The 136,757-nt window shown below is 46.2% G+C and overlaps 17 protein-coding genes, 1 long non-coding RNA gene and 1 pseudogene across 28 annotated transcripts; 9 read left to right on the top strand and 10 right to left on the bottom strand.

Moving 5' to 3' along the window:
- The first annotated feature begins 10,454 nt into the window (after positions 1-10,454).
- LOC120694822 (probable E3 ubiquitin-protein ligase BAH1-like 1) lies at positions 10,455-13,776 on the top strand. The gene is made up of 6 exons (XM_039978115.1): positions 10,455-11,068; positions 12,010-12,254; positions 12,579-12,830; positions 13,007-13,144; positions 13,221-13,279; positions 13,396-13,776. The coding sequence occupies exons 1-6, from the start codon at positions 10,888-10,890 to the stop codon at positions 13,499-13,501; spliced, it is 981 nt and encodes a 326-aa protein (XP_039834049.1). The 5' UTR covers positions 10,455-10,887; the 3' UTR covers positions 13,502-13,776.
- Positions 12,991-14,305, bottom strand: LOC120694824. The gene is made up of 4 exons (XR_005683664.1): positions 14,247-14,305; positions 14,036-14,124; positions 13,210-13,289; positions 12,991-13,132 (listed from the first exon to the last, which is right to left on the bottom strand). It is a non-coding gene; the product is annotated as an uncharacterized LOC120694824 (long non-coding RNA).
- Positions 14,306-14,941: 636 nt separating this feature from the next.
- LOC120694823 (putative ubiquitin-like-specific protease 1B) lies at positions 14,942-18,621 on the bottom strand. Its single transcript, XM_039978116.1, has 6 exons — positions 17,699-18,621; positions 17,124-17,203; positions 16,926-17,019; positions 16,717-16,816; positions 15,092-15,184; positions 14,942-14,992 (listed from the first exon to the last, which is right to left on the bottom strand). Exons 1-5 carry the CDS (start codon positions 17,978-17,980, stop codon positions 15,159-15,161), a joined length of 582 nt encoding a protein of 193 aa, XP_039834050.1. The 5' UTR covers positions 17,981-18,621; the 3' UTR covers positions 14,942-14,992; positions 15,092-15,158.
- A 13,908-nt stretch (positions 18,622-32,529) lies between these two features.
- On the top strand, positions 32,530-37,222 carry LOC120694818 (F-actin-capping protein subunit alpha-like). Its single transcript, XM_039978113.1, has 10 exons — positions 32,530-32,807; positions 32,901-33,016; positions 33,388-33,477; positions 33,850-33,914; positions 34,011-34,172; positions 36,017-36,095; positions 36,174-36,251; positions 36,599-36,673; positions 36,755-36,790; positions 36,904-37,222. The coding sequence occupies exons 1-10, from the start codon at positions 32,696-32,698 to the stop codon at positions 37,009-37,011; spliced, it is 921 nt and encodes a 306-aa protein (XP_039834047.1). The 5' UTR covers positions 32,530-32,695; the 3' UTR covers positions 37,012-37,222.
- Positions 37,223-37,390: 168 nt separating this feature from the next.
- On the top strand, positions 37,391-39,675 carry LOC120694821 (ribosome biogenesis protein NSA2 homolog). The gene is made up of 9 exons (XM_039978114.1): positions 37,391-37,545; positions 37,722-37,841; positions 37,931-37,998; positions 38,230-38,338; positions 38,426-38,494; positions 38,588-38,645; positions 38,882-39,117; positions 39,266-39,317; positions 39,393-39,675. Exons 1-9 carry the CDS (start codon positions 37,543-37,545, stop codon positions 39,458-39,460), a joined length of 783 nt encoding a protein of 260 aa, XP_039834048.1. The 5' UTR covers positions 37,391-37,542; the 3' UTR covers positions 39,461-39,675.
- A 166-nt stretch (positions 39,676-39,841) lies between these two features.
- On the bottom strand, positions 39,842-42,937 carry LOC120694817. The gene is made up of 7 exons (XM_039978112.1): positions 41,904-42,937; positions 41,390-41,467; positions 41,154-41,296; positions 40,652-40,722; positions 40,450-40,545; positions 40,198-40,290; positions 39,842-40,125 (listed from the first exon to the last, which is right to left on the bottom strand). The coding sequence occupies exons 1-7, from the start codon at positions 42,366-42,368 to the stop codon at positions 40,043-40,045; spliced, it is 1,029 nt and encodes a 342-aa protein (XP_039834046.1). The 5' UTR covers positions 42,369-42,937; the 3' UTR covers positions 39,842-40,042.
- Positions 42,938-44,925: 1,988 nt separating this feature from the next.
- Positions 44,926-46,719, top strand: LOC120696261 (UDP-glucosyltransferase 29-like). Its single transcript, XM_039979383.1, has one exon. The coding sequence runs from the start codon at positions 44,926-44,928 to the stop codon at positions 46,339-46,341; it is 1,416 nt and encodes a 471-aa protein (XP_039835317.1). The 3' UTR covers positions 46,342-46,719.
- A 1,613-nt stretch (positions 46,720-48,332) lies between these two features.
- Positions 48,333-49,049, top strand: LOC120695615 (annotated as a pseudogene).
- A 114-nt stretch (positions 49,050-49,163) lies between these two features.
- Positions 49,164-59,911, bottom strand: LOC120694816. Of its 2 annotated transcripts, none has more exons than XM_039978110.1 (28): positions 59,527-59,911; positions 59,290-59,431; positions 59,058-59,185; positions 57,848-57,964; positions 57,635-57,766; positions 57,248-57,425; positions 56,663-56,834; positions 56,092-56,213; positions 55,904-55,995; positions 55,108-55,147; positions 54,823-54,883; positions 53,825-53,973; positions 53,625-53,695; positions 53,372-53,542; positions 53,215-53,283; positions 52,676-52,777; positions 52,504-52,593; positions 51,951-52,029; positions 51,773-51,872; positions 51,595-51,670; positions 51,246-51,425; positions 50,745-50,867; positions 50,588-50,671; positions 50,298-50,482; positions 50,076-50,214; positions 49,928-49,987; positions 49,608-49,712; positions 49,164-49,495 (listed from the first exon to the last, which is right to left on the bottom strand). In XM_039978110.1, the coding sequence occupies exons 1-28, from the start codon at positions 59,683-59,685 to the stop codon at positions 49,382-49,384; spliced, it is 3,240 nt and encodes a 1,079-aa protein (XP_039834044.1). In that variant the 5' UTR covers positions 59,686-59,911; the 3' UTR covers positions 49,164-49,381. The 2 variants fall into 2 exon arrangements, with proteins under 2 accessions (XP_039834044.1, XP_039834045.1); XM_039978111.1 differs by having other exon boundaries at positions 55,108-55,141; positions 59,527-59,826.
- Positions 59,912-70,768: 10,857 nt separating this feature from the next.
- LOC120694815 (stress-related protein-like) lies at positions 70,769-73,001 on the bottom strand. 2 transcript variants are annotated; one of them, XM_039978109.1, is made up of 3 exons: positions 72,543-73,001; positions 72,156-72,416; positions 70,769-71,527 (listed from the first exon to the last, which is right to left on the bottom strand). In XM_039978109.1, exons 1-3 carry the CDS (start codon positions 72,573-72,575, stop codon positions 71,039-71,041), a joined length of 783 nt encoding a protein of 260 aa, XP_039834043.1. In that variant the 5' UTR covers positions 72,576-73,001; the 3' UTR covers positions 70,769-71,038. The 2 variants fall into 2 exon arrangements, with proteins under 2 accessions (XP_039834043.1, XP_039834042.1); XM_039978108.1 differs by having other exon boundaries at positions 72,537-72,694.
- A 1,451-nt stretch (positions 73,002-74,452) lies between these two features.
- LOC120694814 (probable histone-arginine methyltransferase CARM1) lies at positions 74,453-81,922 on the bottom strand. Of its 2 annotated transcripts, none has more exons than XM_039978106.1 (15): positions 81,613-81,922; positions 81,284-81,355; positions 80,545-80,653; positions 79,733-79,876; positions 79,537-79,640; positions 79,349-79,447; positions 79,199-79,268; positions 78,124-78,220; positions 77,295-77,349; positions 76,592-76,675; positions 76,242-76,319; positions 76,037-76,140; positions 75,751-75,923; positions 75,477-75,634; positions 74,453-74,881 (listed from the first exon to the last, which is right to left on the bottom strand). In XM_039978106.1, exons 1-15 carry the CDS (start codon positions 81,799-81,801, stop codon positions 74,801-74,803), a joined length of 1,617 nt encoding a protein of 538 aa, XP_039834040.1. In that variant the 5' UTR covers positions 81,802-81,922; the 3' UTR covers positions 74,453-74,800. The 2 variants fall into 2 exon arrangements, with proteins under 2 accessions (XP_039834040.1, XP_039834041.1); XM_039978107.1 differs by having other exon boundaries at positions 80,545-80,650.
- A 3,261-nt stretch (positions 81,923-85,183) lies between these two features.
- Positions 85,184-86,551, bottom strand: LOC120694813 (protein RALF-like 22). Its single transcript, XM_039978104.1, has one exon. It carries the CDS (start codon positions 85,816-85,818, stop codon positions 85,447-85,449), a length of 372 nt encoding a protein of 123 aa, XP_039834038.1. The 5' UTR covers positions 85,819-86,551; the 3' UTR covers positions 85,184-85,446.
- A 2,697-nt stretch (positions 86,552-89,248) lies between these two features.
- On the top strand, positions 89,249-92,757 carry LOC120694811 (40S ribosomal protein S21-like). 4 transcript variants are annotated; one of them, XM_039978103.1, is made up of 4 exons: positions 89,249-89,525; positions 91,748-91,851; positions 91,948-92,080; positions 92,540-92,757. In XM_039978103.1, exons 2-4 carry the CDS (start codon positions 91,802-91,804, stop codon positions 92,600-92,602), a joined length of 246 nt encoding a protein of 81 aa, XP_039834037.1. In that variant the 5' UTR covers positions 89,249-89,525; positions 91,748-91,801; the 3' UTR covers positions 92,603-92,757. The 4 variants fall into 4 exon arrangements, with proteins under 4 accessions (XP_039834037.1, XP_039834036.1, XP_039834035.1 ...); XM_039978102.1 differs by having other exon boundaries at positions 89,393-89,525; positions 91,787-91,851; XM_039978101.1 differs by lacking the exon at positions 89,249-89,525 and adding an exon at positions 90,589-90,753 and having other exon boundaries at positions 91,751-91,851.
- A 4,769-nt stretch (positions 92,758-97,526) lies between these two features.
- On the top strand, positions 97,527-104,094 carry LOC120694810 (probable indole-3-acetic acid-amido synthetase GH3.11). 5 transcript variants are annotated; one of them, XM_039978097.1, is made up of 7 exons: positions 97,527-97,824; positions 98,188-98,396; positions 98,499-98,665; positions 100,073-100,393; positions 101,400-101,501; positions 102,189-103,015; positions 103,230-104,094. In XM_039978097.1, the coding sequence occupies exons 4-7, from the start codon at positions 100,104-100,106 to the stop codon at positions 103,802-103,804; spliced, it is 1,794 nt and encodes a 597-aa protein (XP_039834031.1). In that variant the 5' UTR covers positions 97,527-97,824; positions 98,188-98,396; positions 98,499-98,665; positions 100,073-100,103; the 3' UTR covers positions 103,805-104,094. The 5 variants fall into 5 exon arrangements, with proteins under 5 accessions (XP_039834031.1, XP_039834032.1, XP_039834033.1 ...); XM_039978098.1 differs by having other exon boundaries at positions 97,529-97,824; positions 100,183-100,393; XM_039978099.1 differs by having other exon boundaries at positions 97,530-97,824; positions 100,264-100,393.
- A 10,331-nt stretch (positions 104,095-114,425) lies between these two features.
- Positions 114,426-114,797, top strand: LOC120695614. Its single transcript, XM_039978815.1, has one exon. It carries the CDS (start codon positions 114,426-114,428, stop codon positions 114,795-114,797), a length of 372 nt encoding a protein of 123 aa, XP_039834749.1.
- Positions 114,798-115,923: 1,126 nt separating this feature from the next.
- LOC120694809 (heavy metal-associated isoprenylated plant protein 35-like) lies at positions 115,924-117,583 on the bottom strand. The gene is made up of 3 exons (XM_039978094.1): positions 117,366-117,583; positions 117,178-117,253; positions 115,924-117,082 (listed from the first exon to the last, which is right to left on the bottom strand). The coding sequence occupies exons 1-3, from the start codon at positions 117,399-117,401 to the stop codon at positions 116,256-116,258; spliced, it is 939 nt and encodes a 312-aa protein (XP_039834028.1). The 5' UTR covers positions 117,402-117,583; the 3' UTR covers positions 115,924-116,255.
- An 11,298-nt stretch (positions 117,584-128,881) lies between these two features.
- Positions 128,882-132,972, top strand: LOC120694806 (pentatricopeptide repeat-containing protein At2g32630-like). Its single transcript, XM_039978092.1, has 2 exons — positions 128,882-130,916; positions 131,447-132,972. The coding sequence occupies exon 1, from the start codon at positions 128,949-128,951 to the stop codon at positions 130,575-130,577; it is 1,629 nt and encodes a 542-aa protein (XP_039834026.1). The 5' UTR covers positions 128,882-128,948; the 3' UTR covers positions 130,578-130,916; positions 131,447-132,972.
- LOC120694808 lies at positions 130,818-132,481 on the bottom strand. The gene is made up of 7 exons (XM_039978093.1): positions 132,346-132,481; positions 132,210-132,248; positions 132,078-132,131; positions 131,831-131,884; positions 131,608-131,661; positions 131,421-131,495; positions 130,818-131,323 (listed from the first exon to the last, which is right to left on the bottom strand). Exons 1-7 carry the CDS (start codon positions 132,427-132,429, stop codon positions 131,225-131,227), a joined length of 459 nt encoding a protein of 152 aa, XP_039834027.1. The 5' UTR covers positions 132,430-132,481; the 3' UTR covers positions 130,818-131,224.
- Positions 132,973-134,713: 1,741 nt separating the features above from the next.
- Positions 134,714-135,258, bottom strand: LOC120696260 (flowering-promoting factor 1-like protein 5). Its single transcript, XM_039979382.1, has one exon. It carries the CDS (start codon positions 135,128-135,130, stop codon positions 134,813-134,815), a length of 318 nt encoding a protein of 105 aa, XP_039835316.1. The 5' UTR covers positions 135,131-135,258; the 3' UTR covers positions 134,714-134,812.
- Between the last annotated feature and the right edge of the window lie 1,499 nt (positions 135,259-136,757).

The raw sequence follows: 136,757 nt of genomic DNA, 5'->3' as shown, positions 1-136,757 counted from the left end.
TTTCGAAAAGCTACGTTGGATTCGTTAAGGGTTGTGTTTAGAACGTAAAGTCCTAGGAAATTTATGGGAATTACTAGGTGGTTATTTCTGTATGGTTATGTATCTGACTTCCAGCACTTTACATTTTGTCAAACCATACTCACAAGCAACTCTTAATTTTTGTAACGACGCACCTACGTGAGGTAAGATGGTAAGGATCCTCAGTCAGCTGAGGGAGTCTGACCTTCCCGTCGGTGATGCGAGCCGAACGCTGCCCTCAAGCAGTGGCTTACTTGAGGTGCTTCCAATATACCAACTATTAGTTGACTATATTGGAAGTAAAGTGTGCTCAGTCAGCTGAGGGAGTCTGACCTTCCCGTCGGCGATGCGAACCGAACGCTGCGCTCAAGCAGTGGCCTACTTGAGCTGCTGCCAATATACCGACCTCGGTCGACTATATTGGGAGTAAAGGAACTTGTGAATACGCCTCTGAGTAGCGTATGTTAACGTTGGCCATACGGCGGAAATTGTATGGCTGCCGCTTCTATAGTAAGCGGTAATGTTTGGGAACGCTTTCATGAGTGCTGGCATGAAAGGTTCATTGGGTATATATATTTATGTTCTGTCAATCTTATGCAGGTACGCTAACCACGATTCGTTAAGATAAGAACGGTTAGAATGTATCGACTAGCTATATAGGAAGAGCCGTATTTATGTATACCGCCGTGCTAACCACGTAAGCCCAACCATAGTTGGCAATTGTTTATCTTGTGAGGACGGTCAGGACGTGCATACATATCTGGTTGATGTTTGATTGGTTCGTAATAGTTGAAGTTGCTACATGAGCTTGTTAAGGAATTTCTAGTATGAATCCTTATAAGATAAGTGTTAGTGTGCTTAAAACATGAGTGAGTGAAACTCTGATGTTAGTAGCATGTTTGTAAAATGCTTAGGTTTCCTTAGATGAAAAATATGGTTTCGAGTCATGCCTTCCTCCTAAGCCCCATCTTGCTGTTATAAGGATCTTTTCATTCCTTAGAATCTCAAATGATGAACCAGTACCAATTGTGGTTTATTATTCTTTGAGTTTGGAATCATATCATCTTGTGAATTAGAATCACTTTTGTTTTACCGCAGTCTTCTTAAAGCTTTATTTGAGAAGTCTTGAGATAATTGTATTACTCACATTTGAATCCTTTTTGATTCAGATGGCGACTTGTTCCCAGATCTTTTGGGATGAGGAGGGAAATGCTCATACCGACTGTCTGTACTGGGAGGGTTTTCCGAGGATTCTTTGGGATTCACTTCGTATCTTCCACTACCCAGATCCACCCCAGTACACGGGACGTCAGTTTTCGGAGGATGGAATTAAGAAGAACAGAGTTAAAATGACCATTCCTCAGCACCCCACCTTGGAGTGGCCACCGATTGAGATCGAGGTGATTGGGTACCGTCTTGTGGATGCGTTTGAGAAAGCAGCTCTCAACGCTATCACCACTTTTTGTGAGCACCATCCTGAGGAGGTTGCAGCATATCCTATTGGTTTGTTTCCAGCAGTCAGTGCTGGCAATGCAGAGTGGCTGTTCAGGGTCACACACTTTGGGCACTTGATTGGAGATGTAGCGGATGAGACTATCGAGGCAGTAGTCAGATATATGAATGCTCAGTCTCACTACCAGATACTCCAGCAGCGACACATGGACCAGGTGATAGACTTGGCCCAGAGTTTTCAGCGAGGCCTTCGTTTGAGGGATACTCAGATTCAGGGACTTCAGGATGCCGTAGCTGGGAGGGATCTGGCCATTTCACAGTTTGAGCATCAGGCTATGGAGCATGGTGCTGAGATAGAGCAGCGCAACATAGTTATTGGTTTTCTTCAGGGGCAAGTGAATGAGCTTCAAGCAGATTGGACTGATGCTTTAGCACATGTTGGTATGCTCCAGGAGCAACTAGATGCCCCAGTTGAGCCTGCAGCAGCGGAGGAGGACCCAGAGGAGATTGAGGGAGTATCTGACTTAGATTCAGAGCACGCATTTGCTGAGCCTAACCCTCAGCCGGATGACTCTTCTTCCGGCAGTGCCTCTTCTGTGGGCAACCTCGACGACTTCTAGGCTCCTTAGACTAGTCCTAAATAGTTCGTGTTTTCTCTTGTTGTAGCTTGTACATAGGAAAGAGGTGTTGTAAGATAGCCCTAGGTAGGAGTACCACTTGTTGTATTATATGTGGTAAGGGTGAGTAATATTAGGTTGTAAGAAAAATGCTGCTTTGGATGTAATATAAGTAGCGACTACCAGTTTGGAAATTTTAATCTTTCTACTTAGCAAATCTCTGCGTTTGTGCATTTTCACGCCGTTTGATGAATACAAGATGTTGCGAATTTTTGTGGCATATGTGCCCATCAAATGTTAGCTTGTGGAATTTGAGAGACTAAATTTTAGTCCAACCCCTTCTATGATCTCTGTTGTTTAGCAACATAGCACATGGCGCTGAAAAGTGAATTGCTAGATTATTTTCTTTACCCTTTGCTCTTAGCATTGAGTATCAATACGATGGAGCATGAAGCTATCTAACAGCTGGCCTGTTCTGAGTTTGGTGGGTTGCGCAGTTATGTATTGTGCTACACCGCATCTAGTTACATTTTTTGCTGATTTTGTTTTATCCAAATGTATGATCATTGCATGTACCATTGATTTTGGAAGCGAGAAATATGTATCTAATGGATGTCTTCCATGATTACAGATGGTTGGTCATACACGCGGAACGCCTGATGGCTTCGGTTGTGAAAATGGCAGTGGATCTCAGCAACCACCGCCACCCCCGTCGAATCTGGCCGAGTTAATGGCCATGCAAACAGAGCTGCTTCGCCAGCTAGTCCAAGGGTAACAAAATCAGCCACGCCAACAGTATGGAGGAAGGGAGGCACAACCAGCGGGTTACCAGGAATTCTTTGGTACCCAACCTCCGCTTTTCAGCAAAGCTGATGACCCATTGGATGCCGATGCTTGGCTTCGTACAATCAATTCCAAGTTTGCTTTGTTAGCGGTACCATGCATTGATGCAAACAAGGCCCCCTTTGCCGCCCAACAGCTGCGTGGTCCTGCACGTATATGGTGGGATAATTATTGTGCAATGCAGCCTGCTAAACATATCATATCTTGGGAGGAATTCAGAACAGCCTTCAGATCACATCATATTCCGGATGGACTAATTGAAAGAAAGTTGAATGAATTCTTGGCTCTAGATCAGGGAACCCGCACTATTCTACAATATGCACAGACCTTCAATCATCTGTGCCAGTATGCGGGCCACCATGCTGATACTGATGCCAAGAAACGTGATCGTTTCCGTCGTGGCCTCAATACTAAGCTCAAAGAACGTTTAAACTTAATTCAGCCCAATACCTATAATGAGCTGGTTAATATGGCCATTACACAGGAAGATTGTATTGCTGCACATCGTGCTGAGAAAAAGCGGAAGGCACCAACGGGACCCTCGAGTGCCCAGCCACCGAGGTATCGCCTGGTGCAAAATACTCCACCAAGGCCTCCACAAAGAAATGCCCCAGTGGGTAGGTTTGTCTTTAGGCCGCCTCAGCAACAAGGAGGATTCAGACCTCCAGTGCCTCAGCAACAGCAACAGCAGCAGTTTAGCCCAAGGCCGAATGCCCCACAATTCAATAGTGGGAATAGTAATAATCGATGTTTCAACTGCGGCAGTGCTTCTCATTTTGCCAAGAATTGTCCACAACCCAGATCGCTAGCTTGACCTATCCTTGCTCATTGCCTCCTGGCTGGTCTGTAGAATGGGATACGTCTTCGGCCGGCAATGACTGTGACGAGTGATACCATGCTTGGGCTAGCTTGGTATACTTTTGCGACGTGTTGTAGTCATCGTGTTTCATCTTCCGCTGTTTAGACTCTGAACTTATAATCATAACTTGTATAACTGTTTTATTTAAGTTGGCCTTGTAATAATGTTTTTAACTGGTTTGTAATCGTTATTATGCCTGAGTTGTAAAATTGTGGTTGTAATATCTCTGAACTCGCCTTCGTGCGGGGTATGCTTGTTCGATCCGAGAATCGGTGGTTGTATCGGGACGTTACCCGACAGACCAAAAATTGTTCCGTTTGAAGTGCGTTTAAGCTAATGTTGCCTTTATGGTGATGGTTTACGCACTTGAGCCGGGATAATTTAGGCGGTTCTGCCACACCAGAGCCCGCGCAGCCTCGCCCCGAACCTCCTCCGCCCCTCCACGAGCTCAGCCGAGCTCCCACCCCGGCGGAATCAGGCCTGCAGACCGCCGGCCGCCATTGTTGTGCCGCCGAGCTTCCCTCTCCCGTCGAGCTCCCCCTTCCGGACTCCCTCCTCCCAAATTGATTCCCTGGTGAGCTTACTCGCGCGCCCTTCTTGCTTCCCGGCCTTTTCCCCGCTCGAATCCCGCCCCATCAGCGCCGGAGCGCCGCCACGCCGCTGCGAGTGCTCTGCTGCGCCGCCGCCGCACGTCGCGCGCCGCCCCTGCGCGGGCCTGCTCGCCATCGCTGAGCGCCCCGAGGCCGGCGACCCTCCCTGAGTGCTGCGCCGCCCGCTCCCGCCGCCGCCATGCCTCGCCATGGCCGGAACGCTGCCGCCACCGCATGCCGCCGCAGGCTGCCGCCGTCCTGCCGCCGCCACTGCCTGGCTCCGATTTGAGCTGCCCCCGTGTGCGCCCCTGCTCGGCCACGGGTGTGCGGATCCCTGCGCTCGCAAGCCCTCCGCGCGGCCCCGCCGGCCGGCCGGCCCCTGGCCGCCGCGCTCGCGCGGGTGCGCCGCCGGCCATGGCCACGGCGCCGAGCGGGCGCAAAACAGAGGAGGCCCCCTCTCTCTTCCTCTATTCCAATGACAGATGGGCCCTCTGGTCAGGGTTTTGTTTTATTTCTTTTGTTGATTTGAGTTAAAGCTTGGTAAATTTGTAGAAATTCGTAGAAAAATGCTTTAAAGGCAAAACTAGTTGCTTTAGCTTCGTAATTTCGTGCTCTATCTGGTAGAGCCATGTATTAGCTAGTTTCCATCTTTTTATTAGATGGGTTTTACTTGTTCTCGATCAGAGGTATCTATAATCTGGAATCACTCCTTTGCATTATGGAGCTGAGTCTGAACCACTCCAGAGTTTTTCCCTAGTCTTCTTTGATGGAGACACTTCGGGCTAAAAGGCATTAGAACCAAAGTCTGTACCTCAATTCTAAACCGTTTCCGTTGTAACCCTAGTTGTGAGGTTGCTCTGTAGATGCTTTTGGAGTTTGATTCATGCTTTTAGTTGCGTGTGTTGCATTTCATTGCATCGTTTCATGAGTTTCATGCATGGCATATTCTTATTCGTATAGACGCTGAAACCGACGTCGTCTACGAGCTGATTGCCGAGCCGGTCCAGAAGCCTTTCGCAGGAGAACCGCAGCCAGGAGAAGTCGTTAATCAAGCTCCCGGAGAAACCACTAACCCTGTTGACCTGCAAGGCAAGCCCCGGTGCATAACCCTTAATTTCAGTATTCAATAATCGTTATATAATTATTGTGCATTTAAGTTTCTAGGAGTTGATTGGAACCTTAGATGCATGATCCCTAGGTTTCCTCAGTCACTCTACTAGTATACAGGTCGTTAGTACTGCAATGCTTAATTAGGATTCGGTAGAAGACGAGTGATTCCTGTCACTCGCGAGATATAGGTCTTGTTACTTATGAAAAAGTTGCTGGAGAATGAATCTTTGAGAAAAAGAAAGGAAAAATGGAGACCGGGCGGAGATGCATTGGTTATGGATATGGAAGTTATGGAAAGTAAGCCTCCGCCTGTGTCGATTGAGGACCGTACCGTTGTTGGCACTACTGATCGAGGATTGAACAGTACTAACCGCATGCCGGGAGTAGGAGGTAGTCGAAACCGGTAAGCTCAGTACCATATATGCACCGGTAGGCGGACTTGATACTGTCTTCACCAGTGGAGCTAGTATCCAAACTCATGGCTGACCCTTCGTTGGTATCGGTGGGGCTAGCAGTCCCGGGTCGCAGGGCAGTTCGCCTATTCGGTGTGCATATATGAAGGGTTGGTGTGTATAGCCCGACGGGGCATATACGTGCCGTGTTGGTTAGGTCCACCTTGCAAGGTTAAATCGAATCGATTCGCCGTGGCTCGCGGATATGAGAACCTTGATCTCTCTGTCACATCGTAGTAAAGAAGTGGAATGAGTTTGAACTGAGAATGTTTGGATGTGGTAATCTGAAAAGATAATGTGATCAACCATGCGTGCTCTAGATGTTTAGGCAAATCTAGTTGGTATTTGATAAACTTAAATTAAGCTAAAATATTGCAAGTAAGGATCCAGTATTAGTAGCTTTCCAGCAAAACAACTCCAGAGCCAAAAAGCTTTTCATGTCTAGTTATTGGGCTAAGTATACCCATGGACGGGTAAGTCTTGCTGAGTATTAGAATACTCAGGCTTGTTGTTGCCATATCTTTTAGCAGGTTACGTTCCGGAGGACTCCGAGGAGTTCTGCGCCTCGTGGATCAGTCAACTACTTCCTCCGGGTTGGTCGGTCGAGTGGGTCCCGTCTTCGCCGTGAAGTACGGGCAGGTGAGCCTCACATCAGTGGGCAAGATGTGAAGTTCGTCTTCTGGCATCGACGTTATCTATCGTATTGTTTTAAAGCTTGTTTTTAACTCTAAATTGTTTTCCGCTGCGTTTGAACTCTGAGGTTTGAATTGTAAAACTGACTTGTAAACACTTATTGTAGTTTAAATTGGTGCTTCTGTTTTAAACTCGGGTTGTAAATGGTTTTGAACGCTTTTATTGCCGGTAATCACCTGTGCTCGTCTTTTGGCGAGAGTTCCTGTGTAATCGATCCTGGTTACAGCAGGCGGTCCGAGTGTACTGGTTGAGTGCAGAAATCCTGGTTTGAGGTTAAGTGTTAATTATTGCACTGGATTGGTATTATTTGGACTGTTCTGTGACACCCTCCCCATCCCAGGCGCCGCCCACTCCCCCGCCGGCGGCGATGGCTAGTGGCCCTCAACGTGCCACCGAGAATGCCGCCGCACCGCCGTGGCTAACCTGCCATCACTGCTGTGTACGTCGCAAGCCGCACACGCACGGGCCTGCGTTGCGCCAGCTCCGCCCGGCCACGCTGATTGCAGGCTGGTGCCGCTCCGCCGCCGGCCGGCCTCGCCGCCGGTGGGAGCTGCGTGCCAGCCGGACGCCCGGCCATGACCGTGGCCTGACTGGTTCGTTCCCATCTGACCCATGGGGCAACCAAGATGGCTCGGATGACGGCGGCGGCGGCGGCAATGGCGATGGCTCGGACGACGACAGCAAAGGCGTGGCTGCAGGTGCGGGAGCGACCAGTCGGCTGCGGGCCCACCTCGTCGCGGAGTTTAGGATCACGGCAGTGGGAAGACGCATCCATGCATATCAGCAGCCTTGCTGCGACGTGCGTAGTGGTGGAGCAGAAGGTGCAGGACCTGCTGGCCTTCCGCCACTTCCACACCGGCATAGAGGTGTACGTCAATCAAGGAAGCCTGGTCAATTGCTAGAATTAGTTGGATGGATGTGGACGTTCGTGAGGTTGGATTGGACAGGATTGGACGGTGGGGACTGACAATTAGAATTGGATTGGATGTTAATATAATATCAACTGGATATTAATTGGATATCATTAGATGGATTTTGGATGATAATCCATTCCCAGGCATAGCTGTGCGTTCCCAACCAATACTGGCAAGTGCACTTGCTAGTGAATGAATAATGCTCCATCTTCCGTTGGCCAGGCATTTCGGAGCAAAAAGAAGCTGCGGCAGCAGTATCCATGTGATCGGTCACGAGATGTTGCCCCGTGCAAGCAGCGAGTAGGGAGGGATACACAGGAATTTCAGGCTTTGATCGCAACTATAGTTGACACTCGAGGCGTGGCGGCCTCATCGTTGAGCGAAAAGGCGCGCGGCACCCAACTTTATTTGCCTTTCGACCTGCATGCATGTATCGATCTAGTGTTGAACGAAGGCAGTCCTGGGGCATGCTTTAATTTCCTATTTTATCCCGAAGAGGAAGAAAACTATATACGCATGATGACTGCTCTTGGAAAACATTCTTGATCTGAGCAGCAAGTGGAGCGAGCACATATACTCCTACATTGCATCGCATCCATGTGTTTGTCAAGCTATAAAAGAGTACTAATTAATTTCCCCCCAACAATTTCTTTACAGATGAGAAGTTTGTCGAGAATATATAAATCGCTGGTGGCTTGATAAAGTTACTGAAAATACACTAGAAAAACTGTATATATCGGTCACTCCAGGAAAAATAGTAGTAGCCATTAAAACTGATCCAGCTCGAATATATGCAACTTGTTTCAGAAAATTCAGAAAGTCCGCTTAATATAGAGTAACATACTTATAGGAAGTCATCTAGGCCGCGCCTAAACAACATCGTGATGGGAGAAAAGAGCTTGCCTTGCCCGCACGGCACCATCATCCGATCATCGACACGCACGAGATCCAGCACTACTTGAGATAGAGCTTAGCCACGCAAAAAGAAGTCGTCCAAGCTGCTAAGAGATATACATGGGAAGGCACTTGCTCAATCAAGATCATGATCGTGATCGTGAAGGGTACGTGCACTGATGGACCACGCACATTATTGCAAGCCAAGTCACGCGCTCGTACGTCTCGTCGTCCGCGTCTGTACTGTAACTTTGCTGGTGGTCTTTAGCACGGGCATCCTGAGTATTATCTGCTGATGATCTGATGGGAACGCGCGCGCTGAATGGTACCTACGCTCTCCAGCATGGAGAGGGTTAGGGCAGTCCCAACCCAGACTCTATCATAGAGTCAATGCCTCTTATTTATTGTGTTTTGTTGATGTGGTAGTATATTTATGGAAGAGAGAGGGAGAGAAATCAAGACTCCAAATCTTATTTAGACTCCAAGTCTTCAAGCAAATCAAGAATGAATGTGAGAGAGACAAGTGGGCCATATAAACTAAAGTAACACATTTTGCATTGGAAAGTATAGTTTCTTGTAATTGAGTCTTTGAAACTTAGACTCTATGAGTGGAGCTATGAGTGGAGTTTGCATTGGGACTGCCCTTATATATCCCGTTCCACTTCGCCACGTCGACATCTTATTGTCGTCCCGTCGTCACTCTTGCTTTTATTATGCTTTTGTCTTGTAACATGAAACGACGACGATCCCAAAATTGCAGGAACCAATCCATATAGCAAAAATAATACTGCTGGCACTTTGGATGCTATGCCTGCTAGTAGGTTTGCGTGACCAGGCAAAACTAACCTGATGAGACAGGCACACAGATAATGGCGCTGCCGCTGTACATATATATATAGTGCAACTAGGTAGATACGTACACAGGAATTTCTTTAATTTCAGGGTTTACTTGTTGATTAATTAATTAATTGCAACTATTTTAATATATAACTAAGCTAGTTGGCACCTTTTTATCGTGGGAAATTACCTGCCGGCCCCGTCTTTGTCCTTGATCTAGGCGTGGTCCGAATGTCTGATCGGTGATGGGAAAAGCTAGACGCCACTCAACTTTGCATTGCCTTTTGACCTCTATTCAAATAAAGGCCTCTCTAGAGGAAATTATATTCCTTGGGCTGGCCGGCTCTTATTTTGTGTCTGGAAAGCACGAAATTCTTCGGCTAGCGTACGTTGTCGTTGTCGTCAGAACTAAAGTAGTGGAACACGCTGCGGTCTTGCTTCCATGCATCCGATGGACTTTCAATTCCGTGGCGGCTTCTTGTAAGATGCTGGCATACAATACACAGCTGGCCTTGACAGATACTCTCCTTCAGAAGAAAAAAAAAACTTGACAGAGACCTCTCGCTGGAGTTGGAATTCATTAGACGGCCGCACGCTCCGTTGAAGAACGACCTGGCCCTGCTTGGCCATGGCTAGAGTTTATCGAATTAATTGTGCACTTACAAGAAGCAGTCTCAGGATACGACCCAGAACATGCATGCGTACACAAGACCATGGACTGATGATCGACCGTAGGCTAGTTTCTTCATCAAACAAAGTTTCATGCAGATCCTCGTCAGTTTAGGCATGCACTTGCCGCCGTGGTAATACACGAGAACCTCATGACGTGCCAAAGTCTCAGATGGAAATATCATCGCATATAATTACTGAGACTAGAAATTCGGTAATCGTACCGGATCGTGATGATAATCCTCTTTCATCCTCTAAACTTTTTCTCCCATTTTCTCATAAATAACTCTGTTATATTAGCAAATTTACAGATGTGGCATGATATCAAGGCTACATTCATACGACACTTCCATTAATTTTGATCTTAAAAAATGGCATGCGGGCCCACGTCACCACGTGTTGGCTGCTCCCCTGGTGCATTTCTTTGGCTACGCGGCTACGCCATCCGGAGCCCTCCTTTCCTTTCCCGTCTCCTCCGATCCTATAAAACCCGTCGCCTCTTGCAAAAAAAAGGCCTCTCCAATCGCTCTGCTCTGGTTAAGATCGTCGTCCTCCTCCTCCTGGCTTCAGCCTTCAGCCGCTCGCGGATTGGGTTTCAATGAACCGCTCGAGCCCGTGACCTCTTTTTCCTCGAGCCTCGCTCGCCGATTCCTGGCCGCACTCTCTGTATCCTGGCATGCATTCTGCGTTCCTGCTCGACCTCAGTCCTATCCAACGCAGCACTGCAGCGATCCCAATCCCTCCCATCTCCGAATCCGCGTCCCACTCATCCTCAACCAGCCCGAATTCGAGCCCTTCTCTATTCGCTCCCCGGCCCGTCGATCATCAGCCATGAGCTTCTTCTGATTCCCCCACAGGTACGCAGACCTCGCTGGACCATTGCCAGAGTCCCCTTGCTCGGCCGCCCGGATCCCCATCCAGGCCCCCACAGGCACAGCCATGAAGTTTACCAAGAAGTACGCGACGTACATGAGGGGGATGGAGGCGGAGCTCCCGGCCGTGGGGCTCAAGCGCCTCAAGAAGATGCTCAAGAAATGCCGCTCCGGCTCCGACCACCGCTCGCACCTGCAGGACGCCGCTGGCTCACCCGCCGCCGGCCGGTGCCCCGGGCATTGCTCTGGTAAGTAAACATGACAACTATATATCTTTGGCCTTTATTTTCTTCTTGATTTCCATTCCTTTAAGCTAATTTCCATCTCCAATGCATGCTCAAGCCGAGATGTAATAAAACAAAGCCTTCTTAAGCAAAAGGAGAACAAATTAAACCTTGAGTAGGCATAGAACTGGTCCTCGTCAAGTGGCATTTTTTTTTTGCATTGTAGGCGCATCATGCTTGCAGGTTCGATCCACTCGACCAATTTTGCACGGAACACGTACCCTGTGTCCTGTTAGCGCCTTGCACCTGTCTGGTGGTTTTCGAGTCCTACAAGTTTTTTATTCCGAGTTCTACAAGTCGATCCTTCCTGACAAAGTCCCACCCTCATTTCACCTTGTTGACGTTCCTTCTATCACAATCTCCTTTTACGGATGTCTGGATTCATAGTTTTTGCTTATCAACATCCCTTCGATTCTTGAAAACAAAAAATTGCTTTCTCCATTGAAAACTTTTCCTTGGAGCATGAACTAGAAGTATTTCACCAAGCTTTTCATCCTATTGCATAACCTATTTTACTTATCAAGACATGCATCAAAGGCCATCGATCAAGCTGTGGACAAACCTTAACCTAAATTAGTATAGTTTAATCAACTAGAATATGCCTTGGTAAACGGGTGTCTGGTGTAACCATTGGCCATTTGCCGCCCTAGGTCGTAAATCTTAAAAAAATTTGCAAGTGCATGCTTACACTCTTCCAGTGCAGAGGTGCTCAGGATGATGACATCTATAAATAGAGGGCCACTTGCCATCGAGCATGTTGACTTTACCTTATTTATACATCTTCCTCTAGCTTTTGAATGACGCATTCTTTTAATTAAGATTTGTCTACTCTGATTTTGGGACGACTTTAGATAAAATGACTTTGTCATGTTGGGTTCACTGAAGAATTTCGAACAAACGTGCAGTATGCGATGGGAGTTTCTTTCCATCTCTTCTGAATGAGATGTCGGTCGTTGTCGGCTGCTTCAACGAAAAAGCCAAGAAGCTGCTGGAACTGCACTTGGCGACAGGCTTCAAGAAATACACCATGTGGTTCACCAACAAGGGTGACAGTAGCCATGGGAAATCAATACAGCAAGGCAAAGACTTGGTTACGTATGCAATTATAAATGCCGTGGCCATGAGGAAGATCTTAAAGAAGTATGACAAGGCATGAATTTCAACTCAAGCATATCTTCCCTGATTTAGTATCTGAGAAAACAATTCACTTCGATTCTTAATGTAATGCTAGGGAAAAAGATAACTAGAAGCGTCCTGGAAGTTTGCATGCATTTACCAGGACATTATTGCAAATGCATAAGGTGCTATAGGGTGGGTATATAACTGTACATTTGGGCTGCATTGCAGATTTTAATTGACTGAAAAGGAGCTTGGTTCATCAAATACAAATCCATCTATATTCCCATTCCAGACTAAAATAACTACATATGAAAAAGCAGTCACTAAGGGTTAATTAAAGGCGACTCCTTTGCAGATACATTACTCAAAGCAAGGTCAAGAATTCAAAGCTCAAGCTCAGAGCCTGCACATTGAGATACTTCAATCCCTATGGCTCTGTGAGCTGATGGCATTCTACATGAACTTGAGAAGGAGCAAGAAGAACAAGGCTGCAATGGAGCTCTTTGGTGACTGTTCCCTCATATTCGATGATGAGAGACCATCGCTCTCATGCAACCTCTTTGACTCTATGCGTGTCGACATTAGCTTGACATGTTCCATTTGCTTGGTGAGCTAACTTCTGACATTAGTGCAATTTTGCTCTATAAACTTCCATTATGGCAACAATATATGCTGGTTGCACTGTCCCAGTCGCTTAGGAAAGAAATTTTGCTTTTGTTACTTGTTCTTTGTGATATTTAAGTCCATCGTCCAATTCTCTCTTTTCCGTTCTTGCTTTTGCAGGACACAGTGTTTGATCCAGTCTCTCTTTCCTGTGGTCACATATTTTGCTACTTGTGCTGCTGTTCTGCTGCATCCGTGACCATTGTTGACGGGCTGAAGTCCGCAGATCACAAATCAAAATGTCCCCTATGTCGACAGGTAAATAAATTGTTATTTAATTTCAATGAGCAGATACTTGGGCATTGCCCAGCTAACGATTCTACCTTCATTGCAGCAAGGGGTCTTTCCTGATGCTGTGCACCTGGATGAACTCAACATGCTACTGAGCCACAGGTAAGTGCGCCTATACAATTACAACTTCCCAGGATTAACGAGTGACAAAAAACTGCTCTGTTTTTCGTGTCGTGATTATGTATTACTAATACTTCCAATTGCTAATATCCCAACAGTTGTCCAGAGTACTGGGAGAAGAGAATGCAATCAGAGCGAGTTGAGCGTATTCGCCTGGCTAAGGAGCATTGGGAGTCACAGTGCAGAGCATTCTTGGGCATCTAGATAGTGAGCTTGTACCAGTGGAAACTGGAAACTTGATTCGATTTGTTAAGATTGTTGGTAGATCCTGCTTTATTTTAATTCTTTTGATAATAAATTTTGATCTACCCTCTGTTGATAGAATTTACCTGTAAGAGGTTCACTTTTGAGCTCCTAGCTTGGCTGCAGAAATAGATCAGCTGTAGTGGCTATTCAAGTGCAATTGCATATGTGTTTATATGTAACCCTCTTGATTCACCTTTCTGATCTTATCCTAAAGTCTGAGGTCGTTCCATCTCTTTTTCTGGACCAGTTTGAGTCCATAATCATCGAATGTTTATATAGGATGTATGATCGCAGGACTACTGCATTTATGCAGGACCAAAATTTTTCCAAATGCATAACTCTGAAGAAGATTCACAATGGGCAATCACTAGCTCTAGTTTCCAATAGTATATGTTATATGTCAAAGGGTCCAAAACAAACTATGTTCAGTTACTTGTACTAGCTCAGTTAAAAGGATGAGAGCACTGAGTCGAACAACTTCTCAACACATACCTTTTCTCTAACCATGCGCTATCATCTTACCCAACTTCTCTTTTCCCTTCTCCCTACTATAGCAAAATCAGGTCCAAGATAATAGATACCTGCAAAGATGTGGTGTCATGGCCATGATTTGACACCAGCAGCTTATAATAACATCTCTAATATTTTACAGAAACAACATATTTATTTTGTATGTTTGCTGAAAAAACTGCAAGAAGAATACCTGACTTGATAGAATGTCAAAGATTGTTAGCCATACAATGGTCATTCTTCAGTCAGCTCTTAATCTCAAAATCTCTTTTGCCGTTCGTTTCCTAAAATACATCATGTGTTCCTGCAAACAATAGCTGAATTAGATGAATCCAATCAACATGAACAAGGTACAATGCATAAAGATAATTTCCTTGTAAAACTATGCATGTAAAAATATACTTGACAAATCAACTTACCTGACTGAAAAATGGTTCGAGACCTCTGCTATGGAAATCGATGTATTTAAGCATAAATATACCACAATCCCACCTGTAAGAAGGAAAATGCTGGTGTCAAACATATCCAGGCTGCCTATTGATATGTTCGATACTAGAAGCAGACGTACCCATTATGCTGCAAAGGAAGACAGTCTGATGATTTTACCACCCAGGAACAGGTGTCGATCTCTATGTTGCTCTTGTCCTTCAATTCATCCCTGATATATCTAACCTGGCACAAACAAAAAATATAATTCAGACCTTCAACTACAAAATAGTATATACAATAATCACAAATCCGGAATAGTTGGCAATCCCATGCATTTCAGACACTGTACTCTAGTAGTAATGTAACATTCTGTTTGGTGGTTAAGCTTACCAGTACATTCAGTACATCATGCCCCAGACCTCCAAGTGAATCAAGATATTGAAAAGTTTTATCCTTCATGTTTATAATTGCCAGGCACCAATGTACATCTCTATGTACTGGAATAAAGATCTGTATGATAAATTCTAACAATAAGTTGAATATGGGGAATAAGCATGTAAAAAGGAAAAAGGACGGTATAAAATAATTAAGGAAAAACAGCAACATTACTTTTTCACACTCAGCAAGTCCATAACCCAACTTTTTGAAGGTTGTCCATCTTCTGACAGACTGGTAGTCATAACCAGCTATTCCGCAAGTAAGCTGGGCAATAATTAAGAAGTTGTGAGATCTGCTAGACACCAGCCAAATGCCAAAACAAATGAGAAAAATTAATTTGTCATATAAATGAAGAGTTAAACTCCAACGATATGCAGGTATTCTAACTAAACTGAAATGGATGATAACAATCTAACTAAACTGAAATGGATGATAAGAAAGCAAAAAAAAAGTTTTATAGATGTCTGATTGTTGCTTGTAAATGAGGCAATAAAAATAGTAAGGAGTCCTGGCAGAAGCTGATTTGTCGGTACCATTTTCTGAACTCCAGGAGAACAGGAAAATGTGTTCCAATTTAGCTTAAGAAGACCAAATGCATGTATTGTGTAAGATTCAAGGTAAGAGTCCGGAATCAAGTAATCACTATGTGGATCAGTTAACTTGTCAATTTAGCATAGGAAGATCAAACACATATATGGTGAGATTCAAGGTAAGGGTCCGGAATCAAGTAATCATTGTGCATCAGTTAACTTGTCAAAGAGGCTATCTACTATGACGTAGATGTTTGTTCATAGAATATTATATGATCGCATATTCTTGAAAGAAGATGTCCAATAGCAAACTTGCTGATATCAGCTAACATTCATCTTGGCAACACATAACCATTGATTAACTTATAATTAAGAGTAAAATGCACCGTGGGCACCTGAACTTGCAGCGCTGTGTCAAATAGTTCCATGAACTTAGAAACCAGACATCTAGCCCCTCGAACTTGCGAACCCGTTCACCCCAGGTCCAGCCCGGTTTTGCATGGCTTGCATGTCACTGTGCGGCCGGGATTTGCTACAGTAACCCGGCTTGCTACAGTAAACAATATTGTTTTATCAACATCTTAACAACTTCAAATGTAAAAACTCAAAACTACAAGAATCTAGATCGTTAAAAGTGTTAAAATTTTGGTATACAGAGTGTCTTCATTTGACAACAAATAAAAAAATATATTAATTTCCTAATGCGACAAGCAAAAGTATGCGATTATTATGGTGCTGTAATTTTATATAATTGTTTTGAGCACCTTAACATCGTCAAATAAAAAAATTCAAAACTAGAAAGTTGTAGATCTCGTCGAGAGCTACAATTTTCATATAAAAATCATCTTCATCCGATGTCGTATCGAAGAGTTATGATTTTTCGAAGATTCAGCCGAAATAAAGTAGAAAAGGGAAAAACAGAACCGCGTACTGTAGCAAGCCGGGTTACTGTAGCAAATCCCGGCCGCACAGTGCCATGCAAGCCATGCAAAACCGGGCTGGACTGGGGTGAACGGGTTCGCAAGTTCGAGAGGCTAGATGTCTGGTTTCTAAATTCATGGACCTATTTGACATAGCGCTGCAAGTTCAGGTGACCACGGTGCATTTTACTCTATAATTAAATCCCAGATTGGTTATACTTTTGCTATCAATGCAGTATAAGACCATAAGTCCCAAAACAGGATTTATATATATGTAAGTAGGCACAACATTTTAAAAGACATTCTATTTATGCAGTACAGGAAGCAAAAATTGCGATCAACTAACCTTCTTGAAAAAAGAATGTATTGAAGAAATGGCATTTCAAAAACCTTTTGGGCTCCCTTTCTGCCCTCTCCTTCAGCAATTCAATATACAAATTGATGATCTGCAGGGATGAAAAAAATATAATACGCAGATATATTGAAGCACCATTTAACATCTTCTTCAATATGTTTTATCTTAATGTCGAAAAGACATTCAGTATAAGTATTCACCTCGTCATTTAACCAACAACGAGGTTTCAAGCATTCAAGTTTCTCTTTAGTAATCTCAGTGTCAGAAGGAACATGCATCACTATGATTTCATTACTGCAAAAAGTAAGAGGAGAAATCAGAATGCCACTTAATTGTGCCAACAATATCAAGCAACAATGGCATACAAAATGAAGCAGTTGATTGAATGCAAAGAATACCTATGACCACTACCATAGAGAAGAGTGTTAACTTCTCTTTCATCTTTATCGGTTAGAGGTGTAAATAATTCGGAAGAATCCTGCAATAAACAAGTACAAGAAAAACTTTGTGTCAACGATGTTACTACATATGAAAAGTCAATTAAATTAGTCACAATCAAGAAGGATAATTGACCAATATGCTAATTTATACATTTGACAGAGTAGAACAACCAAAGTAAAGCCAATAACATTTTTGGGGGGGGGGGATTACTTTCAAAATTGAGTATATACAGATCATAGTGTCCATTGAAATTTATTTAAGACTTAAAAGAAAGTTCTGATACTCCTGATCAGGTTGTATTCACCCTAGCTAACAAATAGACAATAGTTTATTTTGATGAGATACTTCCACAAGTTTATTTCACAGAACACAGTTCATAAATCTCAAGGTGCGCTAGCCAATTCACCTAGTCGAATGAACAAGCCATGTATTTGTTTTCTCAATATACTCCATGAATCAATACTGGCTATCTACTAGGATCTATGGGCCAGCACACCGGGGAGTTCGGATGCTTGAGCTCGTAGAGCCTCACCTCAAATCCTGATTCATGCAATCTTCCATCACGCCACTTCGTCCACTCCAGGGCCTCATTGTGGAACGGCGCCATCTTCTCCAGCGGCAGCGGCAAATCCAATGCAGGGACGCTATCGTCAATTTCCCTCCTCCCGACATCGAGCTTCTCCGGTTCAATGTCGGGTTCCAACGTGAGATCCACTACTTCCGGCGACCCCTCGAGCCGCTCCCTGTGCACCTCCAAGCCACCGTCGCTGGTCGTCTTCCCACACAGCCGTGGGATTGAGATGTAGTTACCCATGTTTACAGCAGCGGGATTCCGGCGACGCCGAGGGGCTGAAGCGCCGGCGTCGAGGAGGAATCGGAGGGCGAAGGGGCGAAGGCCAGGGAATCGCCTAACTCTGGAAAAAGGGCTGCTGCGGCGGCGGAAAGCGGAGACGGGGTGGCGGGCGCAGTCGACGCGGAGATTGCGGCGGCGGCGGCGACGCGGGGAGGGGAGGGGGCTAACGCGACGCGGAAGCTATTAGGTCGGACGGCAGGGAACGGGCTGGTGCTGAGGCGGCGGCGGGAACGGCAGAGACGAGCCGAATAGGTGCTCTCGTCGTGGCACTGCTTGCAGGGGCGGTCAGTTGCGCTGGAGAGCGAGATGCGAAGGCCGAAGGACCGGACGGCGGGCAACGGACTGGGAGCGAGGAGGCGGCGGCGAATGGAGGAGGCGTCCCCGGGAGCATCGTCGCGGCGGCGCTTGCGGCAGTGGAGGGCTGCAGCGCTGCTCATGCCGCGGAGGCACGGCGCATGTGATGGCGGCGTGTGCGCGATAGCTGGGAAAGGTTGGTGCGTGCTTGGCGGCGGCTGTGAGGATGAAGAGGAGAGGCGGAAGGGGAGGACCGGAGGAGGGATGCGGGCACCGGAGTTTGGATTTGAAATCGGGCGCAGCCAGCATCTCGACGGGATCAGATATTCAAATAGCCGGTAATTTCGCGTGTAATTCCGATTATTACGGTACAAAGTACAAACCGTAAACATTTCGAAACAGTGAAAAATTGATACTTCTGCCACCGGAAATCTAATCAAGACTGGATTACAGTCTAACTGTTCTTATTGTCGGAAGTGAAGCCCTAATCGAATTTCAGAACTATGTCGTGATGGTAACTGGGAAGGTAGTGAGGGATTTCAAAATACTGCGTAGTGATGAAATAAAGAAAGAAGATGTGACTCAAACCGAGTATAATGTGGAGGTAGTTTACTGTAACACCCGTATTTTCGAATTAAGAACCTAAATGAATTTAATTAGGTTTGTTATAGGTTCGGTAAGGTTTTATTTAATTTCTTCTTGAATTTAGAGCATTTGCCGGAAATTAAATAAAATACCTAGCCATAAAATAAATGTAAGGAAAATAGGTTTGTGCATCTCATGCCGCTTTGCATTTTCTTTATTTGCTTGTTGTTCAACTTAAATTCAAATCTTTGAGTTTGAATTTGAATTGAAAGTGTTAAAATTGCTTTAGAAAAAAATACAAACCCTTTTCTTTCTCTCTACCTACTTTCAGCCCGGCCCACCTTTCTTTTTTTTCTCTTTTCTCCTTTTTCGCGGGCCGTTTTCTTTTGTTTTGGCCCAGCTGGCGCCCCACCTCTTTCCTCCCCGCCGGCCCGTTCGCCTCGCCTTCGGCCCGTTCCGGCCCAGCGCCCTTTCCCCCTCCCTGACTCACCGCCAGGCGGGCCCCGCCTGTCGGGAGCGTCCCCTTCCCCCGACCGAGCCGGACTCAAGCTCAGAGTCCGACTCGATCCCGCGCGCCCCGCCGCGTTTCCCCTCGGGCCCGCACGCCCAGGCGCCTCGCCCGCCCCTATAAAAGCAACGCCAGGCCCCCCCTAGAACCCTAAACCGCAGCCGCAGCCGCCGCCTTCGCAAAAAAAAACTTAGCCCGCGCCGCCGCCATTGTTGAAGCTTCTCGGAGCTTCTTCGCGCCGCCGTTCCGTTTCGATTTCTCGACGACATCACTGCTCCGGAGCTCCGCCGTGGTGAGAGGAACCTCGCCGACCTTTTATCTCCCTTCCTTTTGCTCTGTTTCGCCCGTTTTAGCTCGCCGGCGCCGCCGCTCCGCCATGCGCTGCCGCAAGCCGCTCCGCTGCCCTAGCGCCCTCCCAAAACCCCCCTAATTGAGTTCGCGAACTCGCGAGCTCGCTAACCGTGCAACCCGCGCTCGAGAAGAGCCCCGGATGGCCGTTTTGGCCTACTCCGGCCATCCCGCCGCCGCGCGCCGCCGTCTTAAGTCACCGCCGGCCGCTTCCGCCGCCGCCAGCCCGCCCCAAAGCACCCTAACCGTTAGATCTAAATCGGACGGTCCAATTTAGATCGGATCCAAGTCAAATATTCAGATACCGGTCAACCGTGTCGGTTTTGCACTAAAGCCCCTCTGTTTTTCCAAAATTAACCCGCCGTCCTCTTCTGTTGAAAAATATTTACAAAACAGCCCCTGTTTTTATGATCTAGCCCCTGCGTATAAGGTTTAATTACGAATTAGCCCTTAGATCTTGTTTTAGCCTTAACTTTCTCGTTTTAGATCCGTTTTCGATGATCTTTGCGCTCACGCGATCGTTGCAACGAGTAGAATAGTTTAGTAACCTCTTTTTGTACTGTTTTTGTTGATTGGTGTACTGTTTCTTATTGTTTGTACTTGTTTGCTTGCATGTGCGTGTGTGTGCGATAGACGATCCGCAGTTCGAGGAGCAGCAGCAAGATCAAGGCTTCGGAGGACCGGACCAGCAGCAGTTTGAGGAAGGCAAGTGGACCCTTGACCATATTTTTGACCCATGAAATCACCAAAACTATCACATTTACTTTTATGTTCATGCATGTGTCTATAATATGATGGGAACCGAGCTAAGGACGTGCCTAGTATTGTTTACCTTATTCCTTGATCAACTTGGGTTTAAATTCATGTTGGGTAGTTATGCTAGTTGCTATACTTTGGGATATGGTTGGTTATTGATGATACAAATATTATATATGTTTTATTCCATGTTCATGATGATTAATGTTGTTAATCAAGAGTATATGATTTAATTGGAACATGGAGAACCACCCAGGAAAACAGTACAACCACAATACTATATGGCTCTGGTCTTGGCTAAGTAACTAGATGATCTATATGTCGTGCTGGGGCGTTTGATTGGTGGTTTTATTTTTGGGTTGTCGTGCTTTGAGGAGCGGGTGAAGGAAGCTTCGTCTTCTGAGGCACCGCAGAAAAAGGGACCAGTGCGCACATATAGTGATTCTTTGGAAAAGCCTCGTAGTGAATCCCTAGCCACTCACCAAAGGAAGTGTTTAAGGGCTTTGCAAACCCGGGCGACATGGGAAACACGAATTGTGGGTAAAGTGTACAACCTCTGCAGAGTGTAAAACTAACCGGTTAGCCGTGCTCACGGTCAAGAGCGGCTTGGACCCTCACATGATAATTGAACTTGAAGTTGATCTAAATCGATGATCTAATTTATGGTTAATTGTTGTTTATCTTTATATATGCTTATCTTGCGGGTTTAATGGTATATACTTTTATCTAGCTAATGCTTGCTAATAAAACATGATCAACTAAAATTGCTGAGTGCAGTTAAACCGTGTCAGCTATCCCTTGAATTAGCCATGCATATATATTATAGTTGTTTTCTTGCCACTTGTTGAGTACCAACCATAAGTGTACTCACCCTTGCATACTTGCTGCTCAGACCGTAATAACAACTGTCCGGAGTTTCCAGAAGACTTCGAGGATTTCTAGGCGTATGTCTCCCAGTCATCTGCCTGTGCTGAAGAAGTTTCCGCTGCTACTCTATAGTCGTTTATTTATTCGCTTTAGATCTTCGGTTTTGTAATAAAGTCTTTAATACTCTCTTTACGTTTGCACTAGTTGTGATATTCACTTTATGTTTAATCATATGTGTGTAAACTGATCCTGGCGCACATATGAGATGCATTCGGTTTGCCTTCATAAACCGGGTGTGACAGAAGTGGTATCAGAGCAGTGTTGACTGTAGGACGTTAGCCTAGATAGAAATGGTCGAGAATTTAAGGTCTATCTTGCTTAGTGGCCATGCTCTTTCATGCTTATTTGCTTAATCTTTATTGCTAGCTTTTAATCTCATCCTTGATCACATACTTGTCTTTTCTTTCAAGTATGTTCTAAAACTTTTCAATCCTGTTCTTCAGATGGCCAGAACTAGGCAGACTGCTCGCAAGCGCACTGGAGGTCGTGCCTTCGCCCGTCGTACCGTACCTGCACCCGCTGAGCCAGTACCACCCCCAGCCCCAGCTCCAGTTCCAGCTCAGCCGGAGGAAGAGGTTGAGGAAGTGCCCGGGAGGGATTACTTCTTCGACGAAGACCAAGAAGGCAACATCCGGGAAGTTGATGCGGACGGGAATATACAGCCATCTCCACCGTCGCCGACGCCAGCACACGATCTAGGCCCGCCACTGGCCTATTTCGACGCTCAGGTTCCAGCGACCGCCGTCGCTGAGGGAGGAGAAGAGGAGGAGCCCCAGGAGATGTCAGAAGATGAAGCCCCAGCACCGCCGCCAGCACCTCCTGCTCCAGCAGCTTCAGCGCCTGCACCAGCTGGAGGAGAACCAGAAGGCCCAGAGGACCCGGACGATGAGGATGATGATGAAGACCCGCCAGAAGAAAGGGGACTGTACTGCGTCTACACCTCAACCCACGAGGAGGGTCACTTTCCCCTGCTGCTTCGGGACACGCTGGAAGAGCTTCACAACCCCGTGGCTCCCCTGTACAAGACAAGGCATTATGAAGACCCAGCGCTCGGCGACTACTTCGTCACTCGGGTCCACATAAGGGTGGATACTGGACCCCGAGGCATGATGACCGTCTCCGCACATGATTCCTCGACACCCATGGCGACCTACCGTGCCTCAGTAAGCCATGCTGCCATGAGGGCTCTCTGGTCTCTCAATCACACTAACCGCCGAGACTTGGAGAGCACAGACTATCAGCACCTTCCTCGCCGTGTCCGTGGGACCGAGCATACGGAGTTGACACTTGGAGAGGACGAGGAGAACCGCGTCAATGTCACAGTGCGAGCTCTCGCTGGAGTTGACACAGACTTAAGGAATGTCGTCAACCAGCTGGACGACACCCAAGACCGACTGAGAGAAGCTCACCACAGGATTCGCCAGCTAGAGGCCCAGCTCGCAGGAGAGGCGCCTCCACCTGTTCCAGAGGGGGAGCCTCCGCATCCCGCCTTGTCACCCCCGCGCAAGAGGCTTCGTTTCGGCGACCGTGGCTACCAGAACCGTTTCTATTAGATGATAGGCTTAAGAGTTTAGGTTGAGTCTTGTAACGAGTCTTTTTGTAATCGCTAGCTCGTGAACGTTTGCTTAAGTGTGTTAGTTAATCAGTGTGTTTCAATGCTTGGTTTTGTGAACAATTGTGAGTTGGCTTTTTGTAATGATTGTGGTGTAATTATGGAGTGATGACCATAATTGCATCAAGTTTTTTTTAATAAAGTTAGCTAGTTAGTAAAGCTTGGGGTTATCCATTTTAATTTATTTTGTCTCTATCTCGTCCTTGCACCTATGATTTACCATGATTATTTCATGAGTCTTACTTGTCTAACCGGTCAGATGGTGAACACCAGGTCCGGATCAGGAGTTGATCAGCCACCAGTGCAGCGTCAGAGAAGAGGCAACAACCAGCAACCCAACAACATGAGTGGAGGCAACAACCAGAACAACGGGCCACCGCCACCACCACCAGCAGGGATGGAGCAGTTCCTTGCTGCGCAGACACAGCTGCTGACTCAAATGGCCAACGCCATGGCCAATCTACAAGCTCAAGCGAACCAAGCTCCAGTACCACAGCCGCCACAGAGGGATCGCCACCGTGACTTCATGAGTCACAGACCTCCTACTTTCTCCCACTCACCAGATCCTCTTCACGCCGATGACTGGCTCAAGACCATTGATAAGATGCTGAACATAGTTCAGTGTACAGACAGGGAGAAGGTACTGTATGCTTCAGGTAGATTGGAAGGAACTGCAGCAGACTGGTGGGATGCTTATACAGCCGCCCATGTTGATCAAAACACTATCACCTGGGATGAGTTCAGGACTCAATTCAGGGAGCATCATATACCTGAGGGTTTGATGAAGCTGAAGAGGCAGGAATTTCTAGCTCTGAAGCAAGGTGGAATGACCGTAAGTGAGTATCGGGACAAGTTCATCCAGTTGTCCCGCTATGCCTCCGCAGACGTGGCCACAGATGGGCAGAAGCAGGACTATTTCAGGCTAGGGTTGCTTGCACCTATCAGATATCAGTTGTTGGTGCACAGGTTTGAAAGCTTCCAGAAACTGGTGGACAATGCCATCGCCGTGGAGAATGCTCGCAAGGAGATGGGCGAGCAGAAGCGGAAGTTCGAGTCACAAAGCCAGTCTGGCAACTCGCGCCCGCGCTTTGGACCCCCACAAGGAAACCAGATTCGCCCAGGAGGACAGAATGCCAACTTTGGGCAGAACCAGTATCAGTACCCGCGCCAAGTTCAGCAGAATCAACAGAATCAGCAGTCGGCGCAACGTTTCAACCCCCAGCAGAACCGTCAGAACACTCCTGTCGGCACCCCCGTGAGGAACAACAACACAGCCCCTACTGGGTCCACCGTGTGTTTCAAGTGTGGTGGACATGGTCATTATGCGAACCGTTGTCCCAATCCTCCTCAGAACACTCCTGCTCAGAACAATGCTAGCGGACAGAGGCAGACTCCGCAGCAGCAGCAGCCTAGGAACAACAATCAGACCCCGCAGAGCAACAGAGGACAGCAGAACTACGTCCACGGCAGGGTCAACCATGTTGCTGCAGACACCGCTCAGGAGGCTCAGGACGCTGTATTCGGTATGTTCTTAGTCAACTCAACCCCTGCATCAGTATTATTCGATTCTGGAGCATCGCATACTTTTATATCTACTCAATACATGGCCAAGCACTCCATACCGCTTTGCACCATGCCTAGAGCTATGCTAGTAAACTCACCCGGGGGAACTATGAGAGCTATGTACCAGTGCCACGGAATTAAAATTCAGATTATGGGTAAAGAGTTTGATGCAAGACCTATAGTTCTGGATTCGGATGGAATTGATGTTATCCTTGGGATGGACTGGTTAACCAAGCACGATGCTGTCATTCAATGTGCCAAGAGATCAGTGCTCCTTACCAGCCCAGCAGGTGAAAGGTTTGAGTTCTTTGCAACCACTCCAACACCAGCAGATTGTACGGTGAACCAGATGAAGGCTGCTCTGATAGAGGACATCAGGATAGCATGCGAGTACTCAGATGTGTTCCCCGATGACTTGCCAGGTATGCCACCTGAACGTGACATTGAGTTCATTATAGATCTTTTACCTGGTACTGCACCTATTGCTAAGAGACCATATAGGATGTCCGCTGGTGAACTAGAAGAACTTAAGAAACAATTAAAGGAATTGTTAGATAAGAAATTTATTCGTGCTAGTTCATCACCATGGGGAGCCCCAGTGATCTTTGTGGACAAGAAGGATGGTACACAGAGGATGTGTGTGGACTACAGGTCATTAAATGAAGTTACCATCAAGAACAAGTATCCATTGCCTCGTATAGAAGATTTGTTTGACCAGCTGAGAGGAGCCAAGGTATTCTCTAAGATTGATCTGAGGTCAGGGTATCACCAGTTGAGGATACGACCCTCGGATATTCCCAAGACCGCTTTCACTACCAGATATGGGTTGTATGAATATACGGTTATGTCATTCGGGTTGACCAATGCACCAGCTTACTTCATGTACCTGATGAATAAGGTGTTTATGGAGTACCTCGACAAGTTCGTAGTGGTGTTCATTGATGATATATTGGTGTACTCCAAGAATGAGGAAGAACATGAGGAACACTTGAGGCTTGTTTTGCAGAAGCTCAGGGAGCATCAGTTGTACGCCAAGCTCAGCAAATGTGAATTTTGGTTGAACGAGGTTTCATTTCTTGGTCATGTCATCACAGATGGAGGAATTGCAGTTGATCCCAGCAAGGTCAGAGATGTGTTGAAGTGGGAACCACCTCAGACAGTGTCAGAAATCCGGAGTTTCTTAGGACTCGCAGGCTACTACAGAAGATTTATAGAAGGCTTCTCCAAGATAGTGAAACCCCTTACCTCGCTACTGGAGAAAGGAAAAGAGTTTGTATGGTCAGAGGAGTGCCAAGCCAGTTTTGAAGAATTAAAGAAGCGACTGACTACAGCTCCCGTGTTGGCTATGCCAGACATTCACAAGAGTTTTGATATATATTGTGATGCATCTCGTCAGGGACTTGGTTGTGTGCTAATGCAAGAGGGACATGTGATTGCTTATGCATCTCGACAGTTAAGGAAGCATGAGCAGAACTACCCCACTCATGATTTGGAGTTAGCAGCCGTGGTGCATGCCTTGAAGATATGGAGGCACTATTTGCTGGGACACAGGTGTCAGATCTACACAGATCACAAGAGTCTGAAGTACATATTCACTCAGAATGATCTCAACCTGAGACAGAGAAGATGGTTAGAGCTCATAAAGGATTATGACCTGGAGATACACTACCATCCAGGGAAAGCTAATGTGGTTGCAGATGCTTTGAGCCGCAAGAGCCATGTAAATGCAATGAGAGTTAGGCAGATGCCTCAGGAATTGTGTTGGGAGTTTGAGAAACTCAACCTTGGTTTTGTTGGACACACTGAGGGAATCACCATAGAAGTCGAGCCGACTCTTGAGCAAGAGATACGGAAGGGTCAGCTTGAGGATGATAAGATCAAGGAGATCAAGGAGCTGATGGAAAAAGGCAAGGCACCTGATTTTACTGAGGATGAACATGGAATTGTGTGGTTCAGAAAGAGGATATGTGTGCCAGAGGTGGATTATCTGCGAGAAAAGATTCTCAAAGAAGCCCATGATTCCGCCTATTCGATTCATCCAGGTAGTACCAAAATGTACCAGGATTTGAAAGAAAGATATTGGTGGTATGGTATGAAGCGTGATGTTGCAGCTCACGTGGCCATATGTGATGTGTGTCAGAGAGTCAAGGCAGAACATCAGAGACCAGCCGGTTTGTTGCAGCCATTGAAAATACCAGAATGGAAATGGGAAGAAATTGGTATGGATTTTATTGTGGGGTTACCACGTACAAAGGATGGCTATGATTCCATATGGGTTATTGTGGATAGGTTGACAAAGGTAGCTCACTTCATTCCAGTGAAGACTACTTACTCAGGAGCTAAACTGGCAGAGCTATACATATCCAGGATTGTCTGCTTACATGGGGTACCTAAGAAGATTGTGTCTGATAGAGGTACCCAGTTCACGTCACGGTTTTGGCAGAAGTTGCATGAGTCAATGGATACGAAGCTAAACTTCAGCTCAGCGTACCACCCGCAGACGGATGGGCAGACAGAAAGGACCAATCAGGTGTTAGAGGACATGCTTAGAGCTTGTGCTCTAAAGCACGGAGGCAGTTGGGATAAGAGCTTGCCGTACGCAGAGTTTTCATACAACAACAGTTACCAGGCCAGCTTGAAGATGGCACCGTTTGAGGCACTATATGGAAGGAAGTGCAGAACTCCATTATATTGGAGTGAGACGGGAGAAAGCCAGTTGTTCGGTCCAGAGATCATCAAAGAGGCCGAACGACAAGTACAGATTGTTAGAGATAATCTGAAAGTGGCACAGTCAAGGCAGAAGAGCTATGCAGACAAGGGACGTAGAGAGTTGATCTTTGAAGAAGGAGATCTTGTGTATCTCAAAGTATCACCTATCAGAGGTTTGCACAGATTCAAAGTTAAGGGGAAGTTGTCACCTCGTTACATCGGACCATTCAAGATCTTGGCCCGGAGGGGTGAAGTAGCTTATGAGCTAGAACTACCGGCCCGTTTATCTGATGTGCACAATGTGTTCCATATATCTCAGTTGAGGAAGTGTTTGAGGGTGCCAGATGAGAAATTGCCACTGGAGGAACTGAATGTGCAAGATGATCTGACTTATACTGAGTATCCGGTCAAAATTCTGGACACGTTAGAGAGGATTACTCGGAGTAAGAGGATACGGATGTGTAAGGTTCAGTGGAGCCATCATGCAGAGGATGAGGCTACTTGGGAAAGAGAAGATGAGTTACAGGCAGAATTTCCCCAGCTCTTTGCTAGCCCAGCTGAATCTCGAGGACGAGATTCCTTTTAAGGGGGGTAGGTTTGTAACACCCGTATTTTCGAATTAAGAACCTAAATGAATTTAATTAGGTTTGTTATAGGTTCGGTAAGGTTTTATTTAATTTCTTCTTGAATTTAGAGCATTTGCCGGAAATTAAATAAAATACCTAGCCATAAAATAAATGTAAGGAAAATAGGTTTGTGCATCTCATGCCGCTTTGCATTTTCTTTATTTGCTTGTTGTTCAACTTAAATTCAAATCTTTGAGTTTGAATTTGAATTGAAAGTGTTAAAATTGCTTTAGAAAAAAATACAAACCCTTTTCTTTCTCTCTACCTACTTTCAGCCCGGCCCACCTTTCTTTTTTTTCTCTTTTCTCCTTTTTCGCGGGCCGTTTTCTTTTGTTTTGGCCCAGCTGGCGCCCCACCTCTTTCCTCCCCGCCGGCCCGTTCGCCTCGCCTTCGGCCCGTTCCGGCCCAGCGCCCTTTCCCCCTCCCTGACTCACCGCCAGGCGGGCCCCGCCTGTCGGGAGCGTCCCCTTCCCCCGACCGAGCCGGACTCAAGCTCAGAGTCCGACTCGATCCCGCGCGCCCCGCCGCGTTTCCCCTCGGGCCCGCACGCCCAGGCGCCTCGCCCGCCCCTATAAAAGCAACGCCAGGCCCCCCTAGAACCCTAAACCGCAGCCGCAGCCGCCGCCTTCGCAAAAAAAAACTTAGCCCGCGCCGCCGCCATTGTTGAAGCTTCTCGGAGCTTCTTCGCGCCGCCGTTCCGTTTCGATTTCTCGACGACATCACTGCTCCGGAGCTCCGCCGTGGTGAGAGGAACCTCGCCGACCTTTTATCTCCCTTCCTTTTGCTCTGTTTCGCCCGTTTTAGCTCGCCGGCGCCGCCGCTCCGCCATGCGCTGCCGCAAGCCGCTCCGCTGCCCTAGCGCCCTCCCAAAACCCCCCTAATTGAGTTCGCGAACTCGCGAGCTCGCTAACCGTGCAACCCGCGCTCAAGAAGAGCCCCGGATGGCCGTTTTGGCCTACTCCGGCCATCCCGCCGCCGCGCGCCGCCGTCTTAAGTCACCGCCGGCCGCTTCCGCCGCCGCCAGCCCGCCCCAAAGCACCCTAACCGTTAGATCTAAATCGGACGGTCCAATTTAGATCGGATCCAAGTCAAATATTCAGATACCGGTCAACCGTGTCGGTTTTGCACTAAAGCCCCTCTGTTTTTCCAAAATTAACCCGCCGTCCTCTTCTGTTGAAAAATATTTACAAAACAGCCCCTGTTTTTATGATCTAGCCCCTGCGTATAAGGTTTAATTACGAATTAGCCCTTAGATCTTGTTTTAGCCTTAACTTTCTCGTTTTAGATCCGTTTTCGATGATCTTTGCGCTCACGCGATCGTTGCAACGAGTAGAATAGTTTAGTAACCTCTTTTTGTACTGTTTTTGTTGATTGGTGTACTGTTTCTTATTGTTTGTACTTGTTTGCTTGCATGTGCGTGTGTGTGCGATAGACGATCCGCAGTTCGAGGAGCAGCAGCAAGATCAAGGCTTCGGAGGACCGGACCAGCAGCAGTTTGAGGAAGGCAAGTGGACCCTTGACCATATTTTTGACCCATGAAATCACCAAAACTATCACATTTACTTTTATGTTCATGCATGTGTCTATAATATGATGGGAACCGAGCTAAGGACGTGCCTAGTATTGTTTACCTTATTCCTTGATCAACTTGGGTTTAAATTCATGTTGGGTAGTTATGCTAGTTGCTATACTTTGGGATATGGTTGGTTATTGATGATACAAATATTATATATGTTTTATTCCATGTTCATGATGATTAATGTTGTTAATCAAGAGTATATGATTTAATTGGAACATGGAGAACCACCCAGGAAAACAGTACAACCACAATACTATATGGCTCTGGTCTTGGCTAAGTAACTAGATGATCTATATGTCGTGCTGGGGCGTTTGATTGGTGGTTTTATTTTTGGGTTGTCGTGCTTTGAGGAGCGGGTGAAGGAAGCTTCGTCTTCTGAGGCACCGCAGAAAAAGGGACCAGTGCGCACATATAGTGATTCTTTGGAAAAGCCTCGTAGTGAATCCCTAGCCACTCACCAAAGGAAGTGTTTAAGGGCTTTGCAAACCCGGGCGACATGGGAAACACGAATTGTGGGTAAAGTGTACAACCTCTGCAGAGTGTAAAACTAACCGGTTAGCCGTGCTCACGGTCAAGAGCGGCTTGGACCCTCACATGATAATTGAACTTGAAGTTGATCTAAATCGATGATCTAATTTATGGTTAATTGTTGTTTATCTTTATATATGCTTATCTTGCGGGTTTAATGGTATATACTTTTATCTAGCTAATGCTTGCTAATAAAACATGATCAACTAAAATTGCTGAGTGCAGTTAAACCGTGTCAGCTATCCCTTGAATTAGCCATGCATATATATTATAGTTGTTTTCTTGCCACTTGTTGAGTACCAACCATAAGTGTACTCACCCTTGCATACTTGCTGCTCAGACCGTAATAACAACTGTCCGGAGTTTCCAGAAGACTTCGAGGATTTCTAGGCGTATGTCTCCCAGTCATCTGCCTGTGCTGAAGAAGTTTCCGCTGCTACTCTATAGTCGTTTATTTATTCGCTTTAGATCTTCGGTTTTGTAATAAAGTCTTTAATACTCTCTTTACGTTTGCACTAGTTGTGATATTCACTTTATGTTTAATCATATGTGTGTAAACTGATCCTGGCGCACATATGAGATGCATTCGGTTTGCCTTCATAAACCGGGTGTGACATTTACGCTTTCTAGTTTGTACCTAAGCTGGCTACCAGCTACATTAGCGTGACTTTCAAAATCTAATTAAAATGCTTTAATGATACAACACCAAATTAGATTATACTAGCAGAGTGCCCGTGCGTTGCTACGGGTAATATAAATTTTACCTAGATCTATATAAGGTCAGCAAATTTTGCTCTTTCACTACATGTACAAACCGTGCCGTGACACTGCGAGGTATTGATGGTTGTCCGAGTTTCGATTGGGATTTAGATTCCGATTGACGACCAAAGAATCATTGCTTGTGTCAATCATAGGGATAATCCGATGGGTTATACAAAGGGTTCTCCATAGCAATAGATTTGGGACCCAAAGTATTACGTCGGAACTCTCGACGTGCATATTCACGGTCTTTCTTTGCATGCTTATGCTCGGAAGTCATATTTGCATAACATGCCCTCTGACGCGTACGCCTTTTTTTTAATTTGGTCGGTTGTAGCATTTCGTGCATTTTGACGATCACGTATTGCTTGCCTCTGTTCCAAAGTCATATTTGCATAACGTTCTCTATCTTTTGCACGTCTAGATTCGAGTTTCTTGGATATTATTTCTTGTTCCACTGACAAGCTAGCATAATGTTGAGGATGACAGGCACACTTATTTCCTAGAATGGAATTACATATCAAATGAATAAAAGTGATAAATAAGGTATTAGCATCAATTTCTAATTTCTTTCCTATAAATATGTATTGCATATGCTCTATACTATTTTCTTATGTATGGAAATATTTCTATCAAATTAGATAAGTCATCAGTATATACCTGTAGCAGAGTAATTTAGTGTTTGGACGCAATCCGCTATGCTTTCTTGGCCTGGCATGTCGGTATTTGACATGGCTTGTAAATTTATTAACACTGGTTGCTCTGTATCCTTTTCATTGTCTTGAAAAGTAATTGATGGGCAGTGATTCTGAATATCAAGAGAGGCTGCAGCTTTCTTTTGTCGACGGGCTTCACGACGCTTTTTGAGTACTTCACCTTTCTTCAGACATTTGTGCATATCGATCTCTATCCCGTTGCCTTCTACGTTCTCTAGGATCTGATGGTTGCAAATTAGATTCCATGGCTTCACCAACCAGTGCTAATGTTGGCATCAATTAAATCTAAAAAACAAACATGTACCTAGTCATTGAGTCTTATATAAAAATACTCTCAAGATAGTCAATAGGAATATAACTCTGCGATCTGAAATTTGATAAGTACACACGTTCAGCTATGAATTTTAAGGCTTCGTTGCATGGATTAGAGTATAATTAATGACTCAACACCGTGGCCGGATACACACGAACCAGCCACTGCACATAAAGATTCAAATGGGGCCGACGATAGATAGGGAGGTGCGTTGGCCTTCGGATGAGAAGCGGGACGGCGGCCGTGACGAAGAGACGCGGGATTAGAAGAGGTGCGGCGGTGAGTATTTGATGAGAAGCTAGGGAAAGAAGAGCCGGAAGCATATGGAAATCGGATCGGATTGGGGTGGGCAACATCAAACCGTTTGGAACCGTGAGGGGCACAGAACCGTACGTGCGGAGAAGCGGTGGACGACGGACGAAACGGACCGCATCCGCGTGAAGAGAGACCACGTTGTTTGCTTTAGAAATAGGTATAGATTGGCTTTTTTCTTTGGTTCCGCAAGATAGCCATCATGTTACATTACCTAAACATAGAAAATTCATTCAAAAATATACCAATGATGACATAACAACGAATTTGGATTTCTTAAACTTTGCGCGAGTGACCATCTAGAAAGTTCCTCTCTACCATGGGAAAACCTTTGAACGAACATGGCCCGGTCCGTCTGATGATTGCATCTTCAACCGTCCCGAGCCGGCACCACACCACCCGCCTCCCACGTGCCGTCCGCCCGTGTTGCCATCGACCGTCTTCCCCACGCTCCTCCCTCCTCTCCCACACCCTTTCCGTGCACTCCACATCGCCTTCCCCCACCTCCCCTCCCGTCGCCCCCGCCGCCCCAGGCCCCGAAATGTCGGACGAAGGCGGCGCCGGCGAGCCGCTCAGCGACAGCCAGAAGCGGGAGATCGCCGTCTGGTTCCTCTCCAACGCGCCCGCCGGCGAGATCCACTACGTCGCCAAAGGCAACCCGCCTCCCATTCCTCTCTTCCTTCCCCTCCTGCGCGTGCAATCCGCCTCAATATTTGACTCTGCCCGAATGCGGCGCGCTCCTGCAGATGTGCGCGCCCTGCTGGGGGACGACGCAGTGTACGAGGCCGCCGCCGCGGAGGCCTTCCCGGAGTACAACAAGGCCCACCTCGTGCCCCTCGAGCTCCCCGACCGCAGTGGCGACGTGAGCATCTCTCTGCGATTTCCGTTTGCTCATTCGGTTTGGCGTTTCGGGTTCTTATGTCGAGCGGTTATGAATAGTGTAACGGAAGGCAATCATCTGTAAATCAGCAATTAAGTCATGGGAATCCCCCCTTCGCATCAATCGTTGTTGATCACCCCGGGCTATCTTTTAGATTCAGAGGATCGGAGCACATGCCAACAGCATAACTGTTGTTTTGTGAGAACTAGAAACATTTTGGTGGATCCCTTTCTGGTAATAAGATATGTAGGGGCATTTCGTGTTGAAATGGTCTGTCAACTGAAACTTAGGTATAGCCTTGAGCATGCTTCCTGTTGAAATATTTATTTCAACTAAATGACATATACTTGCAGATAATCATCGCAACTTACGGGGAGCTTGACAGAAACAATTATCTGGATCCCAGGACTGCTCAAGTTGCTACTATCGATCATATTAAACAGGTAATGTTGCACATCACACACCATGATTCTCCTGCTATATTGAACATTTCTGTTGTGCAAACTGTGCAGCTGATGTTTTAACATGTTAGAAAACATAGTATACAGCGCTAATCAATCTAATCACCCCAGAGGAAGCCTCATGTCTGTAATAAGTATCTCCAGCATCTTGAACTTGGTAATCTGAATATTCTGATACATTTGATAAATGGAATATTGCATCTGAAATATACCTCTGGTTTTAAAATTTGAGGCGTTTACATTTAAAAACGGAGGTGTTCGGTCAACTTTTTTGCAAGTACATAGATGGTCACTCAAATATAGATCTTCATCAAATTAATTCAAAATCCTTTTGTCTTTTCATCATGATAAAAGACTTGTACAAAATTGAGGCCTGCTGCAGATGAGGAGCTTCCATCAGCTTACATTGAGGAGTTTAGGTAGACTACCTCTGCTTCTTTCCTTTTTACTTATTTTCAGTTTCCATGTTATCTCGCAACTCAACATATGATGCCTTATCTTATGTATAAATACAGGAGTGCTTTAGATGTGGAATTATCAAAATATGTTGCTGAATCTTATCCCAAAGGGGTCTGTGCCGTTTATTGTACTAGTGGAAAGGATATAGAGGGACCAGGAGCAGATTTCGGTTTTGCAGTAGTTATTTCTGCTGCTAAACGTAGCCCACAGAACTTCTGGTATTGTCCGACTCATGTCTTCTGTCTTTTCCTTGTTCTTAAAGAAAGTTGCAATGTTTTCTTTAATCTTGCACATATGGATTAGTAAGTACTCCCTCCGTTTTTTTTAAGTGTAGTATAAGCTTTTTGCAAAATGACAGAAATAGATGTCGCATTTGTGTCTGGACTCTCTAGCGCTTGGATAGAAGAGAAGATGCAATCACCATGCCGCATCGGAAAGTGCTGGGATTAAACTTGATTGGCCGCATGCAAGAGAGGGACGCGGGGCATTGGTTGGATTTGCATGCATGCAAGGAGGCAGGCGAACAGACTTGCATGGAGGCATGCAAATTAACTCAAAGGAGAGATGATTGTGGTGTTTTAAATGGCCTTCTTGGTATGTGTGGCGTAGGAATACGACACTTAAAAAAACGGAGGGAGTAACTGAGTAATCTTCTGCATTTTAGTTGGACTTAATTTTTTTATGGACCCCTTTGTGACACCCCGGCCCTGGGCTTAATATGATTAATAGGATACTCATACCAATAAGTTGCAACTTTTTTTCCGGAAGCCGATCTCCAAAGGAACTCCGAGGTTAAGCCTGCTTGGCCCGGAGAAATTTGGGGATTGGTGACCGACCGGGAAGTTCTTCCCGGGTGCGCACGAGTGAGGACAAAGTGTGCAGAAAAGACTGGTGTTGGTCCGTGAGGGTAGTCTATGTCCTAGAAAGCAGCTAGATATAAGCGGGCCCGGCCTCGGGGAGGCGGGACGTTACATAATGGTATCAGAGCCGACTCGCGGTTTCACGGACACATACGGGCATAAGTGCGGGGGCATGAGCACAGGCGCGTGGGGGCGCAGATGCCACCAGCATGTGCACAGGCGCGTGGCGGGTCAGTGCACTGGGGTGCGCCATTGGCACTGGACGCACGGACGTGGCACATGGGCTGCTAGCACTGGACGCACGGACGTGGCACATGGGCTGCTAGCACTGAACGTACGGGACGTGGCCAAGAGAGGACGTTCCTGGCTTGGGATTGACCGACGAGGACGTCGGTCTCTTAAGGGGTGAGTATGTGACACCCCGGCCCTGGGCTTAATAGGATTAATAGGATACTCATACCAACAAGTTGGAACTTTTTTTCCGGAAGCCGATCTCCAAAAGAACTCCGAGGTTAAGCGTGCTTGGCTCGGAGAAATTTGGGGATGGGTGACCGACCGGGAAGTTCTTCAGGGTAGTCTATGTCCTAGAAAACAGCCAGATGTAAGCGGGCCCGGCCTCGGGGAGGCGGGACGTTACATCCTTTTAGCCTTTAATCACCATGTTCGGCTGGTAAGGAGGGGGCTGCTTCCGTCTGTTGCTGGCGGCAGCAGCCGTTCGGTTTGCTGGATGCTCGCTGCTGCTAGGTTGCTGCTAGGCTGCTCGCTGCTGCTAGGCTGCTGCTCGCTTCTAGGCTGCTGCTGCCCTCCACACCAGCCGAACATGGCGAATGTGATTCATCGATCCCCTGTTTCCAGAATCTCTATAGTTTTAGATCTTTATACAGGAAAATTTCATAAACTTTAGTTTTCTGTCAATGTGTTCTTGCATAAAAAGAAATGCAACTTTTGGTCATTAGATTTTTCATGAGTGATGTTTCAATATCCCTCTGAACTAGTTGTTTGTTCTGTGAGTAACTGGCAATACTGTTTATCATCTGCCTAGAACTTTATGACATGTTTAAAGCCTGCACGTTCTTTCTATTTCTGTCTTAAGAATTGCCTCACTTAATCTCACTAGAACTGTGTTAAGCGTTTTCCTTATAGATTTGCTCTTTTAATCGTTTAGCCTCTGATGAAGACCAACTGAATATTGTGTCATCCAGCAATGGCAGCTGGCGTTCAATTTGGACTATGGATTTCAACTATGAGTTGCAATTTGTTGATATAAAGGGAAAGATACAGGTTGGAATTTTTTACTTAAATTAACTAAGAGCTCTAGTTTATGTTACAGTATAATAAAATCACTTGCATCTGCGCCAGGTAGATGCTCACTATTTTGAAGAGGGAAATGTCCAGCTAGATACTAACATCAATTGCAAGGACTCCACCATAATGCAGGTTAGTTAATGCGATAATTTTGAGCATTGAATATTATGAGGGCATCCTTTCTTCTTATGACATCAATCATTTAGCCCACCTACTGTTTCAGGGGTTTTCACTTGTTTGATATACTTCACCTGCACAAATTAGTACGTCCTACAGTGTAGAGTATTGTATCTACATGGTATATATATTCCATTTATGTGTTTCGTTATAATGTATCATTGCTATGGTTTAGGATCTATATTTTCTAGGCCTACCTTCGGTATGATTGAAATGTAACCTGATTCTCTCTTCTTCCTTTAAAAAAAGATTAAACTGAAATCGTGCCTCTGATGTTATATTTCTCATGTCCTATGTTTCAGTCACCTGACGATTGTGCAGTTTCAATAACTAACATCATTCGACATCATGAGTCTGAGTATTTGTCATCTCTTGAGGTCTGATTCTGTCTAATGTTTATTCAACCAATCAGCCACTGATGCGAACGTTGAGTAATGCTGTGTTTTCTTTATGTGCAGGAATCATACTTGAATTTGTCTGATGCAACTTTCAAGGTAGGCAGGAATGAACAGTTTGATACAATACCTAGTTACGCTGCTATATCGTCTCTGTTATGTTTCCTTTGACCTTTGTTACATGTGCTGAAGCTGTCATAATTTTGGTGCAGGATCTTCGAAGGAAACTTCCAGTTACCCGGACCCTTTTCCCATGGCATAACACATTAGCCTTCAGTCTGACAAGAGACCTCGCCAAAGAACTAGCGCTTGGAAAATGAAGTCTGCAAGTTATGTCACTGGATAGCTTTAAATGTTTTTTTAAATCTCCATGCCATGTGCTGTTCTGTAGATTGTACTATTCATATGATGTAACCAAGGCTATCTTGACCTTTTGATCTGTGAGCTTCACCGTCCCAGTGTAAAATCAAGAACACAGACTTTTGTTGAGAATTGCATCTCCTGAAAATATACATCCATTCACATACCCTACTGATGTGTCTTCCAGAAGTAAAACCTTTCCCTCTGCTACTCTGCTAAATCTATCAAGTGGAGATTGATCTTGGGACTCGGACAAAAGAATGCACAGACGTGCTAGCAATAGGAGACCCGGTGCTGTTGTTATGAAATTTATATTTTTCCTGAGAAAAATGAAATTTATATATGGGCCACATGATACGAACCCAAATGTTAGGGCCGGCCCATACTTGGCGCAGCCCATAGGAAATCTATAAGCCTCGACCCGGCTACTATTCCCTTCTCTTTCCTCCCTTCCCCAAAACAAAACCCGAGCTTCCTAGGGTTCCGCCGCCATGGTAAGTCCTCTCCCTTTCTCACCTCCTCAAATCATGGACCTCCCCACCTATCTGCTCCTCCTAACCTCTGATCTATCTCGAACTCCCCGGCTCTTCCATTTACTCACCGATTTCGCGATTTTATTTATTTTTTTGAAATGTTGTGCTGATTTTTCCCGTGCACGAGTTGGCTGCAGCCGCAGGGAGACCACATAGAGCTGCACCAGAAGCGCCATGGGCGGCGCCTGGACTACGAGGAGCGCAAGCGCAAGCGCGAGGCGCGCGAGGTGCACAAGCGCTCGAAGGATGCACGGAAGGTGCTGCCTGATCTGAAAGTTTACCCACGTTTTGGGTTGCTGTTTATGTGTTCCTGTTGCTGATGGTTGCGTGCTTTCTACTATCGCAGTTGCTTGGTGCTAAGGGGAAGAGGTTCGCCAAGAAGCGATATGCTGAGAAAGCGCAGATGAAGAAGACGTAAGTGCTTGCTTGCTACTTCAGTTATTCTATTGATACTTAAGCAGTAGTTACTTGAATTTGATGCGTTGGCACTTCAAGTATATGTGGAACTACTGAATTTACTGATCGACTGATATATCATACACTGAGTCCTGCCTAGGGTTTGGAGCATGAAAAATTGCTGACGTTACAATGTGTGATATGCCTTTCTGTATTTATGTGGGCTTTACTTACATAACTCTTTTACAGCCTGAAAATGCATGATGAATCAACTTCGCGGCAGAAGGCTGATGATGATGTCCAAGAGGGTGCTCTTCCTCCGTATCTGCTTGATCGTGATCAGACACAGCGTGCCAAGGTAATTGACTGTTCTTGGCTTCTCGCCAGCTAATTGTGATACAGTAACGTCTTGTGCCATTGATCATTGATGTCTGATGAAACACAGGTTCTTAGCAACACGATCAAGCAAAAAAGGAAGGAAAAGGCAGGAAAATGGGATGTTCCCTTGCCAAAGGTGATTCTCAACTCAAAAAAGTCCCATTACTGGTTGCCTCAGTAAGTTATTTTCTACATTGACTAAATACTGTCACAATTTTAATCCTTCCAGGTCAGACCAGTAGCTGAAGAAGAGATGTTTAAGGTTCTGCGAACTGGCAAGCGAAAAAGTAAGTGATGGGATTTTTCAATGAACGTGGAATCTGGTTGCAATTTTTGTGTGACATGCATAGTTATCTTTATGCTTTGAGGAATGTGATATGCTACGAGCCTGCAAGACAACTGATTTGTGTAAATAATGTGCTTCATCATCCACTAAAGAACACTTCATAATATAGCACACAAAATCGTATATTCCTTTTCGTTCGATCTGAATATTGTGGTTGATCACATTTTCCTTGCACAGCCAAGCAGTGGAAGAGAATGGTTACTAAAGCCACCTTTGTTGGACCTGGATTTACAAGGAAGCCCCCAAAGTATGAAAGGTTCATCCGGCCAACTGGTTTGCGTTTCACCAAAGCTCATGTGACTCACCCAGAACTGAAATGTACTTTCAACCTGGATATAATTTCTGTCAAGAAAAACCCAAATGGCCCAATGTACACTTCTCTTGGTGTTATGACAAGGGGAACAATCATTGAGGTATGTCAAGCAATTTGCCAGTTATTGTGGTCAATACTCTTGTTATTTGATTATCAGTCACTGAGGTTATCTTTTTTTATATCCCCCCCAAAAAAAAACAAAAAACAAAAAAAAAAACAAAACTGCTTACATTGGCCTTCCTTATCAGGTGAATGTCAGTGAACTTGGTCTGGTTACTCCTGCTGGAAAAGTTGTTTGGGGTAAGAGATCCATACTGTACTTCTTTTGCCCGATCTCCCCTGAATCCTGTTCCAACCAAATTTTTCGTTTTGTAGGTAAATATGCTCAGGTTACAAACAACCCGGAGAATGATGGGTGTATCAATGCTGTCTTGCTAGTTTAGGGTCATACTGAAGTTCTGTTATGGTGGTTTATCTTCTGGTTTGTACCACTCTGATGATGTTTTTTTGACCAATGCTGTGGCATTCTAGTACCCTGTTGTGCACCATGGGCATAACATGTATCCTGTATTGTTGCTGCACGACAAATGATGGTGCTATTATAGCCTGGTGTAAAATTTGAGGAATACAGATTAGCAACGTTTTTCTGTCACTTCAAGGTTCTCGTTGCCACACCCTGGTGCTGCCACACTCCTGTTGATGAACTGCCCTTTTGTAGGTATCAACCTTGTGTAGAATGATGCTCATCAAAGTTTTGATCGTCTTCTAGTGGAATGTTTAAAACATACTTTTTGGAACGTTTTAATCAAAATCACTCTGGTGGCTGGGCGAGAAAAGTACTGATGGTTGGTGCTGATATGGTACAAGATAAAAACACTGTTGCTGATTGCCAGCAGAACAGTGGCACAAGTACAACAATAGATAAAACTTATGAGCTAAGCGCTGTTCTCTTAAGTATCTCTATTAAATCAAAATGTTGTATGTATCAATTCACACAATTGAAAAGTGAATAATATGGAGGGTCATCAGCAGATGAAAATTCTATCCGTAGGAGCTGCATTGGCAACATTCAGATAGTTGACATCAACTGCATTATCCCCGAAATCATCTGCAGAAATGTTACAAGGTCAGTTGGGTATCTATCATTAAACTAATACACCAGGATGTGCCAGAGCCTAACCTTCGTATACTGTTCTTACGATTTGAACATAGTCGCGAATCATCTCTTGATAAATAATTCCATCAGGATGTGCATCCAAAACAACCAATACTCCTGTGGTTTATTGCAAACGTAAAATGCCAGTTAGCGGAACTGGGATTACAAAGACATCAACAAATTATACACAAGGCATACTGGAAACAACCATCATCAGGAAAACAGGATCACAGTAGAATACATGAACAAAACTGAGCACTCCGCATATGACCATACCTGGTGCTAACCAAGCTTTCGTCTCCTTTGATGGCAATGGTGCTAACCAAAGGATATTGCGCAAGTTCATAGAATCATCATATTGTACATTAGATCCTGTAAAGCAACAAAGGGAAAAGAGTTCGACAAAATAATGGTCGAAGATAAAGTGATGGAAAGGAAAGTGATTATGTATCCAACTACAAAAGATCTAAAATCATACCTGCTTGGCAATATCCCAAACTATAAGGAAACAATTCTTTATCAAACGCTGGATATTCTTTAGCATGGAACCTGCATCGAGAGAGAACCATCATGAGGGTTATGACTGACCAAACAATTAATAACATTATTGCATTTTTACAGTATGACACAATTTTGCTCTAAGTAGATTATGATACATTGACAGGAACGTTATGGCAACACTAAGATAATATCTGATTAGTCTAGCTCGGTGAACTAGAATACTAAGAACTTAGAAGATACAGTTTCCATGTATTTTTTCCCAAACAAATTCAACTTCCAGACTCACTATGCAGATGATACATCTGTAGGTTTTCGGTGATTAGGTCTAGATTGGCTTATGAAAATTGAAATATTGTGACACCAACAGATATATGTAAAGTCAGATAGCAATTCTGCAACAGTTAATGAACGGAGGTGTGAACAAATGAACGCTAGAAAGTTTTGGGAGCAAAGCTTATGCAACGATTCAAGGCACCTACAGAATTCCGAGCCGTCCTGTTTCAGATGCAAGGAAAAGATGCCCATGGAACAAATCGTATCGACTCAGTGATACGTTTAGTGCAACTGAAGGTCCCCTTGCCACAATCAATTCAAACAAGAACGCAAAATATTGATTGAGCTCCTGCTAATAACACAAAGGGGACAAGACATGTGAACAAACTGCCCAACTTATGAGTACAATGAAATTCAAGCACAACTTAAGTTAACTATGGACCTTATTGGCGAAGCGTCTCCCATACGGTGTTCTTGTGAGTTGGCATTTGTTCTTCTGCGACCCCTCAACATCTGGTACCTATTGCAATGATTGATTTAGCCAGGCAGTAAAAAAAAGAACCATATTTCAACCTTGGCTACTGAAAATCCTAACACGTGACCTCAAAACTACCAAGAAGCCACTTGCAAATTTCACAAAATATATAAATAATTAAAAGGTATCATAATTTAGGACATAGAAACTAAGGAAAAAGCAAAGCAAATGCCTAATGGTAATGCATATTCCAAGTAAATACAGCAAACTTTAGTGCATAACAATGGCCCATCGCACCAAATTCAAACTGAATTGTCACCTGCAGCAGTGCACCATCGCGTGTATCAATCCAAACTAGTTCTTTCTACCCTCAATATATCAAATAGCATCCTACTTCAAACTTTTCGTTACCTTACCAGTGCAAAATTCCCCATAAGTGCAGAAGAAAATAACTGATAAAATGGGAGAGCTCAACACTCACCGGCAGCATTGTTGGGTCGAGCGCGCGGTGGATGGCCCCGGGATCGCCACCGGAGTCGACGGCTATCCGTGCCAGCTCCATGACCGGCGCCGGCGGCCACATCACCACCTCGTCCGCCTCCGCCGCGCCCGCATCGTGACCTTCGAGAAGAAACTTCCGGGAGCCTCCGCCGCTCCAAGAACAATAAGGGACCTTTGAGGCCGTGGGGTTGACCGGGGAGAGAAACCGGAGGCAGGCGCGGAGCCGCGAGGCCTCCGCGGCCGGCACCCGCGCCGCGGCGCGCGGGCCGGCGAGGACGGACAGGAGGTCCGCGGCGACGGCCTGCGGGGAGGGAGGCGGGGACCGGGACCTGGATGATGTGTGGGACGACGGTGAGGAAGGGGTGGCGCAGCAGGAGACGGCGAGGGAGATGGTGAAGGCCAGCTTCAGCGGGAGGGGAGGATGCCGGAACAGGAGGTGAAGCATCCTCTGTCCCTCTGCAACTTGTGTCACTGAAGATGTCAAAAAAGAGTGCTAGCAGTGGTACAGACTTCTGTGCTGCTGTGTGCTACGATTTTGAAGAAGATTTTCAGGGGAGACCCAGGAGACGAGAAGTGGATGGTTTTAGATCTGACCGCTCCGTGATCGAGATGACAATCAATGAATCAATGCTCAGACAAGCTAGTTTATATGAACACAATGAACATGCCGGACGCCCTTCATCATCCTTGCTTTACGTCTGAAGGGATGGATGGTTGCTTGTGCTATCGTCAATCTCATGGATTTTTTTTTTCATACGGGGCTTGGATGATGATGGGATTACCCGTAGACCAAACCAATCTCTAAGTCTCCTCTGATTCGTTCTGACGATTGTTGCGACGCAGGACGGCATCGAACTCTCTGATAGTCTGATGGCGATGGATATGTGCCCCGACCCAACCCACACGAATCGACGGCTACTGCTGCGGTGCTGCCGGTTTTGCGAGGCCACGAGGACTAAGCCAAATGCCGCGCGCTTGAGCGCTTGGAGCGCGGGTGGCTTCGTCTGCACCATGGACGCGCTTGGCAGGCATCTCCGTCTTAACTCTCGGAGGCACTGGCGAGGCATCTGTTGAGGAGATAGGTCCGTGAGAGAGACGAGACGGCGGCAGCGTGCGAGGGGTCTCCTTGCAGAATACCTTTTATAGATATAAAAACGGTCGGAAACATCGGCAAAAGACTCCATCACTCTCACTTTCCCAATTTTTTATCAGAAATAAAAGTGATACGCTATTATCCGAAACGAAAACTGCATCGGTATTACGGTAATTTCGAAAACAAAAATATACGATCGAGAACACATCGATAACGATCGAAACTCATGGAAATGATATTTTGAAAAACGATAAATATGTCAAACTATAGAGCACAATACTAACTATATGACTTGACACATTTCATACGCGAGTACTGATTGTTAAGATATTAATCCAAGTATACATCCATCCGTGACATGTAAAGTTTAGACATTAATCTCGGCATCAATAAAACTATCCATAATCCCATGAATTCAGATTACTAGGTTATGATTTAGAGTTATGATGAATGAGTCATGACTCTCTAAAAATATAGATATGACATTCTAAACATATAATATAGATAGTAAGGTGTGCTAGTAATGTACATGAATACGATATTTCTATCAGTAAAATACGGTAGAATATTGCAAAAATACGAAATTTTTCGAAAATGATTGGAAGACGCTTAAATCATTTTCGTTTTCACTTTCATATTATTCTACCATTTTCGTTTTTGTTTTTTGGTAATTATTTTTATTTTCATTTAGCCTTAAAAGTCGCTAAAACTTCGAAAACGATCGTCGAAAATCGAAAATTATTATTTCCGCTTTCATCCCTAACCTTCTATTTATTTGGAAAAAGTTTCGATATTTAACATCAAATGCTCGTGCATCATCTCTTTTGAAATATGAAATTGAACGTACAAACTATTTCGAAACGGGGATTTCTTCTTCTTTTCTCGATTTTACGAATTTCTTTTTTATTTGGCACATGATGTCCGTTTTGCCCCTGATCCAGAGAGAGAGACACGGAGAAAGAGATGGTGAATACCAACTTCACCGAGAGGGGTGGAGGCCTCGGCGATTTTTTTCTTTCGGTTTAGATAATTTTTGTTCTGGTTTGCTAACCGTGCACGAGTTGGCTGCAGCACCAGAAGCGGCATACGGGCAGCCGCAATGTGGTGAAAAAGTGATCATTATGTAATAAATGCATCTTTGAGGACTGGCTATATAGATTGCACAGGTAATCTTTATAGCAATGATTGCTAAAATAGTTCATAGCTATATGGACCGGCCATAAAAGAATAAAATATATTAACTTTTGATTTCACTGTGTACAAATGAATATTAAACTGAAATAGTTGGTGTTGGAAATGAGGAGGTTGAGTAAAAGCAGTATTTTTTTAACTTGTGAGACCCACCTTATGACCACCCAGTTATTTGCACATTGTGAGTCTAACTTTTAGACTATTGACGCCTGCTGTGGCCCCGCCTTCTTGACCATGCGGTCCTCTAACATTGCCCTTGCCCTAAGAGCACGCACAAGACGGTGCTGTCTGATCTGATATTCAGTTATGTACAGTGGTGGTCAATCTACCCATTTGCATCCGCTCTGATGAAGATTTGACCCATCTCGTGGCCAATTTTTCTAGTACAAAATTCCCCAGCTGAGGGAACGGGAAGTTTATGTCTGGCCCGGTAAATCACGCGCCTTCTGGAACAGAGAGGGGAAGAAACGGAACACCCTGGCGCGCCTCTGGAAGAAATGAGATACACCGAAGCAGCGGCGTATGGGTACGGCACGCGCGTCCCCTACGTGGCCACTGCTCAGAGAGGAGCCGGCCACGTCGCGGCGCTGCATGCCGCCGGCCGCCAATGCTTATACATCCACGCGCTCCGATGTTCGTCACACCCCGATCGCATTCGCGGCCGTGAATAACGGTTTCGATCATCGTTTTGACGAATCGATCGCATTCTTGGATCGCCATGGCGCAGGCGGAGCGCGAGCAGCTGAGCGTGGTCATGTTCCCGTGGCTCGCGCACGGCCACATCAACCCCTACCTCGAGCTCGCCAGGCGCCTCACCTCCGCCGACCACGGCGGCGGCGTCGACGTCGTCGTCCACCTGGTGTCCACGCCCGTCAACCTCGCGGCGATCGCGCACCGGCAGACGGACAGGATCCGGCTGGTGGAGCTCCACCTCCCGTCCCTCCCCGACCTGCCACCCGCGCTGCACACCACCAAGCACCTCCCGCCCCGCCTCATGCCGCTCCTCAAGCGCGCCTGCGACCTCGCCGCGCCGCGCTTCGGCGCGCTCCTCGACGAGCTCCGCCCGGACGTCCTGCTCTACGACTTCCTCCAGCCCTGGGCGCCCGTCGAGGCCGCGGCGCGCGGCGTGCCCGCGGCGCACTTCAGCACCTGCAGCGCCGCCGCCACGTCCTTCGTCTTCCACTGCCTCAGCGCCGACCGCGCCTTCCCCTTCCAGTCCATCGGCCTCGGCAGCGCCGAGGAGGAGGCCAACTACACCCAGCTGTTCGTGGTGCGCGAGGACCCCGCCGCCATGGTCTCCGAGCGCGACCGCCTGCTGCTGAGCCTGGCGCGCTCGTCGGGCTTCGTGGCCGTCAAGACGTGCGCGGACATCGAGCGCCGGTACATGTACTACCTGTCCGAGCTCCTGGGAGGCAAGGAGATCATCCCCTGCGGGCCGCTGCTGGTGGACTCCGCCGAACCGCCGGAGAGCACGGCGGCGGCCGAGTCGGACCGCGTGATGCGGTGGCTCGACGGCCAAGAGCCGGGCTCCGTGGTGCTCGCCTCCTTCGGCAGCGAGTACTTCATGTCGGAGCAGCAGATCGCGCAGATGGCGCGCGGGCTGGAGCTGAGCGGCGCGCCCTTCGTGTGGGTGGTACGGTTCCCCAAGAGCAAGAGCCCCGGCGACGAGGAGCGCGGCGCGGCGCGGGCGCTGCCCCGCGGGTTCGCGCCGGCGCGCGGGCTGGTGGTGGAGGGGTGGGCGCCGCAGCGGCGGATCCTGGCGCACGGGGCCTGCGGCGCGTTCCTGACGCACTGCGGGTGGAGCTCGGTGCTGGAGGCGCTGGCGGCGGGGGTGCCGATGCTGGCGCTGCCGCTGCACATCGACCAGCCGCTGGGCGCCAACCTGGCCGCGGAGCTGGGCGCCGCCGCGCGCGTGCCGCAGGAGCGCTTCGGGGAGTTCCGGGCTGAGGACGTGGCGCGCGCGGTGCGCGGGGTGGTGCGCGGCGAGGAGGGCCGCGCCATGAGGCGCCGCGCCGGGGAGCTGCGGGAGGTGGTGGCGCGGAACGACGCGGACGCCGCGCAGGTCGGCGCGCTGGTGCGGCGACTCGCGCGCCTCTGCGGCAAGGGCCAGCGGGTGGCCGCCGTGCCCTACTGAAACACGATTTGGTTGTTGCGTCTCTTCTCTGGCTTTTTCCTCGCAACGAGGCTTCAAAGTTGAAACACGATTTGAATTCGAGATCTTGAGTTGTTCCCGTTGTCGTCTTTAGGTTGAGCTGGACTTCATCTGCATGGGCCACCGAACTGTATTGTTAGGCCCGCTCGTTGGAAGCCCAGTTAGTAGTCACCTTCGGCCCATGTGGGCTGTTTGGATGTGTTGTAAATGGCCCATGTGGGGATGATTTGTCAAAAAAAAAATGTTTAGCATGGATGACGTGGCGAAATTTCCGCAACCCAAATATTTTCGATGTTCCTTTTTAGTTCAAAAATTTGTATTCTATACTACCTCTTTTAGTTCAAAAATTTGTACTCTATACTACCTCCTTCCAAATTGTAGTTTATTTGACATTTTTTACTCTAAATTTGGTCACTCGTCTTATTAAAAAAATTTATACAAATATTTTTAAATTTAAGTCATTCTTGGAGATCTTATATTGATGAAGCAACTCACAAAAATATAATATTTTGTATAAATTTTTGAATAAGACTAGTGATCAAATTTGAGTCAAAAAAGTCAAACGACCTACTAATTGAAACGGAGGGAGTAGTTTTTAGTGTAAGAGTTCATTTTAAGAAACTAGTATAAATTTTAAAGTTTAGTTTAAAAGTTTGTACTATATAGTTTTTTAAAATAAACTAAAGATAAGTAATGGATACCCTAAATACTTCTTCAATTTCAAATTATAAGTCATACAAAAAATCTTGGAGAGTCAAACTTGTTCATGTCGTAAGCAATGAGACCCAGAACGTGCCGTGGCCGTGAATAGATTAGCTGGGTGAAGCCGCCGTATGACCTGCACGGCTGCTGAGCCTGAGAGGAACGAACGTCCCGTGAATGGGCTCAACAGCCACCGCGATGTCGACGAGGCAGTGATACCACTAACAAACTGCCCATTTCCAGGGCCCTGTCGGTTCTGAAAAGGGCAACCTTACCATCCAGATCACCAGGAACAGTTCATGCCTGCGCATGCTTTCTCGTCCCAATGTTGCATACGGCTTCCAAGGATCGAAACGTGGCAATGTGCTGTATATATGTGAAAATATTGGAACACGAGTGCCTAGTTTTATATCGTTTACTCAAATTTCGGAGAAAAGCTAACATTCAGTGACGGACCTCTACCGAACTCTGAATCTTTTCTCTTTTTTTACTACGGGCACCAACAATACACTTGCATCTGCACTTCTGAGCGGTTTCTTGTGCGCGCATCACAGCTCGAGGAAAAAACAATCCAGTTCCTGCTTGGAAGCTTGTGTGCACTTTTGCACGCGTGGCCGTGCACGCCTGATGACGTGAGTGCCCTTAATCCCGCCTGCTAAAACTGACTATAGTTGCATGCTACATGTTTGGCAGCAAGCAGCAGCAGTACTTAACATTATTTCTTTGCTTAATTAATAATTATACTGTCAGCAGCTGAACGGGTCAGTTCGTTTTCCTTACTTTTTTTAGTATGAACTTTATCTGAAGGGTCAGTTGCCTGTCATGGCTCGTCATGTTATTGGCCTCTCGGTTTCATCGCTTTGCTGCATCCGTTGGACAGAATGAACTTGAGACATTACATCGATTGGACTACATGCTAGCTAGCTTTCTGATCCCAGATTTTCCTCTTCCCATCAGTCTATTCCTAGAAGATGTCAAGGGGTAATTTGCTTATGCTCCGACTCGACCCACATGATATAAATGTGCTTAGCTTTGTTGCAAATGTATATAATTCTATCACTGCCCCCAACAAAGGAGTACTATTGCGATTTGCCCTCCATCCAAATTATAGCTTATAATAAAGTGTTAAAACTTATTATAACTACCCAATGAAAATACGTCACTCTTCGTCCTTTGTATATACTAGCACGTCGCCTCTTTAAATTTGGTGCGTCAGGCAACTAGCAACTTAACCAGACATAGTGTGCAAACCGCGAATAATCCGGGCAGCAATGGCGCCGCGGGTGCACTCCTCTCCTGCGTCGTCGCCGCCGTCGTCCGCCGGCGAGCAGAGGAAGGTGTTCACCGTGTGGATGAAGTCTCTCGTGCTCAACGGCCACGGCTGCACCGTGTACGACTCCGGCGGCGGCATCGTCTACCGCGTCGACAACTACGGCTCCAGGTGCAGCGGCAGCGTCTGCCTCATGGACCTCGACGGCGCGGTCGTCCTCAACGTTGTCAAAAGGGTACCCGGCCGTGTGATTTTGCATTGACGCTGATCGATCGTGTTCTTGACCTCCGATCCTGCTCTTCATGGTGGTACCCGGCCGTATGCAGAAGTTCGCAGTTGGCAGCAGGTGGGAGGGTTACAAGTGGCGTGGCCAGAGGCAAGAGCTACGGCCATGGTTCACGGTGACACGCCCGGTCAGACCGTTCCGGTGGAGCCATGGCGGCCCGGCGTCGTCGTCGCCGTGCGAGTTCTTGTGCGACACCACCAGCCGCGTCACGCGGTACACGGTACACGATTGCCGGCGAGTGCCGCGCAGGGAGCGGGAAGCAGGGGTGCAGGATCGTCGACGAGGCGACCGGGCTCGTCGCCGCGGAGGTGAAGAGGAAGGTGACGGCGAGCGGGGTGGCGCTAGGTGAAGACGTGCTCTCCCTGGTGGTGGAGCCTGGTACTGACCTCTCGCTCGTCATGGGGCTAGAGCTCGTGTACGGTCTCATGTAAGCCAAGCGTCCCGTTTTTGGCCATGTTGAGTGCCACGTGGTTCATGGATGTTGAGTGCCCAATGTTGAACACTCTCCTAGCACTGCAGACTTGCAGAGTAGTAGCAACGACAACCAACATAATGAAACACTTGCATTAGCCATCAAAATAAATTAACCGACAGACATCCAGCCACCGGCACTATCCGCCGTCGTCCTAACTTGTAACCAACCCCAACATGAATAAAAGGTTTCCAGCAAATTATCTGGAAACCGCCTATACAAAAAGGCTATTTCTTGCCTCTATCTTCTCGGCTGCTTCCTGCTGTATGTACAAATCATCTCAATCCTTAAACTACATGAAGTAGCTCAGCGATGTCTTCTGCCTCGATCCGCCTTCTCCGTAGAGGTCGTTCCATTGGATGAGCTCGTTCATATTATTCGAGTCCGATGATATACTCGCACAAACCTAAACAGGCAGCAAGACATGTTAGTATGTTACCAACAGTTTTCGATTGTACACAGCAACAACAAAAATTATATGCGAGACTAAAAGGAATGGAAATGGCCACAACATTTACCTGCTCATGTGCACGTTTGAAATCACTATACTTTAGGGGACGGACATCATTGCTAGAACACTGAGGTGGCGCTGGCCTATTTTCTGCTTCTGCTAAGGCTCTCTCCTGCGTTGCACAAAATAATAATCAGTTATGTTTGCCTAAGTTCAACCATTGCAGGCAGCAGATCAAACTGAAGATCCATACAATAATGTATATCATGTCAATGCTCTTCGCATACAAAATATCAGTATATTAAGCACAGCTATTGGAGACAACTATGTTGCAGACAGTAAGAAACTAAAAACTAATAGATAAGTGTTGCAAGAATATAAACTGACCTTTTTCTCTCTTTCAAGAATTTCCCTTATGGGACCATGTGCAGCAGTAATGCACAGGTTCTGCAAAATAGTTGTGGCCATCAACGCAAAGAAAGTGACATAGGAAAGGAAATTGAACAAGAAACAAATAATAATCTAAATAAAATACCTTCAGATCACTGCCTGAATACCCATCGGTCAGGTTAGCTAGTGCATCCAGATCTACATCTGCAGCCAAATCTTCTTTGGCTAGTATTACACCAAGAATTTTTCTTCTGTTGGGTGCATCCGGCAAGTTCACCATCAACCTAAGGAAAGTTGTACACTGAGTTATTTATTGCCACGGCACCATTCAGCGAAGTATAGACCACAAACATGCAATGCAAATTACCTCCTGGGGAGCCTCCTGACAACAGCCTCGTCAAGATCAAATGGCCTATTAGTAGCAGCAAGTACTAATACACGCTCTTTGTCTTTTGTTCTCAGACCATCCCAGTTCACCATAAACTCATTTTTCATCTTACTCATGGCTTCATGTTCCCTTGGGTTCTCACGTCTTCCCAGCATGCCATCAACCTAATATACAAAGCGGGCAGCAAGGAAACAAGTTATTGAGTAAGCCAAAACAATACCAAGTCATAGGCACATCATCTGTGACAACTAAGAAATTCGCTGGCTAACCTCATCCACAAAAATAACGCTAGGAGATATTTTGCTTGCAAGTGAAAACACAGCTTTCACATATTTTTCTCCCTCTCCAAACCACTGTTGCAATCAAAGGATTAAAATCAAGCAAAATAATAAGAACAAACTCAATGATATGATATTGCAGGAGTACCTTTGAAGCAATGCTTGACATTGATATGTTGATAAAATTAGCACCAGCCTCTGTTGCAACAGCTTTAGCAAGCATGGTCTTTCCTGTTCCGGGTGGACCAAAAAGCAATATCCCTTTACATGGCTGGTGCATATAGATAGTCAGTCAGAACTACGAGTGCACATGGAGTAAGTTGGGGCCAAAAAAACACTAGATGAAATCCAACAATAAAAAAATGCCAGTAAGTAGCATTCAGCATCCTAATTATAGTTCGCAAAACCATTGTTTCAATTCAATTCAGGAGTACAGGATATGAAACACATGAAAAATCATTTTTCAAGCAAACAAAAAGCCTCTAAATACCCCAAAATTATCCCAACAGGAGGTGACTGACAAAGTCAAATGAAAAACAGTGCGCTCAAGGAAACAGAATGATCAAAATGTAGCAAAAACCAATCTCGACAAATAAACATACATACAATAATATTTTCACAAAGCGCAAGTTTGGAGAATGGTATATACCTTCATAAGTTGTCCTTTGGAGAACAACTCAGGTCTTTGCAAAGGAAGCATAACTAACTCCTTCAATGTTTCCTTGACATTTTCTAGTGCTCCGATATCCTCAAAGGTAACACCAATCTCATCTGGTGGGATCACATCAGTAAGAAGCCGTTTTTCAAATTCATTCTCCGTGGCAACATCCTAACAGTGGCACCAATGTATTTTTTAGTCATGGTAATAGAAGATCATAAAATGATAATTTTTCTTTGTTGCCCACTCCATGTCGCAGTATATATTGTACATAAACAAGCAAATAATTATAGTGTGCAGTGATAAGATGAGATGATCTTAATTCAAGAAAAAAGTTCACCTTGAGTGATTTCTTTTTGCTCTTCTTCTTAGGATCACTTTGGATACACTCGAACAAATCAACTCCATGCTTAAGGCTGCAATTTAGCAAGGATCAGCAACATAGTGACTGATAAAACTGGGAACAAGCTTTTAGGTAACAAGCCAATAATACTAACTGACGAGCTTAGATACAATACCTTTCACCAGAAAGAACAACTCTCACGTCCTTTTCAGGAGTTTTAATAGTGTGATCCTTAAGTTGATGACTCAAAGCATAACCAACTATTTTATCAATACCTGAAAACACAATTAGCAGGTTAATGATGCTATGGAACTAAATTATACCAAATCAGCGCTAAAAGGACTTCTACTCACATTCGCTTGTAAGAATACGATCTTTCACACAAACAACTGATTCTACGCCAGTACATTCCATACCATGGCGAGTTAGGAACTGCATCCAGTAGCAGCAATATGTTAGCAAAGTCTCAAGATTATAACACAGAAACAGAAAATGCAGAAGAGTGAAGTAAAAAGTCCCTACAGTATGTGATTATCCCATGATGTAGGCATGTAGAATAACGTACAGAAACAATTACCGATAGACCAATAAAAATCACTGAAGGTATGAATAGTTCTCGGAAGTCTGTAATAAGCCCATACAGACATCACAAACGATACAATTAATATAATGTTTGTCTGACATAAACAGATCTGTTATATACCCATTATGCCTAAAGATGTGCAATAGGCATGATACTCAAAGCAAAGGTATGTGCAAACAAGCAATTAATTGACTTCGAAATGAGCAAAGTAGCCTAGTGAAGTTGTTTTTGAAATCAAACAGGTAAAAAAAAAGAACAATTAAGCTAACAGTGCAGTACTAATGAAATCAGAAAGATAGTTAAGGAGACACACAGATACTTACAGACTGGATTTTCGAAACATTAGCCTTTGCCTTGAGAATTTCAACATCACGATCCAACAGCTGTTTCCACCTGGAGAGTTCTGATTCGTCCTGTAGCAAATTTTCAGAGTTAACTTGCAGAAGAAAATTTCTTGACATATAAATCACTCGAGAATTAACATAAATGCCAGACCTGTGGTGTTTCTATTGTCACTTTATTTGGGAAAAGCTTAGTTAAATGCTTTGACATCTTCAGTGCTTCTTTATTTTTTTCATTCACCCGACCAAAGCCATCCTGCATTTACAATACACCAGATTGTAGAAGACAAAATAAGAAGTGTAAGGGCACAGTGCAATTGAAACCTGAAATTTAGTAGCGAGATAGGTCAATCAAATGATGGAAGATGGAAACAAGTAAACACTAGATTGCAATAAGTAGGAAACATAGATCCTCTATCCCACATCATCCTATCTTTTATGATGTTCTACAACACTAGATTGCAATAAGTAGGAACATTAACCCTCTATCCCACATCATCCTATCTCCTAAGTCCTAATGCAGCAATGTGTCATCCAGGAACCGGATGGCGCATTGATATAGTCAACAAGCAAGCAGGGAGCCAGCACACAAATGTCTTGGTATTTGAATACAAATGCATCACAGAAGCAGAAGAACATGATAGAAAGTAAACTTCAATTTGCGATGCAAGTAAAATCAACTGTTGACCACACCTGGAATGCAAGGTCAAGTATTGCTGCTTGGCTATAAGGAAATTTGAGCCAAGGAGACCCACTGTTTGACTGCAGATAAGACAATTGAACTTTAGCTATATACAAGCGGCGAATGATTAGAACAGAGTTGAGTGTGAATTCTCTTCAGAAGCAGTACCTTATCTTTCCGAGAATCCGTCTGAGTCTGGGACCCAATAATAAAAATTCCAGCTGGGAAACTTTCAAGCTTATTCTTTAGACCATGGTATGTGTAATTATTTCCACACATTTTCTCAACATCCTTAAGAAATAGGATTAGAGGCTCAGGTTGACTTTCTTCAGAGGCAAACTGTGAAGAGAAGAGAAACCAATGAGTATTAATAAAAGGACAATATATACTGATACAATCAAATGCAGAAAGCCTCTATCACCTCAAACACAACATCAAAGGGATGTTTGGCTCTATCTTCCCATCCTGGACCATCAAGGCATAGAGAATCAACTGCAAGATAAAAGTGAATATAAGACGAGAGTTAAAAATTTGAAAGATAGATATAAATGACAAAATTGAGCACCTATATCTGATCTAGTTATAGAAGTTTGAAAAAATAAGAAAACAAGAAAGGCACACCTGAACAGAATAAACCATGGTCAAGCTCACAGTTGCCACCAAGATCAATGCCCCCGGGGATCTGTTTATCAAATCTGACTCCAACTTTTGAGGAACCATTTTCCTCAAAAGGAAGTCTAACTTCACCCTGTGAACCATAATCAGGGGCTCTGCAGATTGATAAATGTATCAGCCTAGACAACATTAAATGAGAGAAATGGCAACACTCCAGAGATTATCCAAAAACAAAGAGTGGTGATAAAATATTTAGACATATAATTGACTGAAGATCAGTCATAGGTCACCACTTTAGACTATATGGGCATGGGGTCATTACTCAATTAGGAAGACTATACAACTACACATTAGATAAAGTAAGTTCAGCATATGTATCATTTGCAGGATATAGATTCGAAGACAATTACAGTGAAAATTATCCATTTTGTACTGAACAAATGGTGCAGCCTACTTGACCTTGAATCTTATCTATTAACCCCACCAGCCACAAAGGCCGAGGTCTGGCCACAATTGTGAAATGATACTTATTAAAATATTAGTTTGGAGACATGAAAAATTATGCATGAATTGTCTTATAAAATACTTCAATGATCTCAGGAAACTATTAGATTTTATAAATTATTTTAGTAGAAGCTGGTGGTCAAACTCATTGCAGTCTGCGACATGTCCAAAGCATCTTTTTATATATTGGTAACAAAAGAAAGAAAGGTGTATTTTATCTCAAGAGACATGGCAGCTACATAACAGCCGCATCTCCCTAGTGGGTCTGTACACAGAGCATCATACTCTCACTACTAATGTAACACAGAAAAAAAATAGCTATTCCTTCCATCCCAAAAAACAAGTCATTCTGGGATTGGGTGTTTGGATCCAAGTGCTACTGACTTGTATTTTGGGACGGAGGGAGTACTTCTAAAAACTTATTCAAGCACTCATGCAAGCGAAGCAGGAGAACTTGAAGCAAAGGGAACCAGCCATAACAACTGAACTAACAAACATACCTCTGCCCCCCAAGCATTATCCCTGACGATCGAAGAGGGCCAGTGTATCTCACCCTATCACCTGAAACAAACCATGAGAAGAATTACTAAAGCCTGGAATGAACAACGATCTATATAGATCACAAGAGGTTTTGTTATTGCCATACAACATTATGGGAAAATACTGCAAGCTCCGATTTCTACAATGTAGATGAAGGCTAGTATACTCAGTTTGACAGTCTACAGCTATAACATAAAACAGTGGCACAAATTAGCCAAGGTTTAATGGGGCGAGGATGATCTTACCCTTTTTGTATGATTCATCCTTTGATTTTGAAGGCTGTCCCTGAAACAAATATATTATCAAGCCCCAAATTATTTTTGAACTGACACTATACCAAATAAAAAAAAGGAGATAGAATGCGATATTTATTTCCCTTTTCTGTTTCTGATTAAAATTTTCAGTTCATTCTTTCTTGGTCAATAATGTTATTAGATTTTGTCAAGCAAAGACTATTGGATTTTGTCAAAAACTCAAAATGCAGTGCACAATTTTCCTCCTTCCAAGCTTTTTGCATAAATTTGCACTAGAAGAACTTTTCAACCAGATACAATAAATCCCAATTTACATTGCAACATACATTAGGCAGGCATCAAGATATGAAATTATTTTGTGAAAAGATAATGCTCCAGATTTTTCTTATTCACTTGTAAATAGAAGAAATACTGCAAAATTTTACTGCAGTTTCGTGATACAGATTGTCTGAAAAGCAAGGCTTCTAAGGGGAAGCAAAATGTATGATGATCCTAATAAACAATACCAGATTATAAAAGAAAAAAATGTCAAAGGATAGTGTAACGAGAAATTGGAGCATGTTTGGTTATTCTGGTAAGGATAATGGGTAAGAATTGTGGTAAAGTCAAAAGGTTTCATGCATTTGTTGAGAGCAAATGGTTCTTCTTCACTAGCAAGGATTTCCTCGACCACTACAAAGGCTCCAAGGGTAGGCAAATAACCTAGCATGCCCTTAGCTGTGATGTAATTTGTAAATATTTTATAATAGTATCACTACTATGCAAGTAGTATGGTTAAGAGGCTTACACCAGACAGTAATGAATAATCTACGATGAGCAGCTTAGCATCAAAGGATTTGGTAAGCGCCTTCACCAATAATTCTTGGTATATCTCAGACCCTATAAGCAGGCAAGTTAATTTATATTTTTAAATAAATGTAGCACCAAAAGTTGCTAATTAAAAAGATTGGTGATCATATAGAGCAAGAGTGATACCTGCTGGACCAGATAATAGTACCCTTTTACAAAGAGAAGATATACCCTTTGTAAATTTGGTTGATTCCTTACAGCATAGGTTTACATATGCTGATGACAGGAGAACATTTTTGGTAGTCTCACTGCAAGGATGAGGAGCTATTAAAAAAGTACTTCATAAATACAAAGGGATTAATCAATCAACACGCCCATTTACTTCGAAGAAAACATATACCCTATTCAGTAGCTCTGATACATTACTAGTGAAGCAAGATTATTCAGATGTAAGAATTAATGTTGCACTCAGATCCAGGAATGAAAATGAGAAGACAAATTTTAGTTAGTAAATAAACAAAGAAAATACAGGTTGATAGCAAATAAGCAATATTATCCAAAAGTACAGTGTCATTGTAATTATGACATGTTAATAAGAAAAATAAACATGTGTTATCACAGATTCCAACATTACAAAGTTAAATTAGGGACATATCATTACTTCAAACATTTCAGGAATTTAACTCAATGAACTGCGACATGAATATATATAATGTTCTGAATAACACAAAAGAGCTGTTGTAATGTGAGTGTATACCTAAGATAATATGGAAAATTATCAAATGATTCTGATATATCACTTGCACTTATAGATGCCTTCTTCAGATCGTCCTTTAAAAGTTGATGTCGACCAAATGGCACATTTTCATCGGAATTGCAGTAGCTCTGTTCCTCCATAGTCTTACATAAACTGCTGACTATCTCCTTATCTGTTCAAGAGCAAACAGTAGACTTCACCTTAAAATTATAATTCTCTTTTAGTGCAGTGTATCCTTGCACAATAAGCAAGGGTAAGACTGCCCAGAAATCCCCTTCCCCGTATATCAGCCTTGTATTGGAGTTTTCAACACTGGGTACAGGCTTTTTTCGAGCGCAGTGCAGTTAAAAAATATCACAAATTTTAAGTTGCTGACTATCTACTTATATGTTCAAGGTGAACAGCAGAACTTTACTTAAAACTATCTCTCTCTTTTAGTGTAGTGCAATATAAAAATATCACAAATTTTGACAACAATGAGACAGGAAATTTTTTTGAAATATTCTTGAATGGCACATGCTAACTCCAAATATCACAAGTTAGCAGCAGATCATGGAAAATAAAGCAGTTATAATATATGCTCACCATGACGAACCAACGGAGGCCGCCCATTTCCAAAGGTAAATGGTGTTGATATTTTGGCTACTTTAGACGACAGATCATTCCGTGTACCTTTCACAAGTGGATATTGGTCTTGTTGAGTGACAGATGTTGAACACAATGATGGTGTTCTTGATTTTTCCTCTGGAAGTTGCTCAAATATCTGCCAGCACATTAAGGAATTTCATCCAAAAGGGTGCGTCTAAACCATCAACCATAACAGCAGAAGGCTTCCAATAAGAGCAATAGAGAATAGGGAAGAATTAAAGAAAGTAATTGGTGGTAGGAAACGATGCATAAGCATGCCTCCCAATAAGAGCAATAGAGCATAGAGAAGAATTAAAGAAAGTAATTGGTGGTAGGAAAGGATACGTAAGCATGCCTCCCAAGAGCACTAAAAACGACTTCATCACCACCAATTAAGGTGACCTTAGCAGTCTTGTCCAAGGCCTTCCCGTTGACATGGACAACTTTAGATACGTAAATCTCAAGGGCAGCACCCCTCTGGTACAAGAGGACATTATTGAGAGTCAGAATACAGGCAAGAAAAGTAGAGAGTGTGTAAAGCAACGAAAACAACAGTACCTTAACATGCTTCAGTCTGCAAACAGGTGACCCCTGAGATGACTCGGTGAGCTTCAGGTCATTCTTCCCGCCATGGCCAATAGTGAAATAAGTAGGATAAATGGGAACAGAGGGATACTGGAGAAGAAATGGCATAGAATTAATACAAAAAGCATTATAACTCCACTGCACACACTAATACGGTAGACTGATGGAACTGCCTCTTAAGGGGCAAGGTTGGATGGCCTCTGCACACCATCATCAACCACTATGACATTTGTAATATGAACATGCACCACCTAGCCCTGAGGGCTAGGCATCTTTTCTCCCCCACCTATCCCATTTGACAACTTATGCCTATCAACTTCAATAAGTGATATCAGATAAATGTGGGACTACGCCATTGAAAATGAAGGTGCATTATTTACACCTTATCTAAATTGCCAGGTGAAAATCTTCTGTCGACATGAACGGGTGGCCTAGTAGAGGGTAAATTGGCAATGTAGGCAACAAGGAGCTGATAGCTAAACTTGAAACAAACCACACAACTAATATTAGAATGATGATTAAAAAATTACCAGCTTACAACACGAATTTAGAGCACACATTCAAGGTTCTTGATAGAGACATATGAAAAGACATGATACATGTTGGCGGCACATCAGGATTCAGGAGAGCGATAGTGCACACTTGAAAAGAGCACAGGAGCATTACTTCAATGGGATAAACTACAGTACTACACCATGTTCTCAAGTTTGAAAAGAGCACAGGAGCATTACTTTAATGGGATAATGCAGCAGATAATGGTTGTATGTTGCCACCTGAACTCATGGATGATGTAATACAGCACGGAATTCACACTAGCACTAGCAGCCTATTCATTAGATGATGATACATTGCAAGAAAACTCGGATATTTTGCTCATCCATTAAAAAAATCAGATAATTTGCTCCTTCATTCAAATGGTTTAACTTAAATGCTTATTAGTCTCTTCAGTTCTCACTAATGCTTATTAGTCTCTTCAGTTCTCACTAGTTATTGTAGCAATATGTGATGTTTTGGCAACAAAAGTTCAGCTAACCACCCGATAAATTGGGCATTCAGGACTGATTGTAAAGTAAAATTGTATCGTTTGCATTGCCTGTTAGTAAGAGCCCATTAAATTATCTATCTGAAAATTGAATTCTGCGGGGACTATCAGTTGTATAGATTGAGTAGTTCAACAACCAACCTCAGCAGACTGGGAAATCAATCTACCCCAAGCCTCCGAGCGCCCAGTGGCTGAAATAGGCCGTGTCTTCCAGAGCGTCCCCTCGTCTGTCGGAAAGGACCTTGTTGGCCTATTCTGCTTCCTCCTCCCTGAGAAAACAAGAAAGAACCGAATCAACAATAAACCCAAACCAAGGTGGAACACGCAGCCGACAATCCAACCACGCAACCAACCAATCAACCAGATATCGGACCTCCGGAGTTGGACATGGCGGACGATGCCGCCACGTCCACGGCCGACCGCGCCACGCCCTGCAGGTTATCCAGGGAGCTGTCCAGCACATCGACCGCCGCCGGCTTGACGCCGGCCGTCCCCGGCTCCTCCGCCCTCGCGACCTATCACCATCACCGCAACGCAGGCACGGCGTCAGATCAATCTCCCCCTAAAATCCGCACCCACCGAAACACACATGCAGCGCCGTTCGCCGTACCGCGACTTTCGCGCGCTTCCCCGGTCGGCTCGGAGGCGGAGGCGGCGTTGGGGACGACGGAGCGGGGTCCACGGGCGCCGCACTCGCGGCGGGCGTCGGCGAGGCCTCCTCCGACGGGGCCCGCCGCTTGGCCGCGGAGCTCCGCCTGGTGTCGACCATCGTTCGCGCCTGCCCGCGGCGGAAGGAGAGGAGGGACGGGGGGGGGGGTGGCTGTCTCCGGCTCCCGGCTACGGATCGGCGGCGACGCAAGGCGGCCGGCCGCGCCGCGAGGAGGGCTGGAACGTAATTTCGCGGCGGAACGAGAGCGAGATGCCGGGCTGGGTTGTGGGGGTTCTCTTCCCCCTTTCCTTCCCTTGGTATTCCGTTTACGGAACGCGCAGTCCTGGTCGGTGGCGGGCTTGGGGAGGCGCCGCTTATATATATAGGTCGTGTTTTTTAGCGCAAATTTTTTTTGGAATCTTACTGATTTGAAGTACTAAATGAAGTCTATTTATAAAATTTTTTGCACAAATGAGTTATAAATCGCGAGACGAATCTAATGATGCTAATTAATCCATGATTAATCAATAATTAGCGGATGGTTACTATAGTATCACTGTTGCAAATTATGGATTAAGTAAGCTCATTAGATTCGTCTCGCGATTTACAGTTTATCTATGCAAAAAAATTTATAAATAAACTTCATTTAGTACTCTATGTATGTGTCGAAATATTCGATGTGACAGTTTTTTAGTTTTTTTTCCGGGTCGGAATGCATAGCCGGCCGGTCCGCGTCCATCGGTGGTGGCGGTTCACGGCAAGTTATCTCTCGTCTCAGGGGGGGGGGGGGGGGGGGCACCGGGACAAGTAGCCGCGGGGGCCCTCTTGTTTTTTGGAAGCGGCGCAGCCTTTCTGGGCGCTGCCGACTTGTGACCCATCCCACCCCACCACGTGAATCTGGTGAGTCGCCTCGCTGTATCCTTGCCGGCGGCGCTGCGGGGGCTCTTCCCGATCCCGTCGGCGTTGACACGTTGGTTGCGGGCGGTGGCGGTGTGCAAACGGAGGCGCGCGGTCGGGATCGGGTCCCCGGGGAGATGGAAACGGGATGGTTTCTGCCTTTCTGGCCGCATCTTCATCTTCCCTCTCTTTGTTAGTTGTTAGGAGTACATCATTATACAGGGATTTTATTTCCTCCGTCGTCTTATTAGGAGAATATTTATCCATAGAGCACCGTGGAGTTTTGCTATCACTCATTTTAAAATTATAAAATCCAATATGGCTCCCCACACATCAACTTTCAATGCTTTTTACCATGCTATACAGTCGGCGAAGTTCATTTAGGAAGAAACCATGTCTAGAGCCAAGGCATTATGAACTGTACTCGGTCTTTTATTATGTTCTGTCGTGCCTCGCGTATGTCGATCAATTTATTTTACACGCATGCCATGTTCAGTTTTTGCTTGTGAGAAGCGTAAAAGTAAACTTTATGCTAGATAGGAGAAACTTGTAGGCATAGGTCCAATAATTCTGTTCTTCGAAATCCTATGCACGCAATACGCGTGTGTAAATATACTTTTCTAGTACGTTTATTGGTATTTGGTGACACTTAAAGATATTGACATATACATTGAATATGGCCGCCTTGAGTCATCACTAGGCCTGATCATAGACCGGGCCGGGCCAACAGAAACCATATGTTCTTTTCTGTTGGCCCACACCTGGCCTGTGCCCACTTGATGCACGGCCAGATGCCCCGTGAGCTGACCAAGCGGCCCCATAATCCTTGACCCCGCGGCCACTTGCATCTGGTTGCATATTGCCCGTTGCGCCTGGCCATGACAAACCACCCGCCGTTGCACCTGGGCGTCTTTGCCGCTCCCGACCACACTTAGCCACATGGACAGACCCAGGGCCCGGCGACCCTGGCCCCCGGCCCGGGCTCCGGCGTGATGGCTGCAAGAGGCACGCTGAACCCGCGAGAGCCAAACTACTCAAAATGGTTGCCCGTGGTCTCAAAGAGCGATGGATGTCTTGAACTTTGCCCTGGCTTAATTTCATCCCCGCCATTGCCTAGCCATAACCAGCAGCCCGTGTGCCACACCTTGGGCGCCGGTGCTTCCAATAGAGGAGAGTAGGAGACGGGAGGGGAGGAGTTGGGGATCAAATGGCGGCCAAAGGATGGGGCTGCGGGAGTAGGGGGTGGGGAAGGGAAGGGTGGATTGGGAATTAGGGTTAGAATTAGCTATTTATGCGTTCCTTTGTCGGGCTGGGCCATCAAAATTTTATGGGTTGCGCAAGAAAGTTGGGCATAGGTGTTTAATATAATGTCAGGTCATCTCGCCAGCCTGCGGAGATAAAAAAACTGCGGCCTGAGCACGACCTGAATTTCTGGCTAGGTCAAAAAATATGCTCGTGCACGGCCCATGCGTTTTCAGGTCGATTCGGATTCGTCGGGTCGGGCGGCCCGTGATTGGGCATAATCATCACATCTCACTTTGGCTTGTAGTTTTCTTTTATGATAAGCCCAATAAGCCCATTGCTCGTGACATGGGGTTATTTGGTGATTCTAAAAAAAACAAAAAGAGCCTTATTTGGTGGAAGTGCGGCCGTGCTTGTGAATGTTTCAATTCAAAAGCACTCACCAAATACGAAACTTTAACATATCTCAATTGTATATTGACTCACATTTCCACATTTCTGTATACAACAGCTATAAGAGGATGAAGAGACAGATTCATCCTTTCATCTTTGAAAAATATATATTATATGGAAGTATTATAGTCTTGTGGGCTCAAGAATGTAATTCACTTTCTCAGTAATCAAAATTTTCTCTTTTTCCTCGCAAAAAAAATGAAGTATAAGAGGGTGAAGAGATAACATCTTTATCTTATGAAAAAAAATATATATTTTGTGCTATGGAAGTATCACGTGTGCGCATATAAGTGCACTTCGTTTGCAGACAAGTACATGCTTCATCATGACCACCAGGAATACTACTGTACAAGGGATGTGATTTTTGTCTTCACCTTTGTGAACATCGTGGACTCACGAGGTAGCAAGTGTTTCCTTTTGCGACCGAATCGCTGGCCGTACGTGGCCGACTCAAGGTACTACTCCGTAATAAGCCAACGTAAAAGCAGCACGTGTTTGGCGAGCCCGTTGGACCTCTACACCCGCCCGGTAGCCCGTTGACGTTGACGCATGGGAGAGGCCAGGGGCCGATCTCATCGCACCTCCAGTCCTCAGTTGGGCCCGGCACACTTCACTGAACAAAAAGTTCAGAATGCCACATTGCCGCCAGAGGAGCACCGGTCCCCACACTGCGCGCATCATTAAACAAAAACTTTGCTTTCTTAGGTGGTCTTATTCATTTTTCTAGGTAAATCTTTTGAAATAGAATATTTTGCATTTGAAGTATTAAATATAAACTAATCAAAAAATTAATTACAGAACTCGTCAGTAAACTACGAAATAAATTTATTAAAACTAATTAATTCATTATTAGCACATGTTTATTGTAGCAATTTATCGTCTAATAACGGACTAATTAGACTTAAGAGATTCGTCTCACAATTTACAATTAATTTGTGAAAACCGATTTTTTTTCGGTTACATTTAATACGTCATGCATGTGTCCAAACATTTGTGTGATTGATATGTAAAGTTTTTGACGGGAACTAAACAAGGCCTTAGGTTTATTTTAAACCTGTCACGTTGAAATCTCAATGCCAATTCGAAAGTGTCGTGGTGTGCAAACCCACAGCCGGATGGCGTAACGCACCCGCCTAAGCCCAGAGGGTGAGTACTCTGGGGTTAGCTAGGACTAGTTCGATCTCGCTGGAAGAACATGATGAACACAGCCAGTTTAGAGTGGTTCGGGCCGCCGGAGCGTAATACCCTACGTCCACTATGTGTTGTATTGCTTGTGTTCCCTTAGTCTCGAGAGAGTCTGGAGAGTGTGAGGGAGCCTGTAGTGTGCAGCGAGCGCCTCCCTTTTATATCTCAAGGGAGGCGCGTACATGGCCATTGGGTCCCCGACAGGTAGGCCCAATTGATGTAGTATAAAATAACATACTGTTCATACATTATGACGTTGCAGGCAAAGGAGATGTTATTCCTGGATTTCCTTGCTCTGCTCCTGGGAATCCTCCGTCTAGCACACTCATGCCCTGTCTTGTCGAAACGGCGCCAGGGTGTAGCTTGCGGCGTTGCCTGCAGCGTAGCTGAACGGGCCGTGTAGCTTGCGGCGTAGGCGGTATGATGAAAAAGTGTCGTGCTGTCGTATCCATTTAATGCGGCAGACGGGCTCTGCGCGAATGCGGCGCATGCGGCTGCATTGTGTACCTCGGTAATATGCGGTTTACAGTGAGGCCTGACAAAGGCTGTCTCGCGTGCCGCGGCGGCAGTGCACACCTCAACCACCCGCATTGAATGTGGTGGGTGGGCGAGTCTTCCAGCGAAAGACCCGCGCCCGCGCCTGCGGGACACGTGGAGCCCCCAGACCCCGCCGCGGCGGTATGCTGTTTCTACGCGCGTGGGAGGTCCGGACGGGCGCGAGGAGGTCTCGGACCCCTATGGGGGGTCCGCGCCCTCGGCTGTTGACTCGGAGCTTCCCCTCCTCAGGGACACGTGGCGTCACCAGACCTGTTCTAGAGCGGGGAGCGGGTCCGGGGCCGTTGGCCCGTTGAGCTAAGAGCCTGACCCGTGGGGCCCAGCTGCTCCGCCCCTTATGTCGTAGTTACGGATGACTACGCGAGTCCTGTCTTGCTGCAGTAGAAGTGGGTATCCCTGCTACAGGGTACCGACAGAAAGCCTTGCATACTAGGAGTCGTCTAAGTATATATCACTAGTCGGGTAAGTCTTACTGAGTATTAGTATATTTAGGGTTTGTTGTTGACCCTGTTTCAAGTATAGGAGCTAATCAGAATTAACATCGGTGGGCTCGATGTGATGTCCTCACGTCTTGATAGTTATCATTTTATTTTTATTTATTCTATATTAATTTTTTCCCTCAGTTAATTTTTTTTGTTGCTATTACTTATTACATGGAATGGTAAATTGAAAGTTGTTTGTAAATTTATTAATATTGTACACTATTTTTCTAAAATTTTATCATGCTCGTACTGTCTGCACTCGTTGTCGTGCGAGACTTCTGGTCTACGTTTCGATCGAGGATTTACAAATAGATTGCCAGATTACACAATTTTAAGTGGATGGCTTGATCAATTTTGAATACATTAAAAATAGTTATATCTTTAAATAGATTTAGTGTGAAATTATATTTCATGGTTAAACTAATGATACTTATTTTATACTATAAATGTTAGTATTATTTTATATAAAATTAGTCAAATTTGAAATTATTTGACTCCTAAGGAAGCGAGAATTGCATTTTTTTTGTGGGCAGAGGGAGTATATAATTATGGGATCCGTATGATCAAACTAGTTCAAATTTGTCGACATCCTGACCTGGCGGTTCGGACCCCAACTAGTAATGCTGCGTGTTTTCTTGTCCCAGATGTTGATGCAAGAGGCAACACAGTAACGCACGGGTTTATTCTGGTTCCGGCCGCGGGGCCGTACGTCCAGCAAGGGGTGTGCGAGGGCACTGTATTATCTTGCACCGGAGGCGCCTGTAGTAGGGGATACAGGCGAGGTGAGAGAGTGAGGGAAGCTCCCAGATCTCTGCTAGAGGAGAAGTTGATTGAGGCGAGTGCCGATATCGGGTGCTCAGTGGTGCTGAGTGTTGTGTTCTACCGAGTGGTCTGATCGCGCAATGTTGCCGACGTAGGTGACGATCCCCCTTAAAGGAAGCCCGCCTCCTCCTTTTATAGTCACAAGGAGGGACAGTGTACATGCGCAGGGAATCGTGGAAGTCGTCGTATTTCCCCCGAATCGCGGGGGTGCAGTGGTCGAGCACTATGGGAAGTACAATGTGAGGCATGGCGCCGGGCATGGCTGTCGTCCTGGGTATCGTCCTCGGTCTTGCGGAGATCGCGCCGGCGTCCTGCCCGCCCCAGCAGGCGGCGTGGTCGTCTCTGTAGGGTGTACAGTCTTTCAAACGTGGCGTGGTGGCGTTCCGTATATATACGTGCGCCAGCGGTAGCGGGGCACGCGGCGGTCCCGGACCCCTGGGCGGAGTGCTAGAGCGTGCACTAAGGGGTCCGGGAGACACGTGGAGGTCCCGGACCCCCTCGACGTGGGAGGTCCGGGCCTCTGGCTGCTAGTGCTGGACGTCCCTCCTCGGGGGGCACGTGGCGACGCCGGGCCCCTTTCCGAGCAGGGGACCGGTCCGGGGCCATATGTGTGGTGAGGTGGAGTCCGGACAGCAGGAGTTGGCAGAATAGTAACGGGAGCAGTGCCGAGCACGTCTTGTCCCGCGTCGCAGGTTCCCACAGTGCTGCCACAGCGTCCGGGATGGCGGAGCAGTGACCGGAGTTGGCGGATGGGACTCCAGTCACAGTCACTGTGGGGAATGGCGGCCTGACGCCGTCTGTCCTGGACGCTGTGGAGGAATGGTTGGTATTTAATGCCTCTGTACGACGGACGGGTTAGCGCCAGGGCCGTTTGTCCTTTATGTCGAGGGGTGGCCTCGAGCGAGGCGGGGATGATGCGCCCTGCTCGAGGGCAGATTCGCTACCCTCGAGCGAGGCGGAGACGATTCAGCTCCCCGAGGGTAGGCTCGCTACCCTCGGTCGAGGGTCTCGATGGGAGCCCTCGAGCGAGACGGAGATCACCCCGCGAGTCCGAGGAGGTGCGGATGGGCCGCATGCTAGTCTTCTTTGAGTCATTTTCTTTCTTTCAGACTGGAAGGAGGCCGTAGGTCGTGGGCTCGGTTGCCCAATATGTGTTTGCGTTTTTAGGGTGACCTTAGTACCCCGATTTGGGTATCCCTAATCATGGTACCCGACAAAATTTGATCTAATAATAATAATAATGACGACAACAACAACAATAACAATAACAATGCTTATATGGAGGGAGTATTATTTTATTATCCCGTTGCCGTTGCCCGTTGGTCATGGAATCGCTCCGCGCACGCGCGCACGCATTGAGTGACGCCGAGCGCAGTTCGTAAGGGGCCGTTTAGTTCCAAACAAAAAAAATTGGATGTCACGTTAATAGTTTGACCAGACGTCGGGAAGGCTTTTCGGATACTAATTAAAAAAGTAATTTCAGAACTCACTTGGAAACCACGAGACGAATCTTTTGAGGCCTTTGATCGCATCATTAGTACATGTGGGTTACTGTAGCACTTATGGCTAATCATGCACTAATTAGGCTTAAAAGATTCGTCTCGTCGTGTACATCTAAACTGTGTAATTAATTTTGTTATTTAATTACATTTAGTGCTTCATACATATGTTTAAAGGGCAGTTGAAAATTTTTGGGTGAAAATTTTTGGTAACTAAACGGCCTGTTAGGGGCAGTTGTATTTAATTAAGCGAGGAAGGAAGGATTACGGGCACGCAGGCAGGCATGCAGGCACAACTCTTTGCTTTGCTTGTTGCCGCCGTTCGCATCTTTCGCTCGTGACTCGTCTGTTCCTGCCTCGCCGCAGTTGTCCACGTGAAGTAACCTCCGTCCGTCCAAGAGCGCAGCCGCGCAGGGGCAGTGCGGTGTTTGGGCCTTTGAGCCAGACAGATAGGCTGCAGGCAGCGGTGTGCTGTGGCGCATGCGCCCACCAGGCTGGGTCCATAGTGGAACCAGGCCCAGGTAGGCCTCGGGCTGTTGTGCGCGCTCTTTTTCTTCTTCTTCGTCTCGCACACGGGCCGTATACGAACGGGCTGAGGCCCGTAGACGCGTCCAAAAACGGATATAGACAATATAGACAGAGGACCGGCGACACTCCACCAAAAGAAATGAAATTAAATCCCAACTCCAGACAGTGTGTGAGAACCAACCAATTTAATACTATTTTAAACGAACCGTTAGTTATTATCTTCCAGATGAGAGTTAACACGTGCCTGCCAGAGAGCGTGCCATGTGTTACCTCACATCTAGAGATACGAATAACCGACACGTCATTCGCCTAAAATAATATTAAATCCGATAGTCCTGGTATGTGTTCCAACATACGCCCAGAATCAACATATACACATACCGTTTACAATCGAATACATCGCCAAAGAACCACAAAGAGCAGTTTTACATTACCTGAGTTCAAAACTTAACATTACCAGGTCAGCATAGGAAGGTTCAAACTATTCACCATTACGAGCCTTGGGCTCACAGAAGCCATATTATACAGAAACTTAAAGATTATTATATTTACATACTCTCACGAAGCTCGATTACGATAAAATCTACTACGATGATGATGTCTTGCTCAAGGACACAATCCCAACCTCAACGACCTACTCCTCCCCCGCACCTGGATCGGCGGGGTAGAAGTGGCCGAACACTATTTCCGGTTCACCTGCAAACTAGGGTTAGGAGCACCCTGAGTACAAAGATACTCGCAAGACTTGCGCGATTAAATAAATAAGGATTATGCAAAGGCTCAAGTAAAAGCTTTAAGGTTAAGTAATTATTGCATAAGCATGAGCTCTCTAAACTAACACCTAGCAAAATTAATTAATGTTACCCGAACCCCCATTAAATTTTAGTAGAACATATTAAGAATAACATAGTTATTCCCGAGTTACTAAAACCCACTTCAACATGACCGTAACTCTACGAGGAGTTCATGGGATAAAGAGCGTACTCATAACCGAGAGCGCGACAATTCGAATTGATTCAAACTTTGCAAGGGTATACTACTTTACCCACACGACGCGAGGACCATGCGATTCACCCAACCGATCACGTCGGGCAAGGGGTACTCACGTCAACAGTTCCCAACTAGGCTCAACCGTTGAGGGTACGCCCAGCTTGCGCGTGGAGACTTAGTTCCACCGGGGATATCTCTAAACTTTCCTATACATAGTTCCATCCGGGGACACACTAAGCCTCCCTGCATAGCCCTTGGTCACGTATCTGGGACCGGGCCCTAATGATCAAGTCAAAAAAGGTAATTGGCTCGTACGTACCATTATTTTTGATATGTGGTAGCATGGAAAGGTGCTCAAGGCCGATGGCATCCACTCGGTTCTTAATCCATCCAAGCGGACTATGCCCATGTGACTTCATTCTCTAGGCCCTACTATTCCGCTCGAATCTCGATACTACCAAACTCTTACCACCAAGCTGAACCAGTGCAACAAGAATAACCGGTAAATGTGATCCTCCAAAATATTCCTATCTAGCGAGCAAAAGAAGTACTCTAAGCAGGGCTAAGCATCTAGTCAGGTTAAATGATTAACTGACTAACTAGTGCCAAGAACGAGAATAACAAATCAAGGAAGGATAATGCACGCAAGTAGTTACAAGAATGCAATACATACATAATATACATATAACCCCAACATAACCCGGTGAGATAACTATCTAACTTAGATTAAATAGAAGCAAGGAATCATGCTTAGCTGCTTGCCTCGGTTAGCTTCGGGCTCGACCGCGAACTGGACTCCGGGTTCAGGCTCGACGGACTCGGCGGGCTCCACGGGTTCGATCTGCGACGATTCGGTCACTATAATACATGAATGCGATGCATGAATTAGTGCGATGCTATGCTTATGCATAAAATAAAATGCATGAAATGATATGCGCGAAAAGATGTACATGAAACAACGTTTTGGATATGCAACTCTGACAAAACCGGAGATTCCGGTTCGACAAAACCAGAAGTTCCGGTTTCAAAACCGGATGTTCCGGTTTTCAGAACTTGACAGGCCAAAACCGGAAGTTCCGGTTTCAGCGGGTTACTTGCGGACTGTCCGCTCCAAAGAGCCGGACCGTCCGTGACTCGACTTTCGACGCGGCGATCATGGCGCAGCGGCGGCACGGCCGTGTTCCGGCGGCAGAGCAGGGCCGGAGCGGGGCGAAGGAGGCACGCACAGGGTGTTATAGGGCGAGGCGAAGCTCACCCCACAAGTGGACGGCGAAGAGATGCGACGAAAGAACTCCGCGACGGCGACGGGCGGTGGCGGGCGAAGGCACTCGCCGGCGGCCCTGCACGGCGAATAAAGAGGCCGGGTAAGGAGGGGAATCGAGCGAGGAGAAGAAGAAGATGGTCCCCACGTGAGGAATCGAGCCACGGCTCACCGGAGACGACGAATCGACGGCGAGGGCGGAGCTCGGACGGCGACGGCAATGGGGAACGGGGAAAGAGCTAGGATTTGGGTTTGAGGGGAAAGGGCCGGTCGAACCTTAAAGCGAGGAGAGGAGTGAGGGGGCGGCACGGCAGTCGAGGATGGCCGGCGTGTGTCGCGAGGATGGCCAGCGACGGTGGCGACATGCAGCGCGCCGCGATTCGTGCTCTGCCCACAGAGTAAAACCGGAAGTTCCGATTTTTGAACTCGGAGGTTTCGAATTTTGAATTTTTCAGCCCGAGATGTTACACAGTGCCTCGTCTCTTTTATATCATAGAGGAGACGAAGCGCACTGGGATGAGTGACGGCCGGCTACTGCTGGCCACACGGCGCCGTGAGCGAAAACATTCGGGGGAGGGTAACCTGCAACCTGACATCCTGACCGCTCAATTCCTTGGTGAGCGGCGCAAACACACACACAAAGCGCGCGCGCGCACTAAAAAAGATAAAGTGATTGGGCGTTATCACACCCGTGTAGTTCCGGCTTTCACATCGCCCAACGGCCAACGCCAAACAGATAAAGCAGAGCGCGCGCAGTGCATCCAAGATAACATTCGCCCAGTTTGGTTTATTCGTGCTACTTTCTAGCACGATTTTTTTTATACATGAAATACTAAATAAAATTTATTTGTAAAACTTTTTTAAAGATAGATATAATTTTTCGCGTCGAATCTAATAACAATAATTAAACGATGATTGACTACAGTGATGCTACAGTAATCATATTTAAATTACACGGTCAAATATCTCATTAAATTCTTCAAAATTTCTAGGACAAAGACTATAAAATTAGTTTTGTAAACTGTACCCCTAATTATTAATCAAAATTATTACCGTTTCTAGCACAAACACAAACCGAACAGAGCCGTTGCCGATGAGCCGTTGATAGCATTGGCACCTAGAGGCTAGAGCTCTCTACACGCAACCAAATGGGCAAATACAACAGGCTGAGCCAACAGGAAGCCTACTAGTACCTTTCAACAATCTACACACAGGATTCCGGAGCCGCCCAATGGCACAGCTTACCGGCTTCGCCCGTAACCGGACCACAAGAACAAACGCAACAAAGCAACCTAATCGCATCGAGTTAGCAAGAGATTGCGACATCGAACGAAATTTTATACAAAAAGCAAGACGCAGTGCACCACACAAAGCAGAGCTAGTGGACTACTGGAGTACAGCAACATCATCATGGTCCCTGAGACAGCGCCCCATCACCATATCTAGCACAACATTACCACCATCTTTAGCCCCCCGGATTCTCACTGTCTTATTCAGTTCAGTTGGAGGGAAAACCAGGGGGTAATGCTAACGCGCTGAAGGCACCAACACACTACTCACTACTGGGTCTCGGCCAACGGCTCCGACTCCGACGTCGACGAAGAGAACACCTTGGCGATGCGCTCGGTGGGGATGGCCGGGAGGTACTTGGCTCCGGTGTAGCCCTGGTTGGCCGCGGCGGCGATAACCTTGTTGTACTTCTCGGCCCAGTACACGGCGGTGGGCACGACGATCTGCGCGACCTGCGGGAACACCGGGAGGCCGTTCAGCGAGCGCCAGGTGGAGACGGCGAGGTGCTCCGCCGCGGGCTCGTAGCGCACGTACAGGTCCGTGGCCACCGGCTCAACGCGCCCGTACACGTCCTTGGCCACGGGCTCCACCTTGGCCAGCGCCGCGCGGGCCGCGCTCTTCACGCCGGACTGCTGCGCCTCGGCGGCCAGCTCGCGGGCCACCTCCGGAATGCCGCGGGCCACCGCGTAGGCCTGCGCCGACGCGGCCTTCAACGCGCCAGGGAGGTGCTTGTCCAGCCCGTGCACGGTGTCGTCCACCTGCCATTGTTAGTACACTTGTCGTTACCATGTGCTTGAAATCTACTCCAAATTACTCCCAACTTCCCAAGTCTGAAACGACGATTGTCATAACTGAATTTGTTATAAAGCAAGCTTAAGATTTAGTAAATTTAACTTAACCCTTGTAATTTCGTTGTCGACAGTAGCATCGTAGTCTCCGCCCGGTGCCACTAACATGCGCCGGAATCAAGGGGATCTGGCGCGATGGCACTCGAGACTTGGGCGGATTCCCCGCACCACCGCGGGAACCCCGCACAAGGACAAAGTCACCACCGCACACCCACCACCCCGAGTAGGCCCCCGAGTGTTGGGGTCGCAGCTCAGGTGAGCCGCACACCGCTCGCTTGAGGCCCCACAGCAATCATGCACCGCACAAGGAAAGGAAAATATCTAGACGGCGGCGGCACAGAACCATCCAAACGATTACCGTGCACGACACGGCCGGCCGCAGACGTCTCGGCCGCCGCCGGTGTGAACCGCCCGAGATGGACCGTGCAGGCCACGCTGCCGTGCTTCCCCGCGAAGGAACGGCGAGACCCCGCGGCCGGACGAACAACCGCGGGAGTAGCAAGTACCAGGGGGACTTGTGACCGGGCGGGATGATTACCTTGCGGTCGACGAAGGCGAGGACGTCGAGGGGCACGCTGTGGAAGCGGTCGTAGACGGGGCCGACGAGGCCCTTCACCGCGGACTCGACGGCGTCGACGCCGGGGCGGAGCGGGCCGGCGTGGCCCTTGGCGAGCCCGTAGAGCCCCGCGAGGCACACCGCGGCCTGCGCCGCCGCCACATGGACGAAATCCAGGTACCTCAGCTTGGGGGCCCTCTTCGGCTCCTCCTGCTGCTGCTCCACCACCACCTCCTTCTCCTCCTGCGGACGAACAAATCACATCACATCAGTAAACCCCCCAAAATCCCAACCCAAATCAGCACCAATCGGTCCGATTCGAAACCGAAAATTGAGAAGCCGAGCTGCAGGGGGAGGGATTACGCTTACTACTTGGGGCTGGGGGTTGGGCTGCTCCGCCATCTCGCGAATCGGACGGGGGGTTTCTCTGGAACCTGGTTGGGAATCCGGACTGCGGGGAAGAAGAGACGAGAAGAATTTTTTCTCCCGATGCGCTGGGAACAGGGTAAACGGAACGCCCGGGAGGGGCGGCTATATAGGAGCCGAGCGGTGCCCTCCGGCCGTCCGATGCGGGGGCCGATCGATCGGGGCCGTCGGGGGACGGCGCGAGAACACTCTGGAGCGGGGCCGCCACGTCGGGGCCCGCGTGAGAGGCACGTCGCCGGGGTCTCGCGTCCACGTCGCCACCGGCGTAGTCGGCCTGTATCTTTTACTCGTGGTGGATGGACGGATCTGTGTGCGCGCAGCAGACTGGTGGTTGTGGTCGAAGTTGAAGGGCTTCAACTGTGGGGCTGGGACGGCAACGGTGGGGCAGGGCGGTGTGGGCTGCTGGGGTGATGTGAGCAGATGATGTCGACGCCAAATTCTAGAAGTCTCGGTTGGAAACGCATAACTTTTTTTTGATAATTTTCTTCAAAAAAACTTTTTTTTGATAACATGGGGAATGCATAAAATACGAGACGCTGCCTTTTAAGAACCTTTTTCTTTTGGCGACGATTGTTTCCGTTTGCTCAGTTTTGTTATCGGCCTGTAAAATCACCCTCAAAGTCGAAGCCGATCAACAGATTACCGGAAGTATTATGATCACTGACATATCATATTACTGGATGATAGATGCATTGCAAATTCAAGGAGTCACAGCCAGGGTTCACCAAACCGGTAGGAACCGGTCCGGACCGGTCCTGGTTTCGGCCGGTACCCAACCGGTCAAAATTCAAAATTCAAATTCAAATTCAAAAAATTAAAAATTTCCAAAAAAAAATTCCTAAAAATACTTCAAGTTGCGATGAATCTAATGGTATCAAATTTTCTCAAAAATTCGTTCACTTAGTATAGTTTGCGGGGATTTAAAATTAAATCAAAAAAGAAAAAGAAAAAAAATGGGCCGGCCCATTAAGTCCCACCAGTCAAACCGGTCAAACCGGCCGGTAAACCGGTTGCACGGGAGCTTTTGAATTTGGATTTAAATTCAAACCAGTCAAACCGACCGGTTTACCGGTCAGAACCGGTTGCACGGGAGCTTTTGAATTTATTTGAATTTGGATTTGAATTCAACCAGTTTCCACCGGTTACCGGTCCAACCGGTCCGGTAAACCGGAACCGGAGGCCAGCGGTTTGGATTAACCGGTCGGAAAAAAAAACCCTGGTCACAGCTAGTAGTACGAAATCCCGGTACATACATACTAGTAGTACTGTATGATGAAGCGTTTATTTTATTGCAGTTCGGATGGCTGGTGGCTGCGACGACATGCTCATGCGGTGCCAGAATGAAGACGACAGACTCCGCGCCACGGACGAATGGCACACCGGGAAATCACCCCCATGTCGCAGGAAGCACGCAGGGATATTCCACTGCCGGCAACGTTGTTGATGGCTTGATGCACTCTGCGATCGATCAAACCAACCTGCACGGCCTCACGTGTGTCGGATTCCAAGCTCTTTTTCAACTTTGTCACTGGCCTTTTTCTGCAGCTCGGCGGATTTCAGATCGGATCAAGCCTTCAGCATCCCTCCCACATCGCAGCCGATCCAGAGCTCAACTCAGCAGAAGGATCAGATCCACCATCAGAACTATCTTCACAACCACCACTCCATCTCGATTGATGGCCACAAAACTAGGGACCCGGCGGCCATGATTACTTCACATGCCGGGCCCGGGCATTCCAACGGAAGTTGTCACGGTAGGGACCAAAACAAACTCCTGCCTGCCGCAGGCTATGCCGGGCCGATTTGTGCGTCAGGACACGCCACGACAAAAACAAACGCAGTATGCAGCCAACTGAATCAAGAACGCGTATTCAAAACCAAACAATTTAATTTCTAGTAACAAGAATAGAGGAAACAACATACAACTGTCCTAGTTAGTAGATGCCTCCGCTGTTTAGCTTCGCCTGAAACAAGATACACTTTATAATTGCTGTTTTTTTTACTCCCTTGCAAGTAACGGAGCAGACAAGAGCACAATTGGCTGCAGCTGCACAACTCAAGAATGATCTTACATCTCGAACGTGGTGTTAGCCTGTGGTAGCTAACGCCTAAAAACAAAGGCTAAGGGGCACACTGAAACTGTTGTACAGACCTGAGCTCGTTGCTGGAAGCAAAGCATGCAACTCAGGTTTCCACGATATCTAGTGAAGGCCACACTCCTGGTCTACTTGATCTATAGTGATGCCTGGGCTAAGCCCTTCCTGCATTTGCTGCTCAGATCCCTGTTTGAGGTACTAATGTTACAATGGCGCATATGACCAATGCAGCAAAGAATTGCAAATCCCTCAAAAAAAAAAAAGCAAAGAATTGCAATGAAATGCTGAATGAAAACTTCTGTAATAGCAATTACAAAACCAAACGGACCAGAGGTGATTCAGGATAAATATCAATCTAACAACTTATAACTCATATGTGGGTCTCAGCCCCACAACCCTACCTAATCATGATCTCATGGCAATGGCTAATGGCCAGACAAACTAATTTTGTCCACTGTGATGGCCCTGGAGTGGACAGGAGCCATGTTGCGTTGCTTCAGTGCTGCAACATGTCAACTATGGTACAATTATCACAGTTACCCACCATGCATATCACTACAATTTTTGCAAGAATTTTCCTCAAGTGACTTGTAGTGATAAGAATGCCACTACTATCAGCAAACCTTGCTAGAGCAGTACGAGTTTAAGACCATGCATGTGCAATGGATAGAGCGCAGCAAGCCAACAGACAAATCGACTAACATGCTTTAGAGTTACGAATACAGGATGAAGATGAACCATGACCTGGAAGGTTGGAAGGGCAGAATTAAGAAATAATTACCTGTGGCTGCAAACATGGTAATTGCTGCTGCTGCTGATCTTGCTGCAACACGTAGGATTGTGGCTGAGACAACCTGTAGTACGGCTCCTTGAGTTCAAGTTTACCTGTGGATGTCTGTAGGATACCGCCTTGATCCGCACCCACACCCCACATTTTAGCTTCAAGAAACGAATCGAAAGAGCATAAGAACAAACTATTAGAAAAACAGGGATAAGAACTGTAGTTTCAAATATAGAAAACTGAAGAGAGATGAAAAAATGGGAGAGGGCCTAACCTGACATAGTCAAGTAAATTGTGTAGCTTTGAGAACTGTGGGCTACCAGATGAAGGCGACCAGTTATTTCTTGGCCAGCCATGACATACAATGGCTGTGAAAGCACACATCGCAGCTGGTACCAATGAGTGGTAGGTGAACCTGGAGCAGTGGTAAGCCACCTTTGCACAGTGCTGCAGCATAGGTAGCATGTTTGAAAAATGGAAGACAAATCTAAAAGGATAGCTGCAACTCAAATACCACTACAGTCTATACAGAATTCCAATAAGATTTGAGATAAACTGACCTCCCATTGAACAATACATCAAACCAACAAGCTAACCCGTGTACTCTAGTGCCAACAGAAGCTACAAAACTAAGAGGAATATCAATCTTGTAAAGCTCCTCTTCCTGAAAAAGAAAGATAAGCATGTCATATTTTGACATAACGCAATAAAACTCAGAAAAATCCACATGTACATTTGATCTCATCCCCAGGAGCACTTTTTTACCTTCATGCTAGTAAAATCAAGTGTATGATATGTTGGTGGAGAAATCAATAATCTAGGGTCAAATGCATCCACAACAGGCTGCATGATGAGAATAAAATAAGCATTTAGATTCGTAAAAGAAGAACAACCAATCAGACTAACAAGAACACCTCTAGCACAGAACCAGGGAAGAGTAATAGAAGAAAACTCAGGAGAACCATTTACTACACAAGTGATTCGGTAGTCATCTACCCCAACCTATGCCAGTTCCAATTTATAAGCACATAAAAAGGCAGTAGAGATTAGTACACAAGCCAGATAGGGCGTAAATATATCTCCTAACAAAATATAGTGGGGCTGTGAGATGTAACCTGTGAAAAATACCCCTGGAAAGCCGAACCATGTAATGGTGTAAGATCAACACCAAAAAAGTTGTGCTGCTGCCAAAAGAGAGCCTGCAAGAACATCATACACAACCCATTATACAACATTGCCTGAGAGATCTGAGACTAAAACTAAAGGCACGCAGCAAAATAACTACTAAGAGTGTGTTTAATCAAATAAGATAGATCTTTTTACGGCAAATAGAATGACATTCTAGGAAAGCAAACAAGATGGCAGCATACATAACAAAATCAATGATTGATAAGCAGAAGTGCTGCCAAAGTGAAGTCATCACTTTAATCAAGCAAACGTAGAAGATGATATCTTCCTATCCTACTTTAATACCTAGGCATTTTTTAAAGCATGCTTTAATATTAGATAGATGGCTAATAGGACACTAAGCATCAATAAAGACTTGGGTTCAACATTTAATTATCAAAACAAAATATGAGCAAAAATATCATGGCAGTTGGATAGGCTTAGAATCCCAATGGTTAGCTAGTTAGCCAATTACTAGCCCACAGATTCACCTTAATATTTGCTTTAGATATGTTAAGAATGCCCAGTGATGCAGCACTAGACTTCAAGCCTCAGTCAAGGCAATACTGCTACTGTTAAGAATGTTCACAATAAAGCTAATAAAGGCATTAGACGACAAGAGTGTAATAAAAAAAAACTTGCGATGATTACCTTGTTTGCCATTTCAACATAAAGGTATTCATCAGAAAAGGGAGCCACGTGAATCCTAGAAATATTCAAGACATGAATAGCAATGAGTAATTTCAAGATAGCAAAGGCTGAAACAAAAAACCGACGAAGTATGATGACTACAACCCAACCATTATTTCAAATGTTACTGGAACTGGATTGATTATAATATCATTAAACACCTATGTTGAAAAGGCAAAGCACTTCAACCTTCTAAAATAGCCCTACATGATGTCCCAATTATATTCCAATCCCACCCCAATTTCAAATGGCATCCTTATGATGTGCCATTCTATTGGCCAATGATTTCAAGTCAACTCCACAAGTGCATGCTACCAAACAGAGACTATACTTGTGACTAAGTAGTAGTTGGCAAAAACAACATGGCCAAAGGCTAAAGCATGGGTGCCTGACTACAAGGTCCAAACAATACCTCAAACCTTAGGAAGCAAAAGATCAGGAAGTTTGCTACAATAATTACATGTAACTGAACCAGAGAAATGCAGAGGCTGGTCCGAGTCTAAGATCATACTAACTTGTACTCTGGTGACTTGGTGACATTTATTGCTGTATGACACACATAATGTATTGATAATTTATACATGTTTTAAAATTCGCAATCCATCATTAAGAGAGCCACCGAGATGATATGTTCTGAAATTGCACAGGATACAAAAAAAAAATGAACCCCTCGTAGCACAAGCATGATGCCAACTGAATGCAAAACGACAAAGGAATCGAGAATAACTTAAGACCATGCTGGTCCCAGAGCAATTTAAATTTTTTATGTAACTCTTATGGCAAAACACACCTTCCTGTCGTTGGAAACATTTTACCATCTGGAGCAAGGAATCTGTCCCTAGCTATAACATAGGATTCCAGCATCCTCTCATTAACCAAAAGAGTTCCTAAAAACAAGGAATGCAAATTAATCAGAATCAGTAAACAATGCGGGGGGGGGGGGGGGGGTCATGATATTATCATTACTCCTCAAAAAGTTTGAGTTGTCAAAGTTGTAACAGCAAACAGATTTTCTTCAGTCAAAAGCTGTGCTAGACTAAAACCAGACACTTGATTCGTGAATAACATTTAATCTTTATAAGCATAAGTACCTGACCATGTTCAACAGAACAGAGACCATTTTTTTCATACATACAGTAGTTCCTACTTTGCAAATGTCGGATTTCAACTTGGAAAAAACTCCTTTTTTCCAAGCCATTTTTAGTTTGACAATAGTTTAGACAATAGTGTAAATTTAACATAAACTAAATTTTATTTTGAAAAGTGAATATATGATATCTTCTAGTTGTTTGGTGTATGGGCAATGCCAGTTGCCACAACATCCAGATAACAATAATTCGCTACTAGTTAACCAAACTAAACTGAATTTGATCAATATATGTTTAGATGAGCATATATGAGTTATACTAAAATTGTTTAAAAAGGTATATACTGATATAAGAAAGTAAATTCTAGACCATATTTTCAAAATAAAACGACAAGGGTGAAACATCACAAATATTAGTTGCTGTAGCTCGGGCAGCAACTCTCCATAAGACTCAATGAATGGTTTAAGCTAAGCAAGTAATGTCATTGTCACCTATTGTACAAGGTGAATACCATGGACTCATAAAATGAATGACACTTCTAACAGAAAAAAAAAGGTCTGCATATTGATACTCTTGTCATTAATAACAAGTTAAACGCATGATAGCAACATAACATTAAATTTTCTTTACCCAGCAGCAAAGACTGCAAATACCATAACATACAAGTAATCAATGTACAACATACTGCAGAAAAAGGATTGTATGATCTGGACACAGACAAAGAAAAAAAGAACAGGACATCGTAGAAAATAAAGCGAGTGTTCCGAGCCAGCATACCCATAGGCTCAGAAATCAGTATGTCAGCCTTCTCTGGAAGTTCTACTTCCTCAACCTTGCCTTTGATGACCTATTTATGAGGGGGTAAACTATCAGTTGAGGATCAAAGGCAACAAAAAAGGGTACAGATCCAAGGGATACAAAACAAACCGTGATCCGTTGACCAAGAGATGGGTTCCCAGAGATTAGCCGTTGAGCATGTTCAGCCATTTCAGATGCCTCAACCGCGTAAACATGTCTGGCACCAGCCTAACATTAACATACCAAACACGATCTGTCATATCATATTACTATATCAAGCACAGATGTAGGAGAGGAAATGGAAGTTTAAAGCTCACCTGGGCAGCAAATAATGAAAGAATACCACTACCAGCTCCAACATCGACCACAACTCGGCCCTCAAAGTCAGAACGGTTTTCCATTACCGCAGCATAATATGTTCCTGAAAGGAAAGAATATTTATTCAGAAAGTTGACTACTTGACATTCTGTGGATTGAGGAATAAAATTAACTGCACTTCAGTGAAAAGGTTACCTGTCCTCACAAAATCTTGTAACATATTTTGCTGATGTAAGAGCTGACCATAGTAGTGGAAATACATCTTTGCTGATGATGCCTCAATTTTTGTATCAAATTTGCTTTTCGAAGCAATTATTGATCCATTCTCCAACGGCTCACCTGTCACATAAGCACTGATGAGCATTTTTTTCCTCATAAAAAAGAAAATGAAAACTGTTAAGTTTGTTGCATTCATGTTAGCATAAGTTATGCAATCAACATATCTGTTCTATGTTTATCTTTGTTTTTTTTTTGGTAACACCTCGATGTAACATTACTTGATTTCAATAATATTTCTCTTATCGAAAAAAAAAATTGTTTTGATGCTCTGAAGATGCTCGAGTGTTCATGTAACTTGGCCAAATAATTTTTTTAAAATCATGCAGATTACTCTAATATTCTGATTGATAGAATGAGAGTTAGATTCTAGAAGATCTGGCTGTGCAAATACAAAGCACAAATAAGCATGTTCTGGAAATGACAAAAAAACATATATCCCCTCATCATGAAGGTAAAATTTAAGTACATATGGAAATAAATTTCTTCTGATGTTTCATCGGATTGTAGGGTTAGATGAGCATGAGAAACCACAATGCAAGTCAGTATGCCACCAAGTACTCTGAAATTTACTAAAGCGCTGGGCAATGATTGTTTCACATTATGAATATGTGTACATACATTCAATGTTATATATGTGGGTATTAAAACTAACATTAAGAAAAGGACTCAAAACAATGCAACAAAACGTACTGCTGAAATTATCTGAAACAAGTCATGAAAGGACAAACCAGCTTTTCCACTAATAACTTGGTGTTTCCATCGTTGAAAAGCTAAAGAGAAGGCTTTGCTCTCAGCTTCTGTCCTAAGAACAACCTTAATTGCTCTTGAAAATGACTTCTGCCTCAAAGAATTGAGAGTTAACATGAAGCCATTTAAAATGTACTACAAGAAAGTTTTAATGTACAAGGACAGAGAATGATCTTCAAATTCACATATATTAACTTTATTACACATCTAGTCCATGGTAAAGAATTTATGCACGAAGTTGTTAGTATGTCAGCAATTATGGCAACGGAGCATGCAACTTTATGGCATGCCAACATATAGTAACCGCTTATCAGAGTGCTATTTATGCTCTAATTCAGCGAAGGCAGCGTATAATTAACTAGTACTTGACAGCTTGATGCTTCATTTGTCAAAACTCAAAAGCATAGGGTCAAAGCCTGTGCTGGTGGATAAAAACAGTGCAAGTGCATGTTTGCCATCCAAATCTGAAGCTACATTCAACTACAATTAGAAATGTCGTCACTTCACATAAGCATCGCAAGGTTTGCTGACTTGTATACTCTTGACTAAGTTGTGATTAGAAGAAAATATGCCGAAAAAAACATCTGTGCTCCAGAAACAGAATGCAATGCAACCTGCCACGCTACACAGCTGGATATTCATAAAGTCAGCGCAAGCAGCAATTCGACCAAACAAAAGCACGAAACTAACGAGCAAATCGCCGAATAAACAGAATATTACCTCCTCGACGCCAGCCTTAGCCTCCGACTCGCCACACAAGCACAGCCACTCACTCGGCCCCAGCTTAAATATCTGCAAAATTCAACGGTGTTACGTCCCCAAACGTGTCGAAGGCTCGAAGCAGCTTGCACCTCCCCAAAACCACGCCCAATCCAGCCAAATCAATCCCAGAGGCAGCACACAGCGCCACTACCCTCCCGCTACCCCCAAATAACATTCACTGAGATCAGGGTGGCTACCTGGGCGTCGGAGAGGTCGATCTCGATCGTGGGAGCGCCACTACCCTCCCGCTACCCCCAAATAACATTCACTGAGATCAGGGTGGCTACCTGGGCGTCGGAGAGGTCGATCTCGATCGTGGGCTCCACCTCGGGCTTCCCAGCCTTCACGAGGCTGAGGCGCGGGCCGCCGGTGGCCGCGGCGACGCCGAACGCGGCCGTGGCCCCCTCGGCCGCCGGCGCGGCGGCCGCGGAGACGTCGGAGAAGGCGACGTTCTGGAACAGGTCCGGCGACGCCATTGGGCCCGGGACCCCGGGATCGCGAGGCCGCCTAGGGTTTGGGGCGGGGGGGACTGGAGCGAGGGGCTAGGGTTTTGGGCGGGGGGGCGGAGGCGGGACTGGAGGGGGCGCTTTTGCTGGCGTGTAGGGCGAGCTGCTGCTGTTTGTACGCGTGGGTGGACTGGCCTGCACACAGCGGCGAGGCCCCCTACAGGGACAGCTCTTTTTTTATTTGGTGGGGAGGAGACGACGACGCGGACCCTGCCGCCAGCGTCAGAGTTTGCGGGAGAGTGGACCCACAAGTCAGTGGCAGGTTTATCGTGCGAGCTCGCCGCTTTCGCAACCGTGTGCAGGTAGGTAATCCCCGTCTAAATCGGGTAAATTGTGAATTGGGCTCTCAGGACATTCTAGTTGTAATCCACTTGTGGGCCAATGTGCGCTTGTGGGGTCCATAGTTGTTTGGGCAATTTCCCATTTTGGCCATAACGACATGGAGGCAAAGGCAACTCCTTGGATTTTTGGCCATTTGACAAGCTCCACTCCAAATGGCAAGCGGCACGGATGAACAAGGATTGTTGGCTTTTTGGCATTGCCTGCAATTCCCATCATCAAAGGCCTTGTTTATGTTTTCAAAAAATTTCATACAATATCCGTCACATCAAATCTTCGGAGACATACATGGAGCATTAAATGTAGTTGAGAAAAATAACTAATTACACAGTTTAACTGATTAGCACGAGATGAATCTTTTAAGTTTAATTAGTTCATAATTAGATATTATTTATCAAATAACAACGAAACGTGCTACAGTACCAAAATCCAAACCTTTTCACCAACTAAACACACCCTTATTATGTGAGAATGAGTGTTGCAAATATCCCATGGTTTCATGATGGCCGGACGATCCATCCGACGGCGGGTCAAGCGGAAATTCATTTTCCAAACGGGGAGAGCAAAACAAAAACGAGATTGTAAAGGGACAGAAAAAGGAAAACTGAGAGGGAAATGACATCTCAATACAAAAAGCATTTTTTTGTCCGGTTGGCAATGAAATCGTGCATTTACATTGATCCATGCAGAAGATCGAAACCGGTAATATCTCGGAGGAATATAATGCAACAAATCTTTGCGCAAACATCAATCTAACACATTTCTTGCCTACTTAGAAATTTGATGTCTGAAATCTCCGTTGCTTGCCAAATCCTTCCACAACCATATAAATAAACTCTACTTAGACAATGAATTTGGGTGCACAAAGCCTCTAGGACTACGCCTCGGAGAATACGACGTTAAAGATGTCACCGTCGCCCATCCGATGAGCCGGAGTTAGGTTTTCACCCGGAGGACTCATGACCCTTCGCAAAAAGCATCACAATAATAACCCAACACAACAATCAGGTACAGCTTTCGCTTGATCACTATAGTAGTAATTAAAGATGAAAAACACGTAACTGAAGATCCCAGTGGATAACTTGTCGCCGTGATGGGATCAGCGAACATCTCTCCAACTATCAAGTCTTCATGCCAGCATATCTACAACCGTCGCACGTTACTAATATAAAGATTATTGAGAAATGCATACAGATATCCCTCATTCCCCTTCCCTCCTTTTCTTTTCCATTTTGTCGGGGAATTTAGTGGTCCACATGTCCTCTATCTCAGCCGGGTCAACCGCCAATCATCGACTGGTGGAACAGCAGTCCTTGCACAGCTGTGGGCCTCTCCGTCTGATTGCCACTGCAAAATCGTCAAGAAATGCTGCAGCGAACTTCACAGATGAACTTGTCATACCAACTGGCATGCAGGACGAGGTGCACAAACGCGCAGGCAGTGCCACACCGGTTGGTTTCAGCTGAGCTGAAACCTCATCGCTGTCTCCGTGTCTTGTCCCTTGGCCATCGCAGCCATCTAGAGAGGGAAGAGTGTAGTTACGCCAGTCTCAATGGGGATTTTATAGAGAGTTTTATGACATTAAATATCATCAATTTTGCTGACGTGGCAAGAAGAGAGAATAATGGAGTTTCATGGGATGTGAGAATAATTTCATCACCATGAAATTCATCTGGCACGGTTACCTAGTTCTCAGTCTAGGTATCTGTGCCCATAAAACTCCCACTGAAACTGGCCTTAAGCACGTCTATTCCGACTTGTAAAAGAAAGGAGCTGCGTTCATTGCTTCATCAAGCCAGGGCCGGCCCTGGGCCAGTGCCAGCGGTGCAACCGCACTGGCCTCAGGAATTAGAGGGCCTCCAAAAATTAGTGTGAACTAAGCCCAGTTAGTCACAAGTAGGCCTGTTAAAGAGGAAGATTGATCGATCGACTCCGCCGTCCATCCCGCTGCCCGCCTCGTTGCGCCTCCTGCCCTCCTCGACTTCTTCGCGTCGCGACTCGCGAGACGCTCGATCGCCGGCCGCCGCGCAATCTGCAGATCACTGCCGCTGCTAGCTTGTGCCCGATTGCCAATTTGCCATTGCCGATCAAGGTTCAAAATCTTCCTCAGACACATTCCCTTGTCTATTTTTTCCCTAACAGTACGGTTAGATATACTCAAACTAATTTCGATTTTTGTATCAATGATAGTTTTCTTTTCAGTTTGTAGGGTCACCCAATCAAATCACATGTCTTCTAGTAGAAAGTTTGCATCCGGCGGTGAGAAAAGAAGAAAAAAGAAACGTCAAGATGAGTTGATTCAATCACAGAAAGGTGCTATGGACAAATTTATTCAGAAAAAGAAACCAAACCCTTCAAGAAACTGTTAGAAGAAATTGTTTTAAATGATCTAGAGACATTTCTCTTTTGTATTTTAAATTTGTTAGTGTGAGATTGGCTAATGACACTGAATTTTTCAATATTATCTTATATTTTTATGGTAAATGGGGGCCTCCATTTTTTTGTTCCGCACCGGGCCACAAAGATGTCAGGGCCGGCCCTGCATCAAGCAGCCAAAAAGTCAGCAGAGATCATTAGACTGTCCGTCATCCATGGCAGCAGAAGATCAGCAGATCGTCCATCATAAGCAGTTGTTGATTGTGATGGCACGCAACGAACGAGCTGCATGCTGAGGGACTACGATGCATCGTCTCAGAGTCGGAGTTCATCTTTACTGCCTATGATCCTCACTTCTGCTAATATCGGCTGAATGAAAAAGATTGATGTTTTTTATGGCAATTGATGTTTTTTATGGCAATTGATGTATTGGTTTCAAGGGGGCCTTGCATATATATATATATATGTGTGTGTGTGTATATGTATATGTGTATATATATATATATATATATATATATATATATATATATATATATATATATATATTGCGTTATCGTGGATCAAACCCAAAAGTCCTGGGAACAAAGGCAACGCAAAAGAACTTGCAATATTTTTGCATGAGCACCACGCATTTGAATGCTGTAAGAATCAGTTGACTTATATATTTGGTTATATGGCCGCCATACATCACACAAACACACAACGTCACTCTTAGCACAAGAATAGCAACGATTTACACGGCGAAATGGTAAAGATGAATTAAATTCGTTTTCAGCTGCTCGGGCCCAAGTGAAGCATCAACAAATTAATAAGCAAAGCAAAGAAAAAGAGACAAACGGCGCGAAATGGCAGAGCGGAGACAGCAACGCCCTGGAACAGGCCCTGCGGCCGCCGCCTACCTCAGCCGCGGCACTGCGTGATTGCTGAGCAGCCGCGGCTGTAGGGGTTGGCCTCTGCGCCGGGTCGGCAGTTGTAGTAGGACGCGCCGCGCTGCGAGCACGGGACGCTGTCCCTGGACAGCGCGAGGTAGCTGATGTACCCCGTGCTCGTGGAGTTGCCGTCGGCGCTCGTCGCGTTCGCGTCGGGGCTCGTGCCGTTGAGGTCTTCCAGCCGCCGCCTGCCGCCGATCACGCCGCCCAGCCCGAACACGTCGTCGTCGCCGCCGATGATCATCAGCTCCTTGTCCGCGGCGCGCACGTAGGACGACGCCGACGCCGCGGCCACGGCGAGCACGGCCGCGATGGTGAAGAGCAGCGGAGCGTGCCGTGCCATGGCGATGGGATGGACGACGTGCCGGGGTCTCTCTCGCTCTGTGCCCGCCGGGAACCTGTGATATGGCCGGCAAGGGCGCGCACATGTCAGAGATTTTAAACACGAGACGGGCAAGGGGAGGAGGAATCATTTGGACAGGCGGGCCTCCAGCTGCCATTGACTTTCGACCTCTCTCTTGGCAGTTGATAGGATTGGGCTTCCACTAACAGGATATATCTTCTCCCCAAAAGAGAACTCCCTACAGGAGAATCATGAAAATGATGATTGCCAGTTTAGCTTTGACTTCCTCCTTTTGTCTAATCACCTAATAATGTTGGCTGTAAACTCTTGGCCTAAGTAAGAACTGAACACCAGATACTCCATGCCTCATTTGAAAATAATTTTTTATCTTTACTTACTTATAAAAAACAGATCGTTTTATAAGCGGATCGTTTCTGCGGTACAATTGACTTTGATCCGTTTTTACTTACTGAACGGTGGACCCGATCGTCTCTTCTCAGACATGGGGACCCTCCCTAATCGTGTTCCCCTCCGCATGCCTGACCCTCCCTAATCGCCGTTCCCCTCCGCACACCCGACCCTCCCTAATCGTGTTCCCCTCCGCACGCCCGCGCCTCCGGCGTTCCCCGCCACACGTCCTCCTGCGGATGCGGCAGGGCATCTTGGAGCTGCGGACGGAGGCGGGGTGTTGCGCCTTGGGCCGGCGGACGGGACTGGTTGCGGCGGGGGCTGGGGGCGGCGTGAGCTGGGAGCGGCGGAAAGCGTTGGAGGCCGGGGTGGGAGCTGCATCATCGGCAATCAGCGGCGGCTCCATGGACCATGGTTTCGGCCTCCCCTTCCTCTTGGTGGCTGCTCGTCCATCCAGCGCCTTCCCCCACGCTGGTGCCCCCTGTTGCCTCCTATCCGAATCGGAAGCGAAGCACCGGGAGTGGAGGCGGTGCCCCGTAGCCTCGTATTCGAATCAAAAGCGAATCACCGGTACGTCTGAATCAAAGTCTTGGCCGACTCTGAGTCAAAGTTGCGTTTTTGTTCCGACGCATATTCAAGTTGCTTTCTTGTTTCTGTATGTAAATAGTTGGAGTATCCTTTTTGCAGAGACATCTGAAAATTGCTGGGTCATCTCCAACGTGTTATCGCCGAGACGTTCCTCGCCGTAGACGAAATCACGAAGTTGTCGGCTTTGTGTCCTCTCGTGCCGCACCTTTGACGTCACCAGTAGCACTGAGATTTCCTCTACCAACACCCTGCTGTTTCAGCTTCTTAACTACATACTGCACACAAGGTACGAACCAGTTTTTCCAGATTATGTGCGCGCCTATTGTTAGTTTTGGCCTCTCCGGCAATACTATGTTTCATTCAATTTCTGAAAAAAACAAAGACTGAACAAAACTGGTTTACAAGTTCAGAGTTTGGTTGCATGTTAGAATGGCCCTCTCAATACAGAGAAGATGTGGTTCAGTTCCTATTGTAGTTGTAGAATTTCAGATGTTCTTCTTTTCTGAATTACATTCAGATTTATCAGTAGCGCTTCATTGTAGTTTGATTGTCCTTACAGAAGGGCATCAAGGGCTGGACTCAATTGGATGCAGATGATTCATTGCCATTCTGAACATTGACCTAGATATTGTGAGCAAAGAATACATGTGGGCTAATTTACCGTAACTTTGTCGTCAATCCTCATTTTTGTAGTAAAGCAGAGCTATCTTCAGAATAAATTTGGGCAGCTCAAACGTAGAGGTTCCATATTCTGAATGTGTCAGCATACTCAGGAAAATTCTTTGGCACATATGGATGCTCTTCGGTAGCAAAACCTACGAGGCTACGACACCTTTGGACTATAGTACTACTACATGATACGTATGCAAAGACTAGCCAAGAAACGAGGATGTTGTGCTTTTTTCTTTCTGTGGTCACCGAGTGCACCTGCTGATAGATTGTTGCTGAAACTGATGTCCAACGCAGGTTGGGTGCAGACTGCAGAGGAGAGCGACATCGACCTAGAGGATGAGACAAGTTCCAGCGTGAACGAGTCTCAGTGCAGGGAACAGCGAGAGCTCCAGCAGTAACTTTTATTATCTCCTTTTTTGTTACAAGGAGTCTAGTTGAAAAGCACACGTATTTTGATCTCCAGATTTTCCTAAAATGCCACCATAAGTAGATGACGTTTTATAACTGCTTAACCGTTTTCGTAATGCTTGAACGTTATTGCTGTTTATATTTCTAAAATGACGTTAATGGTTTACAAATTGGTCATATAATAGATATGTTCATTAAGAACATGTCTATATGTTTCATTCCTTTCGAATTGCATGTTATCTTTGTTAGAAGCGACGGTGAATAAACGATGAAGAACAACAAGATCAATCGCAGAAGACACGAGGATTTAACGTGGAAAACCCTCCCAATGCGGAAGGGAAAAACCACAGGCACCAGCCAGCAAATATTCACTATATCGAGTGTGTGTTTACAACGCCTAACGGCGGCTTACAAGAGGAATGATCTAATGAGGAGCAAACCCTAAATAGTATATGTCGCTCCGGCCTCAAGATGGCAACAGGCATGTACCCGACGGGTAGTAGCCACCCGTACCCGTACCCGCTGGGGCTAAATTTTACCCGTTGGGTTACCCGCACCCGCACACGGGTAGAAAAATACTTTCATTCCCGTATCCGGTGGGTAATTTGTACCCGACAAGTAACCCACACCCGAAAACATACCCGACATTCACATAAAAAATTAAGTCATTCCAAGCTTCACTCACATGGTTACAAGTCACTAATCCAACATGAATTAAAGAAAGACCACACAGGTTACAAGTTCCCAAATGCAATTAATAGATAAGACATCAAAAAGAAAGCAAATGCACATGCATTTCAACCATGGCTTCGACTAGGCTTGAGCTTTGACTATGATGTGCGGGGCGCCGGGGACGAAAGCTCCAAATCTAGCCGAGGGCGCTGTGGTGGGGCCGTGGGGGCATGCGGCCTGCGGCGGCTGGGATAGGCGACTGTGGGGCTGCGGGTGGACCTCGTGCTGGTGTATCTCGGCCTGCGCTCTGAGGGGCTAGGCGGCTGGGAAGTGGAGTGGGGTGAGGGAGGGGAATAGGGTTAGGGTTTAGAAGGGTTCACAATATATATACTGGGCTGGTTTAATTGGATTGGGCCAAATTTATGGGACATATGGGCTAAAATATGTTAGAGATTTAGGCTAGTTTAGTTTCTTTCTGCGGGTATTTTTTACCCGCGGGTAGGCGGGTATGGGTAGTATGCATCCGTACCCGTACCCGCGTACCCGATGGGTAAGGAATTTTGCCCAATAATGTACCCACGGATAGAAAATTTATTCCATACCCGCCTTCTTATCGGGTAAAATCTGTCGGGTAATCGGGTTTCGGGTATCCATTGCCATCTTGACTCCGGCCCTAGCCTCTGGCGACGGACCTCCGCTTTGCTCGTCGGAAGTCAGCCTTTTCTTGTGCAATAAATTTGGATCACAATATAACAATCTTTCCAGCACTTGATATTCGAGTCAAGAATGTTGCAAGGACCTACTCCTTAGAACATAAAGGGGAAAGCGATCTTTTCAGCCAATTATTTGCTCTCTTACAATTGGACATACAGAATGGTGATGGTCTTCATAGGGAGCTTGCATCATGTACAGGAGCAATACAAACGTGTGTCAGCCAACATACGTCCAACGAAGAACAGGTTGGTAGTCGGTACCATATTTCCATATACCCCTTTGAATCTCATTTATCACATTAATCATGTCATGTCATGCTGTTGAATCTCATCTATCACATTAATCATGTCATGTCATGCTGGATAAATAACACAGTTTGGTCGCACAAATTTAGTTTCTATAATCAGCTGATTTTGTTAAGCATATCCCTGTTATAATTGAAAATTAGTTGTATATGTGTGGCTCATGCTCTTATATGGCATTTCATTAAGAATTTATTGCCGCTGTTTGGTTGCAATTTCCTATGCGAAAAATATCTTGTTCTAGGTTGTATAAGTATCTTATTCCTTTATACAAATTTTGAATGGTCACAATCTCCTGGAGTTATACAAAAATATTTTATGACAAATCAAGCTGGCAAACTTCTCTCCATCTAAATTATTTGGTAATTTTGCATCACTTCTTCATTTAAGATCATTGATGGGTGTCACCTAAGTGACAATACGCTCTCCGTCACTGATATGTTTGTTCGTGAAAAATAATTTTCCGTAGCAACACACGGGCATTCTCCTAGTCCTTGTTTGGATCATTTTTTATCCTAGAATACACGTTTTCTGAGAGAAGAATCTCGTATGCATGGAGTTCTAAATGAAGTCTATTTGCAAAATCTCTTTAGGGATGGGTGTAACTTTTCGCGACAAATTTAATGACGGTAATTAATCGATGATTGACTACAGTGATGCTACAGTAATCATCCTCTAATCACGCGGTCAGAGACCTCATTAGATTCTTTAGGGTTCCTAGCGCAGGGATTCTGTGGTTGGTTTTGCAAACTGTCTTTATTTAATACTCTTAATTAGCGGTCAAAGTCCGTTCTAGGATCTTCCTAGACTAAACCAAATAGGGCCCTAGTACAAATAAAAGAAGTAATTTCACAAAGAATACACCTTTAAACTTTGAAGCATCATATCATACAAAAAAAGGGGCATAAAACTAAAAGAAACAAATTACCACAAAAAAAACTAAAAGAAACAAATGTGGGCTAAACGATATAAAAATATGAATAAATTATAATTGAAAGCCCAACAACCAATATAGGGCCCAATGGATCCAAACCTCCAACTGCCATTGAGCCCGAAAACAAGGTCTAGGGTTTATAATCCTTTCACGTACCAATCCCGACCACCTATTCCCTCATCTCTCTTCGTCACGCCGACGCAGCTCCCGTCTCTTGCTCGTCTTCCCCTTCCCGAGGTGATTCCTCGTCCCCTAATTCTTCGAATTGATTTCTTTGATAACTCTTGTCCGTGTCTCAAGCTGATTCCGTGCCAGCTTGTGGCGAACCTCCTTCAATTCGTACGCCTTTTCGTTTCTGTTCTGGAAATCTTTTTGCTATACTTTACTGGCGATGCCTGTTGAGGCGCCGGTGCGTAATGGGCGGGTCGATAATGTAAAGAGGGGTAGAGGTAGACCTAAATTGACGTGAGATGAGTCGGTTAAGAGATACCTTAAGAATTGGAATATTTCTAAAGAGATAACTTTAGATAGGAGCGCTTGGAGACTAGCTATCAATGTGCCTTAACCTTGAACTTATTTCTTTCGGGTTTCATCTCTAGCCTACCCCAACTTGCTTGGGAAAAAAAAGCTATGTTGTTGTTGTATACTTTACTGGCGATGTGGATCTGCGAAAATTGCTGTCTAGAATCTGCGAGTGTGCTTGTAGTACAGTTGGCCATCTGTTCTGTATGATGCTTGGGATGTGTCGTCGAAGAGATAATATGGGGTCTTTCTCCGTTCCTGCAAAAACCTAGTTAGCGAGGTAACCGATGTTTGTTTAGTGGTAGTTCTAACTGGGTGCGAGTCGACTCAGAAGAACTGTAGAATTGAAACTTGCTGTCAATTGCGATGAAATGCCATGAGTATCTGTGATGGTTTGATTCGTTTGGGACTTAACTTTCACTCCACATGATAACTTGCTTATCATGCTGATTGTTTGCCTGAGGTGCTTTTTGTCTGTGATAAAATTTGGTGGTTGTTAATGAGAAATTGGGATAGACCATATGAATTTTTCCCTCAAAAACATAGACCATATGAATTCATGAAGTTAGACCATACGGAGTTCTCTGTGATGGACTTTTGGATTTGAAAAAAGTTTCAGAAGATATGTCTAAAGTAGATTGTGATTGATAGAGCAATTCATTGTATTTAATTCTGCTTCTGATTGGTTGAATCTTTTATCATGTGATAGAAGGATCCATTGTTGCTGTATCCCCCACCCCCCACCCAGTCGCCATCAGCCATCATGCAGAACGAGGAGGGTAAGATGTTGGACCTATACGTCCCCAGGAAGTGGTATGTGTAGTCATCTTCTTCGTGTAAGAGCTTTGTGAAATACTAGCATGTGATGGCAACCCCTCTGATTCTTGCTTGTATTTTTTTTTTTTGCAGCTCTGCCACGAACAGGATCATTACTGCCAAGGACCATGCCTCAGTCCAGATCAACATTGGGCACTTGGATGAGAATGGGTTGTATGATGGGAGCTTCACCACATTTGCTCTCTCTGGATTCGTCCGTGCTCAGGTTATGTACTCCTGCTATCCTGACATCAGTAGCTTGTATGCTTTTATTTTGCATATTAACTTGCTTTTTGTTCTGTGCTATCATTCTTGTGAAATGTTGTGTTTATCCTTTGTTGACTGGATCTTAGTGTGATGACTTAGACCATGATATTTGGGCCTAGTGATCAAAGGTCTTAGTATGAACTCTGTTGTTGAAATGATATTACACCAATGCTTGTGTTTACCCCATAACCAGTTTTTGGATATCAAGGATGCTCTGGAATTTTGTTGCTAACAGAACAGTTCCTGTGGAGGTGGATATCTGTGGATTACTCGCATGGTTAGGTAGTGTTTGGCATTAGCATTCTTGCAGTTGCCTGCGGTGATTTGAACTTTGTGATGATGCAGCGAGCTGATTGGGTGCCTGTGCAAATGATGCTAGAATGATTTTCTGAGGTTCTTGTACTATTTGGTTTCGCAGGGTGATGCCGACAGTTCTTTGGACAGGCTGTGGCAGAAGAAAAGGGCTGAGATCAAGCAGTAGATGAATTTACATGGAAGGTTTCTCTTTCGGTAGACCTGGAAGTATTGTTAGTAAACCTTGAAGAATTTGCAGTGGATGTTTGTCTTATTATATTACCTATACTATGTATGAATGGTCAATGGCGGAGTTATCTCTTTGGGTTGCCTTGTGGCCTATTTTCAAGTAGAGATACCCAACGTAACGTGTGCAGTAGACTATCTATCTACTGAAAAAGTAGATGTCTTTGTAACGCCCTTGGTCCGGCCAAATGCCATGGTAGCTGGGCACTCCGCGCTTGGCTATCTCAAGCTCCTCGCCGTCCGGTAGCCTGCGCCTCGGCTCCAGCACCAGGAAGGAGTTGAAGTTGAGGCTGCTGCCTAGCACCTTGACGGGCCTGTAGACGCAGAACCTGCCCCCGCCCAGGTACGCGAGGCTCAGGTACGAGCACAGGAACCTGTAGTCCCCGCCGGTGAGCCCCACGGCCGAGCCGAGCTCCGGCACGAAGAAGGCGCGGCCCTGCAGCCGATGCAGCTCCTCGGGGAGCTCCAGCCGCCAGGTGCCCAGCTGGGTAGATCCACACGCGCGTGCCCATGACGAAGTAGGCCGAGATGGACACCCTCTGGGGTGGGAGCAGCCAGAGGGTCCGGGGAGGCGGCCTCGGGAGGGGGATGGTGCTCCAGCCGCCGCCGGGGAAGTCCCGCCGGAGCATCTCGAAGCGGGAGGAGTCGCCGGCGTATACGACCGTGTCCATCCTGATGATCGTGTCGTCTCCGACGACGAGGGGCCTCTTCGGTTCGGCGGCTGGGGCTGGCGCTGGCCCTGGACTACTGAGTCTGCGGATGAGCCCAGCAGCTCCAGCCCAGCAGCTCTCCGCCCAGCCGAACAGGACGGAGCATGATGGGCGGGCCCCCCAGGTGGGCGGCCGCAGCTGGTGGAGTGACGCCTAGGATGGTGCCGCCGCCGGCGGAGACGGCGAGGGGCCGGTAGTGGAGCGGCTCGACGACGGGGCGTGACATGATGTAGACCGCCAGACGCTGCTCACCCTCGATGGTGATGTCGTGGACGGAATAGTGGCCTTCCATGTCCTGCTTCACCAAGAGCGGGCGGTGACCGCCGGCGGCCATGGCCTCCGTCGATGATCCGATCCGCCGCAAAGCCACGTGTAAATAAACTATAATAGATATAGTCGCGTGCAAATACGCAATTCGTAGTTACTCTTATTATATGGGCGTAGATCCGCATCCGAGACCGTATCGTGTACCTAGTACTCCTACGTACGTATATAGATTTTTTTTTAGTCCAGATCTGCTTCGCAAGGTTGATAGATATTTGGAAGGGATTAATAAAGAAATTCAAGCCTTTCGAAGAAGTTTTTGATTGAGGCAACAAATTTAATTAAAATTCTAGCCAGCCCTCGGCGGAGAGCTCGCTGTCGATCACCGGCGGCTGGATGTGTAAGTTGGCAAACAGGACAAGATGGAAATTCTTGTGTAAGGTTGCGCTCTAAAGTTTTTGAAAAGTCATCTTTCTATATTTGAAGTACTAAACATAGACTAATTAAAAAAAAATAATTACAGAACTCGTCTGTAAATCGCGAGGCGAATCTAATGAGCCTAATTAATTCGTCATTAGAGGTTATTTACTGTAGCATTACTGTAGCAATTTAGCATCTAATTACAAACTAATTAGGTTCATTAGATTCGTCTCGCCATTTACAGACAGCAGTCGCAATGCGTTTTTTATTTCGTCTAGATTTAAGTCTCCATGCAGGTGTTGGAATTTTTTTTTGGAATTTTGGTTTTTGCAACCAAACAGGGCCTAAGTTGGCATTCTCTGGAATAGTCAACAAAAATTGGTGGTACGGTGTTATTCTTTGAATTACTTTTTACTAGACAATTATGTTTATGCGTTGTTACGGATAAAGTTGGTATGAGTATCAGATATATATTGGTGCTCTGTGTTAATTTATAGGAATTTACGTAATCAAATTGTAGACGGAGGGGTTGGTCTGGCTCGCATATGAGATGAACTAAGACTCATTTGTCAATAAAATATGCGGACCAAACCAATATACCAAACCAAAAATTTATGTGAAAATCTTACTGGCTTTTAGTGCATGGCTAACGGGTCGTTAAGACCTGCCGATAGCATTCCACATAGGAGAGATGCAAGAAGATAGAGAAGGAGTTGCCGCTAATCTCAACGACGCTCTATAGCACAAAACTCGAGCAAAGTGGCGGGCTCCACCAAAAGAGTACGCTGCCGCCGGGCTGCTGCCTGCCGGTGTGCACAGGGAGAGGAGTGAGGGGGTGGACCCTGTAGGATTGTTTAGTACTTCCTCCTCCGTCCCAGAATATAATTATTTGTTGACTTTGCTGATCACGTTTGACCATTTCTTTTATTTAAAAAATTTATAAAAATGTAAAAACAATCATGATATACTTAAAATATATACGATGATAAAATATATCATAACAAAATAAATAATATTTTCACAAATTTTTTGAATAAGACGAATGATCAAACGTGAATCGCAGAAGTCGATAAATGCTTATATTTTGGGACGGAGGGAGCAGGAGTTATATACAATCTGTTGGATGGCTAATCTATTATGCTATCTATATCTGATGTGTACACCTCGTATAGAGACCCACCTATTTGTACCATTGCGGCTAGCCTTAGTAATAGGTATAGATTAGTAAAAATGTCCGTGCGTTGCTACGAACTACGAGGCCAATCTTTCTCTCTCTCTACACACACTTCATGCATGGTGATTCAATAAAATAAATTTGGTATTGTAAATGTTATTATTTTTTCTATAAGTGTGGTTAAATTTGTCAAATTTGACTTAGGACAAACTTAATACGACATGTAAATAAAAACAGAGTTATTTTCCAATCTAGATACGGAGGTATAATAATTTTGTAACATCCCGATTTGGTTCATTATTGAAAAGTACGAAATCAGATTGAAACACCGATATAGTCAAATTGAATTTATTTTTATTTTTCTTTGAAAGAACACCGTGACTTTGTCTCTTGCATGGTTTGTCCCTGCAGAAGCTCGCCCATGTATGTGTCCCAGCACAGGGGAGGGAACAACCTGGGTGTGCGCGGGCCGCCGGCGCCACCGGCAACCTCGCCCATGTATGTGTCCCACGTACGGCCGGACAAGGGAGCCTGGGCGCGCGGAGAAGCCGCAGCCTCCTACGCCGGCGCCGGCGGGAACCTTGCCGATGTTCCACGGCCAGACAAGGGAACCTGGGCGCGTGAAGAAGCCGCGGCCTCCTGCATGCGCCAGGCCCAGCAGCAACCACACTCATGTTTGTGCCCCACGGCTGGACAAGGGAGCCTGAGCGCGCGAACAAGCCACGGCCTCTTCCGTGTCAGCGGCGGCGGCAACCTCGCCTATGTTCATATCCCCACAGCCGGATAAAAGGGTGCCTTCTCTGCTCTACGTGATAACTTGGTTTGGTCAATTAGTCCATTTTATTTGTTCCCTTTTCAACTCTTCGGCCCTCTTTGGGAGGGCTCCAGCTCCGGCTCTTGCTGGAGCCCTCCCAAATGATGTTTTTGGCGTCGGCTCCGACCTTGGAGCTCCTTGGAGCCCCTGGATTCACGCTCACTGGAGCATATTGGACGAGGAGGAGCCAGGAAACCGTGGCTCCGGCTAGCTCCGCGCGGCTCCTCCTCGCCCTTTCCCAGCCCTGCCCCTGGGTGGAGGAGCGCGGCTGCGGGGAGGAAATGGCCAGCAGCGGTCAGCCGGTCGCAGGGGCGCGGCCCGTGGGGAGGAGGGTAGCCCGGCCGGTGGCGGTTGCCGGGGAGAAGGGCGCTGGTGGCGGCCGCGGGGAGCAGGGGCCTGTGGCGGTTGCCGGGGAGAAGGGCGCTGGTGGCGGCCGCGGGGAGCAGGGGCCTGTGGCGCCCGGGGGAGGAAAGGGCTGGCGGCAGCCGCGGGGAGGGGCCGCGGGAGGAGGAGATCGGCAGCGACCGCGGGGAGGGGCCGCAGGAGAAGGAGATCGGCAGCGACCGAGGGGAGGGACCGCGGGAGGAGGAGGGCCGCGGGAGGAGGTGGCCGCCGCCGGCCACGGGGAGGAGGGGGCCGGCGGCGGCCGCTGGCAGGGGCTGTGGCCTTGCAGGGAGGTGGCGTTGGGGACCAGAAGAAGCTGGGGAGGAGAAGCGATAAGGAGAAAAGAGAAGGAAGGAAAGAAAAAACAAAAGGAAAAAAAAGAAATGGAAAAGGAAGGGTATTATGGACATTTCACTCCTCAATCCAACAGGTGAAACTGTTTTGCCAAACGTTTTTCAAAACAGCTCCAGCTCCACTAAAAAAACCGCTCCACCAGAAGAGCCGGAGCCGGAGTCCTGACAAACAGGCCCTTCATTGATCGAGCTCTAGTCCATTTCGCTTCGAGCGACAGGGATCAGAGACAGCGTTGGAAGCGGAGCCGCAATGGCAAAAGACGGGGGTGTGACTCGAGGTGAAGTCCGAGGTCCGTCTATTATTGACACGTGGGACCAAACATATTAATTTACTCTATTCGCTGCATCCAGCCAACAGTGTTTTTCTTTCATACCAAATCAGCACCAGCCAGCAGCCACTAGCCAGCCAGCAGTATTTTTCTCTCACAACAAATCCGCACCAAGCACCAGCCACAGCACAGCGAACAGAGTAATATGTTTGGTCCCATGTGTCAATAATAGATGACGGACCAAAAGTCAAAGTACCGCAGAAACGGTTCACTCTTTATAGGTAGGTATAGATATAGATTAATACTAGCAGTAGTCACATAATTTGTCTAAACATATTATTATAAATCTTCTTGTATGTTTTTACTATTTTCATTTTAATGCAGGGGCGAGATGGTTGGATGAAAATTCCTAATTGTCTTTTGAAACCTGAAAAATAGGCACACTTACTCTAACTGCATATTTAGGTAGACCCCGAGACTGGTCCTATGCTCCACTACCTAGCAGTGATTGTCTCCCACCTTCATCCTCCTGACCTCCTCCAAAAGGGAGGGCCGGGCACACACGCACACAAAAAGCAAGCACGAGCCGCTTCCTCCAAGCATTCTCAATCTCACGCTGCGCTGTGCGCTCCCATCAAGAAAGTGCTCTCCTCCTCCCCTTTAACCCTGTACTTCTTTTGTCCTTTCATCCCCTCTTGGTTGCTGGAAGAAACCGGCTGTTTGGTGCGCGGTCTGATCTCCAAAATTACCTGATCTTACCGACATTTTACTAGAGGTTGGTGGAATTCTTTGTTTTCTTAAATACAAAGGATTTCGGTTTAGAGTTGGCTCCTTTAAAGTAGACAGAGTTCGTTGTGATATGCTTTACGTTATGTTGGAATTGCGATGTGTGAAATATTACGCAGACAGTCTTTTGGGCGACAGTGACTTGAGTGAAGTATAGAAGAGAACAAATATACGGAGAGATCTTTCGAGTTACCTTTTAAGCAGCAGGTCATTTCGTTGCTTTATGCCGTGCCCATCACCTGTTCGGCAAAATGGCTGAGTTGAACTCTGCAGTAATATATGATATGTGTAATACACTTGATGGACTGTGCATTTCTTGCACATGGCCTTATTCTGATCATGGTGGGCGCAGGTTGGATTCTTCGAAGGGGGCACTCAGCTTCTGCCATCGAGTAACAAGGCGAGGAGATCTTGTAATGTATCTGTGGAGTTGTGCGTGCACATGGCCTTATTCTGATAGTGGTGGATGCATGTTATCTGTTTTGAAGAGGACATTCACTCTAGTTTCTGCTGCTCGAGTAAGAAAGCGAGGAGATCTAGCAAGGACGAACGACATGAAAGGTGAGGAGATATGATAAGAACAACGCTACAAAGGATCGAATAAGGTTGATTAAACACTGCAACTTTAGCAAAGAATTTGCGCACTGTTTTCCTTTTCTGTAGGTAGTTGATGGATGCGGAGCAGGGGGCACGCATGCCAGCAATCTATGTTCCACCACCACCAGGAGGCGACCATATGCGGCGAGCATCCGCAAACTGTGAATCCACACACTTTATCCTGAATTGACTGGACAATAACACAAACAAAGTACAGCAGCCGCAATTATCAGGTACACACTCGTTCCATCTACATCTCCTTTTGAAACGCTGTACAATTCTGCCACTTCTAATGGGAGAATGTGTCCACCAATTGCTAGGCATGAGACATTTCTTCTACTGAATTGCAACCACCGCTTTTCTAATGGTGTTTAGTTAAATATTGAGATTACTAATTGATCAAATATACACATCTCTACTTTATAAGCAGCCCAGCCTGCCCATGTTTACCATCGAGGTTGATCCTTCGATGCTTGAAGTAGACATTTGGCATTGATTGTAGTCACATGTTTTATGGGTTCAGCGGAGCTGGAGCCTAGCTATGCAATCTAAGGCTTGTGCTCTTTTGATCCTGCTGAAGCACCTGTACCGCATAATGTACAGAACACAAATTGCGTGTAGGTTATGGTGTAGCTCTTCATCTTTTTCATAGTGTCATATGAAGCCTTCAGTTGCTGATACAACATTTCAAGAATAACTTTTTAAATGTGTTCTTGTCTTTCAGTGCTGCCCACTTGCCTTCTGTATCCTGGCAGATCGCGCACATTCCTTAGGTGTATTATTGGTAGCTTTAGGGGTGGTTAGACAATTATCATTGTCTCTCCATCTGCACTTTTTGTCTCACAAGTGTTACTGGGTAGGTTTTTCTGTGAGATATTATGTTGCCTATATGTTCTGATTGGATGTTTAGCTTCAGGCCTGTTGAAGTAAAAAGTAGTCTTCAGATATTTTGTAGTAATGATAAGAACAAAATGTCCATTCTCATAGGTTCATATTTTGATCTCTTGTTTCAGTAGCTTTGTTCTAAGGTCCACGGGATTGTCTAACAGAGAAAGCATCTAGGTTGTTTTAGGTATTTTCCAAATCTGGAACCTGTGGGCAGTATTTGTCACTAGAATAACTAGAAATATGAAAATTGTTTCGGTACCAGTTTATCGTATCCCTCTAACTACTTTAGCCATGCCCTTCAGAATTAGAGGTTTTGGCACAGTACAGTTCCCCTATACCATTGGAGGTAAAATTGACCTACATTGCACAATGTTTCTCCAAGGCCGCAGAGCTGTAGTTTACAGGTATATTATGAGAACATAGGAACACAGGTAGAGTACTATGTGATTAGATAAAACAAGGTAATGGTTAAAGTAGAAAGTCAAGACAGGGACAATTTAAATCTGCCATTGAATTGCATACTTTTCAGTAGAATAGTAATAGTGAGTTCCACATATATTGTCACGTCTAGAAAGATTTTACGTGGATCATCTTACACGGGGTGTTCTGTCCAATTGGTCCAGAATCTCTCTGATAAAGTAGAAATATTAAGAAGATATGTGTCTCTCAGATCATGCACTATCACATTATAAAAGGGGTGCACAAGCTCCAGAAATCGTTACTCTGAGCCATTGTCTTCCCCTTCAAAGTAGGTCCATATTTATTTCTTCTTTTGCTTCCAATATGGATGAGCATAAGTTAGGCTACAAGGGAAATGATGTTCTGCAAGATCTTGAAATACTGACTATGAATGCCAAAGCAGCCCAAGAGCTTATATTGAGAAAAATACTTGAGAAGAATCATGGTACTGAATACTTGAACAAATTCATGAATGGGTCCACAGACATTTCTGCCTTCAAGAGCCAGGTTCCAGTAGTGACATATGATGTGGTCCAACCATACATTGCAAGGATTGCAGCTGGTGAACCATCTTCAATTTTATGCGGAGAACAAATTGTAGAGCTGCTCAGAAGGTGTGCATCTCTTCCTGATTCTCTCAGTAGTCAATGTTTTTGCATCCGTACAGTAGAGCTATAAGGATCGTCAAACATTTGTTAGCAGTCCCTTTGTACTGATCGAAGCTGGTTTTATTGTATAAGCGACTAATAGGAGGAAAAACAAGAGTTAATGTTAGACCATTGGTTATTCAAATGCATGTAAAGTAAAATCCGGCACTAGTTAAGGTTTTCATATAATGGAATATAAATTCTGATCTGTTAGTAAATGGAAATGTTTTGTCCTGCTTTCCCACTTTTGCCTACAAATTGTTTCGACCCTGAGAGGTTCATGGTAGTGTTCTTCTTAGTATGTGACAATATAATACCTATTTAATAAGTCTAATTGACAAGCAGCCCTTAAAGTATTTCAAGAAATATCTACCTGTGCTAAAAGTTTTCAAGCTATTCTAGCCCCCCAGGATCTTCTAGTCATTTTGTCATCCTTTATGCACTTGCATCTATGTCCCATCCAATCTAGCACCGGTTGCTACTATGTGTTGAACAGCTTAGGAGGATTTTCTCCATAGCCCCACATCTGAAAAGTCCATTAACCTATGTGAAAGCATTAACCTTTTTATATGGTGCTTAATGTAGTGAAAATAGTTTCTCCTGTATTTACTTCTGGTGACTCTTTTTTTATGGTAACTCTCAGGGACTGCTTCACTATTAGTCTTCTCTAAGTTGAGGTAGGTTAGGTCATGCAGCGCTCTCTGAACTTCCAGGGCGGGTTGAATGCCTTTCTCCCTACTTCATTTTCTTCCAGCAATTATCCTTCACTTTTGTGAACCACACGTCTTACAGATTGTCTCTGTTTGTCCCCATAAAGAAGAATGGAAGTTTAGTAGAACATTAAAGTTGCAAATGTGCATGAAAGCATGTCACTCTTTTCTTCCTTGAAAAAAAAAACTGATTGATGTAAGTGCTAGGTTTTTACTGCTTTTGAGATCTGTGAGTGATGTTAACCAAAAATATTATTTTATAGCTCTGGAACTTCTCGTGGTGAGCCAAGATTGATGCCATCCATCTCAGAGGATCTTTATCGTCGAACATACCTGTATAGTCTCATCATGCCTATCATGAACAAGTAAGGTTTTGCTTTTTTTTTTTTATATAGATTCACAATCGCTCATCGTGGCACTAGCAAATACAAATAAATTGAGCTAGATGAAGGTTCATCTATACTCTAAATATCATATTGTTTGACCTACCTCCTTGCTCTCTCGAAATGAGATAGCTTAATTCATGATGACATTTACCCAAAGTTTTTCTCATGATTGCTATTTAAGAGTTAAATGACAAATGATTCTTACCTCTCATATAGAAGCGCTCAATCTTTTATGTGAAGTACGGAATGGATAGGCAGAAAAAGGCAATTCAGTATTTTGGATGTCTCAGGATCAATGACATTTTTTTTGTATTTTTGTGTTAGCTACATAAGCTGGGTCCAGTTGCAGTACACAAGTTGAACTTGTCCCTTCAACTTATTAGTTAAAAAGTTCTAGAACAAATTGAAATATTCGATTTCTTCTATATCAGAGTGAAAGGTCATACAAAACCATTACGTAACCTATGAATATGAAATTAGCCTGTTAATGGAGGTGTTTCAGTATTTCTTAGATCTTGTAGCGGTCTCAAAAGGTATTTTGAACCTCAATTTGGATTAAATGCTTGAATTCCTGCATGTGTTATGTTCACCTAATATTTTTGCTCTTGCATGTACTGAACATAATTAAATGAACCCTTAGTTGGCGGGTAACAACTTCTGGCCTAGTCAAATCTGCAGGTATATACGAGGCCTTGGTGAGGGCAAGGCGATGTATCTTCTCTTTGTAAAAGCTGAAACATTGACAAACGCTGGCATTCCAGTCCGATCAGTCCTCACTAGCTATTATAAGAGCCCTCATTTCTTGCACCGCAAACACGACCTGTACAACAAGTATACCGGTCCTGACGAGGTCATTCTTTGCCCTGAAAGTGAGCAAAGCATGTACTGCCAACTACTTTGTGGACTGGTAGAACGCCAGCATGTCCTTCGTCTTGGAGCAGTTTTTGCCTCAGCGTTCCTTCGATCCATCAGCTTTCTTGAGCAACATTGGTGTGACCTAGTTAGTGACATCCGAATCGGTCAGCTCAGTTCCAACATCACCAATTCCACATGCCGGTTGGCCATACAAAGTTTTCTTGCACTGCCCAACCCTGAGCTAGCTGATGAAATTGAGGCGATATGCAGCTCTGAGTCATGGAAGGGAATTCTTGGCAAGCTCTGGCCTAATGTTAAGTACATTGAAGCTGTCCTTACGGGAACGATGGCACAATATATCCCCATGCTTGAATTCTACAGTGATGGCAAGATTCCATTGGTCTGCACTATGTATGCTTCCTCAGAGAGCTACTTTGGTGTCAATCTGAGGCCACTGTGCAGCCCAAAAGACGTGTCTTACACCATCCTTCCAAACATGGCCTACTTTGAATTCATACCATTGGAGGATGGTCGCAAGTTGATAGAGGATGATGAGGTAGTGGAGAATGACACGCTTGTCAGCCTGGTGGATGTCAAGGTCGGATGCTACTATGAGCTTGTTGTCACCACATTTTCCGGTAAGAAACCTCTTGCAAGTATCTTGGTGGCTCAAGTTTGTGTGGAGTACGCACTTAGGCTTACTGAAAACAATAATACTTCTTTCTGGAACAGTGATCTTTGCCCTGACACATGTAGCCTGCTAGTGGGTTTTCCTTTGTTTTAACAAAAATACATTTTATTTGCTGTGTGCTTTATTTGAAGAGCAACATTCTGAATTTATATCTCGCTCAGGACTCTACAGGTACAGGGTAGGTGATGTACTTCAGGTTACAGGCTTCTACAACCGTGCACCACAGTTCAAATTCATCTGCCGGAGAAATGTGATCCTCAGCGTTGATTCAGACAAGACCAACGAGGAGGATCTTCACAATAGCGTCACCCGTGCCAAGGAAATCCTGGAGAACCGAAACTACCTCCTCTTGGAGTACACTAGCTGCACCGACACCTCCACTGTCCCTGGCCACTATGTGTTATTCTGGGAGATCAAATCCACCTGTGAAGGCGCAACACCGTGCGTCCCTCTCGACGCCCAGATTCTTGAGAGCTGCTGCATCGCTGTCGAGGAGGCACTCGACTATGTCTACAGGCGCTGCAGAGCCCATGACAGGTCAATAGGGCCGCTGGAGATCCGGCTGGTTGAAGCTGGCGCCTTTGATGATCTGATGGATCTGCTGGTCAGCCAGGGCAGCTCCATTAACCAGTACAAAACTCCAAGATGCATCGAGTCCGGTCCAGCGCTGAAGCTGCTCAATTCCAGGGTCACTGGTTCGTTCTTTAGCCCCCGCGATCCTGAATGGACTGTGTAAGCTTTCAGGTTTAGCGATATGGTGTGCTTCCGAGGTTGTTTTCCAAACTCCGTTCACTACTGTATGCTGAAAGGAGGAGTTTCTCTGGCCTCTCGCTTGGTTTGTCTGGCTTCATTGTTCAGAAGCTTCTCTATTAAATTTAAATAATTTGAGAAGGTTCATATGAGTTTATCGCATACGCTTCATCTTGTTTTCTTTGGTATGTGGGTGGTGTAACATTTTCTTTGAAACAAACACGCAAGAGAGCTGCCTAGCACTATTGATAAATATGAGTGGTGTAATTGGCTATAGAGTAGCATGGCACATGTGTATGGACACTGACATGTTATTAGCACGTGACTTAATTGAGATCTGTTGCACCATGAAAGACGGTGCAAAATAATGTGACGAGAAGGTTCCTTTCTGTGGACTGTGGTTGTTTGGCACCAATCGTGAAACAGCTCCACTTCTTTGCCCATATATATATATGTTTCTGCGGGGATTAACAGCAACTGGCCTCTGATGTTTAAACTCTGAACATGCTTGGCAGAGTAGTCTGCTGCTACACCTGGCCGAGTTGGTTTCCCTGGCCCATGGGCCAAGTTGGGCCTAAATGTGGCTCAGTTACAACATTTTTGTCAGCCTTTGCTATTAGCAGTTAATCAGTAATGTTGCGCCGAAAGGGTCGGTAGTCTAGTGGTTATCTCGACTCCCCGTGGCAGTAAATTTTTTAAAATCCTTTCGGCAGCCTAGTGGTTATCTCGACTCCCCGTGGCAGTAATTTTTTTAAAATTTAACGGCATTGTGCTTTCAGTGGTAGGTGATGTTCCCGTCGATAGCGAGGCACTTATAGTTATTTCGTCAATGTCGAGAATTTCGTACATATGTTCTTATGGTGTGTATGGGTGTGTTGTAATTGTCTGGGTTTTATGGTGTATTTAAAAAAAACAGCAACGTTCACGAGGGCACGAAAATGGGCACGAGCTGTCCCACCTCCCACGGTGTCGGACACTCGGACCTAAAGTGACAAAGACGCCCGCTATACATGACGCTGATTCCTTGTGGCAGAGAGCAGAGTAGAATACGATGCCATGCCCGCGTACGTGTAGCCTCCCTGCAAAGCGGACTGACCGACCAAGCCGGTTTGGAAACTACCAACTTCTCTTGCCGCCTGGCCCATCCGTCCGACTTGGACACCCTAATTGAGCTGTACAGTATACTCCAACAGAAGAAGCTTCTCAGACGACGCCAAAGCCTGTCTATATTTCTCCCTTCTACGGCTACGGCCTACGGCTGTACAGCAGAGCGCTTGAACAACCAACTTTTTGTGTTTGATGAAGCTGCATCAGAAACGGAGGCCATGCCGGCTTTCCGAAAGCAACGAGCTTTCTTTCTTTTCTTCCTTTCCTTCTTTCGATCTTTCTTTCAACCATGGTAATCATGGTCATGGCGTGTCACGCTGGGGAGGCTTATTGCTTGCTTCTTCCATTGCTTCCGAGCCAAGACTCGTAGTTTGGAGGGGCACACACACATCAGATACCTCAGGTGATGGCACGTAGGTAGTACAACGTGCCTGCACTCTGAATGGACCCAACAAGGTCTCCTTTACATACGGACCTGCTAACTCACTGGTACTCGTTAGCTTTTTAGCACACACACAACAGCTCCAAGTCATCGCCAGCTGGCGATGGCCCTTCTCGAATTTGGGGGGGGGGTGTTTAGCTCATTTTGCAAAATTGTGTAAAGATGTAAAGAGGGCATTTGAAGTACTAAATGAAGTCTATTTGCAAAATTTTTTGTATAGATGGGTTGTAAATCGCGAGACGAATCTAATGATGCTAATTAATCCATGTTTAATCAATAATTAGCGAATGGCTACTGTAGCATCACTGTTGCAAATTATAGATTAAGTAGGCTCATTAGATTCGTCTCGCGATTTACAGCACAACCATGCAAAAAGTTTTGTAAATAGACTTCATTTAGTACTTCAAATTAGTAAGATTTTGTTTCACTTTAATGTGTTTACGGCTTTTTTGCGTTTACATGTAAAAATCTAAACAGGGCCTTGTTTTCTTTGCCTTTTCTACTGGCTGTGGCTGCTACTAGCCTACTACTAGTCTGCTCTCGATCTCGAGCTCTGAGCTCTGAGCCCGGATCTTTCAGGACGTACGGTACCAAGAGCAAGAGATACGGTGCTGCTGCGCTGCTCTAGGACTGCGCGCATGTAGGAGTGAGTATGTACGTACCAAGCCACCCACCATTTTCAGGTGAAATGAAGCAAGAAATACTTACAGTAGATATAAGCTGCTGTACGGTGTACTGTACATAATCTATTTATCTCCACACATTCTACAGGTCGGCTATGAATTACTCTTGTCGTACTCCTGTGGGAGCCCATTATATATGATTAGCACTCTCAAAATTCAAAGCCCGGATCTCCCGGGATTCCGTCGTACGTACCCATCGACGGGACTAATTAATTAATAATAGAGCAAAAGAAAACAAGCTTTCAGTCTGTTGGCAAACCATAAAGGAGGCATTTGCAAGTTGGTTAGTCAAACCATGCTGATGGCTAAGCGTTGCAGACACATGCGGCGCCGAGAGAGGCAAGGTGAAATGATTCATTCCAGAGATTAGGTCTCAGGAATCTACGGCTTATATGCATAAAGTTTTGTGCGTAAAGTACTGTAGCACTTTTATTTGTATTTGGTAATTATTGTCCCCCTATGGGTTAACTGGACTCAAAAAATTACTCTCCCAAATTATAGAAAAATTGTATAATTAATTATTTTATTTAACTATATTTAATAACACTCCTCTTGTAATTATAGAAAAAATTAGTCTCGATGTGATGGAAAATTTTGTAAAGTTTTGAAATTTTGAAGGGAACTAAACAAGACAATCTACTACTTGTTGTAGCATGCATGTGTGGTGGTGAAGGCCGCATTATGCGTGTATGGATCGAAGGACAAGCTAATAATCCTATCTATAATCTACCGATCGGCGAAAGCCAAGGTACCTCATGAACCTCTTTTAAGCCGGTTTTGGTGGGAGTGTCATCGACACAGTTATCTAGACTAAAATCTTAAAAACTGTGCCAGTGGAGGGTCATTACCATGACACTCCTTTCATATTTCATAACACTCGTCTTTTCTCTCTTCTCATACTATTAGTATATGATAGCAAATTTAATATCATGACACTCTTATGTCATTAGCACTTAGACCGGCCTATCCCTCCACTTGAAGCTTCAACGCTAGTATTATGCTAGTAAGGATCTAGCTAGATCTTCCGAGGCCAGGCCTAACAGAGAGAGGCAGGTGGTTACGATCAATCATATGTCCCAATAATAAAATTCAAACTGTATTTCGGGAGTAACTACTGTAATAAATAAACTACATTGCATTTGAATAACCTTACTGTTACTATTACTAGGAGTAATTGGTGGAGACTCCTTTTTAGCCTCCATGTGAAGCCACTTAAAATCTAAGGCCAGTCTCAGTAGGAGTTTCATGGAGAGTTTTATGACATTAAATATCATCAATTTTGCGGATGTGGTAAGGAGAGAGAAGTATGAAGTTTCATGAGATGTAAGGAGAGTTTCATCACCATAAAAATCATCTGTCACGGTTATCTAGTTTTCAGTCTAGATATCTGTGTCCATGAAACTCCTACTGAGACTGGCCATAAGTGAACATTTTTAAAAAATAGAGAAATTTTAAAAATTCTCATAACAAAAACCAGAAACATCGAGACAACTTTAATCATAATGGTTATTGAATCTGCTATTTTTTCTGATAAATTATTCACCTTTACTATTATAAAAACTAGTAAGGTGGCCCGCGCTAATAGCGCGTGTAGCTAGTTTTTAACTTAATTTTTAAAAAGCAGCAAAGAAGTTGCACCAGCATTGGTAATAGCATAGAAAACATTGGTATCTATGCTTTTTATGTAAGAAATTTGCTTCCAAATAATATCTACATGTGTTTTGCTGTGTTTTATTTTTTCTTTCTTTAAAATTTCTCCAACTATTTGTGCTGATTTTTCCTCTTTCATTTTCGTCTTTCGCATCTGATGTCCTTAATGGTGAAATTTACTGTGTAGCTTGAGCCCTCTGTAAGGATCACCGGGGTGTCCGACCCTAGAGGGGGAGGGGTGAATAGGGTCGCTAATCGCTTTTTGTCCTAGGGCTCAAACTATTTGCATAAGATAAACCTAACACGTCCTACACATGCTAGTTATGACTAAAGTTTATCTATGCTACTCTCTATTTACCCCTAAAAACTTGCAACCTATAGCCAATCCTAATCAAATTAACTAGAAAAGTAAAGACATGCAAGATAGAGTAAATGCGGAAACTTAATACGGTAAGTAAAGAGGTAAGTGCAAGAGGGATGCAAACTCCCGAGTAGACACGGTCATATAACGTGGTTCGGCACAAACGCCTACGTCCACGGGACACGGAGGCTCACCGAGGCTCTTCCGATCACCGTCTTGCACTCCGCCACCAAGGCGATGCCGGCAAGCAAAGGCAAGTGCCCCTAAGACACTAAGTCTCGTGCACCGCCACCGTCTCTCTCGGTCACCCGACCGAAATCCACTACGGAGCCTCTCCACCAAGGAGGGGGTCTCCTCTTCCCCGCACAAAGTGTCGTTGCCACTCCACACCAAGTCGGAGGGTCACACGACGGATCACAAGTTGCTTGCCGCAGCAAGGCTTTCTCTCAAGCTAGTTCTCTCAAGAACTAAGCCTAATCAAGCACTAAGCACTCTCACAAGTGTGCTTAAGCCTATATGATGTACAATGAAGCTCTATAATGGTTGGAGATGACCTTTAGCTCTTGTATACTTTTTTGGTCTCCAGCACTCTCAAATGAGCCGTGGGGTGGTATATATATAGCCCCAACCCCTCAAACTAGCCGTTGGAAAAAGGCTGACAAAAAACCCTTGTCGGTACCTCAGGACTGGGATACCCCCTCTTGCTATGTCAAGACTCGTGTAGTTATCCGTAACTACGCCATAAGGAGCTGAGCAGCCAGATCTCTGGGGTCCGGCCCCATCTCACCGAATCAACAGCCCCGGACCTGCTTCCCGCTCGGGATAGGTCCGGTCTCACCACGTGTCCTGGAGAAGAAAGCGCTCAGGGCCAAAACGACCGGGGGGCCCGGGCCTCCCACGGGGTCCCGGACCCCCATATACTATCCGGACCACTCGGCAGGGAAGGAACAGACACCCCGCCTGGGGGGGTCCAGAGCCGCCACGTGTCCGCGGACACAAATACAAGCACGGCTGCCAAGCTTCCTCGGGAAGACTTGGCCACCTACCGCATTCAATGCGGGAGGCGTTAAGAGGGAGGAGACTTTCACCATGCTGTACTGTTGACCGCGCGTTACCAAGGTACACTGTACAGCCGCTAGGCGCCACTCACGCCACGCACGTCAATCTGCTACACCAGTTAGACACGACAACTCGGCGACGGAGTATCATAACGCCTACACGGTAGACCGAACAGTCTACGCCGCAACCTACACTGCCTCAACGGGCGCCTCGCCGATGAGACAGGAGAAGACCCCCCTCGGCCAAAGAGTCTACAGGACGATGAAGTGTATCCGGCAAGAGGTTCTCCGTCACTATAGCACCACTACTGTCTAGTAAAATATACATCCTTGTTGGGCCCACCTGTCGGGGTCTGACGCCTGTGTACGCGTCCTCCTTGCTCTATAAAAGGGAGACGCCCGTTAGAGGAAGGCTCAAGTCCAAAAAGGGAGACTTGGGGGCAGAGGATAGACTCATTCATTCCTAGTGCAATACACCACTTAGTGGATGTAAGGTATTACGCTCCGGTGGCCCGAACCACTCTAATTCCGTGTGTTCTTGCGTTCTTGCCCGAAGCTAGATCGGCCTAATAGCTTAGCACTTCCCCGAGTACTCCCCCTCGGGGAAAAGGCGGGTGCGTTCCGCCACCCGGCTGTGGGTACTCCCAAAAGCCCACGACATTTGGCGCCGACCGTGGGGAGAGGTGCAGGCGTTGGCTAGATCTCCAAACTTCTAAGGCTGAGCTCATCCTCTGCAACGGCGGCGAGAAGATGAAGAGAGGCATGGCGGCACCTACGCCGCATGTCACTGCGCTGAGGCACCAGCGCCCTCGGTGCGGCGGTGCACGGCAGCGGCGCCTGCTGTGCGTCGCCACTGCGACGCCTCAGGGCCGGCACGGTGGTGCGCGGGGGCGACGCCTGTTGCGTGTCTCCCTGCGCCATCCCAGTGTTGGCTCAAGGTTTTCTCTCAAGCAACCGCCAGGGATCCCCTGCGGCGGCGTGATGTCGGCTCAAGGCTTTCTCTCAACACGAAGCCTGGAGCCAACCACTGTCGCCCGGGGGAAGTTGACCGTCGACTCCTCCCTCCCCAAGACCGAGTCTCTCTCGGTGCTGCTGCAGACAGGACTCCGCCACTAGGCGCGGGGGCCCAACGCCAGCACCAAGGCCGAGCCGATGAACGACCGCCCTTCTACACGCTCCGTGCTCATTCAAACGAGCACCCAGCTCGCGATGAGCGGTCATCGGGCCACTCCTATTTAAAGCCAAAGAATTTGTTCCCATGCCATCTGAGCATAGGACAATTCTTGTGCTGGGAGGAGCCCTGCAAGCTCCCGAGGTGATGCTGGATGATGCTGTACAAGCGCGTCCAGGGCGCCATCGCCCCAACGACTCAGAAGAGCCCCCAAGATGGCAGCTCCATTGCGGCCAGCAACGTGCACGCCTTACGGGGTGGCAGCTGTAGGTTATCACTAGATAGGATTGAGTGTGTTTCTCCTTTGTAATGATTTGGTGCCTACGTGTGGTCCAGAGCGGTAAAGGTCCGCCCTTGTAAACCCGATCTCTGGCTTCATCGCACAAACAGGCGACACCAGCAAGTGGTCCAGAGCGGCAGAGGCCCGCCCTCGTAATCCCGACCTCTGATGTACACCACGAGCCAAGCAATAATGGAGATTTGCTTTCTCAGTCCTATCTTTTCTTTAACCTAAAAGCACTTGTTTGTTCAACCTGCATGTCTCTTTTTCCCGCACGGAGTTTTTCCTTTAGTTGCTAACAATCCAAATTGAGTTGCTAGCTTGTGGTCAGGTTGGGACACCCCTTCTAGCTGGAAGGCAGTTCGGACCCCTTAGGACCTGCTCAGGAGAAGTGGTGCCCGTATCCTGGGGTAGAGAAGTTCTGCGTAGCTTAGCCTGGTAATATACCATAAGCCTACGTACTTCACTGCCCTGTTACGAGTCCCCTAGTATCCGAGTCTGCTGTCCCTAGAGGTCCCGGGCTCCTTTCTAGTATAAGACCTGGTTTTCTACACTTTGCTGCAAGGCCCGGTGACGTGATTCATGGGATCGTCAGCAACGCTCTAAGTCCACTCCGGTGGCCCGCTCCGGCGGAGACCGCTCGCCACGGTCGATCCAAGTCCACTCCGGTGGCCCGCTCCGGCGGAGACCGCTCGCCACGGTCGATCCAAGTCCACTCCGGCGGAGACGTGCATATAAAAGTATACAAATACAATGTAAAAGTAGTAAGAAAGAGGGTTGGAGGGTTCATTTATGCTAAAATATGTTATACAAACATTTATTTAGTATATTTTGCGAGCATTTGAATTTAAATAAAAAAGAAAAAAATTTGAATTTGGCCGGTTACCAGTCAAACCGACCGGTAAGCCGGTCGGAACCGATTGAACATGCGATTTTGAATTTGACCGATTTCCACCGGTTTTCGGTCAAACAGGTCCGGTAAACCGCTACCGGACCGCGCCGGTTTGACCGGACCGGGCGGTTTATTTAACCCTGGTCACGACGCAGCAACAGCAGGGGGTTTGGATTGGATTGGCATGGAGCTAGTCGCTCATGAATGAGGTCGCAGCACACACAGTGGACAGTGCTATGCTTAGACAGTGTTTAGTTTTTACATGTAAAAATTTTGGGTTGGAATTTTCTTAATTTGAAGTACTAAATGAAGTCTATTTACAAAACTTTTTGCACAGATGGATTGTAAATCGCGAGACGAATCTAATGATGCTAATTAATCCATGATTAATACGTAATTAACGGATGGTACTGTAGCATCACTGTTGCAAATTATGGATTAAATAGGTTCATTAGATTCGTCTAGCGATTTACAGCCTATCCATACAAAAATTTTTATAAGTAGACTTCATTTAGTACTCCATTACATGTTTCAAAATATTCGATGTGACTTTTTTTTTTGTGTTTACGAAATTTACAGGGAAATATCTAAACAAGTCCTTAGCGCAGCAGCAGGAGGAGGAGTACCCGCCCGCACCCCAGTTGGAAATAAAAGCATGGCAAGGGGCGCCATGAATGAGATCTCTGCCATTGACATTCAAGGAAGGGCCATGTAAGACTGAACTCACCAGCGGGCGGTGGGAGGCTGACGTGGTCGTTTTTTTCATTATTCTGCACTGTATTATGTACTATTTGCAGTGTAGAGTTTGAAATAGGAGATGAGATGGGTAGGCTGCTGAGTTCAGTGCAATGAACGCCCCCCTGCCAGGTTTCAGGTTTGTCCCTCGATGGCGCTCCACTCGATGCCGCCGCAGTCGACGTCTGAGCCAGTCCGGCCAGCAAGGCATTGAATCGACAACAACGAGTACTAGGGGTGTGTTTAGATGTGTAAAAAGAGTGTAAAAAGTGGATGCGAAAAGTCACATCAGTCACTGTAGCGTACTGTAGCACGTTTCGTTTGTTTGTGGCAAATATTGTCCTATCATGACCTAACTAGGCTCAAAAGATTCGTCTCGCAACGTACATCAAAACTATGTAATTAGTTTTTTTATTTAACTACATTTAGTACTCCATGCATGAGTCATTTGCTATATTTAATGTTTTGATGTGATGGAGATGTGATGGAAAGTTTGGAGTTTGGGGGGGCTGTGTTTAGTTCCCAAAAACTTCCCCCCAAACTCCAAACTTTCCATCACATCTCCATCACATCAAAACATTAAATATAGCAAATAACTCATGCATGAAGTACTAAATGTAGTTAAATAAAAAAACTAATTACATAGTTTTGATGTACGTTGCGAGACGAATCTTTTGAGACTAGTTAGGTCATGTTAGGACAATATTTGCCACAAACAAACGAAACGTGCTACAGTGCGCTACAGTGACTGATGTGACTTTTCGCATCCACTTTTTACACATCTAAACACACCCGGGGAGTTTTTTGGAACTAAACACAGCCTAGAGGTCCCTGGTGCATGGACGGGGATCGTCCCGATCCTGATCCAATGCATTTGCTGTTGCGCGCGCAGCGGCGCAGGGTGTTGCATTTTTTTACCTGCGGGAGCCGCATGCCATCGTCAAGGCATGCGAAACCCAACGGCGGTCAAATCGGCCGGTTAGCGCCGCGCCCCAGGCGCATCGGTCGTCGTCTCGTCCCAGGGCACCGGCCGCCCGGAGCGGAGCGGTGGCCGAGGCGAGGACGAGGAGGAGATGCGCAGGCGCAGCGCTGCGGCAGCGGCAGCGGCGCCGGCGCCGGCGTCGACCCAGCCGCCAAAGCGGCCGCTAAGCATTTGGCCTAGCTTTGCCCTTTGGGGGATTAGTGCAGTATTAGTTTAGATTAGATTAACCTCCATCCCGCCGCTGCGCACCTGCGCTCTGCCTGCTGCAGCAGCTGCTGCGCCTACGGCCTACTCCTAGATTCCGTTTAGGCCACCTCGAGCTCGAGGCTGCATGCGTCGCGTCGCGTCGGCCTCGTGCGCCGACGCCGCGCTCAAGAAAAGCAGCAGTAACAAAATAGAGAGAGAGAGAGAAACGGACAGATCAGCGGCCAACTACCACTGCTATGGTACGGTACCACCAGGTCAGGTTACCCGTATGCACTGTACCGTATCTGTATGGTCATATACTGCTGCACACTCCCTGAGCCGTCCTGTAACTGTAAACAAATTAAAGCAACGGAACGGGACGGGAATGGATGGGGGCGACAGGAAATCTAACCACGAACACGGAAGGAAAACCCTTTCTATTCGCACTGCGTCTTGCACGGGCGGAGGTCGTGACAGGCCACGTGCGAGCACCAACCAAGAGCAGAGCTAGGGACATCATCAGACGATCGCTCCATTCGACCGTGCTTCTGCCGCCGCTGCACATCGTGTTGTCCTGTGTCGTCGCAACGCAAAGGCAATGGCTGGCCCATGTTTTGCATGAATGGAGAGCTAGCCGGCCACTAACTGTTCCTGTAACCTTGCTCAAGAAACACACCTGCTTCTGTTTTTTTTTTGGCAAAATAGGCAAATTCGTTCCTTAACTATCGTCGAAAGCTCAGTTTCATACATAAACTATGAAAACGGCCGTTCTCATCCTCAAACTTTCGAGTCCAGCTCAATTTCGTCCGTCTGACGTGGACACCACCGTGGCGTGCCTCGTCATTGCCCAGTCAGTTAGAGGCTGCGAATTTCCGATTTTACCCTTGCCCCTTGGGGCATCTCTTTCCCAGGCCTGAAGCGTTCCCTTTCGCATCGCGTTGGCCTCGGTCGCACTCGCTCGCCTGCCTGCCGTCGCCGGCCATCTCGCGGCGCCGTTGTCCCCACCAGCAAGGCCCGGGAGGTGTTCACGGCCAAGTACCTTGTCGTCTCGCTCTGCGACATGCTCGCCTTCATCTGCAACTTGCAGGGCATCCGCATGTACGCGCATGCCAGCTTCCTGCTCGGCAGCCTGCCGCCCGGTGGCGAGACCACACCGGCGGAGTTCGTGGTGTACATGGCACGCACGGTGAACCGTGGCAGCTACGCTTGGTCGCTGGGCCTCCGCGCCTTCTATGTGTCCTTGGCTCTGTTCATCTGGACGTTCGAGCCCATCCCCATGCTAGTCTGCAGCGTGCTCATGTGCGGGCTGCTCTACTTTCTCGACACCACAAGCGACCGTAGGGAGGAAGAAATGAGAGGCGGCTGCTATCCTCTCAGCCTATTGGAACAAAGGAGGGTAAAAGGGTCAGCCAAAGAAATAACAAAACCCTAGCGCTGAATAGGCGAGGCATGCTGTCCATGTGGGACCAGGGATGAAATTGAGCCGGCTTCGAAAGCTTGAGGATGAGAACGGTTGTTTTCATAGTCTAGGGACGAAACTAAGCTTTCAACGATACTTCAGGGACGAATTTGTCTATTTCGCCTTTTTTTTCTTTCTTTTTTTTCTTTTTTGCAAAGGAGACACTTCAGTATTTTTCTCCTTTTCAAAAAAAGTCCCTTTTCCATTAATGTTGAGAACTTCCGTTACGAGATGACAAAACAAGCACAAAAGCACTTTTGTGATGCTGCCCCCCTGCTGGCTGCATTACCCACCACCGTATTATTGTCCAAAATGCAAGCAGCCCTCTAATATACTAGTAATACAAACACATTAAAGTGGAGTATAGTAGTACTGAAAATCATCAAGGTATCGTATCTTTTTTTTGAAAGAAAATCGTACTGGTGTCAATCAAGTCACCGAGAATGCAATGCAGCGCAGGGAATCATTGCGCTACATGTGACAAACTGTGACACATTCCCTGCACACCAGCGATCATCATAGGAAAGACCTGTCAACCAAACAGGCCACCTTCATTAGGGCCGTGTTTAGTTAGACGTCTAATTAAAATTATATAAAAAGACAAATGTCTGCTTGCAGTACTAAATGATGTCTATTTGCAAAAAAAAATTTAGAGATGGGTGTAACTTTTCGAGACCAATATAATGACAATAATTAATTGATGATTTACTACAGTTTACAGTAACCAATCTCTAATCCAATTTCTAATCGTACGGTTAAATGCTTCATTAGATTCGTCTCGCGATTTACACGAGAGATTGTGGATGCGGTTTTGTAATTAAATTTTATTTAATACTTCTACTTAGTAGTTAAAAGTGAAAAAAAATTCCATCAATTCCTAACCAAACACGCCTCTCTCTCTCCCCAGGCCCCCCTCTCTGCCCTGCTAAAAAGTGCCCCCACCCACCAATTACATTTAAAACCTGCCATCACTAACTGTCCCACCAACACCTCCTTAAAATTCCACTCACCAACCTGCCATCACTCTATTTGCTTTGCATTTGCTGGCGGTGAAAATTCATGTTTCTTGTTTTAACAATTAGTAACATCAAAGGAGTTCTTAACAGAAAATTACTAGCAGAAATACACATTGCAACTAGTGGTAATAGAATATGATCATCTGATTACATGGTGCATGCACTAAGAGCAATTTATAGTTTATAAGGGGAGAGAAAAAATTCTGGTCAAGACTCAAGAGGAGCTTAGCACTCTCTACCACGATCCACAAGGGAAGATCCACAAGGGAAGACTCTCTCTATTACGAAAGCAGCCTCTCTCTATTACGAAAGCAGCCTCTCTCTCTAACTACAACTCGACGCCGTGCAGCGCGCAGCGGGTGGGACCGCCCAACGACCGGAGTCCGGCGCGGCGGCGGCGGCGGCGGCGGGGAGGTCACATGACGCTGCACGAGTTGGCGTTCTCCTCGTTGAACATGTTGTACGACTCCTGCGGCGGGGAAGACCGGATGCCCGGCGGGCCGTACAGGAACTCCGGCATCGGCGGCGGCACCATCGGCGGGTACCCGTAGGGCGGCGGTGTCGGCATTGGCCCAACCGGCGTGGGCGCGTAGTACGACACGCTGGAGCTCGGGTGCGCCACGTTGTAGCTCATCACCGGCTGCGCCACGTAGTACGGGAACCCGCCGGGCGGGCGCTCCGGACCCAGCGCGGGCGCGGGCGCGGGCGCCGGGGCCGGCAACGGCACCGGCACCGACGGCTGCGGCGTCTTCTCCGCCGCCGCGGCCTCAGCCTCGCCGCCGTCCTTCTGCTTGTTCTTCTTCTTCTTGCCCTTCTTGCCGCTGCCAGGCTCCTCACCGCCCGCCTCCTCGGCGGCGGCGGCGGATTCCTTCGCCGGCTCAGGGGGGCCCTTCTCCTTCGGCGCAGTGGCCTCGACGTCCTTCTTGGCCTCGGGCTTGTCGGGCTTCGTGTCCTTGCCCTCGGCTTCAGGCTGCTTCTTGTCCTTGGCCGACTCCTTCGGCTTCGCGTCCTCCTTGCCCGCCCCTTCCTTGACCTTGTCGCCCTCCCCGGCTGCTGCTGGCGGCGACGGGGCGACCTCCTCAGACTTCTTGGCCGCCTCGACGACCGGGGACGGGGCCGGAGCCGGCCACAGCGCGGCCTGCTTGCCGGCCTTGTGCAGGCGCCTGATGAGCGCGTCGGCGCCGACGCTGGCGGTGACGGTCACCTTGTGCTGCGCCGCGTCCACCGTCACCTTGTACACTCCTGATCGTTCCACAGCGGCGAAGCCATTCGATCAGTCGCTATAGAACGACGAACAGGGAGGGGATTTCCATTATCGACCAGGACCGGCCGCCTACCTTCGATGTTGTGGAGCACCTTCTTGACCTTCTTCTTGCATCCCTCGCAGTGGATGGACACCCGCAGCACGGTGGTCTGCAAGCACAAGAGCAGGGCGTCTGGTCAGGTCAGGTGTGTGTACAAGCAGGCTCAGGCGAAACGCCCGCCCTCCCTCCCAACGCAGAAGCAGATGCTCGCGTTGGCTCACCGTGTACTGCAGCGTCTCTGCTTCCCCTGACGCCATGGCGAGCGAACCTAGACTAGAGGCGGAGCAGCTAGCTAGCTTCAGCGGAGCTCGTCGCGTGGAGCTGGAGCTGTGAGCAGCGAGCTCAACTCCCTGGCGCTCGGCTCTGGTGGTGAGGGGTGGTGGCAAGGGAGGGGAGGAGTGGGCGCCTAGGCAGGCAACCTTTATAATGGCCACGGACCACGGGACCAGCAAGCTCAAGCTGCGCGCGGTAGCCATGAATAGCAAGCAGCAGTTCAAGTTGAATGGCGGCGTGCAAAGACCGACAGGTGGGTCCGGAGTTGCAGGCGCTCCGATGAGCCTTGTGCCAGGCGGCTCCGGGCGCGGATCTCGCTCGCTGGGCAGGGATGGTGACATGATCAGACCCACGTCTCATCGCATCATTGGCCTGATCATGGTGCATGGTGGCAGCTTGGAGTGCTCCCTGATTAGCAGTCGTTCGCTGCCCTGGCCTTTACCTGATGGCTTGATAGCCTGCCTGATACAGATACGCCCGTTTCTTTTACACGATAAGGTCCTTTTTCTTTTCTTCAGGCCAATCTGCAGTCAGGAGCAGTGTCGACGTGTCGCCGATCGGTGCAGGTCCGGCGAGTATCGATCGACAGGCCATTAGAGGCGGCACCAACCCACCTTGCAGAGCTAGTCGTCTACGGAATTTTGGAAGATTTCGGTGATATGCGAAAGGACGCAGTCTTTCGCTTTGAGTGTAGTTGTAAGACAGTTTGTACGCGTACAATAATGTCAGTGAGGTATGCGTGTATGTGTATGAACAAATATTACAGTTGTATCCAGTAGATAAGAGGTGTAAGAAAAAACACCTTGCAGCTGCAGCCTTCAAAAAACGCGCGCACGCCCAATCGCCCATCCATCTTTTGCCATCTCTCCCCATCCTAGTACTAGCTCGCAGTAAAACTGAACTGGCGCCGTCTTTCACCGCGCTTCCCGGGCCGCTTGCAGCATGGTTCATGGCTGGAGGCCTGGTCCGATGAGGCGTCAAGTTCCCGGTATCTTTCTCCGAATCTCCGAGGAGGTCAGGAGGAAGCGTGCGTGCATCGTCCCGGCGGGACCTGAAGAACATCAGGTGAAGAGGGAGCCAGGGCTATGTTTGGTTTCCACCCTCAATTTCTTTTCACAAAAAGACGAATATATGCATAAAGTACTAAATAAAATTTATTTGCGAAATTTTTTCATGGATAGATATAATTTTTCGAGACAAATCTAATGAGCCAAGTTCCACTATAATTGGCAACAGTGATGCTACAGTAACCATCTCTAATCATCTTCTAATCATCCGGTTAAAGACCTTATTAGTTACAACACATGCTACGGTACTATAATTATGGAGATTGTTTTGTAGGAATAGTTAGACTTTATTTAATACCTCTAATTAGTGATTAAAAAAATAAAATGTTTTCATAAAATGTTTTTCACCCTCTAACCAAACAAACAAGGCCCAGCCACCGGCCACCAGGCGGGCAGCTTGCTATTAGGGCGCCCTCGCTGCAGGTAGCCAATATATGGGGCGCCCACAGCGCAGTGTTGCAGAGGGCGGTCAGGTTGCATTGGTTGACAACACCTGCCCTGCTATACCATGATGACTACGGTAGTCTACTGCACGGCACCATGGGGTGTGTTTAGATGCCCAAACCCCCATCCAAACTTTCCATCACATTAAAACATTAAATATAGCAAATGACTCATGTATGTAGTACTAAATGTAGGTAAATAAAAAAACTAATTGCATAGTTTTGATTTACGTTGCGAGACGAATCTTTTGAGCCTAGTTAAGTCATGGTAGGACAATATTTACCACAAACAAACAAAAAGTGATACAGTGTACTATAATATCCGATGTGACTTTTCCTCCTATTTATCCAGGGATCTAACACACAACCATGGTGATGGTGTGGCAGCCGCGGGCTGCGAGCGGTGCCAGAGACGATACGATACGATACGACACGGACGCCGTAGGGCTGAGACGCCTCCTGGTGGCCTGGCCGCGCCGGGTCGCCGTATCTATCTATACGTACGTACAGTGGTGAAGCCAATTCAGAAAATGACCTAGGGTGGACATCTACGATAAAAATTTTGCACGGCCAGAGCGAGACGCCGAGGCTTGCTGCCCGATAGTAAGCGCCCACGTCAGCGGCGCACGGGATCCGCTGTCGCCACCAACGGGTGCCGAGATGAGGCTGCAGGACCGACAGGCGCGGAACGTGAGCGCTTGAGCGGGACTGTAGGGGGGTAGATGGTGAACTGCTGAAATTGTCAGCGGCATATGGTGGCAAGAAGATGTAGTGCTGGGTTGGGGCGCTAGGTTGAACCATTTAAGAGGCCGCAGCCCACTCGACCTTGCGTTCGAGGGGCGCCGCCGCACCGTCATGAGCCCCTGCCGGAGTTGAGAACGGGGGATATCGTCAGCACCCACGAACCGGAGGAAACATCTACTATTATGGGCCGCCGCAACAGGAAGCCTAGTGTTTGTCTTGACGCGAATGGGTTCGTTAGATGTACCTGCCCGCACATATCAGGCCCAATCCATATAAACACAAGAGAGTCGCTAGTTAAATACTGAGTGCGTGCGAGGAGGAAATGTATCAAACAACTTATATGAACTCTTACTCTTTTCTCAAGTAATATGTTATGCGAAACTAATTCCCTCTTCTTTTATGTTCTTCCTATGTTTTTCAAATCTATCATTTTCATTCTCTGCTACCTTTACTATTAACAAATATACTATGAATCTCACGTGGAGTGACTAGGGCGGCCGCCCTGGCTCGCCGTGGTGGCTCCGCCACTGCGTACGTACGACACGATACGATACGATGGGCGCAGTGCAGGCCAGAGGGAGGGATCGGAGAAAACGCATCGATCGCTGGGAAGGATATATCCGTGGGTCGTTCGTCGTCGATGCCCGCTGTCGCCTATCGCGGCACACGGACGGCACACGGGACGGTAAATAGAAATGGTAGCATTGTTTCATTCGTGGGTGGAATGGGCACGCCTCAACGGGCCGGGCAGCCGGATGTACCGCGCGATGCGTCTGTCGTCTGTGGCTCTGTGTACAGTCGTTTTCGGCCTTTACAGTACTACTCGACCGTACAGTCGTTTTCACCGGCTCCTCCACATTTTTGGTGCATGTTTTACAGTATGTACCCGAACGTAGCAGTCGTTTTCGCTACCTTTTTCTTTTGTCTGGATAGATCACAGTACGTAGCACTCCGTAGCTAGCAAACACATGTACAACTACGATCGACATTGCCCGCGATTACTGAACATAACATAAATATTTGTGGTGCCTGCAGGACTAGCCGAACGTATACTGTATGTGCCACGGCGCATCGTACGTGAAACTGGATGCACCATGGATATTGGTACCAAGGATTACCTTACCGGCGATACAATATTTATCAGTGATCTCCGATAACGATAATTGATTGATAATTAGTGAATAATTGCCAAAATCGATTGGTAAGAGGAATCAAATTCAAAAAATGAAAATCAGTTGATAATCGATGCAAACCGAACGATTTATCGCTTCGCCAATTGAAAATATGTTTTGGCGGTGGAAAAAAATAGAAAAGTTTGATAGCATTTAATTTTTTAGGTTATGTATAATATTCTATTAGATAAATTACACATAAATGCACAATTTTACATATGGAATTGCCTAAGAAATAAACATGTTTACATATTTTGACCATGAAATTGCATGAAGCACATGAATTTGCACATATATATACAAACCATGAAGTGCATAGTCCATATAAACAAACGAGTGTATAGTCCATACAAACCTCATAGTTCACACAAAGAAAAGAATGCATAGTTCATACAAACCTCATAGTGCATAGAAACAAAAGAGTACATAGTCTGTACAAGCCACATACAAACTAGCAAGTTCATAGTCTATACATGAAGGCATTTGGCATATCAATTTAATCATTCTTCGTTCTCTTCTTGCTGGTACGTGTGATATCCATAATAATATTTCTAATTATTTAAATGATCTCAAATAAGAGGGGAACACATATCGACGCCACGATCACAGCTCCCTCGCTCCCAGCTGCAGCATCATCGATAATCACCGCATATCTATTGATTATCGTCCTTAATTGCACGACAACCAGTGGATGGTAACGGATCGTTAGATAAAATTATTTTTTCCCTCACCAAATAATTATTGCTTTCATCATGTGACAGCATTCTGGAATCAAGAGAAGCTCTAGTTTTTATAAAAATAAGTTCTCTATTTTTTATGATTTTTTTTAATTTTTGAATTTTGCATTGAAATCCATCGAAATTCCAGTCGGTTTTTATTTTCAGCTAGTATCGATAACGATAAATTTTACCGATAATCGCGATTATCGACCGATTTTGAATTCCCTGATTGGTACTGCGTGGAAAAGAAGAAAAGAATGCATGAGATGAAGAAAAAAGAATGCACATATCTTGACTCTTGTGACTTGAAAGGAACCGGCCGGTTCCTCAATTGCCTGACGATGAAATGAGCCTGCTCCCTACAGACCATCCCTCCTCCCTCACGCTTCTTTCACATGTTCTTCGGTAGTGTGAAATAAAATAACTATTTGCTCGTGACTAGCTGTTACTTTTTACTAGCTATCGCGGACGCCTCTAAGGCTGACCACAGTCGAGGGAGCAAGAGCAAATTTGCTCCCTTCTTGTTTCCCACGCCCTCTCTGTCTACAGTGCCAAACAGTACATCTACAGTGTCAAATAGTACATTTGCTCTTTTATTTGCTCCCTCCACTGCGGACGGTCTAACGAGGTCGTGACACCGGCAGTGTCATCAACATGCACCTTATGTGTGTGTGAGAGAGAGTGCTGCGCTGTTCTTGGTGGTGCCTGGTCTACTACACGATTCACGATAGTAGTAGTACGACGGAGTAGTACTAGTCTAGTAATAACCATGTGTGTCAGGAGGGTAATTATTCCCTGTCCAAAGGCAAAAAGCTGCGCGGCTTGTCCTCCTCCGCTTTCATTACCCCCCGGCCCGGCCGGCCGGCTCGCCGCCGGGCTCCACGCATCTATCGTACGCCCGTGCATGTACCGCCACGTGACGCCGGCCGCCCGCCTCGAACCGCGGACACCAGCGATCAGCCCCGGCCCGCCCCGGACCCGGTTGGTTAGTTTAATTTAGGCCGTGTTTAGTTTTTTACATGTAAAAATTTTGCGATGGAATCTTACTAATTTGAAGTACTAAATGAAGTCTATTTATAAAACTTTTTGCATAGATGAGTTGTAAATCGCAAGACGAATCTAATTATGACAATTAATCTATAATTAGCGGATGATTACTGTATTATCAATGTTGTAAATTATAGATTAAGTAGGTTCATTAGATTCGTCTCGCGATTTACAAGTTATCCATGAAAAAAATTTATAAATAGACTTCGTTTAGTACTCCATGTATGTGTCCCAATATTTGATTTGATATTTTTTTTTGTGTTTACGGAGTTTACGGGGAAATATCTGCCTTACTAGCTGCTGCCGAATTCAATTTAGAGACTACTGCCACTGCTAGCTGCTGCCTTTTCCCTTGGGACCTGCAGGTGTTGAGCAGCTCGAGGCATACGGCTGGGCCTGGCACAGGGCTCACGGCCGGCTCATTCACTTCCGATCCATGCATCATCCCGTCCGTCGTCGTGGCGGCGCTCCTCTTGCTGGCTGTGTTCCACTCCTCCAAATTCCTTCAAATTTTCCATCACATCAAAATCACATCAGAATATTAAATATACCAAATGACTCAAGTACTAAATATAATAAATATAAGTAAATAAAAAATTAATTGCATAGTTTAGATGTACGTTGCGAGACTAATCTTTTGATCCTAGTTAACCTAAAATAGAACAATATTTACCACAAACAAACGAAAAGTGCTACAGTATCCGATGTGACTTTTTCTACCACATTTTCGCGTATCTAAGCACACCCTTGTTGCTTTTGTTTGCTTTGCTTGCAGCGAATGAATGAACATCTCCTAGCTAGTCCATCGTAGCGATGCTGGAGTCCACCACGCACATTGATCAGCTTCAGAATGCGTTTAGTTACAAAAATCAAAATTCCAAAAAAAAATTCCGGCACCTGCATGGAGATTTAAATCTAGACGAAATAAAAAACGCATTGCGACTGCTGTCTGTAAATGGCGAGACGAATCTAATGAACCTAATCAGACTGTAATTAGATGCTAAATTGCTACAGTAATGCTACAGTAAATAACATCTAATGACGGATTAATTAGACTCATTAGATTCGTCTCGCGATTTACAGACAAGTTCTGAAATTATTTTTGTGATTAGTCTATGTTTAGTACTTCAAATGTAGAAAGATGCCTTTTCAAAAACTTTACAACGTGCAACTAAACACGGCCTTAGTTGAAAAATCAAAATTCCAAAAAAAATTTCCGTATCTGCATGGAGACTTAAATCTAGACGAAATAAAAAATGCATTGTGACTGCTGCCTGTAAATCGCGAGACGAATCTAATGAACCTAGGCAGGTTGTAATCAGACGCCAAATTGCTACAGTAATGCTACAGTAAACAATATCTAATGACGGATTAATTAGGCTCGTTACATTCGTCTCGCAATTTACTTCTGTAATTTATTTTGTGATTAATCTATATTTAGTATTTCAAACATAGAAAGATGTATTTAAAATTTTTTTACGGAACACGGCCTCAGTGATGATGGCTGGTGCTTTCACCGCGAATGTGTTGAGCACGACCGATGAAATGAAAACCAAACAATTAATGCAAGCGCATGAAATGACATCGATCAGGAAGCGCCCTTGGAGGGCAATTTGCGTGTACACGCATGCATCATCAGTCTCATCCATTTCCATCCTACTAGTACTCTACCAAACAGCCGCCGTGATCACTAATTCGATTGCGGCCTAATAAATAAAACTTGGGGCCTAAATATGTGTGTTGCTGGCTGACCAGGCACCTCTCCTTTGATCCTGACGACTGAAATAGCATTGGACTTGACATCGCAGTGGCGATCGCAGTACGCGCGCACTCTGCTTTAAGCTAGGGCTGTGTTTAGTTCCACCAAACTTTCCAAATTTTCATCACATCGAAATCATATCGAAATATTAAATATAGCAAATGACATATGTATGGAATATTAAATGTGGGTAAACAAAACAACTTATTGCACAGTTTGGATGTACGTTGCGAGATGAATTTTTTGAGCCTAGTTAGCCCCATGCTAGGACAATATTTACCACATATAAATAAAAAGTGTTACAGTGCTTCACTTTTCGCAAATTTTGCGCATCTAAATACAGCCTAGGTCGCACACCTGCCGTCCTTTGACCCATTCAAGGAGCTGTCTCATAATCTCCCTTCCCCACCATGAACCGTGTGATCGAATCCGGATCCGGCCGGAGGCATTCTGAAGAAAGTGACTAGTAATTGGAAAGCAAAAGTTGCAGCCCAGTCCTCCTGGTCAGATTTCTTGCTCGGGCCTCGGACTGGATCCTCCACTCCTCCTGAGAAAGAGCCGGCACTGCATTGCGTTGATCGCCGTAGCCATTCGGCGGAGGCCCTACAACTGCGGCGACCTTTCTACGTAGGATTACTACTCCTACATCAAAAGCACTCCGCCATGCCAGGAGGTATAGGGCTGGACCGCTGGAGAGGATGGGAAGACGGAAGAGCGGGGGAGGTGGTGTCGAGCTTTCTACATCAAAAGCCGGGCCTCTGGCTGCCCTGCCTCGCCAATTTAATTCCTTCCCCTGCTGCCGCGGGAACATGAACCGCACCCCGTCGCCCTCTCTTCTGCTTCTGCACTTGTCTGTATGTTTCGCCCGAATCGCATCGGCCATTACTGTATGTTATTTGTTTTGCCCACACATACCAGATGATGCCCTGCGCGTCTCTTGTGCGTACCAGAATCTGTGGCGCCTGAATCTCGCGTGCGTTCTCAGCCATGGCTGGGCGCCTGGGCGCGCAGCGTATCTAGTGGCCGTGTTTGGTTCTTTCTTTGGAAGAAGATGGCACACAAGCTGAGAACCTTTGACCATTAGTTACGATGTCGAACAAAGCCAGTTTGTAAAATTAATTCCAGAACCCCTGCGCTAGCAATATGAAGAATCTAATGAGGCCTATGACTGCGTGATTAGACGATGATTACTGCAGCATTACTGTAGCCAATTATCGATTAATTACCGTTATTAGATTCGTCGCGAAAAGTTATACCTATCCCTGAAAAAGTTTTGCAAATAGATTTCATTTAGCATTCTATGCATGCGAGCTTCTTTTATCGACTTGTGTGCCCGGAAAAACCAAACAAGGCCACTACTAGCTGCGTATGCAATGCAGGCCGCTGCTTGCCTCGCACCCCGCGAACGCCACATGCCATTCCGGGGAGATCCTGCGAGGGCGGTCGATCTCGGTGTTTCAGTTTGGCAAAATAGGTGTTCTGATCCTTTAACTTCAATCCGAGGGGCTAATTTAACTCTCGGAGCAAGCAAAATTAGAGAACCAAGACTCCCATTTTACCTTTCAGTTTCATCAGTCGTCGGCAGCAGCGCGGCAGTACGATTTTCGGATGTTCTCATCGTCTGTTTGATTGACGGGTGGGTTGAAGAGTTGTTCACCATCGTTTTCTTGCCACATTTGCTTCGATAGACTTGTCTCATCTTAATCGTTCAAAAAAAAAAAGACTTGTCTCATCTTGTCCTCAGCCTCGTGAGTTGATGGCCAAGTCGGCAAGGCCGCTTCCTACCTAACCCGATATAAGCTAGGCTATTTCCAGTGAAAATTTTATGTGAGTTTCATGCACCGTAAATAGGATGCTATATCAACATTTTCGATGATGTTGCACTGAATTAAAGAGGAGAGAGATGAAATAGATTTTATCTGGATAAAACTATGTATACACACGGTTATCAACTCTTGATGGGTCTTCGAGTTAAATGTGATGCGGTGATATAAAATAGCAAATATGAAACAATGCATCATGGAGTAGTTCCTCCAGACGTCAAGAGGAGAAGTCCACATATCAAGAAGGGCCTCATGCATGCGAATTACTCCAATCCAACTAACTTCCTTTTGCATGGCCCATGCAGCGATTACTCTAGCAAAATGATCTAAACCAAGTTGATTCACCAATGCAATGCTTTAAGCATGCATGCTTGAACTAATTACCGTCATTGGAACACGCACACGCCTAACAAACCAGCCAAAATGTAAAACCACAATATATACACCGAACATATGGGTCCAGACAGAGAGACAGAGAGTAAGTTTTATCTATAGTTTTATTTGTATTTTGCTGACATAATCTTTTTGGAAACAACAAAATAAAACTAGCTATTAGAACCGACCTAAGTGAAGCAAGAGCCCACAAAGTCCTCTAATCACCTGCTTCACGCGCCACGCCGCTGCTGTCACGCCTGAGGGGCATCGAATCGAAGGCTTCGAAGCATGTAGATTAGGGCGACGCACGTGTACATTCACGTAGTACTAGTGTAAGCCACTGTGCACGTGTACATGCATGCGGTTGGATTGGATGAGTGATCGATGGATCGCAGTGCAGGCGATGTCTTGTCTGTCGCCGCGAAAGAAAGGGCGTCGCCGTACGCCCGTACCGGCAGTGCACGAGCGGGGGTCGCAGCGCCCCCGTACTCCCAGCCCCGGATAGCGGCCAAGCCAAAGGGTGCGCGGCGCACGCTCGCGTCACATCGTGCCGGACCCTTTCGCTTTCATTCACCCACCGTAGTGTGTGCTCTCTCTGCTTGCTTGCTTCCATGCCGTGCCGTCGAACCTCACCCAACTTGGCTGTGTCGTCTGCTGCTGTGCAGCTCGTGATCGAAATTTGAGAGGAATATGTAAAAGATTTTCGCCAGTGGTTGGACAATTCTTGTTTCTTTCTGCAGCGATGGTTGGGGGCACCCTATGCATCTTGTGGAAGATAGTTAAGCAAATCATCTATAAAGCCCATTAAGACCCAGTTGATGTTGAACTAGCATTTAAAAATGTTGAACTAGTATTTCGAAAATATTGAAGCATTATTTTGAAAATGTTGAAATTTAACATTTTTTCCATATCTTCTTCTCCGGTGCCGGCGAGCGCCGGCAACAACGCCGGAGCTCCAGCGGGCTCACACAGTAGCACGAAGGCCGGCGGCGCTCCCGCGTAGGGCAAGGCGCGCCAGGAGCAGGCCGCGGAGCGCGGCGGCGCAGGAGCGGGTCGCAGGGCGGCGGCGCAGGGCAGGCCGCGGAGTGCGGCGGCGCAGGAGCGGGTCGCCCGGCGCGCCAGGAGCAGGCCGCGGAGCGCGGCGGCGCAGGAGCGGGTCGCAGGGCGGCGGCGCAGGGCAGGCCGCGGAGCACGGCGGCACAGGAGCGGGTCGCCCGGCGCGCGGGCACGGCCGGCGGGTTAGCGCACAGGGAGCCGGCGGCACGTCGGGGGCCAGGGGGCGGCGCGCGTGAGGCTGGACGGTGGCGGCTGGCGGGCTCGGGTCAGGAGGAGTAGGGTTCGAGTGAGATCCAACAGATGCAGTTGTTTGTACGAATCTCAAACACTGGAAGATGGAGAATTTTTTTTTCCAGAAGATATATAGGATTGGCGCGATGGTTGGGCTGTAAAGAGCCCACCCACAGGTAAGCCCAGCCCATCGGAATAAATCTTACGTGTGGGTCTAGCCCACTTAATCAATAGTCAAAGCCCATCACAACAGCAGCCACCAAGCGCGGAAAACGTAAACCACAGCCCAGCGATTTCCCAGGGCGGCGCTAATTAGCGCGCGCGCGCCACGAGGAGTACCGGCGCTCGATTTCAGACAGCAGGTAATTTTCCATTTAAAGAAAGTTTCTCTCCATAATTTTCTACATTTAGAAAGTTACTTGCAACACATGTATGTATAACTTTTTTTCAACACAACTAGGATGATAATTTTGCAGCACAACTTTTATGATACTTATAACTTTTACGCATAAATTTTTCCAACCAACTTATAGGACAATTTTTTAACACGACACTACAAATTTTACACATAATTTTTTTAGCCTCCTTACTAAATGATAATTTTGAACATAACTTCCACAAAACTTCTCGGACTACAACTTTGATGCATAAGTTCATCATACAGTTTGTAAAAATATAACTTGTCGATATAAGTTTTCAACACAACTTCTATGAAAAGGTAATCAAGAAGATTTTTTACGTACAAGTTCATCATACAACTTTGTAAGCACAATGTTCGATATAAATTTTTAGTACAATATTTCTAAAATCTTTGTCAAGAGAATTTACACATAGTAGAAAGTAAAGGAAGAAACCTGAAAAAAAATAGAAAGAATGATAGCCGCTGCCAGGACACGGTGGGAAAAAAATAGAAAAGAAAAAGAGAACACAACATTACATGGGCTGTCACGTCGTTGGGCAGGACAAGGACAGCCGCGTCGCGCGCCGGCTGCATCGTCGCGCGCCAGGAAGCGCTGTAACACGCGATTGCTGTTTTGGATTTGCGCGATTTCCCCCCGCTCGCTCTCAGTCTCTCTCCCCCGCCTCCGATGCGCCATGTCGGCGACCTTCTCCGCCGCGCCGCCGCTCGCCGTCTTCGCGTCCCTCCTCACGGCGCGCCGCTTCGCCAAGGCCAAGTCCATGCTCGCCTCCCTGCTCACGCCCAACGTCCTCGCGGTGCCGTTCCCGGAACTCGCCGCCGCCTCCCTCCTGCGCGGCGCGCCGCCGCACGCCGTGGCGGCCTTCCACGACATGCTCTTCCGCGCCTACGCCGACGCGGGCGCCGCGGACCGCGCCGCCGAGGCGCTCGACCTCACCGTCTCCCGCCTCGGCCGCCTCGACCCGCGCTCGCTCACGTCCTCCCTCCTTTCCCTGCGCCGCGCCGGGCAGCTCGCCGCCGCCGACGACCTCCTTAGGCGGGCGCTCGCCTCCTGCCCGGAATCCGTGTCTCCACTCTCCGCATCTGTGGTCGTCGACGGGCTGTGCAAGGCCGGCCGCGTTGCCGACGCTCGCCACCTGCTCGACGAAATGCCTCGCCATGGCGTCAAGCCGAATGCGCTGTGCTACAACTCACTGCTTGACACCTACAAACGCCAGAAGGATGGAAACCAGGTGGCGGAGGTGCTCAGGATCATGGAAAATGAAGGGATTGAGGCGACAGTTGGGACATTCACTATCATGGTGGATGCTTTGTCGGCAGCCAACGATATCGACAAGGTTGAAGCTCTGATCGATGAGATGAAGGCAAAGAATGTCCCAGGAGATGTGTACTTCTACACAGCAGTCATCAACGCATACTGTCGTGCAGGGAAAGCGCGGAAGGCCTCCGAGGTATTTGATGAATGTGTTGGCAATGGTATTGAGCCGAACGAGCATACATACGGCGCATTGATCAATGGATTCTGCAAGATTGGGCAGGTGGAGGCAGCAGAGATGTTGCTGGCAGATATGCAAGGGCGTGGAGTTGGGCATAACAAAATTATTTTCAATACGGTGATTGATGGGTACTGTCGTAAAGGGATGGTGGACAGTGCTCTCAACATAAAGGCCGTCATGGAGAAAACGGGCATTGAACTGGACATCTACACATACAACACAATAGCCTGTGGGCTTTGTAGGGTGAATAGAATGGATGAGGCCAAGACTCTATTGCATATCATGATTGAGAAGGGTGTGGCGCCAAATTATGTCAGCTACACTACATTGATCAGCATACATTGCAAGCAAGGTGACATGGTGGAGGCTAGAAGGCTGTTCCGAGAAATGGCAGGGAAAGGAGCAAAGCCCAGTGTTGTGACCTACAATGTTATGATGGATGGGTACATCAAGAAAGGGAGCATCCGCGAGGCTGAGAGGTTCAGAAAGGAGATGGAAAAGAAAGGGTTTGTTCCAGATGTATACACTTATGCATCGCTAGTTCATGGCCACTGTGTCAACGGGAAGGTGGATGTGGCGCTGAAGCTGTTTGAAGAAATGAAGCAGAGGGGAACGAAACCTAATGTCGTGGCATATACGGCTCTGATATCAGGTCTGGCAAAGGAAGGGAGATCAGAGGCGGCGTTCCAGCTGTATGATGATGATATGTTGAAAGCTGGATTGACTCCAGATGAATCTGTATATTCTGCTCTTGTAGGAAGCCTTCACACAGATAATAAACAGAATGATAGTTTACCACAAACTAAGTAAGGTTTCTTAGGTAGCACTGTTTTTAGGGGAAGATAATGTCAGTTTTACCGAAGCAACCTAAGAGGCAAGCAATCCAGACTCTTGCATTTTACTCAGATGACATGAGTTGGTCTCCCAGAAATGCTTGCATGTTGATGTGCGATGTTACATTACTTGACCATTCCAGATCCTCATCGGGCGACACATTTTTTTATTTCAAGCATGTGTAGAACCAGAGGTTGTTGTGCATACTTCATTTGGAAATTGAACTTGAAGGCATGGAATTGTTACAAAAGAAGCAATTCTTGTACATGCAATGGAGCTCTTTACAACTATGAAACGTTGAATTTCCCAGTACAGGTATAGAGATATTTGCAGCTGATGATATGGATTCAGAGATAATACGAATACTCCGTGTGATGTAGTGTACTCCCTCCGTTCCAAAATGTAGGTCGTTTTGACTTTTCTAGATTCATATATTTTGCTATGTACCTAGACATAGGTTATATCTAGGTGCATAACAAATACTATGAATCTAAAAAAGCCAAAACGACCTACATTTTGGAACGGAGGGAGTATTTGCCATTTTTTTCCCTTTTGGGTTGATCCGTCAAAAGGAGGTGAATATCCAGTAACACAAACTTTCATCTCTGGAAGGAAGCGCTAATTCACGATTCTGTTGCTGTTTGTTCTTCCATACTAGCATCAGTGTCAACCTTCAATGCTTGGTCTTGAGTCTGCAGGGCTTGTTCTGTGTCGTTATTGCCCTGCAAAACAAGAAAATCATTGTAACAAATTTCTTGTGCAACAGCATGGTTCAGTGAAGCGTTATCACGTACTAGATGTTTCTCATGTAAAACTAACCGTCTCTGAATTTTTGATTTGCGCAGGTAGATTGCCCTTCTCTTCCTGGATTGCAGACCTAATCTCCTCCATTTCCTAGAAGGAAAACAAGAGGATGGTGTGATTCTTTTTTTGAACTTAAGAGGATGGTGTGATTCTCCTGAAGACTGAACTAAAAGGATGTAAAGTCGTCAGAAAAACGGCACACCGATTTCAGCTGCTCCACTTCAGAGTCGAGTCCCTTCTTCAGACCTTGGAGTTCCTGTACGTAACACAGTTGTCAGCTCTGCATATCATACCGTATCTGTCTGGCATGATATTCGTTACTTGAAGCAGCCTTCAGAGAATGGCACACACGTATGGGCTATGCTCTGTTGACTATGAAGTTTGCAGGCTGAGGGAGAAAGCACAGAGGGCAGAGCAGAACTCACATTCTGGCATGTCTTGACCTGAGTCTCTACGTTGGAGCGCCAGTTGTGCACCTCCTGAAACAGAGTCAGTCCATTGCAATTTGCATGTCATCAGCATCTGATCACCAAACCAGCGAATTTCCGTAACTCTAAGAAAGGAATTCCAAATCCAAGTTTTTCAACTCTGGCCGCGTTTAGTTCATACTAAAGTACTAATGAGTTGCTGGAGTCCTAATCTGCATTTTGTCAGACAATCCACCATGCCTACCTGTTTCAGCTTCTGGATCCTCTCCAGCAACTCCGCCTGCGACGAGGTCAGCTCCTGCAACACAAAGGTCACAAGGATCAATCAAGAATCCATTGCTGCAAACAATCCGGTGCGCCCTCTAGATCACCGTACCTTGACGCGCGCGTCCAGCTGCTCGAACCCCGACAGTCTCTGCAGATCACGAACCAGAACGCGAACGCGCATCATGAACACAAAGCGAACATGGGCTAAATAAAACTTTGGTCAGAGCCGATCAGACCACGCGTACCGGATGACGAGGCGCGGCGGCCTCCGCGGCTGCCGGAGGAGGAAGAGACGACGGTGGCGGCGGGGCAGTCGTCTCGGCGGCCATCTGCGGAGGATTGATTGGCGGAGTCTGGGAGTCGTCGGGCCCCGCCACCGGATCCTACCTGTGGTCTGTGGAGGCTAGTATTTTGTCTCCAATGGAAGCAAGGCTGTCGGGTTGGTAGGTAGGACAGGTTGCCCGTTGTTTTCTTCCTCGCCTGGCCTGCAGATCTCAAGTGTCACCAAGCCGGCTGCAGCTGCTTCCGCCTTCAATGGCGCGCGTTGCCTTTACGTGACGGTTTCTTTCTCGCACGGTTACCTGTCCCTGACAAGTACACCGCCGCTACAGGGATTCACTCAATTAATTGTATCAGGATCGTCGCGCGGAGTTTTCAAGGAAAATGGCCGATTCACGTGTGACAGTGAGGCTCCAGCACAGGAACGGGGAAGAGTCAGCAATGTTCGGCAATGATCTGATTGTCTGCTGAACTTCTCGATCTCACTGTACTGCCGGTGGCATTGTTACAGCCTTACAGAGTATACAGTGACTGACTACAAGTACTTGTTCTGGTTCACTGAGTTTGTTTATTTCTGCGGAAAGTTCCTGATTTGGCTACGGGTTTCGCTGGATTTGCATCCAGCTTATACATACTAGAATCGCATTCGTGCCATGTCTACATGTTTTTTATTGGTCTATCTCGATCAAACTTTGCTTGTTTCTTCCACCTTCAGACTTCCCGGCCCTCCCAAACGATCATCCGACATGGTGTTGATCCCATCGCCTTGCCGCGCCACCCACCAGTCGCCTTTGCCTAGTTGCCTTGGCTAACCTTACTTGGTTCGTTCTATAATTTTGAAATCCCCATCAAACAAACATTTCGTCCAAGACCTCTTCTGCTTCTTCTTCTTCTGCCTCCCGCTAGCCTTTCTCTTCCTTCTCTAGCCTTGCCGCCTTGGTAATAATAGAATTGGAGCAAGGCCATGGCGGAGCTGCCTGCTTTGCCCTCCTCGCTCCCGCATACAGCGGCAATTGAAGCTGCCCCGTCCGTCCAGCTAGCGGTGCTCCTGCGTGCTGACTCGGCCATCAGCCAGCTTCAATTCATTCCCTGCTAGACTGACCTTCCTTCCCTAGCCTTCCTTCTAAAGCTTGAAATCCCCAAAACTATTAAAAAAAGAGAGTTCTCTACAAGACTCACCATATACAAGTTAGAGACAAATGCCAATCTCGCCGGAATCGGATAGGATGGTGAGGATTTGAGTGAGAAAAAAAAACCGGACATGCATGGCTAGATTATATAACCAATAAGCAAATCTATTTTTATTTTGGGAAAAGGGCGCCGCGTCACGTTATACAAGGAACACACACGTGTCAGTGTGTCAGTGACAAATACTAGGTGTTGAATTGGTCTTTTGCTTATGGAATTTCTATTCTATCCTGTCCAAGTGTCCATGCATCTCCGAATATCCTGCCTAGGCTTGTAGCCTTTCTCTGTAGGCTTATCGTTCGAGAAGCTAGCTAGCATGACGCAAATATTCGTACATGACAAATATTAGTCGACAGCAGCGATAGCCAACGGATCAAAAAGAAATCATTTTTGTCTTAGGATGACAAATATGATATGGGGGCTGAGCGACAGAGAGGAAGAACAAGAAGCTCATGAACACCCTCAACAATAACACAGTACGAAAAGTTAATAGATTAGAAGCCACCGGGTCAGCGGACGGTTGAAATCCACGCGTCTTTCTATCACATCAAACTTAAACACTATCCAATCAGTAGTGCTGAGGAGCAGGAAACGCAGATGCCATAGCTATCTGAGAGTTGTACCGTGTGAAGTTGCATTTTTTGTTCAGGTTCATGAACCTGATGCATGCACGCAGCTTCTTCTATCTGTAGCATATATGCAGCTTGCGGACCGCTTCTTCTGATGTACTCTTTGGCCTGTTGTTGTGTGCGTGCTTGTTGAAAGAATATTCCTAATTATTGATTGGAAGCGATTACTAGTAATCATGAACGAAACCGAAATCCATAATTGATCCGTCTCCGGTGCATGCGCCGCGTTTGTAGATTAATCATATATCGGCAACAATACATGCACATCAAATAATTTTTAGGTAGAGGACACTAACACTTGATTAATCTCACACCGAAGTTAATTTAAACCCAAGGGCTACAATATATAGCTAGTAGAGTAAACAGTAAGCATTTATCTCGATCTCACTCCTTGCGCGCACAGACACTTGTTTCCCTTCTATACAATACATATAAGTATATATACACCATATATATATATATATATATATATATATATATATATATATATATATATATATATATATATATATATATATATATATATATATATATATATATATATATATATCCCGGGCAGCGCATCTGCATCTGCACACGCATGCCGCCACCGTACCCCCAAGCTATAGTAGGTAGGCTAGGCGTCGACGACCTTGAAGTGGTCGCGGTTCTTGACGACGACGTCGTACATGTGGGTGGAGCGGAGGCTGGCGAAGTCGCGCGGGATGGTGATGAGGTCTGCGCCGCCGTCGCGCTTGTGGAGCTGCACGATGCTGCGGTTCTCGTAGTAGCGCTCCCAGCCGAGCGTCCCCAGCCGCCGCTCCAGCGCCTCCACCGACCGCACCACCTCGTTCGTCGGCACGTACACCAGCGCCTTCCGGCTCGCCGCCGCCGGCTGCTCCAGCTGCATCACCCCGTTCCGAAACACCCACACGCCGGCGCCGGATCCCGACATGGCGGCCTCTCTGCTTATTATTGGTTGGCGCCTTGGCTTGGCTTTGTTTGCTGCCGCTGCCGCTACTGTTGCTGCTCTGCTCCGTGTGACTGCCTGTGCGTGCGTATAAATAGGCCGGGTCGGACTGGGGTTCCCTCATTCCCTGCACCCAGTTTCCGCCCAGGGGCGGCCTCCCTCTTCAGGTACAGGTGATGCGACGGAGATCGATCGGGCCTTGCAGATCGGGGTGGGCGAGCGAGATCGATTCATGGTTCATGCCATTGCCAGCATGCCTGCCACGGCCACTGACGCTAAATTTAATTTACACCCTTTTCTACAATTAAAAGAAAAATAATCACTATGCTTATCTCTATGTTGCATCTAGCTATCTGACAGCAACATGTGTTGCCCAAAGAGATTCGGCACACAGTATGCTTTTCGCGGCATAACGCGAGACCTCTTTTCAGGCATCAGAAACTTTGGGATCTCATGGAAAAGTCTGAGACCTTTTCTACTGTAGTGAGACAGCAACACCGATTAGAATTGTGTGCCGGATTAGACCTTTTCCTAGTGGACGCAATCGCCAAAGATCGGTGTCGTTGTTGTTCAAATATGGCTCTTGAGATCTCCCTAATAAATGGCACCGATTGAAATCTCCCGAAAAAATGACTACGACTAAATAATGTATATATATACCTACTTAAAAGTCTATAAGTAAGACGTACAAAAAATTGATGTTTTTGTTACATATAATCGATAAGCAAATGTGAACATAGTACTAATCAACAAGCAAAGAAAAACAAGCGAGAGAGCACCTGGAAAGTCCGATTGAAGTTTCGTAAGAGCGTCTCCAAGAGTTTACTAAATTTTACTTGACAAATTTTGTATTTTGCCAACATCTAAAAAAATATGTCAAGTAAAAAAAGAGTCCATCTCCAATAATTTGGCATAATTCACTTGCAAACCCCAGATATAACTTACATCAGGAATATGAGAGAGAAACAAAATTATGTTTATGCCCTTCCACCTCATAAAAACTTATATTAGAAATCCTGAGAACAGAAATAAAATTATTTTTATGCCCTTCCAGCTCTTCTGATACGGACGGATGTGCCGCGGATACGAGCGCGCATATATACGCGCGTGGAGGCTCTTTTTTTGAACTTTGCATAAATGACAACCTGGAATGGAAAACTGTTGGAGAAGATTTTTTCTGTTTTTGCCAACAAAACAAGAAGTCCGGGCTTTTGATCTCAGTTTTCCACACGATGCATCTTTCTATCACTGAACAGATACGGCCGGCATCACGAATATTGCAAGAAAAAGGAGGCACCGCGGCGATAGATCAGATGTACACCGAGGCCAGGTGGCTGCCAGTGGCAGCACGGCGACGTTGCTGGGGCGGCAACAAGAGCAAGACTAATAATTTAATTTATTACTGGCTGCAAGATTCTTTACAACTTATCTCTCAGCCCATTTATATAGTAGTTTAGTTATCCATTATTAATATATAGTCCACTTATCTATCTTATAAACTTTCTTATTTTTATGTCAAAGCTAGCTGTAAGCGGTCCATTCCCTCTCTTTCTCTATTTCTCTCTTCTCTACGTCATCATTTAGCCTGGCACCGTAATACTTGCTCTAATGG

Source organism: Panicum virgatum, chromosome 2K (genome assembly GCF_016808335.1).
Source record: "Panicum virgatum strain AP13 chromosome 2K, P.virgatum_v5, whole genome shotgun sequence".
Lineage (NCBI taxonomy): Eukaryota > Viridiplantae > Streptophyta > Magnoliopsida > Poales > Poaceae > Panicum > Panicum virgatum.
This window is presented reverse-complemented; position numbering and strand designations above follow the sequence as displayed.

What these genes read in the sequence shown, in the direction of transcription:
- LOC120694822 (XM_039978115.1), top strand. Translation starts at nt 10,888, where the DNA reads ATGAAGTTTACCAAGAAGTACGCGACGTACATGAGGGGGATGGAGGCG. An exon ending in GTGCCCCGGGCATTGCTCTG is followed by an intron (nt 11,069 to 12,009) that starts GTAAGTAAACAT and finishes ACAAACGTGCAG; the next exon opens with TATGCGATGGGAGTTTCTTT. An exon ending in TCTTAAAGAAGTATGACAAG is followed by an intron (nt 12,255 to 12,578) that starts GCATGAATTTCA and finishes ACTCCTTTGCAG; the next exon opens with ATACATTACTCAAAGCAAGG.
- LOC120694823 (XM_039978116.1), bottom strand. Translation starts at nt 17,980, where the DNA reads ATGGGTAACTACATCTCAATCCCACGGCTGTGTGGGAAGACGACCAGC. An exon ending in CTCTATGGTAGTGGTCATAG is followed by an intron (nt 17,020 to 17,123) that starts GTATTCTTTGCA and finishes TACTTTTTGCAG; the next exon opens with TAATGAAATCATAGTGATGC. An exon ending in TACATTCTTTTTTCAAGAAG is followed by an intron (nt 15,185 to 16,716) that starts GTTAGTTGATCG and finishes ATTATTGCCCAG; the next exon opens with CTTACTTGCGGAATAGCTGG.
- LOC120694818 (XM_039978113.1), top strand. Translation starts at nt 32,696, where the DNA reads ATGTCGGACGAAGGCGGCGCCGGCGAGCCGCTCAGCGACAGCCAGAAG. An exon ending in GCTTACATTGAGGAGTTTAG is followed by an intron (nt 33,915 to 34,010) that starts GTAGACTACCTC and finishes GTATAAATACAG; the next exon opens with GAGTGCTTTAGATGTGGAAT. An exon ending in AGGACTCCACCATAATGCAG is followed by an intron (nt 36,252 to 36,598) that starts GTTAGTTAATGC and finishes CCTATGTTTCAG; the next exon opens with TCACCTGACGATTGTGCAGT.
- LOC120694821 (XM_039978114.1), top strand. An exon ending in ATCAGACACAGCGTGCCAAG is followed by an intron (nt 38,339 to 38,425) that starts GTAATTGACTGT and finishes GATGAAACACAG; the next exon opens with GTTCTTAGCAACACGATCAA. An exon ending in CAAGGGGAACAATCATTGAG is followed by an intron (nt 39,118 to 39,265) that starts GTATGTCAAGCA and finishes CTTCCTTATCAG; the next exon opens with GTGAATGTCAGTGAACTTGG.
- LOC120694817 (XM_039978112.1), bottom strand. Translation starts at nt 42,368, where the DNA reads ATGCTTCACCTCCTGTTCCGGCATCCTCCCCTCCCGCTGAAGCTGGCC. An exon ending in ACAGGACGGCTCGGAATTCT is followed by an intron (nt 40,723 to 41,153) that starts GTAGGTGCCTTG and finishes CTCTCGATGCAG; the next exon opens with GTTCCATGCTAAAGAATATC. An exon ending in TTTGGGATATTGCCAAGCAG is followed by an intron (nt 40,546 to 40,651) that starts GTATGATTTTAG and finishes GTTGCTTTACAG; the next exon opens with GATCTAATGTACAATATGAT.
- LOC120696261 (XM_039979383.1), top strand. Translation starts at nt 44,926, where the DNA reads ATGGCGCAGGCGGAGCGCGAGCAGCTGAGCGTGGTCATGTTCCCGTGG.
- LOC120694816 (XM_039978110.1), bottom strand. Translation starts at nt 59,685, where the DNA reads ATGGTCGACACCAGGCGGAGCTCCGCGGCCAAGCGGCGGGCCCCGTCG. An exon ending in ACTATTATCTGGTCCAGCAG is followed by an intron (nt 55,996 to 56,091) that starts GTATCACTCTTG and finishes GCCTGCTTATAG; the next exon opens with GGTCTGAGATATACCAAGAA. An exon ending in GTCAGGAGGCTCCCCAGGAG is followed by an intron (nt 50,215 to 50,297) that starts GTAATTTGCATT and finishes AACTTTCCTTAG; the next exon opens with GTTGATGGTGAACTTGCCGG.
- LOC120694815 (XM_039978108.1), bottom strand. Translation starts at nt 72,575, where the DNA reads ATGGCGGAGCAGCCCAACCCCCAGCCCCAAGTAGTAAGC. An exon ending in CCCAGCCCCAAGTAGTAAGC is followed by an intron (nt 72,417 to 72,536) that starts GTAATCCCTCCC and finishes GTTCGTCCGCAG; the next exon opens with GAGGAGAAGGAGGTGGTGGT. An exon ending in TCGCCTTCGTCGACCGCAAG is followed by an intron (nt 71,528 to 72,155) that starts GTAATCATCCCG and finishes TAACAATGGCAG; the next exon opens with GTGGACGACACCGTGCACGG.
- LOC120694814 (XM_039978106.1), bottom strand. Translation starts at nt 81,801, where the DNA reads ATGGCGTCGCCGGACCTGTTCCAGAACGTCGCCTTCTCCGACGTCTCC. An exon ending in TCGACCTCTCCGACGCCCAG is followed by an intron (nt 81,356 to 81,612) that starts GTAGCCACCCTG and finishes TGAATTTTGCAG; the next exon opens with ATATTTAAGCTGGGGCCGAG. An exon ending in AGTTATTAGTGGAAAAGCTG is followed by an intron (nt 79,877 to 80,544) that starts GTTTGTCCTTTC and finishes CTTATGTGACAG; the next exon opens with GTGAGCCGTTGGAGAATGGA.
- LOC120694813 (XM_039978104.1), bottom strand. Translation starts at nt 85,818, where the DNA reads ATGGCACGGCACGCTCCGCTGCTCTTCACCATCGCGGCCGTGCTCGCC.
- LOC120694811 (XM_039978100.1), top strand. Translation starts at nt 90,604, where the DNA reads ATGGATCCAAACCTCCAACTGCCATTGAGCCCGAAAACAAGGTCTAGG. An exon ending in CTCGTCTTCCCCTTCCCGAG is followed by an intron (nt 90,754 to 91,747) that starts GTGATTCCTCGT and finishes ATCATGTGATAG; the next exon opens with AAGGATCCATTGTTGCTGTA. An exon ending in CTGGATTCGTCCGTGCTCAG is followed by an intron (nt 92,081 to 92,539) that starts GTTATGTACTCC and finishes TTGGTTTCGCAG; the next exon opens with GGTGATGCCGACAGTTCTTT.
- LOC120694810 (XM_039978095.1), top strand. Translation starts at nt 99,978, where the DNA reads ATGTGTCTCTCAGATCATGCACTATCACATTATAAAAGGGGTGCACAA. An exon ending in ATTGTAGAGCTGCTCAGAAG is followed by an intron (nt 100,394 to 101,399) that starts GTGTGCATCTCT and finishes ATTATTTTATAG; the next exon opens with CTCTGGAACTTCTCGTGGTG. An exon ending in TGTTGTCACCACATTTTCCG is followed by an intron (nt 103,016 to 103,229) that starts GTAAGAAACCTC and finishes TATCTCGCTCAG; the next exon opens with GACTCTACAGGTACAGGGTA.
- LOC120695614 (XM_039978815.1), top strand. Translation starts at nt 114,426, where the DNA reads ATGCTCGCCTTCATCTGCAACTTGCAGGGCATCCGCATGTACGCGCAT.
- LOC120694809 (XM_039978094.1), bottom strand. Translation starts at nt 117,401, where the DNA reads ATGGCGTCAGGGGAAGCAGAGACGCTGCAGTACACG. An exon ending in CAGAGACGCTGCAGTACACG is followed by an intron (nt 117,254 to 117,365) that starts GTGAGCCAACGC and finishes TTGTGCTTGCAG; the next exon opens with ACCACCGTGCTGCGGGTGTC. An exon ending in GGTGCTCCACAACATCGAAG is followed by an intron (nt 117,083 to 117,177) that starts GTAGGCGGCCGG and finishes TGGAACGATCAG; the next exon opens with GAGTGTACAAGGTGACGGTG.
- LOC120694806 (XM_039978092.1), top strand. Translation starts at nt 128,949, where the DNA reads ATGTCGGCGACCTTCTCCGCCGCGCCGCCGCTCGCCGTCTTCGCGTCC.
- LOC120694808 (XM_039978093.1), bottom strand. Translation starts at nt 132,429, where the DNA reads ATGGCCGCCGAGACGACTGCCCCGCCGCCACCGTCGTCTCTTCCTCCT. An exon ending in AGCTGGACGCGCGCGTCAAG is followed by an intron (nt 132,132 to 132,209) that starts GTACGGTGATCT and finishes TTTGTGTTGCAG; the next exon opens with GAGCTGACCTCGTCGCAGGC. An exon ending in AAGTGGAGCAGCTGAAATCG is followed by an intron (nt 131,496 to 131,607) that starts GTGTGCCGTTTT and finishes TTTTCCTTCTAG; the next exon opens with GAAATGGAGGAGATTAGGTC.
- LOC120696260 (XM_039979382.1), bottom strand. Translation starts at nt 135,130, where the DNA reads ATGTCGGGATCCGGCGCCGGCGTGTGGGTGTTTCGGAACGGGGTGATG.